The 144,179-nt window shown below is 40.6% G+C and overlaps 3 protein-coding genes across 4 annotated transcripts in view; 2 read left to right on the top strand and 1 right to left on the bottom strand.

The window, feature by feature from the left end:
* The window catches only part of tnr (tenascin R (restrictin, janusin)), a gene marked incomplete at its 5' end in the record, with an annotated part of 342,772 nt that extends 326,130 nt beyond the window's left edge, over positions 1–16,642 (top strand). For both annotated transcript variants that reach the window (XM_079818631.1, XM_079818630.1), the window contains 4 exons: positions 3,917–4,013; positions 10,281–10,442; positions 12,413–12,576; positions 15,105–16,642. In XM_079818631.1, the coding sequence (XP_079674757.1) occupies positions 3,917–4,013; positions 10,281–10,442; positions 12,413–12,576; positions 15,105–15,221 (540 nt within the window). In that variant the 3' untranslated portion in view covers positions 15,222–16,642. The remainder of the gene's footprint in view (positions 1–3,916; positions 4,014–10,280; positions 10,443–12,412; positions 12,577–15,104) is intronic.
* A 16,942-nt stretch (positions 16,643–33,584) lies between these two features.
* kiaa0040 (KIAA0040 ortholog) lies at positions 33,585–42,653 on the top strand. The gene is made up of 2 exons (XM_079818629.1): positions 33,585–33,812; positions 41,739–42,653. The coding sequence occupies exon 2, from the start codon at positions 42,199–42,201 to the stop codon at positions 42,517–42,519; it is 321 nt and encodes a 106-aa protein (XP_079674755.1). The 5' UTR covers positions 33,585–33,812; positions 41,739–42,198; the 3' UTR covers positions 42,520–42,653.
* A 23,777-nt stretch (positions 42,654–66,430) lies between these two features.
* tnn (tenascin N) lies at positions 66,431–129,771 on the bottom strand. The gene is made up of 15 exons (XM_079819194.1): positions 129,514–129,771; positions 119,185–119,577; positions 115,897–116,271; positions 101,087–101,350; positions 98,269–98,451; positions 98,096–98,185; positions 89,032–89,295; positions 82,706–82,969; positions 82,351–82,481; positions 74,816–74,954; positions 72,485–72,636; positions 72,301–72,397; positions 72,050–72,214; positions 69,266–69,429; positions 66,431–67,100 (listed from the first exon to the last, which is right to left on the bottom strand). The coding sequence occupies exons 2-15, from the start codon at positions 119,570–119,572 to the stop codon at positions 66,978–66,980; spliced, it is 2,799 nt and encodes a 932-aa protein (XP_079675320.1). The 5' UTR covers positions 119,573–119,577; positions 129,514–129,771; the 3' UTR covers positions 66,431–66,977.
* Between the last annotated feature and the right edge of the window lie 14,408 nt (positions 129,772–144,179).

Genomic DNA, 144,179 nt, shown 5'->3' with positions numbered 1-144,179 from the left:
GTGGAGAACCGGCCACAGGGTCATGGAGGACCAGTGGAGAACCGGCCACAGGGTCATGAAGGACCAGTGGAGAACCGGCCACAGGGTCATGAAGGACCAGTGGAGAACCGGCCACAGGGTCATGAAGGACCAGTGGAGAACCGGCCACAGGGTCATGAAGGACCAGTGGAGAACCGGCCACAGGGTCATGGAGGACCAGTGGAGAACCGGCCACAGGGTCATGAAGGACCAGTGGAGAACCGGCCACAGGGTCATGAAGGACCAGTGGAGAACCGGCCACAGGGTCATGAAGGACCAGTGGAGAACAGGCCACAGGGTCATGGAGGACCAGTGGAGAACCGGCCACAGGGTCATGAAGGATCAGTGGAGAACCGGCCACAGGGTCATGGGCGGCCGAGGCTCATTGATGCCCGTGTGGTCGATCAAACAGACGAGCTACTGGAGCTCAAACTGCTCAAGAAGTTAATGCTGGTTCTGATAGAAAGGGCTCAGAATACACAGAGCATCTCAGTTTGTGGAGTATGGACCAGTCAGGGTGCCCATGCTGACCCCTGACCCCGCCCAAAGCACCAACAGTGGCCCGAGAGCATCAGAACTGGACCATGGAGCAATAGAAGAAGGCCTGGGCTGAGGAATCACAAAATGAGGAGCACAACAACGAGTTTGAGTCCAAATTCCCCAGATCTCAATCCAATCGAGCATCTGTGGGATGAGCTGAACAAACAAGTCCGATCCATAGAGGCGCCGCCTCGCAACTTACAGGACTTAAAGGATCTGCTGCTAACATCTTGGTGCCAGATACCACAGCACAGCTTCTGGGGTCTAGAGGAGGCCATGCCTCGACGGGTCAGGGGGACCAACACAACATTAGGAAAATGTATTGGCCATAAAAATGTCTTACTGGCCACACATATAAAACATTGCATTAATGAAATTATTAATTATATTAAAATGTATATTTTTGTAAATATGCATGAAATTATTAATTATATTAAAATGTATATTTTTGTAAATATGTCCATGATTATCTAGCCATTTTTATTGTATTTTAAATGATTTATTATTATTATTTGAATACATTTGTATTACGTTTTATTACTTAGACATTTTATTATCATATACAAGATCATATTATTATTATCACAAATAAAATGAGCCAATCTCTACCCCTCATTAAACCACATGGTCTGGGCGGGGCAGTTTTTTTACTGAAGAGGTGAGTTTCTTTAGTAGACGCACCACTTCGGTCACAACGGTCAGACTATCAATTTTACAATGGGACTTGAACCATATAATGTAGCTGGACCCAATAAAGTTAGGGGACAGTTGGACAGTTGGCAATTATCTATATAATCGCTTTTGGCGATTAACAAGTGTAAATTCAGGACCTTGTCTGGATCCCACACCAGAGACCAGTGTTTAAAACACAACATCTGCTGGTGATTGCCCGTTCTGGTCTTTCAGCCGGGTCTTTACTGGTCCACTAACACAGCTGTCTATTGCAGATGCCATCATCCCAAAGTAAAATTACTCAATTGGGATGAATTTCCGTTCATGTGCTCCATATTGCCCTAAACGCATTATGTTTAATTGGGATAGAGGTGTGTGTGTCCAACACATTCTCCCTCTACCAACTCGTCACATATTGATGCTTGGTCTTTTTAACACACTGTTTACCCTTTAGCATAATTTTTCGACGCACAGGTGCTCCATTGATTTCAGTGAGAAACCTTTGCCTTCATACACAGACACGCTGATGTTATCGTCATGGTGATCATATATTGGGTTATGATTTTTGTTATCATTATGACATGTTGGAGTGTGATTCTCAATTTAATCAGCCAGCATAATTTATGTATTTTTTATTTTATTTACGCTATTTAGACACATAACCCAACCCCATCCCTAAACCGACCCATGTGTGTGTTATATGATATAAACACCGGATATAACAGCAGATGCGACTGCAGGCTAACCACTGAGTTCAGACTTTTATACTGTTTTTGGTCAATTTCTTCCATAAATACTGTGACTGTACTTTATTTGCCTGTTGTGTTTTATATGGTTGAGAAGGTTTAGGGTAGGAGTGGGGCTAGTTGCTCCAAAATATAAAAGTATCCTATATATTCATGAAATCATGTCTACTTGTCATGTCAGATGCAGAGAATGAAATGTGTGTTGATCTGACGCATTGGGCAAACATCTGAAATCAATGCCTGCGAGTCGGAAAATGACGCTAAAGGGCAGGGTTGCCAGGTCCCAGAAATATTTCCAGCCCAATGACAGCTTAAAACCCGCCCAAATGGAATGAAAACTAGCCCAGTTTTCCAAAGGGCCTAAAAATAAACGTTATATATATTAAAAGTTTGGAAACTGACTGTACTATTTTGATTGTTTTTGAAAGAAATATCTTCCACTCACCAAGGCTGCGTTTATTTGATCCAAAATACAGCAAAAACAGTAATATTGTGAAATATTTTTACAATTTAAAATAAGTCTTTTTTCTATTTGAATATATTTTGAAATACAATTCATTTCTGTGATTCACATGATCCTTCAGAAATCGCACTAATATGCTGATCTGCTGCTCAAGAAACAGTTCTGATGATTATCAAAACAGTTGTGGACATTTTTTTCAGGATTATTTAATGAATAGAAATTAGGGCTGTCAAAAGATTAATCGCGATTAATCGCATCCAAAATAAAAGTTTGTGTTTACATAATATATATATGTGTGTGTACTCTGTTAATTATTATTTATATATAAATACACACACATTCATGTATATATTTAAGAAATATTTGCATGTATATACTGTATATACATTTATATAATCTATAATATATATATAAATATAAATGTTTTATATATAAAAATAAAAAAAAATTCTTAAATATATACATGCTTGTGTGTGTATTTATATATAAATAATAATTAACATAGTACACACACATATATATTATGTAAACACAAACTTTTATTTTGGATGCGATTAATCGCGATTAATCTTTTGACAGCCCTAATAGAAAGTTAAAAAGAACAGCATTTATCTGAAATATAAAGCTTTTGCAACATTATATATATATATGTGTGTGTCAATATGTCTATACTGTCACTTGATCAATTTAATGCATCCTTGCTGAATACATGTATTAATTTCTTTAAATGTATCATAAATTGATCTTTATTAAATTTAAATTGATCACAGGAATAAATTACATTTTAAAATATTCTCAAATAGAAAGCAGTTACTTAACATTTTAGTAATATTTCACAATATTACAGCTTTTTTATATTTTTATAACATAAATGCAGCGTTGGTGAGCGGAAGAGACTTCTTAAAAAACAATCAAAATAGTAGTTTCCAAACTTTCGACTGGTAGCGTATGTGTGTATATAACAAAACTATATACAATCTCAGGGCTGTTTTCTTTTAGACATTTGTGCTCTCTTCCCCACGTACCCTTCTGAAGAGAAAGCATTAGTGGTGATGGTTTTTCTCCATTTACCTGAGATTTTATAATGCTGCTTGTTCATCCACGGACAACCGGACCGATGCTTCTACTACAACCACCAATAGGCATAACTCATGTGATGTTAAACGCACACGTGCAGCAGCGGTTGTTGCCAAGTATTCATTCCAGGGGGATCTATATAAACTAATAAATGGTTCCATTTTCATTTTTCTTTGCCTGCAATTTTTTGTACATTATAAAAGTAGCCCCAAAAAACGCAACCTGCGACTCCGTAATTTTTCCGGTGACTAATTTTTTAAAATAGCCCAATTGTGCGGGTAAACCGCGACCCTGGCATCTATGCTAAAGCGGTACGTTGTGCGCTAAAAAGTGATGGCGAAGGGTCAATATATGATGAGCTGGGTGTGAGAACGTGTTGGTTGTGCTGTTTGTGTTTCAGGTGTTCCAGCGACGTCAGAACGGGTTGACTGATTTCTCCAGGAAGTGGAGCGACTACAAGATCGGCTTTGGCAACCTGGAGGATGAGTTCTGGCTCGGTGAGAAGACTCTTGAATTATAGACAGAGCAGTTCGAGCTGTCTGGAGAATGAAAGCTGCTCCGTGATGACCCATTAAAAATATGGCTGTTTTAGGCCCCATTAATCTCTTCAGGCACATCTAAATTTGGTCAGCACTTTCTCACAGTTTTATTTAAGCATCAATCCGTTTAAATGTAACTCAGTGATAAGTGCTCTTGACTAGGTCGCTTCGTTTAAATATCGGATAGTCATTTTGGGAAACCATCGCGCTCTGCCTTAGCACTTGCTCGAGGGACACTGGACACTTCCCATTTACTTGCATTATACGGAGCACGCTTTCAAATGAGAGCCAGTGTTGAATAAAGAGCAAAGCCCATCCTCTGCCATTCTCCAGTGTGTGTATGGGCTCTGTGCTTCAGGATCGCTCATTGGTGACTCTTTCAGATTCTATTTAAATGATCCGGTAATTATTTTCATCAAAATCCAATTTGATGGAAAACAATAGAGCCCCTTTTCCTTTTCATCCCTGATGCATAAATCTTATTAGAAAGCTATAATTATATTCATTAAAATTCAGGGGGAAAATAGCATTTGTGCGCTGCGCGGATTTCAGAGCATTGTCTCAATTACAGATAAAAAGTAAACACTACAAATGATGCCTCTTCAGACATTTATGCCTGGATAATATGTATAACTATCATTTGAAAGATTTCAGCTCATGAGCAGAAAGTAAATACGTACTGTTTGGACGTGTGCATCTGCCTTCACACACACATGGACACTGAACACTTTGTGGCTGTAATGTTGGAGTAGACGTTGTCAACATTGTGGTAAATGCAATTGCCATAATCACAAGTGCGCTTTATTACCAAGGTCATAATTAGCAGGGCTAGGCGGTATATTCTGTGACCAGTAGATATTTTGCTGTACCGCTGTATAACCTCAGCATGATTTAAAAAAAACAGACACCAAGCTGAGAACAGTCTATTCTGTGTGCTGCGTCATAGATGAGCGCTTGCATTATATATATAGTTAAAGTAACTGTAAGCTATCACAACTCGGTGTGTGTATCTGCTATTTATACATGACTGTGTTGAGGTTTTTTTTGCAGTTTTTGTAATGAGGAAAGACTTGTCAGTCATTTGTAAAAGATAATTTTTTTGTACATCAAGTTCCATATACAAAATATATTTTTCCTATTAAACAGTCCTTCCAGAAAAATGCTGCTTTTTTTGGGTGATTGTTGCGGGCAAAAATCCTTGATTATGCGGCACGTTTTCTTAAAAAATGCGATGGAAAATGCGGGATATTTTAATGCCATTTTATGCAATAAAATTGCGGGAAATTGCAAAAACTGGCGGCTCTACAATAACTTTATGAAGACGAGAATAGTTTCTGTGCGCAAAAAAACCCTAAATAACGACTTATATAGTGATGATGATTTCAAAACACGGCATCATGAAGCTTTGAAGCGTTATGAATCAGTGAGTCGATTCATGATTCGGATCACATGTCAAACTGCTGAAATACGCAATACGTGACTTTGAATATCCAAACCGCTGAATCAACTCACTGATTCACAACGCTCCGAACCGCTGAATCGACTCACTGATTCATAACGCTACGAACCGCTGAATCAGCTCACTGATTCACAACGCTCCGAACCGCTGAATCGACTCACTGATTCATAACGCTCCGAACCGCTGAATCAGCTCACTGATTCACAACGCTCCGAACCGCTGAATCGACTCACTGATTCATAACGCTCTGAACCGCTGAATCGACTCACTGATTCACAACGCTCCGAACCGCTGAATCGACTCACTGATTCATAACGCTCCAAACCGCTGAATAGACTCACTGATTCATAACACTCCAAACCGCTGAATCGACTCACTGATTCATAACGCTCCAAACCGCTGAATCAACTCACTGATTCATAACGCTCCAAACCGCTGAATCGACTCACTGATTCATAACGCTCAAAACCGCTGAATCGACTCACTGATTCATAACGCTCCAAACCGCTGAATCAACTCACTGATTCATAACGCTCAAAACCGTTGAATCGACTCACTGATTCATAACACTCCAAACCGCTGAATCGACTCACTGATTCATAACGCTCCGAACCACTGAATCGACTCACTCATAACGCTTTGAAGCTTCATGAGTTTTGAAATCGGTCAACACACTGGAAAACTGCGTTGCTTTGGTCTTTTGCTGTTGTTTTGTTGGTGAATGGGAGTGTGTGTGCTTCATCATGGTTTCAGCGATATCTGTGGTTTCTCCACGGGGTTTGCAGCTTTTCGATGACGTTTGCGTCGGGTAAATACGTCACTTCAAAACGTTCCCATGGCAATAGGGGGAAATGGCGGCTCTTGTGTGAAGTAAACGAAATATTTTCAACTTTCTGTTAATATATATGACTTTTTTGCAACGAAAATGCGGGGATTATGAAACCATTCATATTATGCACGCGGAAATAGGCAATTTATGCTGCGAAAGTGCGGCATATTTGAAAAAATATATATTTTTAAATATTTAAAAATAAATATGCAGACTTTGGCTGATTATGCATTAAAGCATGCGATCAAAGAATCACGTTTTTCTGGAGGGACTGATTAAAGGCACAATATGTAAGATTTTGGGATTAAAATATCCAAAAACCACATTTTGTTGACTTTATCCCAAATGTTTCCAAGAATGTTTAAATCAGTGATTTTCCCCAAGACACGGCCCGTGTGTGTGTGTGTGTGTGTGTGTGTGTGTGTGTGTGTGCGCCGCCCATCAGTGACATCATCCCCGCGTCTGGTGTTATTGTGTAGTAACCATGGCAACACTAGCGGCGCTTTAATACCTGATGTCCACTGTTTGGATCACTGATGGACAGAAACTCCTCATTGTTCTCCAGCTCAACACAGTTAGTCTGATTGTGTAAATCTGCTGTTGTTGATCAGAGTGATCTTATATGATCTCACTCACTGCAGTGTGAACAACTGTCTCATAGTAGCGCCAAGCCAACATTACAACATCACTTTAACACACTCACATGTGTGTGATATGATAAAACAGAGCTGCGTTACACACACACACACATGAGCGGAAGAAGAGGAAGCGCATCGTTCCGCTCCCACAGCTTTCAGCCCCGCCCTGCTTCATACTACAGTAACCATCTTTAACACATTAGCTCATCCACGAAGAGGATTTCTACCCGAGTCCCATCGGATTCTTTTCCACCGGCTGTAGAGATGAAGACGAAATCAACACATCATCAAGCAATGTTTTGAATAAGCGACCTCTAGTGGCGAAAACTACATATTGTGCCTTTAATCAAAGAATCCTGAAAAGTTTCACATTAAGCAGCACAACTGTTTTCAACACTGATGAAACTAAGAAATGTTTCTTGAGCACCAAATCAGCATATTAGAATGATTTCTGAAATTACACTTTATAATATTTTAAACAGGGTTCCCAGGGGTCCCTAAAATCCTTGAAAGTTTATGAATCTGAAATCAAATTTAATTTGGTCTATACGGCTAATGTTGTCCTTCATGACGACTGTGAGGGGGGGAGTAATTTTATAACTCATCCGTTTACATTATATAAAGCCTTAAAGTCCTGACACTACGGCCATATTGTTTTACAGTCTAAGGTTGTGATGTTCACACACACTACTCTGATGGTACCTCAACGTTTCTGCACAAATGTGTTCAGTCAATGACTGCGTATTGTGTTCAATAAACATAACTCATTTGTGATAATCTGTTGCCCAAATATTTGATTTAATATTGAATTGCTCTGCTTGTTAAGATAATGTAAAGCCATGAGGCAAGAAAAACTCTAAAGCATATTCATAAATCTAAAAACTTCTGGTGACATGAGCCTTAGCTCTTTTCAATCAAATCCAATGCATGCAAAAAAAATGCTTTTGTTTGACACATGAAAACTGCAACATTGTCTCTCACAACATAACACGATGTGACCTCGCTCTCACTTGAGTGTGTCCCACATGAAGTCCTTGAATCTGAGGGTATTGGACCTGGAAAGTCCTTGAAGTTGACCAATGTGTGTGAACCCGGTTTAAAGTAGAAAATAATATTTCACAAAATTATTAAGAAATCGTTCATTGTAGCCCCTGAGCTTTCAAAAATAAGCCACCCCTGATATATTCAATTATTGAGAGTATTTTGTTTACGCGTAGTAGCATGTACAACACCTTTTACTAGCCTCCAAACACTCTCTCAAACTGTGTTCAAGCACTCAAAGAAGAGAGTGTGTGTGTTGTCCTGTAATTCCTCACCTGCTCATGACACTCAGTTACTCCTGAATGGTGTGTTTAAGAAATGGGACGGGAGTTCAAGCACAGGACAGGACAGCGCTGTAGAGATGTGCTGTTCTGGAAGAAGGCACAAAGTCATTCAGAAAACTAATGGACTCCGCTAGTGCGCTTTCCAGAAGAGATTTGAAATGATTTTCTTCGCAACACATTTGAAAGTTAGAATGTTTTCATTCAAGACACTGGGATGATTTTATATAAATGTTCAGTTTCTGCTTATGTGTTTACTACATTAACCAGTCTGACTAAATGGTTATTAGTTTCATTTGTTAACAACGACATGAACTATTAATGAACTGCACTTCTATAACATGTATTAATCTGTGTTAATGTTAATTTCAACATTTACTTTATTATTAAAGTATAATATCAAACATTAAATACATTATTAAAATTAAAAGTTGTATTTGTTAACACATTTACATTTACATTTGGCAGACGCTTTTATCCAAAGCGACTTACATTGCATTCAAGGTACACATTTTTTACATTTTAGTCATTTCTTGCTTTCCCTGGGAATCGAACCCATGACCTTGGCGTTGCTAGCGCCATTGCTCTATTGTTTAACCTACAGGAAAGCTAGTGGTTGTGCATTAGTTGTGTACTCTGAAGTAACTAACTTTAACAAATTATTTAACAATATATATTTTTGAATTGTTTAATGTATTTAACAAATACAGTAACAAATGCTCATGGTTAGATTGTGTTAGTTAATACACTAACTCATGTTAGCAAATGAAACCTTATTGTAAAGTGTTACGTTATTTTTACTCACCAATGCAGTTTTTACACATCGTCTTGTTTTCCATTAAAAAAATAAAATAATGTATTTTTTTAATTATGTTGATTATAACTTCGGCAACATTTTCCTATTTTAAGCCAAAATCTATTTTTTTTTGTGATGTAAATGCTTAAAGAGGTTGATTTGACTTTTTAAACTTTAGTGAGTGTGTAGTGTCGCTGCTTGAGCATAAACAACAATAGTGAGCGGTTTCATTTCCTGTCTGCATGAGGTCATCAGAGCTGCTAACATGAGCTCTTGAAGCTCCGCCCCATGAGCAGCAGCTCATTTGCATTTAAAGGGACTCACACAAAAACAGCTTGTTTTTGCTCACCCTCAAAAAATGACATTTTTAACATGATCTGTGGGGTATTTTGAGCTCAAACTTCACACACACACACTCTGGGGACATCAGAGACTTATTTTACATCTCAGCCACCCCTTTAAAGCAATGCCATTGGGATAATATAAAATGCAGTGTGCTGTTAAAGAGCAGTACTTGGCCCAAAATGGTGATTAAAAGGTGATATGATTCCATAATATTTTAGATATCATGCTATGTGATGTCTGACTGGTTTTAATGAAGTAAAACACAGTCTCTTGCTGACATCGGGTCAGTATAAAAATGCTGCTATTTAATGAGGTTCCCCTGATTTCATCACAACCTGCCGCCCTTAAAGATGCCCTTTAACCGTGTCTGGCGATTCAGATCGTTTCCCCTCACAGTTCATCAGCGTCTGCTTCATTCTGTGGCTTTAAATCCTGAGGTGAGTTTAAGGGCTTAGTTACAGTTCAGCTCATCCTGGTAGACACTCACGAAATAGATGGAGTTCTATTATCAGGAGACATCTACGCTATCAAAAAGTGATTGTGTCTTTAGCCAGACAGGACATTTCTCCACTGCACAGTCAGAGAATTTGATTATCTTCAATAAACAGACTGTTTATCTGCCGCCTTTTGCTCCTTATCTTCAGAACATGTAAGAGTCAGAGAGAATGAGATGGACCACCAAACAGAAGCACTGCTTTTATATTAAATGATGGGCTCTTATCAGTGTGCACCATATTTGAAGACAACATTTTCACATGTTCAGGGGCTTGAACACAGAGATGGGATGGCTGGATGTAGGTGTGTTCCTCAGAACATGTTTTTTTTTCTCCATGCAGGTTTGGACAGCGTTCAGAAGATTGCAGCTCAAGGTCGTTACGAGCTCCGCATCGACATGAAAGACGGCCAGGAGTCCGTATATGCCAACTATGACCGGTTCTCCATTGGGGATTCCAAGAGCCTCTACAAACTGAGGATAGGAGAGTATAATGGCACTGCAGGTGCGCTCGGACGACATTTGGACATTCTTTTTAAACACATTGAAAGGAAATAACTCGTTTTTTTTACTTGATTTAAACATTTAAAACAATCCAAAGATGATCTCTTAAAGGGATAGTTCACCCAAAAATTTAAAATGACCCCCATGATTTCCTCTCCCTCAGCTCATCCTAGGTGTGTGTGACATTCTTCTTTCAGACGAACGCAATCAGAGTTATATTAATAAATGTCCTGGCTCTTCCAAGCTTTATGATGGATAGATATGATGGATAGATGCACTTTTATGATGGTGGATAGATGCACTTTTATGATGGCTAGATGCACTTTTATGATGGACAGATGCACTTTTATGATGGCTAGATGCACTTTTATGATGGACAGATGCACTTTTATGATGGATAGATGCACTTTTATGATGGACAGATGCACTTTTATGATGGACAGATGCACTTTTATGATGGACAGATGCACTTTTATGATGGATAGATGCACTTTTATGATGGATAGATGCACTTTTATGATGGATAGATGCACTTTTATGATGGATAGATGCACTTTTATGATGGACAGATGCACTTTTATGATGGCTAGATGCACTTTTATGATGGATAGATGCACTTTTATGATGGCTAGATGCACTTTTATGATGGACAGATGCACTTTTATGATGGATAGATGCACTTTTATGATGGATGGATGCACTTTTATGATGGATGGATGCACTTTTATGATGGATAGATGCTCTTTTATGATGAATAGATGCTCTTTTATGATGAATAGATGCACTTTTATGATGAATAGATGCTCTTTTATGATGGATGGATGCACTTTTATGATGGATAGATGCACTTTTATGATGAATAGATGCTCTTTTATGATGGACGGATGCTCTTTTATGATGGATGGATGCTCTTTTATGATGGATGGATGCACTTTTATGATGGATGGATGCTCTTTTATGATGGATAGATGCACTTTTATGATGAATAGATGCTCTTTTATGATGGACGGATGCTCTTTTATGATGGATGGATGCTCTTTTATGATGGATGGATGCACTTTTATGATGGATGGATGCTCTTTTATGATGGATAGATGCACTTTTATGATGAATAGATGCTCTTTTATGATGGACGGATGCTCTTTTATGATGGATAGATGCACTTTTATGATGAATAGATGCTCTTTTATGATGGACGGATGCTCTTTTATGATGGATGGATGCACTTTTATGATGGATGGATGCACTTTTATGATGGATGGATGCTCTTTTATGATGGATAGATGCACTTTTATGATGGATGGATGCACTTTTATGATGGATGGATGCACTTTTATGATGGATAGATGCACTTTTATGATGAATAGATGCTCTTTTATAATGGACGGATGCTCTTTTATGATGGATGGATGCACTTTTATGATGGATGGATGCACTTTTATGATGGATGGATGCTCTTTTATGATGGATAGATGCACTTTTATGATGAATAGATGCTCTTTTATGATGGACGGATGCTCTTTTATGATGGACGGATGCACTTTTATGATGGATGGATGCACTTTTATGGTGGATGGATGCACTTTTATGGTGGATAGATGCACTTTTATGATGGATGGATGCACTTTTATGATGGATGGATGCACTTTTATGGTGGATAGATGCACTTTTATGATGGAAAGATGCACTTTTATGATGGATAGATGCACTTTAATGATGGATAGATGCACTTTAATGATGGATGGAAGCACTTTTATGGACTTCAAAACAGAAACAGTAATTCACTGCCATTATAAAGCGTGGAAGAGTCAGGACATTATTAATATAACTCTGATTGTGTCACACACACCTAGGATGAGCTGAGGGAGAGCAAATCATGGGGTCATTTTCATTTTTGGGTGAACTATCCCTTTAAGAGTGGTTTTGGATATTTATCCTGTCAATTGTAATTATGGTCTGTTTTTGCCCCAGGTGACTCTCTGAGTTATCACCAGAGCAGACCTTTCTCTACCAAGGACAAGGACAATGATATTGCCGTCACCAACTGTGCTCTGTCCTATAAGGGAGCATGGTGGTACAAAAACTGTCATCGGGCCAACCTTAACGGAAAATATGGAGAGTCCAGACATAGTCAGGTGAGCCCGGTAGTCCTAAACTCTGGACGGAAATGTCTGGCTAAGTTTTCCATTTTAAGTTGGGAACATTTGATACAATTTACTGACTTAGTACTTGTCTTTAGGTTTTAAATGGTGGTGCTCCAGCTGTTTTTAAGGATTATATTAGTCAGAGAACAGGACGGTGTACATGAGCCGGTGTTAGGGGGGATTATAGTGTACCACTGAGAAGAACTACTATCTTTTGCTTTCAGAGGAACTCACGAATGGGATTGATTTTTCCAATTAAAACACATAACAGGTCATTGTGGTTTCTCAAAACAGCTTAAAATATGGTTACTGTTAAATCAAAATTGTGATCATTACACTACACCATTGACAACAGACAATGGACACCTTTAATATATTCATAGTTTCCACTTATACATGGCACAAACTGCCTACACATGCAAACTCTCACAGGATTCCTATCTTAATTCGGCGATTTGATCTCACACCTACGGGCCTTTGTTAGCTGTGACTCATTCGTTGTGGTTTTGTTTGCAAGGGCAGGCGCTAAACACAGGAAACATGCAAGAAGCAAACTGAAGGCAAATAAAGCTTCATATGTGAGATTCACAGGCCAGTGGGTAAAAATACGGTAGATCCGTCCTTGCTCAATCGCATTGTGTCATGTCCTGTTGTCTCACTGTCTGCTTTCATTTCAGCTTTCCTCACAAGCGTTAGTGGGTTCGGTAGTTTATAACGATAAGGTCATGTCCCATTGGTATCTGTGGTATTTATTCATAGAAGCGGATGTTAACACTCTGAAAACTAATAAAGGCCTATACTAGAGAACATATTCTTTTGAGAGATGTTCTTGACTTGTGAGGTATTGCTACGCAAGTGGTATTTGTACATAAACGGTAAACGTATGTTTTTGTGCATTTGGATAGATCCTGAAATGTACATTATCAACATACTGACAACATTTCTGGCAAAACTGAAATTGGCAAATGGTAAACTGGTTCATTGCACAATTCCATAAATTCCATCAAATAAACCTATGAGTTCAGCGTGCTTTCACAATATTGTATATCGGTTACTGGATATGAGATATTTTTGAAATGTTTTATAGGTCAATATTTAAATGATCACTTATGATCATTTCCAATATTTTTTCATTTAGATTAACTTTAAGTGAGTGTTAGATGACGGAAAAGATAACCTTAAAAAAATAATAATAATTTAATAACATTGTTAAATAGCAAATCTCAAAACGAATATCCAGACTGTCCATTGATATGATGCCTAATTCCACTTGAAGCAATTTAAACAATTAGATTTGTATGTTGTATTTGTATGAGTTATTGGCTTATCTGACTAGGATTTTAGCATTCTTTAATATTCTATGAACCTCATTCAAAACCATTAATATTATACACTTTAAGGTGAGACACTACATGCAAAAATTTTGAGATTATGCCCTTTTTGCAGTAGCTCCTCACTGCAGAACACAAGATCCAGGGGGCGGAGACGAGTAGGTTTAGGGATATGTAAAGTGGGAGGAGTTGGATCCAACCACGCCCCCTGGATTTCGTGTTCTGCAGTGAGGACCATCTCGCTTATTGGCTTTCAATAAAGTATTTTTTCAGACTATAGTAGAAAGAAAACATCCAAAATACAGTACTTTAAGTGTATCTTTTAAAGCACTTCATCTATTTGTGTCGGTAGATTTCAATTACAGTAGGATATATATCTTTAAAGGCTGTTTCCTCTCCTGCATTGAGCCAGAAATCTCCACTTCAGCAGCTTCAAATGCCTAAATAGATTTTGGTGTCTATTACTGCCTAACTAAATCTTAATAATTGCGACTTTTTATCTCACAATTCTGACTTTGAGGTATAAGATCAGAATTGAGAGACATAAACTCGCAATTCTGAATACATTATTGCTAGATATAAAGTTGCAATTATTGTGCTGTAGCAGAATTTGTATAAGATAAACTCACAATTCAGATTGTTTTACCCGTACAGTAATTGCGACTTTATATCACGCAATCCTGTGGGGAAAAAAGTGAGAATTGTGAGATAAAAAGTTGCAATTACCTTTTTTTTATTTTATTCTGTGGCGGAAACCATAATTTTTTGTGAGAGTGATAAAAGGGAAAAACCTTTGACTAATATGTCATAAAAAAAAGAATGAAACAATAATTTTGAACCTGACTTCATCCAAAATTCAGATTTTTGTTCTAGAAATGTATGCAAATGAGTGCATATTTAATTAGATAACACCTTATTTGCATATTTACACAACATTTCAGAAAACGTGTAATGCAAAAGATGTTTGCACTTACTAATGTAATCAATCAAATGGGGAAACATGGTGAAATCTAGTGGTTTTTTAACCCTTTTCACCCGGGGTGTCTTGCCTTAAGTTGTAAAACGTTTAAAATGCTGATCAGTGTGTTTCATTGTCTGTCTATAAATACCTACAGCACAACTTCTAATGAGATCTCATTAGTTCATATAACGGCTTGTGTTCTATCATTATGTGTTTGGCTTCTGCAGGGCATAAACTGGTACCACTGGAAAGGCCATGAGTTCTCCATCCCGTTTGTGGAGATGAAGATGAGACCGTTCAACTACCGCAGCATCAGTGGCAAGCGGAGGAGGTCCACCCATTAATCCACCGTCCTTCCAGCGCTTTCTATTTTTAAACGGGGCGAGGAAGACACAAGGAGCGATGTAACTTATTTAAATCTTGAATGACAAAATCCCTTTGACGAATGTTGGTTGTAAATTGTAAACCTTGAGGTTTGGTGACTTTATGTGTAATGCTATTTGTTCAGTTGTGGGAGGATGAAGGCACGTTTACAGTGTGAGGCTTGCGGAACGATCCTCACTATTAGGATACAGATCATTTCTAACCCTGAGATGAAAGATTTTGCCCCTAAAAAATGAGATGCTTCTATTTTTATAAGTGATGAGAAATACCTTTAAAGAGCAACTGAATGATGTTCATGTGCTGCACCATGAAGCCAACCATTTTCATTTTATTATTTCATTGCAGATGTAATTTCATCTCATATTTAAACTTATATTAATTGTACTGTTAAACACACAATTCAATTATCATTGAAGCCTCGGAAACCAAAGAACTATTCAGTATCTGAGGTCAGACGGATCTGAAACAAAAAGGAATGATTGTCCCTTTTTTTTTTTTTTTGTGCACGGATGATTAGTAATAATATCAGATCATCAGTTTTATGTAGGTCAGTCTAAAATAACATGTAAGCTGTCCTGAGAGCACTGATATGTATGGAACCCCTTCTGTTTGAATCGCCCGCTCCAAGCGGGACTCGAACCCGGGTCCTGCCGCATGAGAGTCGGACGCTCTAGCAATGAGGATAAAGGCTGAAACCCCTAGAGTCAGTCACTAGAGCATCTCTTTAGATCAGAGGAGTCTCAGCGACTACTAGCTGAACTCCACATGTACGTATGAATAATTTTTGCATAGCTCATGCTTTAGGGTTTCAAAGCTTTTGTTCCTGTAGAATAATCGTGTCCATCTGTGTCTTGGTAAATCCTCTAGGTTAATAGCAGTTCATAGTTGAGTGCAGGAGAATAGCAGTGTGTGTTTGCCACAAAGACGCTTCTGATCCTTTCATAAAGAGTCATTCTAAGATGGAGTTGGGCAGTCAGGCTTGAGCTTTTAAGACTTGGCATAAACACAATAGGTCCTATTGCAACATAGACTTTCTTCTTTATCTTTTTGTACCTGATAAAACTGTATTATTTCATTCTGTAGTTTAACACGGCCTCAGTGTATTTTGTACAGTGACTGGAAGGTTTGTGAAGGAGGACAACCATGAGATATTTTTCTAAACCTTTCCTCATGCAGTGATATTTCTTTTTCTAGTAGCACAACATCTCTTTAATTTCTGAACTAGAGGGTTTTTGTCTAATTAACACACTGAAGTTGTTATGCATTGTTTTGTATTCACTTTTTAAACAGTACTGAAACTACAGTAGCATAATACATTCAATCCAAACGTTTTATTCTGCATTTCAACTGCAAAATCAAAAAATTCTAATTACTGACTGGCTTTGATGCTGTTCCAGACTTCTTTGCTGTTTGTATATATATATATATATTAGTGCTGTCAATCAATTAGAAAATACAAATTTTTTCTGTAATTAATTGTGATTTAAAACATAATACTTTTATATTGTAATAATCTCACAGTTACTCTCCGAATTAATGAAGAAACAACTTAAAGACAGTATATTTTAAATATTTATATATTTAAGCATTAATGATAGACATTCAGCATTACAGAATGATTGAAAGCTATCAATTTCAACATTTATAAGGCTTTTGTAATTTAAGTTAAGTCTTCACATAAACCCATTATAATGTCATATTTGCCTGTGGCCTTCATATATAATCAACATACAGAAATGTAATAAAGTTATTAAAAACTTTACAGTCTTAATTAAAAATGAAATATAGATTAATCCTTATTAAAGCTACAGTTTCCTCTGTTGCCTTTGTTCTGTGATGAACATTGAAGGTTGAGTTCGCTTCAAAATGAACATTTCCTCTCCCCATCTCATCCCAGATGTTCATGTCTTTCTTTCTTCAGTCGTTTTTTTGAAGAAAACACTCCCAAACAACAATGGGAACCAACGGCTGAAGGTCCAAATCACTGCAGTTTCAGAGGAAGAGCTTCAGAGGCTCTGACCAATCACAGACGAGGAATAGAGTCTGATCTAGACAAACCATCGCCACATTTACAACACACACACACATTTACTTTTAACCTAAATTGCTCATCTTGCTCTGCTCTGCGATGTGCTAGTGACTGCGCAATCAAGTCGAAAACGTCAAATTAGACATAGGCAGAAGTACTGCCCACGTTTACAAAGTAAAACTAGCACGTCAAACGTTGGTTCCCATTGAAGTCCATTATGTGCAGAAAAATCCTGGAATGTTTTCCTCAAAAAACTTTATTTCTTTTCCACTGAAGAAAGAAAGACATGGACATATTGGATGAGATGGGGAAAGTAATCATCAGAAAAGTGAACAAATCCTTCATCACTGGTTTATGAGGCTGCTGTCACTTTAAGATCTGACGCGCATCTCATTTCCTCACAACTCTTTAAAGGGTAACTTCAGTGATTAGCATTAAGCTTTGTATCAGTAGAAACCCGGTAGTACATTAGAGTGATCGCGCCCCCCCAATATCCCCCTGAGATGAGAGAATTATTTTTTTTTATGTCTGGAAAAAATCCTCAGATGACGCAAATATCGTCATTTTGTGTCATCTGAGGCTTTTTTGGCCAGAGGTTAGAGACTACAGGTAGAAGAGCTCGTTCCGCCCACAGGGGTAAATCTCACTCACAGGATGTAAATGTGCTCGGCCGCACGGACATTGATAACGGAGCGGAGCAGAGCAAGTGTTCTCAATGAATTCCTATGAAAGTTAAGCTTCCATGGGCATGAACTGAAAATAATACAGTGTGCATTTTACTTTCGGTTTAGAATTAGCGCCAGTTCGGCTGCTGGTTGCTTGAATGGTGGGTTCATTAGCCTATTATTCTTAATGAAACACACAACAACAAACAAACTCAAACTCACTTAAATAAGCGCTTTTACATTTCGCTTTGTTTGAACCCAAATCTCCTGCGATCATCTGGTCTGTCAGCTCCTCACTCTCTGATGAATGAGATCTGACGCTGTATTACACACACACACACGTAGCGTCTGTTCTCTGACTGAACGAAATTATTTTAGTACTATAAAAATCATTTAAGATGTTATTTAACTCATTTAAGATGCTATTATGAGGATACTCGACAAAACCGGCAATGCAACGCTAGCCAAAAGATGACTTTGACAGCACTAATATATATATATATATATATATATCACAATATTTTTGGGTGTGGATAACATCAAATGTTATTGTCACCACAGAAAATATTACAGTAAGTGGTCCCAAACACCAAGAATTCTTTAAATGTGTATGTTTTAATCAGATTCTGCATGCTCTGCGTAGATGAATATTCTTCAGTTCTCCGGCGTTCTGCTTCTCTAACAACACCTGTTTCCCATCGGCTCCTAATGAGCCTCTTCTGAGAGACAACACTATGATGTTTTCAAAGAGTTTCTACCCTTTTTCTCTTTTCTTTTTGAGGGGTAAGATTAGAGAGTGTAGCAACAGCTGGGATGGGAACTGGAAACCACGTAAATTCTTAATCAGCTCAAGCTAATTGCATTTAACACTAAAAAGACTTACATTTTGCATGCACCAGAAGGCATCACTTTCTCCATTTACTGTTCTGTGGAGAACATGGGTGGAAAGACGTGTGTTTTCTAACCGTTTTCTAACGCAAACTAATTGTGGGTTCACAGGAAGCAGCCCTTCTAGTTATTTTTTGAAAGAGGAATAGAGATGTCAGTTTGTGTGGACTGATTGAGACCGCTTCTCAGAAGAGAGTGAGAGAGAAGGGCAGATTTCCCTTCATTATTCATTGACTCAGCATCTGGTGGAGACACTTCATCCACCACACTACTCCAGATTCACCACGGAAAACATCGAACTCTGTGTTATACAGCTCATTTTTGCCACTCTCATGTACGTTTATTTCATTTTGAACATTAGGATATTGTAAAAAAAAAAAAAGAAAAAAAAATCCCCTACATTTTGTACCCAAGTGAAAATGTGTTTAGCATGATCACTGATGAGGCCGGTAATATGTGCAGAAGAATGGCCTCTGAGACATTTCTCCTTAACTTGCTAACCACATTGTCAGATAACCTTGGATATTATTGTAACAGATCGATTTAGCTCTAGTTTAACTTAAAATGTGCTGTATAGTTCCTTTTTTAATACATTTTCTACACATTAATAAAATATGCAAAATACAAAAACTGAGTTTGACTGTGAAGTGATTTTGGGGGGGTTTGTAAAGCACCATTGGAGGTTGTGTAGCCGATTAAAAGCACATAAACACTCATTCTGCTGATATTCTGAACAACAGATAAACTATTGCTCAATATTTATAATATAACAGTTAGCCATGCTGTTCCTCTTGTCAGTCAAAATGTCAGTCTTTGCATTTTTTGTGGTGATTTTTCAGGATTTTGTCTTTTTCTGCAGATTTGGTTGATTTTTTGTATATGTTTATGAGTGAGTCATTGAATCAATCGCTCAACCGATTCGTTCAAAACATCGATTCATGAACAAAACACTGTGCATACATCATAAAAGTGCATCCATCCATCCATCCATCCATCATAAAAGTGCATCTATCATCATACAAGTGCATCCATCCATCATAAAAGTGCATTTGTCCATCATAAAAGTGCATCTATCCATCATAAAAAGTGCATTTGTCCATCATAAAAGTGCATCTATCCATCATAAAAAGTGCATTTGTCCATCATAAAAGTGCATCTATCCATCATAAAAGTGCATCTATCCATCATAAAAAGTGCATTTGTCCATCATAAAAGTGCATCTATCCATCATAATAGTGCATCTATCCATCATAAAAGTGCATCTATCCATCATAAAAGTGCATCTATCCATCATAATAGTGCATCTATCCATCATAAAAGTGCATCTATCCATCATAAAAAGTGCATTTGTCCATCATAAAAGTGCATCCATCCATCATAAAAGTGCATCTGTCCATCATAAAAGTGCATCTATCCATCATAAAAGTGCATCTATCCATCATAAAAGAGCATCTGTCCATCATAAAAGTGCATCTGTCCATCATAAAAGTGCATCTATCCATCATAAAAGTGCATCTATCCATTATAAAAGTGCATCTATCCATCATAAAAGTGCATCTATCCATCATAAAAGTGCATCTATCCATCATAATAGTGCATCTATCCATCATAAAAGTGCATCTATCCATCATAAAAAGTGCATTTGTCCATCATAAAAGTGCATCCATCCATCATAAAAGTGCATCTATCCTTCATAAAAGAGCATTTGTCCATCATAAAAGTGCATCTATCCATCATAAAAGAGCATCTGTCCATCATAAAAGTGCATCTGTCCATCATAAAAGTGCATCTATCCATCATAAAAGTGCATCTATCCATTATAAAAGTGCATCTATCCATCATAAAAGTGCATCTATCCTTCATAAAAGAGCATTTGTCCATCATAAAAGTGCATCTATCCTTCATAAAAGAGCATTTGTCCATCATAAAAGTGCATCTATCCATCATAAAAGAGCATCTGTCCATCATAAAAGTGCATCTGTCCATCATAAAAGTGCATCTATCCATCATAAAAGTGCATCTATCCATTATAAAAGTGCATCTATCCATCATAAAAGTGCATCTATCCATCATAAAAGAGCATTTGTCCATCATAAAAGTGCATCTATCCATCATAAAAGTGCATCTATCCATCATAAAAGTGCATCTATCCATTATAAAAGTGCATCTATCCATCATAAAAGTGCATCTATCCATCATAAAAGAGCATTTGTCCATCATAAAAGTGCATCCATCCATCATAAAAGTGCATCTATCCATCATAAAAGTGCATCTATCCATCACAAAAGTGCATCTGTCCATCATAAAAGTGCATTTGTCCATCATAAAAGTGCATCTATATATCATAAAAGTGCATCTATATATTATAAAAGTGCCCCCATCCATAGTATATTAAAGAAAACATGACTATCACTCCTTTCAACAAGATGTGAAGCAGTCATCTGGTTCTGCGGATTAACGAACTTTCAGACGTGCTCAAAACAATTACGCTCTGATACTGCTCTTCAATGTGGAAGCACTTTGGATCTGTGTCGAACACAACATCCCTGTTTTATAGGCTATTAATAACCCTCACAATCAGGCTGTTAGTCGGAATATGCATGGCCTCTGCATACAAAATGTATAGGAATGTAAATACACTCCTGTAGGAAAGAGAAGAAATGGGGCGTTTGAGCAGAATCAATGGTGGTTGCTTGGTGACAGAATTTTGTACACCGCTTTTATGTGCGACTCTTCTATTGTTGCGTCATACGCTTTACAGACATAGACACACTCTTGCCAGGTGATCATTTATGATCTAAAAATACATTAAAATCCTCTTCAGCGTTACACATGTAATCGCCCCTTTTATAAGCATACAGCGGGTGGACAGAAGTCTTGAACTGACTAGGGCTTGTATTAATGCTTTCTCTGAGGCATGAGGAAATAAGAGCATGCCGCAGGTATGCACACTTAAAGTGGCCTGATAATGCACTTTATAGCCTGATGTCCGCCTGAAATGGTGACCCTCTGGCCTCAGACCCGCTTGGCTCTATTATCAGAGCTCGAGCTTTGCACCGGTCCAGGGTGAGTCTGATCTAAGCAGGCAGAAAACACCACCCACAAATCTTCACAAGTCACTGAACGCGGCAAACTAATCACTTCTGACACCGGAATAAGAGGCTGGGCGGCTGCCTGTAGGAGGACTCACTAATGGCAGCACACACACACACACACACACACACACACACACACACACACACACACACACACACACTCACACATACGGGGTTAAATCAGAAACCAAGTTCCCTTCTCTGGAGCAGCTTCAGCAGGGGAAGTGGAGGGACGTCCAGGCGTGTGGAGATCATCTGAAGGTAAGGCTCATGATAATCGTTTGCTGTGTCTTTATTTAAAGTTGAACTTGGCTGAGACTGAGACATGAGTTACTGTAATTATTCACTGCTACAACTATCACATGTGTTTATGCTGGTCTTTCAATATGTGATATTTTTCAGAATAAGATTATTCAATCCTAAAACGTCATGGTTCAAGGCTGACTAATGAGCTTTCTTCATCTTTAAATGATGGATCATTCATTGTTTTGATTGTAATAAACAATACATCTATAATACACCTCATTTTGTGACGTGCGTGACGATTGTTGACAGGCTTCCCACTCGTCCTGGAAACACTTAAAACCTGGAAAATCCAACAGTTGTTCTTACGAAGACTTTTTAGTAAACTTTACTTAATGTCCAATCATTTGTTGAACTTGCTTAAAACAATTTAGTAATCTGAACTGTTTGCATGCTATACCTTTGTTAAAAAAAAATTGGGTTGTTTTAACCCAGCAATTGGGTTGTTTTAAGCAAACATTTAAACTAACCGCTGGGTTAAAATGACTCATTCACTGGGTTAAAACAACCCAATTGCTGGGTTAAAACAACCCAGTTGCTGGGTTAGTCCATTTTCAACCCAACTTGGTTTGTTTTTAACCCAGCATTTTTTAGTGTGTACTCAGAAAACCCAAGTAAACATTGCACTCTAAAAAATGCTGGGTTAAAAACATCCCAAGTTGGGTTGAAAATGGACTAACCCAGCAATTGGGTTATTTTAACCCAGTGAATGGATTGTTTTAACCCAGTGATGGGGTTGTTTTAACCCAGCGATTGGGTTATTTTAACTCAGGGATTGGGTTGTTTTAACCCAGCAATTGGGTTGTTTTAACTCAGCGATTGTGTTGTTTTAGTCCAGCGGTTGGGTTGTTTTATCCCAGCGGTTGGGTTGTTTAATCCCAGCGGTTGGGTTGTTTTAGTCCAGCGGTTGGGTTGTTTTATCCCAGCGGTTGGGTTGTTTTAGCCCAGCGATTGGGTTGTTTTATCCCAGCGGTTGGGTTGTTTTAGCCCAGCGATTGGGTTGTTTTATCCCAGTGGTTGGGTTGTTTTATCCCAGCGGTTGGGTTGTTTTAGCCCAGCGATTGGGTTGTTTTATCCCAGCGGTTGGGTTGTTTTAATCCAGCGGTTGGGTTGTTTTATCCCAGCGGTTGGATTGTTTTAGCCCAGCGATTGGGTTGTTTTATCCCAGCGGTTGGGTTGTTTTAATCCAGCGGTTGGGTTGTTTTATCCCAGCGGTTGGGTTGTTTTAATCCAGCGGTTGGGTTGTTTTATCCCAGTGGTTGGGTTGACTGTACACAAAAAAAATAGAAACTTAACAGATTATAATGATGTATAACAATTGCCTGAATGATAAAAAACGAATTATTTGTGTCTCTTTGGCACTGATAAGAAAAAAAGCAAGCCAATCACGCCGGCGCGACAGCCGACTCGAGAGGGTTAACCTAGCGACTGGGTTGTTTTAACCCAGCAATTGGGTTGAATGTTTGCTTAAAACAACCCAACCACTGGGTTAGTCCATATTCAACCCAATTTGGGTTATTTTTAACCAGGCATTTTTTAGAGTGTACATTGCAAGTTCATATCTCACTACTTATCTCAGAATTGTGGCATATAGACTTGCAATTGCGCATTATAAAGTCCAATTAATTAATTAAAACTCATGATTGAATGATTGAACTCATGATTGAATAGTCCAACTCATGAGGTTAATTAATTACCTGACTGACTGATCAATTTATATCTCACAATTCTGATTTTATAACGGGCAGTCGCTCTGTTTATATCACAATTATGTAAACTCGCAATTGCGAGAAAGTCAGAATAGTGAGATAAAAAGATGTAATTGCCTTTTTAATATTTTTTTCTATGGCGTAAACAAGCTTCCATAGTCATAATCTTTATGAGCTCATATTAAAAACATTTCTCATTGTTATCATGGCAATAAATTGTACGGCTTTTTAAACTTCGAGAGCAATATTTAGTGTGATCCTTGTCTTTTATTCCGTTGGAGAACAATTGAGAATGTCCTGGACCAGAGTGGGAACCCTGGTGCCCGTTAGCTTTCCTGAAAGCAGCTCTTAGCACAGAAGCAGCTTTTCTTTTCTGAGTTGCTCAGCCATATTGGAATTCCTGCTCTCAGGAAACGTCCGCCGTCTTGAATTGAGCATGCCCGAGCTTTTGTCCTTTTATCAAGATGTCAACATTCGCTGGGGAAACCACAGAAGTGCCCTTTAGGGCTGGAAACACAATAATAAGCATGTGCTCGAGGCCTTTTATGGGATGCATTATATTAGAGACTATTCTGTCTTTTTGGCTTCAATATGGTCCAGGCTGAGCCCAATCCTTGAGCGAGTTTGGTCCCCGTGAATCTTTCTAATGTAAGCTTTCTGGGAAGGACTGAATACTGCAAACTAAACTTTTAAACATTGCATGACCTTGTTATAACTGTCTGTAAAAAAAGATGATGTATTGTTTAGTTGACGTTCTCAAAAGCGGAAGCAAACAGTCACACATTCAGCCACAATCTCTGAGATCATCTCTTTCTTCTGAATATCAACAATACTGTCATGTTTAGACGACCTAACATCATGAGATATTGTGTTACCAAGACTGTCGCAATAATCTAAATACAAATCTGAGCGTTTGAGACGCCTAAGATACTGTTAAAGGGATAGTCCACCATCATTTACTCAACTCATGATTGAAGAACACTTTCGGTTCCCATTGACATCCATTTTATTTTTTGTCCGTACAATGGAAGTCAATGTGAAACAGAAACTGTTAGCAAAGTTCTTCAAAATATCAGTAACACTTTACAATAAGTTAACTGCATTAGTTAATAATCTTGTAATGAACTGTACATCTACAGCATTTATTCATCTTTGTTAGTGTTAATTTATTGTTAACTATGGAATGCATTAGTGCATGTAATTATGCATAATGTTAACATTAACTCATGTAAACAAATGAAACCTTATTGTAAAGTCTTACTAAAATCATCTTTTGTGCTCCAAAGTAGAAATAAATCAGGTTTGGAACAACGTGAGAGTAAATTATGGTAATTATTTATAGGTGGACTATCACTTTAAGACATTAAATCTAAATAATATACATTGCACTAACTCAAGAAAGGAGACTAATGTTATTAAAATTATTGGAAACACTTCGGGAATACATATTTACTATTAACTACAACATTTGCCTCTCATAATTACTGCTTATTAATATTTAGTAAGGTAGTTTTAGGATTAAGGGATGTGAATATGTAGAATAAGACATTAATATGTGCTTTATAAGTGTTAATAAACAGCCAATATCCTATAATATGCATGATAATAAGCAATAACAAGAACTGAACCTTAAAAATAAAGTGTTACATTAAACTATTCGACAGGGGACATTTAAGACAATTAAGGAATATGCTTGTTTTATGTTTTGGTTTTCTTTCACTGGTCTTTAAGCACACATTCTGTTTATTAAAGGGGTGGTTGATTGACCCTTTTTACAAGATGTAAAATATGTCTCTGATGTCCCCAGAGTGTGTGTGTGAAGTTTGAGCTCAAAATACCCCACAGATCATGTTAAAAATTGTCACTTTTTGAGGGTGAGCGAAAGTGTGCCGTTTTTGTGCGCGTCCCTTTAAATGCAAATGAGCGGCTGCTCATAGGGCGGAGCTTCAAGAGCTCATGTTAGCAGCTCTGATGACCTCATGCAGACAGGAAATGAAACCGCTCAGCCTTTTATGATCAAACCAGAGTCGGACAATGATGGAGAGACTCCAGAAGAAGAGACAACGGGCCCTATTTTAACGATCTGAAACGCAAGTGTCAAAGCGCGAAGCGCAAGTAACTTTGTGGGCGGGTCTCGGCGCTGTTGCTATTTTCCCGGCGGGATAAATGGCTCTTGCGCCCGGCGCAAATCTAAAATGGGTTGGTCTGAAGTAGCTTCATTATTCATAGGTGTGGTTTGGGCGTAACGTGAATAAACCAATGCGAGCGTCCTCCAACATTCCCTTTAAAAGCAGGTGCGCAAGTTCCATTATGGATTGCTATTATTATGGCGTATTTACCAGGCGCACGCCAGGAGCGGTTCACAGCCGAGGAGACTGATGTGCTTGTAAGAGCAGTGAAAGACAGAGAAGTGAAGTTGTAATGTTGTACATTATGGTAAAGGTGATTTCACAGTCTTTTTTTTTTCAGTCTTTCAGTTTTTTTCAGTCGATTTTTTTTCCTGGTTCTTGACGGACAAACCAATTTGTCAGATGTCCTTATATACATATATGTCTTGCCACTATTGGGCAAACAGGTCTTATCCTTAATTATTACAATTAGCCTGAATCATTTGTAAGCTAGATTTATGCCTATTTTTTCACATCTTCGTGGCACACCACAATGATTTCCGTCATCTCATGTGTTAATATTGTTTTAGTGAAACAATTTATGATTTGCAAAAATAACTGTTGCATCTGTGTAGATTACATGAGCAAAGTGTATGCGCGTTGTGCACGCTATACATTATGGTCAAGCATGCGCCCTTAAAATAGCATAATGAACAACGCGCAACGCGCCACTGACTTTAGACTAGGTTTTTTCTGGTCAGTGGCGCAATTGTTTAATGGAACAGCAAAATAGCACCAGGGATTGTTTGCGCCGGAACACGCCTCCTTTTTTGCGCTGAACCGCCCAGGGAGCGCAAGTTCATTCACTAGTTTAGCGACGTGCTTCTGAGGAGGGAAAAGCGCGCTTTGCGCGGGTGCAAAATAGGAATGACACATGCGTCGGTGTACAAAGTCAATTGCGCTGGGTGCAAGATAGGGCCCAACATGTAGAATGAGACAGGACGTTCCTGAAGGGTTAGTTGATGAATTTATGAGTTAACCATCTTCAGTCATTGATTAGCATATTCTGTCATGAGAATCTCACCCCCTTTGTTGTGTGTTCCCGGGGGCGGGATTTATGTAAGTGATGTCACTAACCCGGGAGGAAGCTTGTGTAGTCCCTACCAGCCGTTTGTTGTAGTCCTTAAGAAGAGATTTCTGTAAAAGAAAATATCTCCCTTTGCTTTGAGCTTTGAGCGTCGTAACTTTAGATGTTGTTTATGCTCAAACAGCCACACTACACACTCAATAAAGTTTAAAAAGTCCAATCATAATCAAGCCCTTTAAAGTATAGAATCAAGCAACAAGCCTGTGATCAGCACAACAGGAAATGAAGCAAAACACCAGTGAAGGCTTATATGATAAAAACAGACCAATGTTTCATAAATATTTAATTAATTAAAAAGAAAAAACTCTTCTCTGTAGTAGCTATCGTTCATTAGCCGAAGTGTGTTTATATGAAATGAAGATGAGGTACAGACATAGTGTACTTTGACTAGCTTTAAACATGGATAATCTAATCAAATGTTAAACATTTAAAAAATCAATTTATAAAAGCACACCGATTTTGATTCATAAATGTTCCATTTCTTACTCATTACTTTCCACCTCTCATAGTAAACAGATCTATATATAATGTGACGGTGGGTGGGGTGTGTGTGTGTGTGTGTGTGTGTGTGTGTGTGTGTGTGTGTGTGTGTGTGTGTGTGTGTGTGTGTGTGTGTGTGTGTGTGTGTGTGTGTGTGTGTGTGTGTGTGTGTGTGTGTGTGTGTGTGTGTGTGTGTGTGTGTGTGTGTGGGGGGGGGGGGGGGGCTTGGGGGGGTTGGGTGGGACAGGAAGCTTCATTTCAAGGTTCAGCAAAAATTCATCTGAATGTATCTTTGCATGATTTCTAAAAAGAGGACTTCCCTGTTTTGAGAAACATGTCCCTCCAAAAGTCCAGGAATTAAAAAACCTACATTCAAATATTACCTCATATTTGGTTTGAAATGAAACGACTTACACTGTAAAAAAAAAAAAAGATATTTAAAAGTGGTCAAATGACTGGCGGATGCCAAACCAAAACCATACAAGTAAAATAATTTAATTTAATTTAATTTAAATAAGGAAAAACCTGTAAAATAACAGGTTTTCTCTAAAACTTTTCATGAAAATGTCTGTAAAGTTATTGTTTTTGCACTTTATTTGAATTAAGATATTTGACTAATGTTACAGTTTTGTCATTTGACCATTTAAAAAAATAAAATAAAAAAAAATAGCTTAAAACTAATAAGATTTACTGTAAAATTACAAATAATAATGTTAAATTGTTGGTATGGACATAAACATATGTACACTGGACACTGGCTAGGCCACTCCAGGACCTTGAGATGCTTCTTACGGAGTCACTCCTCAGTTGCCCAGGCTGTGTGTTTCGGGTCTTTGTCATGCTGGAAGACCCAGCCACGACCCATCCTCAATGCTCTTACTGAGGGATGGAGATCTGGCGATACATGGCCCCATCCATCCTCCCCTCAATACGGTGCAGTCGTTCTGTCCCCTTTGCAGAAAAGCATCCCCAAAGAATGATGTTTCCACCTCCATGCTGCACGGTTGGGATGATGTTCTTGGGGTTGTACTCGTCCTTCTTCTTCCTCCAAACACGGCGAGTGGAGTTTAGACCAAAAAGCTCTATTTTTGTCTCATCAGACCACATGACCTTCTCCCATTCCTCCTCTGGATCATCCAGATGGTCACTGGCAAACTTCAGACTGGCCTGGGCATGTGCTGGCTTGAGTAGGGGGACCTTGCTTGCGCTGCAGGATTTAGTGTGTTACTAATGGTTTTCTTTGAGAGTGTGGTCCCAGCTTTCTTCAGGTCATTGAGCTGGTCCTGCTGTGTAGTTCTGGGCTGATCCTTCACCTTCCTCATGATCATTGATGCTCCACGAGGTGAGATCTTGCAGACCGAGGGAGATTGACCGTCATCTTGAACTTTTCTAATAATTCCATTTTCTAATAATTGCGCCAACAGTTGTTGCCTTCTCTCCAAGCTGCTTGCCTATTGTCCTGTAGCCCATCCCAGCCTTGTGCAGGTCTACAATTTTATCCCTGATGTCCTTACACAGCTCTCTGGTCTTGGCCATTGTGGAGAGGTTGGAGTCTGTTTGATTGAGTGTGTGGACAGGTGTCTTTTATACAGGAAACGAGTTGAAACAGGTGCAATTAATACAGGTGATGAGTGGAGAACAGGAGGGCTTCTTAAAGAAAAACTAACAGGTCTGTGAGAGACGGAACTCTTACTGGTTGGTAGGTGATCAAATACTTAAGTCATGCAATAAAAGGCAAATTAATGATTTAAAAATCATACAATGTGATTTTCTGGATTCCGTCACTCACAGTGTAAGTGTACAAATTACAGACTTCTACATGCTTTGTAAGTAGGAAAACTTGCAAAATCGGCAGTGTATCAAATACTTGTTCTCCCCACTGTAATTACAGATTATTTCTGTAATTTTACATACATTTGTATGTAATTTAAGAAAACAGAAAAAATACAGTATAAATAATACAGTCATTCCCTTGTATAAAAACATGAGAATTACTGTAATTTGTAATTTATGATATAATCCTTAAAATAAGTCAAGTTGTTAATTTACAAAGTTGTTAAGTCAAGTTGTTAATTTACAGATATTGTTTGTTATTGTACATATTTTAAAACATAACTTAAAATAATTAAAAAATTACTGTAAACAAATGTAGCGTAGGATTTTTTTTTTTTACAGTGTATTCGAAAAGAGAAATTGAAAAAGTTTGAGTGACTGTGTAAATGAGCTGATTCTTAAAGGAACACTCTTTTTGAAAATAGGCTAATTCTCCGACTCCCCTAGAGTTAAACAGTTGAGTTTGACCGTTTCCATTCAGCCGATCTCCAGCTGAGCACTTTTAGCATAGCTTAGCATAAATCATTGAATCTGATTAGACCGTTAGCATCTCGCTCAGAAATGACCAAAGAGTTTCAATATTTTTCCTATTTAAAACTTGACTCTTCTGTAGTTCCATCGTGTCCTAAGACTGACGGAAAATGAGAAGTTGTGATTTTCTAGGCCGATATGGCAGGAACTATACTCTCATTCCTGCGTAATAATCAAGAGCTGTGAGCCGCCCCATGAGTGCAGCGGCGCAGTGATATCACACAGCGGCTGAAAATAGGCTAACTTCAGTCAACATAACCAACGGGACGACCGGCTCACACAGAGAGCGCTGGGACTATTTTCAGCCGCTGTATGATATCACTGCTCCGCCGCACTCATGCTAACGGTCTAATCAGATTCAATGATCTATGCTAAGCTATGCTAAAAGTGCTCGGCTGGAGATCGGCTGAATGGATTAAACTCAACTGTTTAACTCTAGAGGAGACGGGAAATGGTGGCGTGTTCCTTTAAGGCATATAGAGGGTTAGGAGGGAGTCAGTCCATGTATGGCAGAGCGTGCTCTTGTTTTCATAGCACAGTTCTGATACATTTCATGAGAATGACTCACGAGCTGCAGTTGTGACTGGTTAGGAACGGCCTGAGCTATATTTGGATTCAGAGGCAGCCTGCTTTATTTTTCATTAGAAGCACTGCACATAAATTTAACACCCCTATGTTTCCGAAGCACACTCTGTGCCTTGGGGATGTGTTGGGCTTCTGGAAGATCCAGAGGACAGGACGTCAGGAGGAGGATGGAAGAGGTCATTGTTGAGTCCGCCTTAACTTTGGGTGTGAATAACCACAGTGACAGAAGTCTAAACCACAAGCTTGAGATCATGAGGTTTGACTTCATCAAGTGCAACAACCCCGTCTGAATGAAACATGTTACATCCAAGACTTCTCTTGGTTTTATTTAAGTTCAGTAAAGCAGCCAGGACAGTCCTGATTGTGAAAGTACAGCTGGACATCCGCAGAGCTGGGAATCTTCCTGTATCACTCGGCTGAATAAGAGAAGTTCAACTCTCTTCAACTTGCCTAAAATAAACACTCAGTTCTGCATCGCATGCTTGACAGAGTCTTTGTGCTGCTTCATTTTAGTCATATAGGATAGTAGATCGCACACTCTAAAAAATGCTGAGTTAAAAATAACCCAAGTTGGGTTGAAAATGGACTAACCCAGCAATTGGGTTGTTTTAACCCAGTGTTTGGGTTAAATGTTTGCTTAAAACAACCCAATTGCTGGGTTAGTCCATTTTCAACCCAACTTGGGTTGTTTTTAACCCAACATTTTTTAGAGTGTATAATTATTACATTAATCATATACACTACCGTTCAAAAATTATGGGTTGTTTCTTTTTTTTGAAGAAGAAGAAGAAATGAATACTTTAATTTTGCAAGCATGCATTAAATTGACCAAAAGTGACATTTATAATGTTATTTTTCAAATAAATGCTGTTCTTATGAACATTCTGTTCATCACATTTCATATATATAATATAATTAGATATTTGTATAATATTTTTCTTTTTAATTAATTGAATATTTATGAAACATTGGTCTGTTTTATCATAATGTGACCCTGGAGCACAACAGCAGTCATAAGGCAGATGCACAGATCATCTTCATCTGAATAAATCATCTCTCACTGATGTATGGTTTGTTAGGATAGGACAATATTTGAAAATCTGGAATCTGAGGTCGCAAAAATATTGAAAAAATCTCCTTTAAAGTTGTCCAAATGAAGTCCTTAGCAATGCATATTACTACTAATAATACATTTATGATATGAACATTGACCAAATATCTTCATGGAACATGATCTTAATATCCTCATGATTTTTGGCATAAAAGAAAAATGGATAATTTTGACCCATACAATGCCACAGATATACCCGTGAGACGCAGCACTGCTGTTTATCTTCATTTCCTGTTCTGCTGATCTCCACCCATTTAATGCAAAACTGGCTGTCGCTTCATACTTTAATAAACATAATTTGTGCTTAAAGACTAAAGATGGAAAAGCTGTGTTTTCAGCATCATTCTTTAGTGTCACATGATCCTTCAGAAATCATTATGATATGTCAACAAACATTTGTGATTAATATCAATGTTGGAAACAATTGTGTTGCTAATTATTGTTGTCAAAACTGATACAAAAAAAAAAAAAAAATATATATATATATATATATATATATATATATATATATATATATATATATATATATATATATATATATATATATATATATATATATATATATATAAAGATGGAAAATATATATATATATTTCAAAAACAGACCGTTACAAAAATAACATTATAAATGTCTTTACTGTCACTTCTGGTCAATTTAATGCATTCTTGCTGAATAAACTTTTTTTTTTTTTTTTTTTTTTTAAGAATAACCCATAACTTTTGAATGGTACTGTATATTATTAATGTAATAATTATATTACTTAATCTAACATTGATAATAATAATAAAAATATTTATTGAGCAGCAAATCAGCATTTTAGAATGATTTCTGAAGACTCTTGTGAGTAATGATGTTGAAAATCCAGCTTTACAATCACAGATTTAAGAAAATATATATTAAAATAGAAACAAGGTATTTTAAAACATAATAATATTTCACAATATTACAGTTTTTACTGTAGTTTTAATCAAATAAAGGCAGCCTTGGTGTGTATAAGAGACTTATTTAGAAAAAGTGACCCTGGAGCTCAAAACCAATCATAAGTATATCTGTGGCATTGTATGGGTCAAAATTGTCCATTTTTCTTTTATGCCAAAAATCATAAGGATATTAAGATCATGTTCCATGAAGATATTTGGTCAATGTTCATATCATAAATGTATTATTAGTAGTAATATGCATTGCTAAGGACTTCATTTGGACAACTTTAAAGGAGATTTTCTCAATATTTAGATGTTTTTGCACCCTCAGATTCCAGATGTTCAAATATTGTCCTATCCTAACAAACCATAAATATCAATAAATACAACAACAACAAAAAAACTGGTTTTGCTGTCCAAGGTCACAAATATTAAAAGATCCAACACCAAACGTTTGAACGACAGTGTAAAATTACTATATTACTAAATGTATACATATTTTAGGACCAAATGAAGGCTGAACTGACAAACCACAGCATATTTTTAAAGTTTTATAAATAATGTCCTTTTCAAATCGAATCCAATGCCTTCTTTAAGACAGTGGATATTAATGAGTGTGTCTGAATGACCAAACCCCGTTCACTGTTCATTTTATAAATGTTACAGACCATAAATCAAACCGACGAAAAAATGACTCAATGTGAAGTATTCATTCAGATTGCAAAGGGATAAGCAGTTGTTAAATCATAAGAGCACATTTGAGACTATTCTCTCACTCCTCTAGTTCCTCTGTGCACTTTCAAAATCATATCATTACAAAATAGTGTTTAGTGGGAACTGTGTACACACACACACACACACACACACACACACACACACCGTTCCCCCTCCCTTCGTCCTGTGACATCACAGGGAAGTTGAGTTTATAAAGTAACCACAAGAATGCAGTGTGTGTCAGGCGAAGCTGCGAGCAGACAGAAGGCTCTTTCTTAAAGCGTTCGGCCTAGGGAAACACACACACACACACACACACACTCACTCACTGGCTCCAGGTACAGCCGTGGATATGTGCGCTGTGTGTCTTCCAGAGATTGTGTTGCTGAAAGGAGAGTTGTGAGACGTCTGGACTGAGCCCGGATCAGAGCCGGTAAGGTTTAACGCTTCTGCGCTGAGAAATGATGGATCGCTGTCCTGATGGGCATCTGTTTGTCACATGTGGCTAAACTCAATTCAGGCCCTGAGTTTCGCTCGTGGACATGCTGAGAAATGTGCTTTTCTGTCTTTAAATAACTTGACCTCTTTCCAGATTAGTCCTGGCAAGATGTTGTCAAACTCATTGTGTTTACCGGGACTGTAAACTCTGAGAAATATCGCTGTAGGAGATACGAATCCCTCATGAATATAAACTGGGCTCCGTAAATGAAGGGCAGGTGGAGGCTTATCCAGGGTCTGTAAAATCCTCTGCTTTTGTAAATATTTCCATAACAGGTCCGGAATATAAGAGACAGTCGCTTTAACTTCAGCTGAATATTTCTCAGCCATGTTCGCCCTCTTTCTCTCAAACAGATTTCGGGCCCTGAGGGCCTGTGCTGTATTTAGACAGTGTCCTCTCTTGTGTCAGACTCATCCTGGATTTGTCTTTTTGAAATGTGTTACGTTTTGTTGTGAGTCTCAGAGAAGAAGAAAAAAACGCCTTTAGGTGACTCTAACATGTTCACAGAATGCAGAGGAATGTGACTTGATGTGCATGTCTTTGCCTGTAACTGATGTTGTCAGTGGAGTTCGGAGCTCCATCCTGGCTTTGTGTGAAGCTGAGAGAGTCTTCCTGTTTTACATTCCTCTGCGGATCCCAGAATTACTCAAACTGATTGTTCTTCTTCAGACGGGTCGGGCTGAGGAGGTGAAGGATAAGAGGAATGGAGAGCTCTTTGAGATGTTGAGGATTGGAGAAGGGAGTTGTCTTCTGTTGCATAGGTGTTTTTCACATCTAAAGCAGATTTCCTGTTGTGAAACCGTCTGCAGGAAGCAGGGCAAACACACACACACACACACACACACATGAGATGCTGAGGCTTCATTGCGTTTGTGCAACTCAACATTTTTTGGGGTAACACTTTATTTGACAGTGTCCTTGTTACATAACAGTGAATTATGCATAATTACATGCATTAACCCTCGAACAAACCCTAATCCTATAGTAAGTAGAGTTTAGATTCTGATCCCGAACTTGACCTGACCCTCGAGACGATATTTCCCCTTGATCAAGCATTTGACTTTTTTTAATCATTACTTTATTAGCCTAATTGGGTGGGCAGAAAGTGATCATAATCAGAAAGAGCGCGGGGTTAGTTGTAACACACGTTTTAACCCTTTCCACACATGCCAGAATGACCAAACTCAGTGTATTTACTAGCTGCCAAATCAATATTATTTAGAGAAAAAAATAGCAACAAAATTAAAAAATCTCTGGAAGATATTACTGAACATTTATTTAACCATAGCTAAAGTACATTTCTTACTTAAGTTTAGTTTTCATCTCTGTTTTTAGTGTTTATTTAAAATAAGACAAATCTGATATTATTGTAATCTTCTATCTGTTATTTATCAGATGTTGTTTAATGCTGATCTAACAGCAGAAGACACGATTAATCCCAGTTGAGCAGATGTGTGTGTGTTAACACTGCGTCACAATGAGAAATACGCTATTATATTCTATACTTTTATGAATTCTTTTGAGAAACCACGAGAGAAAATGGTGAATACTGACTGAGAGTTAATGTTCAGAAATTATTCATTATGATTATGTTTTGAACTGCTGTATTTAGCGATGTGTTTGTAGTCAAACTCAAAAATGAGTATATTTTTAATGATTAAAAATTTAATTTAATTTAAATTTAATTTTTAAAAAGTTAATAATTGTATTTTGTTTACAAAATATTTTAGTTTGTCTTTTTTTGATTATATCAGGTCACATTTTAATCTGTCATTTGGTCATGTTATAATGAACTCCACCTATGGGGCATGTTGTCACATTTCACTTCCATTCTTTCAGGGTAAATCAAGAAAAAAGTAAACACTGAAACAAAACCACATAATTGTACTAGACATGTGTGAAATTAATGTGGGAAACAATAAATACTCTGAACCCCCAGTGGATTTACACAAACTGAGAAAGTCAAAAAGCGTTAGGTTGTGCCCCGCTCTCCCCTAATATATATATATATATAATTTTGTTTTTGTTTTTTTTTTCATGAGTGGAGCGCTGCAGTGGATTATTGAGCTGAGCGTCCGTCACTCCGCTCATCACAGGCTCGCTTTAAAAAACGCTCGGTTTATATCTGGCTCGGGCTCATAATTACAGTTAATGTGTTGGGTCGGGCTTGATTTTTTGAGCCTGATCTAAGCTCTAATAGTTAGTCCATGTAGTTACACTGTAAGAATGACACCTTTAAGTAAAGTGTAACCAATGTAAATCTCACTAAAGGTGTAATAAGACATTTTTAATGAAGGCAAGACTACAGGCAAAATCATTGTTTTTCATGCATTGGTAATTTTTTTGCTATTTTGCTTCCATAACATGCCTTTTCAGATAGTGAAAAGAAAACATTTAAAATACACATTTAAGTGTTAACCTTATTTCAGTCTACATACAATGCATATCTGCTTTTCTCAAAATTAGTTATTTGGATATCTCCTTTTTATCATCTTTTTTATCATAGGAATAACACATTCTATAAATCAATATATGAACAAACCTTCAGAATAAAAAAAATAAACAAAAATGTTGAACCTGCCTTTATCCAATGTTCAGATGTATATTCTGCAAATGTGAGTAAAATAGTGCATATTTAAAAATAAAGTTTTAGAAAACTTAACAACTAAAATACTTAAAGTCTCAAAGGTTGAGTTCACTTCAAAATGAACATTTCCTGATGATTTCCTCTCTCCATCTCATCCCAGATGTTCATGTCTTTCTCTCTTCAGTCCTCTTTAGAGGAAAACACTCCAGGATTTTTCTGCTCATAATGGACTTCAATGGGAACCAACGGCTGAAGGTCCAAATCACTGCAGTTTCAGAGGAAGAGCTTCAGAGGCTCTGACCAATCACAGACGAGGAATAGAGTCTGATCTAGACAAACCATCGCCACATTTACAACACACACACACATTTATACACTTTAACCTCAGACGCTCGACTTCAGTGTTGTTCGTATGATGTCATCACGTCTGAAAGGTCACATGACGCAGGTGGAAGTGCCGAAAAACTCCATCTCATGTTCTCCTCCAACTTTACAATCGTCCGTCATCGTTGTTTCCCCTTTATTTGTGTAAAGGTCATTGATTTAGTCTTCGCACGTTCGTTTTAACACTGGGTCGGCACTGAGATTTGGACCTTCAGCCGTTGGTTCCCATTGAAGTCCATTATGAGCAGAAAAATCCTGGAGTGTTTTCCTCTAAAGACGACTGAAGAGAGAAAGACATGAACATCTGGGATGAGATGGGGAGAGGAAATCATCAGGAAGTTTGGTTATGTCTATTAGTTGAAATGTTTGCCCTGGTCACCTGTGGTGTCTTAACTAATAAATCATTTCTATAGTTTAAAGAAATGAACAGCATTTATGGGCTGTTTTGAAACACTGTTCATGCAGCTTTGAAACGTAGTTCAGAGCATTAAACTCAGCATCACATGATTTCAGCGAAGGACGATTCGTTACGTCATATTCATCAAACCTTGAGAAACATTATTTATAAATGCTCATGTTTCCCTGAAGGGGATTGAGCTGAGCGAGCATCTCATGATTGATGCTCAGTTATACTGTATAATGTATTCATGAATGTTCATACTTATAGAGAATATTTAATACACTCTAAAAAAAAAAAGGTTCTATATGGCACCAAAAATGGTTCTTGGCTCGTAATCATAGGGGAACCTTTTTTAGTGCTATATAGCACCAATTTTGGTGCTTCAGTGGTTCTTCAGAGGTTCTTCAGCGGTTCTTCAGAGGTTCTTCACCGGTTCTTTGACTAAGGTGCTATATAGCACCTCTGAAGAACCACTGAAGCACCAAAATTGGTGCTATATAGCACTAAAAAAGGTTCCCCTATGATTACGAGCCTTTTTTTTTAGAGTATATATTTACATAAGTCTAGCCTATAATTACACAAAACAAGCATAACACATTGACATAACATGCAAATAATCATTATAATAATCATTACTATCAGTTATTATAATACATTTACACACACACAGTGCTTTTAAAAAACTCATGAATCCACAGCTGGAGACGAGTATCGACTTAAACACCTGTAACGGTTACTCTTACAGTACTAACTGCATTATTATTATGATGCTGATGTTCATAAGGTTCTGTTAACTGTCGTGTGTGTTGTTGTGTGTTAACTGTCGTGTGTGTTGTTGTGTGTTAACTGTCGTGTGTGTTGTTGTGTGTTAACTGTCGTGTGTGTTGTTGTGTGTTAACTGTGCTGTGGTTATTGGGTTTCCTGCCTCACTGTGGTCTGGGCTCTGGCGTCAGTGTGTCGTTCTCCGGTCTGTTGAAATAATGCATTATCTCTCATTGTTTCGGTAATATATGTATTGTTATGTATTCATTTGTTTCTTTCGTTTTAGTATTGATAAATTAAAAAATATTAAAAATATTCATAATATTAAATCAACATTCTGAGCAAAACTATCTAATCTACTAATCAAAACTCAATCTAATTCTACAATCTGGCTCATATCATCAAGTTGTTTTTTACACAGTGCACATATTTGCCATTTAAACAATGTAATAAAAAGCACATAAAAATATGTATCATAGCTAGGGTTGGGTACCGTACGTGTGTGTGTGTGTGTGTGTGTGTGTGTGTGCTTTTGTGATTTATGAGGACACAAATTTGTATAATGATGCAGTTATTACGCTGGTATTATGAAACATGAAATATGTCATCATTTTTAAAATAGCTTTAAAAACATACTAAACAATGTTTTATTAAAAATTAAAAAATGCTGAATATTTCCTGTGATGGGTAGGTTTAGGTGTAGTGTGTGTGTGTGTGTGTGTGTGTGTGTGTGTGATGGGTAGGTTTAGGGGTAGTGTGTGTGTGTTTGTGTGTGTGTGTGATGGGTAGGTTTAGGGGTAGTGTGTGTGTGTGTGTGTGTGTGTGTGTGTGTGTGTGTGTGTGTGTGTGTGTGTGTGTGTGTGTGTGTGTGTGTGTGTGTGTGTGTGTGTGTAATGGTAGGTTTAGGGGTAGTGTGTGTGTGTGTGTGTGTGTGTGTGTGTGTGTGTGTGTGTGTGTGTGTGTGTGTGTGTGTGTGTGTGTGTGTGTGTGTGTGTGTGTGTGTGTGTGTGTGTGTGTGTGTGTGTGTGTGTGTGTGTGTGTGTGTGTGTGTGTGTGTGTGTGTGTGTGTGTGTGTGTGTGTGTGTGTGTGTGTGTGCATATGCGTGTGTGTGTGATGGGTAGGTTTAGGGGCAGTGTAAGGGGATAGAATTTACGGTTTGTACGGTATAAAAACCATTACGCCTATGGAATGTCCTCACATTTCACAAAAAAACCCGTGTGTGTGAGAGAGAGAGAGAATGTGTGTGAGTGTGAGAGTGAGTGTATGAGTGTGTGTGTGTGAGTGTGAGAGAGAGTGAGCACACACACTCAAAGGCTCACACACTCACAGGCTCACACACACTCACAGGCTCACACACTCACAGGCTCACACACTCACAGGCTCACACACACTAACAGGCTCACACACACTAACAGGCTCACACACACTCACACTCACAGGCTCACACACACTCACAGGCTCACACACACTCACAGGCTCACACACACTAACAGGCTCACACACACTCACACTCACAGGCTCACACACACTCACAGGCTCACACACACACTCACAGGCTCACACACACACTAACAGGCTCACACACACTAACAGGCTCACACACACTCAAAGGCTCACACACTCACAGGCTCACACACTCACAGGCTCACACACACTCACAGGCTCACACACTCACAGGCTCACACACACTAACAGGCTCACACACACTAACAGGCTCACACACACTCACACTCACAGGCTCACACACACTCACAGGCTCACACACACTCACAGGCTCACACACACTAACAGGCTCACACACACTCACACTCACAGGCTCACACACACTCACAGGCTCACACACACACTCACAGGCTCACACACACACTAACAGGCTCACACACACTAACAGGCTCACACACACTCACAGGCACACTCACACTCACAGGCTCACACACACTCACACTAACAGGCTCACACACACACTAACAGGCTCACACACACTAACAGGCTCACACACACTCACAGGCACACTCACACTCACAGGCTCACACACACTCACACTAACAGGCTCACACACACTCACACTCACAGGCTCACACACACTCACAGGCTCACACACACTCACAGGCTCACACACACTCACACTAACAGGCTCACACACACTCACAGGCTCACACACACAGGCTCACACACACTCACAGACTCACACACACTCACAGGCTCACGCACACTCACACTCACAGGCTCACACACACTCACACTAACAGGCTCACACACACTCACATGCTCACACACACACAGGCTCACACACACTCACAGACTCACTCACACTCACAGGCTCACACACACTCACACTAACAGGCTCACACACACTCACAGGCTCACACACACACAGGCTCACACACACTCACAGACTCACTCACACTAACAGGCTCACACACACTAACACTCACAGGCTCACACACACTCACAGACTCACACACACTCACAGACTCACACACACTCACAGGCTCACACACACTCACAGGCTCACACACACTCACACTCACAGTCTCACACACACTCACACTCACAGGCTCACACACACTCACACTAACAGGCTCACACACACTCACACTAACAGGCTCACACACTCACAGGCTCACACACACTCACAGGCTAACACACACACAGGCTCACACACACTCACAGGCTCACACACACTCACAGGCTCACACACACTCACACTAACAGGCTCACACACACTCACACTCACAGGCTCACACACACTCACAGGCTCACACACATTCACAGGCTCACACACACTAACAGGCTCACACACACTCACACTCACAGGCTCACACACACTCACAGGCTCACACACGATCACAGGCTCACACACACTCACACTAACAGGCTCACACACACTCACAGGCTCACACACACTCACAGGCTCACACACACTCACACTAACAGGCTCACACACACTAACAGGCTCACACACACTCACACTCACAGACTCACACACACTCACAGGCTCACACTCACAGGCTCACACACACTCACAGACTCACACACACTCACAGGCTCACACACACTCACACTCACAGGCTCACACACACTCACACTCACAGGCTCACACACACTCACACTCACAGGCTCACACACACTCACAGGCTCACACACACTCACAGGCTCACACACACTCACAGGCTCACACACACTCACACGCTCACACACACTCACACGCTCACACACACTCACAGGATCACACACTCACAGGCTCACACACACTCACAGGCTCACACACACTCACACTCACAGGCTCACACACACTCACACTCACAGGCTCACACACACTCACAGGCTCACACACACTCACACTCACAGGCTCACACACACTCACAGGCTCACACACACTCACAGGCTCACACACACTCACAGGCTCACACACACTCACACTCACAGGCTCACACACACTCACAGGCTCACACACACTCACAGGCTCACACACACTCACACTCACAGGCTCACTCACACTCACAGGCTCACACACACTCACAGGCTCACACACACTCACAGGCTCACACACACTCAGTCTCTGGCCTGGTCTGACTCGCGGCGCTCTGCACTCATGAATACAGGAGAGACCACTGGAGGATCCACAGCTGACTTAACTTCTGCTCTCTCTCTCTCTCTCTCTCTCTCTCTCTCTCTCTCTCTCTGTCTCTGTCTCACTATTTCTTTCTGTTTCTCTCTCTCCAGAAATGCCCCCATTCCATCACATCTGTGAGAGTCAAGGCAGAAGAGACTAAAATAGAGTCTCCAGAGGGACTGAAGCTGAGAGGAATCCACCCAGTATAAACACGACCCACGATCTCCTCACACACACAAGATATGAGTCCACAAAAGTCAAAGAGAAACATCTCATAAGCAATGCTTTGTTGTTAGAGCCCGAAAGCAAGGCGTTTTATGAGATGAATAGTGAGGTTTGGGATTAAAGCAAATTGTGAAATTGTCCGTCATTTATTACACTTGGCTCGTGGGATATTTCCTCAGGATGGGACTATGACACATTGAACCGGCTGAGCTGAAGTCAGAACTGGCTCAAGTTTCTTGATCTCCAGATAGAAATCCCATGCTAATTACTGGTTTAATCGGATCGACGGTGGCTTTACATCTCAGATCACATCTCTAAAGGGATTTAAAGGACTCTCGCTGAACCATGAAGGAGGCAATCGTGCAGTTTTTCAATGATGTGTGGAGCCTGGCTTCAGCCAAGCATGAGCAGAGCATCTCCAACACGGTTTGCCTGGCTGTGCTTCTGACTCTTCCGCTGGTTGTGCTCTTCACTTCTCTGCTGGTGTGCTGTCACTGTTGCTGCTGTCGTCATTGCTGCCTGTGTTGTCGCGGAAAAGGCCAGACCTCGGGGACAAACGAAAAGAAGAAGAAGAAGAAAAACGGCAGCCAGAACAGTGAAGACTTGTGGATCTCAGTCAAAGCGGACCCCATGAGTAGTGACAGACTTGCACTCACGACGGTGTAAAAATCCACGTTGAACAAAAACAGTTTTATATTTATTTATCTTTATGGTACATGCAAAGGTACAAAAGCAATGTTTCCTAAAAATGCACCTGGATGTAAAAAAGAGGGGACTTTTTGTATAGTAGTGAAATTTGGGAGTGAATGAATATGTTTTATGATGTGTGTGCGGTCCTGAAAGGCTTTCCCAGAACCCATATTTTAGGTGAAAAGAAAGGCATATCTGTCATTATACAGCAGGGCCTTGGATCGGCTTCTCTGAGCTGTGTTTCTGCATTTGACTGCAATGCTTTTCTATGGATTTTTTTGTGCAAAATTCATGTTTGATCGGTCTCGCACATGACGTGGCATTCAAAAAATGCGGCACTTAATTAAAAAGTTCCACTTTAAACAAAATAAAAACTGCATCTCTAAACCTTGCGTTTTTTCATTTAACTGCCATGAGTCTGACGTTTTTATGTTCTGTGTGAATGAGCCCTGATAGACTGTCCAGAGGCACCAGGACACTTCACTATCACTGAGATGTGGCGGTGAGATGTTCCCACTTGGTTTTGTTTTGTAGAAAGTTAATTGGTTTCTTTAAAGTGAATTTCGTTTTGTATAAATTGTATCTTAATTTTAATGATTTATTATTACATTTTTTAGCATGAGACTACTTTCAAAAACAAAAAATAATACAAAAAAGCAGAAAAAATGCTCTTAGTAATTTTTGTCTATTTTCTAGTCTAAATATTTAAACATTCTTAAATCAAGATGCATTTACTAAATAAGTACAATATATAATATTTATTATATATTGTACTTATTTAGTAAATACATCTTGATTTAAGAATGTTTAAATATTTAGACTAAGTTATATATGTAATTTGTCCTGTTGCTCTCTGTCACACACCTGAAGCTCATTCATTATACAGCTCATTATGTATCTCATCATGCGGGCTATTATGTTCTTTTGTCCTCTCAGGTGATACTCATAATTATTCATTAGCTATCACGCCTCCTCTCATACGTCTTACAAATTTTAAATCAGTGTATTGTTTTATGTGAATGAGTAGGCTCAATGATTCTCACATCAGTTTGAAGCAAAAACTCTAGGCAAATACACCCATTAGTCAAAAGTCTTGTGAACACATATCTATTGTGTGTTTTGAGGCCTTAATTTAATAAAAAAAAAATGTTTTTTCAAAAACCATGCATAAACATTTTTCTCTCAAAAACACAAGCATGTTCATACATGTTGCTCAGATATTATGGTAGCCCAGTTTGTGCTGAATAAAATGCCGAATTTAGTTTTTACAACACCGGCAAACATCGTTTACACTCATCTTCTTCCAGCGTGTGTGCAGACAGGGTTGCCAAGTTTTCACTACACAACCCTCCCAATTCACCCTTCGCCAGGAGTTTGATTGACAGGCGATCTGACCAATCATAATCCGCCATTCGCAGAATCCGCCATTTTTGTCTGACAAAGCAGTCAAGAGGGTTCGTAGATTAACGTTGGAGGACTTGAACTTGAAACACGGTGTGTACTGACGTCTTTCCGCGGTTGAAACAACATTCCTTCTGAAGTCCATTCATGTTTATTTGATACTATAAATTAACTAGAAGGAAGAGATGATCGGTTCACATCACAAGCAGCTTTAACTGAGGCACTACAGCGACCTGTCACCACACATTAAAGAGCCACAAAATGGTATTTATTTTTTACAATTCTTTAAGAGTTGAGACTTTGTTTCATATTAAAAGTAACCTGCTCTGTCCTGTCTGTCGGCGTGTTGTCAGTCTCCTCTTTGCTCTGCGATGTGTTTTTCACTGCATGAGAACATGTTTGTGGTGTGAGAGCGCGGATTGTTGGACATAGCAACGGTAACTAAAGGGGGCGGGTCTTTGCGAACGGTCTATTGCTTCTCAAAACTAGCCCAAAACAAGCCCAATAGCTTTTCATGGGGGGGTGGGGGGGGTTAAAATATGTGTTTTTTTGGCAGGGTTGCCTGCGTTCCTGGGTCTATATATATCATAATTCGCTTCAACCCGCTTCAACCCGCGGACATGGAAAAACAGCCCGCGGGAAAACCGCAGTCTTATGCGTTATGCGTCGCTCCGTTGCTCTGATTGGTTGTAGGTCTATCCAATTGAGGTCTTTCCTGGTTGGGTTGAAACACGCCCCATAATCACAGCCCAATGGAGCAGAATCAGACTCAGACACGCACGTGAATGCCAGTGCGGCTGTAAATGCGTGTGAACTGTGTGGTTGTGAATGAATGCCCGTGTGCATTTTACTTTCGGTTTAGAATTAGCGTCAATTGCTGCTGATGTGCTGAGACTCTCGTTCGCAGACACGTTCAGTTTTAAATCTGTTCTCCAACTGAACTAAATGATTTTATTACTATAAAAATCTAAACGACGGTGGGGTGGGCAAGTGATGTAACCGGTGTTTCGCCTGAACACAGACTATCGCAGAAAGCCTAGTGACTACGTTTATATGTGCACCAATAAATCGATTATTTCTAATAATCCGAGTACGGTCTTAATCACTGTAAGACACGAGCAGAACTCTTCACTCAGTTTACATGCATTTTTTATTATTCTAATAAGTTCTACCACACTCAGATAGGCATACAGTACGCATGTTACCGGCTGTTTTAGGCCCTGTCCACACCAACACAGGTATTTGCAAAACTGCAGCTTTTTCTATGCCGTTCGTCCACACGCAAACGCAGTATCCAGACAGTGAACCCAAACTTTTTCGTTTTTAGAAACTCCGGTTGCAGTGTTGTCGTGTGGACAGTGAAACCATAGAGTTTGTCTTGTCGCGTCAGAACGGTAATAAAAAAATGTCCAGGCTTCTGATTGGCCAACATGGCTTTACGGTTAGGGCAAAAATACAAGATGGCGCCGCGGATGGCAGCCTCGGTATGGAGCTCTTCAGCTATTGTGTTGTTTTTGTTCGTTTGTTCTGCGTTTAGTCATTCTTTTCCGATCAGTTTCACCAAAGACGAACTACTGGACACACACCAGACAACATTTCTACAGTTTTTGACTATTCGGACGTTTTGTTTGATTTTCTCGTCGGAGCCGCAGCTGTGTGTTTAAAACATGTGGTCAGACACAAACGGGGAAAGCGAGCAGGCGCGCTGGTTAAACTCCGCACTGCACTCCCTGGTATTCATCTTGCAAATCTCCGATCCCCTCCTAACAAAACGGACAAACTTCTTCTCCTGACCCGCGTTAATAAGGATTTTTCATACTCTGCTGCACTGTGCTTCACTGAAACCTGTCTGAGTGAAGCCATCCCGGACAACGCACTACATCTGCCGGCTTCCAGCTGTTCCGAGCGGATCGCATCGCGGAACTAACAGGCAAAACGAGAGGTGGTGGATTGTGTTTCTATATTAATGAAAGTTGGTGTTCAGATGTAACAACGCTGAAGAAGATGTGCTCTCCTAATCTAGAGGCGCACTTCATAAACTGTAAACCTTACTACTCGCCGCAGGAGTTTTCGTTCATTCTCTAAATTTTCGTTCATTGATTGGGTTGTTTTAACCCAGTGATTGGTTATTTTAACCCAGTGATTGGGTTGTTTTAACCCCGTGATTGGTTATTTTAACCCAGTGATTGGGTTGTTTTAACCCAGTGATTGTTTATTTTAACCCAGCGATTGGGTTGTTTTAACCCAATGATTGGTTATTTTAACCCAGCGATTGGGTTGTTTTAACCCAGTGATTGGGCTGTTTTAACTAGGGTTGGGAATCGTGAGGAATTTTCCGGTTCCGGTTCCGATTCCGCCTAACGATTCCGGTTCCGATTCCGGTTCCATTAAAATTATTAAACAAATAGTGGTAAAGGAAAAAGGCACAATACGCAACTCAAACAATCCTTTTTGTGTTTATACTTGCTCTAAAATTAATTTACAGGTTGGCAATGTCAAAAAAGTCCTGTACTGTACATATATTACAGTTTTAATTAAGCCATTCTTGCAACACATTGTTTTTCAAATGAACACCTCTGAAATTGTCTTATTACATTTTATCTCTCTGTCTCTGAATAAAACCAAGTTATAAATTATATTTATTAGTTATATTTATTAATTAGTTGTATATTAATTTAATAGTAATTCAGTTATTCAGTGAACTTGTAAATAATAAATTGCAATTCAGCATTTCAAAGGTAATTGTGCTTAAACGCTTACCTAAACCATGGTGACTCAACGGTTGACAAATTTATATATATATATATATATATATATATATATATAGTCCTTTGACTATAAATCTGGTATAAGCCCTGTGGCACTGTGTGCTGTAGCAAATGTTTTGTCAAATTGCTAGTGCAGCCTCCTTTGCATGTTATTAACTTTACACATGTGTTACATTTTGCTTCATTATCATTCATTCTTTGGAAATGAATCCATACTTGTGACTTTCTCTTCGCCATGCTGGTGGTTAAGGAGAAAATATCTGACACAAAACCGTAAATGTGTAGCGCGAGGGCTTTCAGGCTGAACTGCGTTGCACTCCTGGAAGCGGCAACGTAATTAATATTCATGATGAGGTGAGCCAGGGTTGCCAGGTTTTTACAAAAAAAAACCCACACAATTGCACAATCGCTTCAACCCGCGGACATGAAACGCAGCTCGCGGAAACAGTGGAAAGCGGGGAAAGCGGGAAAACCACGGACTTGGCAACACTGGCTGTCACTCGCTATGAAAGGATACGCTTCCAGCGCTTCGCACACACATTGCACCAGAACCGTTTTCGGAACCGAAACTTAGGAATTTCGCGCGGTTCTGGTATTTTTCAAAAATCAGTTTCGGTTCTGCATAAGAACCGGTTCTCGGTTCCCAACCCTAGTTTTAACCCAGTGATTGGTTATTTTAACCCAGTGATTGGGTTGTTTTAACCCAGTGACTGGCTATTTTAACCCAGTGATTGGGTTGTTTTAACCCCGTGATTGGTTATTTTAACCCAGTGATTGGGTTGTTTTAACCCAGTGATTGGTTATTTTAACCCAGTGATTGGGTTGTTTTAACCCAGTGACTGGTTATTTTAACCCAGTGATTGGGTTGTTTTAACCCAGTGATTGGTTATTTTAACCCAGCGATTGGGTTGTTTTAACCCAGTGATTGGTTATTTTAACCCAGCGAATGGGTTGTCTTAACCCAGTGATTGGGCTGTTTTAACCCAGTGATTGGTTATTTTAACCCAGTGATTGGGTTGTTTTAACTCAGTGATTGATTATTTTAATCCAGCGATTGGGTTGTTTTAACCCAGTGAATTGATTGTGTGAATATCAACACGGATGCATTTACCTGCGATATTTCATTGGAACAACAATAATAGCCAATGGTTTGATTAATGTGTCAGAAATATGTAAGCATTTCATTGAGCCCACCACAATTACAAACTCTTCTAAAAGCTGCACTTAAACCAAAACATTTTCCAATGTCAAAGACTTTTAGTGATGCACATAGTGGCTAGCAGCTACTTGTCCTTCACTTGAAGGATGCAATGCATTTAAAATGACTTGCTTTTAAATGGCTTTAGAAATTGATAGTTTCCCACGAAACAATTTCCCTATAAATATAACCTGCCTTTCTTACTGTGGACGGACTAAAGCGGTATTTACAGGAAAATGAGAGGGAAGGCTGTTATGGCTCCGTGACGCATTTGGATGAGCTTACTTGTGTATAGATCAACAGATCTATCCCATAATCTCCCCCTAAACACCTCACAATAGAGTGAAAATGATTATACTGATCTCAAATCTCAGACTGATGGATAAACCATCATCATCTCAGTTGTGTGTAATTGGGCTCGCTGATAAACAAACTTTGATCTTCTTGCACTTTTCAGATTCTGGGATGTTTGCGGCGCCGTAATTAGATGTTTGTGTGGGTACTTCAACACATTCTGATTATGCATGTCAGAAAGTCATGCATTAACACCCATCGTGCTCTTTTTTCACTTAACTGCTGTGTTTGACAAGCACGCATTTCCATATTATCGGGTAAAGCAAGAGCTGAATTATTCATTGCGTAATCAGTGAGGTTAGGGCAGAGCTGCTTGTCCTCCAGTGATGTTGGTTTCTGCTGGATCAAAGGAGAACATTTCTCATTTGTTTGAACAACAAAGCTGTCGAGTTCTGTTTCCGCTGCTCTCGTCCAACATGTGATGGCAAAGCTTTGATCAGTCCAGTTATGCATGAGAACGAGTGTCAGTTTGTATGAATATGCTGAAGCAGCATTTTCCGTCACAAAGTCTGTTGCTATTCAGGTCGATGCATGAAGATATTGTAAGCCTTGTCCTTTTTTGGGGGATATACAAAATTAAATCAAATTATTTTTATATTTATTGGCGAATATAATTGGTGGTGTGAGTAAGTTTAAGGGTAAAGTTAGGGACAGGTGTGGTGGTGTGAGTAAGTTTAAGGGTAAAGTTAGTGACAGGTGTGGTGGTGTGGGTAAGTTTAAGGGTAAAGTTAGGGACAGGTGGGGTGGTGTGGGTAAGTTTAAGGGTAAAGTTAGGGACAGGTGTGGTGGTGTGGGTAAGTTTAAGGGTAAAGTTAAGGACAGGTGTGGTGGTGTGAGTAAGTTTAAGGGTAAAGTTAGGGACAGGTGTGGTGGTGTGGGTAAGTTTAAGGGTAAAGTTAAGGACAGGTGTGGTGGTGTGAGTAAGTTTAAGGGTAAAGTTAGGGACAGGTGTGGTGGTGTGGGTAAGTTTAAGGGTAACGTTAGGGACAGGTGGGGTGGTGTGGGTAAGTTTAAGGGTAAAGTTAGGGACAGGTGTGGTGGTGTGGGTAAGTTTAAGGGTAAAGTTAAGGACAGGTGTGGTGGTGTGAGTAAGTTTAAGGGTAAAGTTAGGGACAGGTGTGGTGGTGTGGGTAAGTTTAAGGGTAACGTTAGGGACAGGTGTGGTGGTGTGGGTAAGTTTAAGGGTAAAGTCAGGGACAGGTGTGGTGGTGTGAGTAAGTTTAAGGGTAAAGTTAGGGACAGGTGTGGTGGTGTGGGTGAGTTTAAGGGTAAAGTTAAGGACAGGTGTGGTGATGTGAGTAAGTTTAAGGGTAAAGTTAGGGACAGGTGTGGTGGTGTGGGTAAGTTTAAGGGTAACGTTAGGGACAGGTGTGGTGGTGTGGGTAAGTTTAAGGGTAAAGTCAGGGACAGGTGTGGTGGTGTGAGTAAGTTTAAGGGTAAAGTTAGGGACAGGTGTGGTGGTGTGAGTAAGTTTAAGGGTAAAGTTAGGGACAGGTGTGGTGGTGTGAGTAAGTTTAAGGGTAAAGTTAGGGACAGGTGTGGTGGTGTGAGTAAGTTTAAGGGTAAAGTTAGGGACAGGTGTGGTGGTGTGAGTAAGTTTAAGGGTAAAGTTAGGGACAGGTGTGGTGGTGTGGGTAAGTTTAAGGGTAAAGTTAGGGACAGGTGTGGTGGTGTGGGTAAGTTTAAGGGTAACGTTAGGGACAGGTGTGGTGGTTTGAGTAAGTTTAAGGGTAAAGTTAGGGACAGGTGTAGTGGTGTGAGTAAGTTTAAGGGTAACGTTAGGGACAGGTGTGGTGGTGTGGGTAAGTTTAAGGGTAAAGTCAGGGACAGGTGTGGTGGTTTGAGTAAGTTTAAGGGTAAAGTCAGGGACAGGTGTGGTGATTTGAGTAAGTTTAAGGGTAAAGTTAGGGACAGGTGTGGTGGTGTGAGTAAGTTTAAGGGTAAAGTTAGGGACAGGTGTGGTGGTGTGAGTAAGTTTAAGGGTAAAGTTAGGGACAGGTGTGGTGGTGTGGGTAAGTTTAAGGGTAAAGTTAGAGACAGGTGTGGTGGTGTGGGTAAGTTTAAGGGTAAAGTTAGGGACAGGTGTGGTGGTGTGAGTAAGTTTAAGGGTAAAGTTAGGGACAGGTGTGGTGGTGTGAGTAAGTTTAAGGGTAAAGTTAGGGACAGGTGTGGTGGTGTGAGTAAGTTTAAGGGTAAAGTTAGGGACAGGTGTGGTGGTGTGGGTAAGTTTAAGGGTAAAGTTAGAGACAGGTGTGGTGGTGTGAGTAAGTTTAAGGGTAAAGTTAGGGACAGGTGTGGTGGTGTGAGTAAGTTTAAGGGTAAAGTTAGGGACAGGTGTGGTGGTGTGAGTAAGTTTAAGGGTAAAGTTAGGGACAGGTGTTGTGGTGTGAGTAAGTTTAAGGGTAAAGTTAGGGACAGGCGTGGTGGTGTGAGTAAGTTTAAGGGTAAAGTTAGGGACAGGTGTGGTGGTGTGAGTAAGTTTAAGGGTAAAGTTAGGGAAAGGTGTGGTGGTGTGAGTAAGTTTAAGGGTAACGTTAGGGACAGGTGTGGTGGTGTGAGTGAGTTTAAGGGTAACGTTAGGGACAGGTGTGGTGGTGTGAGTGAGTTTAAGGGTAACGTTAGGGACAGGTGTGGTGGTGTGGGTGAGTTTAAGGGTAAAGTTAAGGACAGGTGTGGTGGTGTGAGTAAGTTTAAGGGTAAAGTTAGGGACAGGTGTGGTGGTGTGGGTAAGTTTAAGGGTAAAGTCAGGGACAGGTGTGGTGGTGTGAGTAAGTTTAAGGGTAAAGTTAGGGACAGGTGTGGTGGTGTGGGTAAGTTTAAGGGTAAAGTTAGGGACAGGTGTGGTGGTGTGAGTAAGTTTAAGGGTAAAGTTAGGGACAGGTGTGGTGGTGTGAGTAAGTTTAAGGGTAAAGTTAGGGACAGGTGTGGTGGTGTGAGTAAGTTTAAGGGTAAAGTTAGGGACAGGTGTGGTGGTGTGAGGAAGTTTAAGGGTAAAGTTAAGGACAGGTGTGGTGGTGTGAGTAAGTTTAAGGGTAAAGTTAGGGACAGGAGTGGTGGTGTGAGTAAGTTTAAGGGTAAAGTTAGGGACAGGTGTGGTGGTGTGAGTAAGTTTAAGGGTAAAGTTAGGGACAGGTGTGGTGGTGTTGGTAAGTTTAAGGGTAAAGTTAGGGACAGGTGTGGTGGTGTGGGTAAGTTTAAGGGTAAAGTTAGGGACAGGTGTGGTGGTGTGAGTAAGTTTAAGGGTAAAGTTAGGGACAGGTGTGGTGGTGTGAGTAAGTTTAAGGGTAAAGTTAGGGACAGGTGTGGTGGTGTGAGTAAGTTTAAGGGTAAAGTTAGTGACAGGTGTGGTGGTGTGGGTAAGTTTAAGGGTAAAGTTAGGGACAGGTGTGGTGGTGTGGGTAAGTTTAAGGGTAACGTTAGGGACAGGTGTGGTGGTGTGAGTAAGTTTAAGGGTAACGTTAGGGACAGGTGTGGTGGTGTGAGTAAGTTTAAGGGTAAAGTTAGGGACAGGTGTGGTGGTGTGGGTAAGTTTAAGGGTAAAGTTAAGGACAGGTGTGGTGGTGTGAGTAAGTTTAAGGGTAAAGTTAGGGACAGGTGTGGTGGTGTGGGTAAGTTTAAGGGTAACGTTAGGGACAGGTGTGGTGGTGTGGGTAAGTTTAAGGGTAAAGTCAGGGACAGGTGTGGTGGTGTGAGTAAGTTTAAGGGTAAAGTTAGGGACAGGTGTGGTGGTGTGGGTGAGTTTAAGGGTAAAGTTAGGGACAGGTGTGGTGGTGTGGGTAAGTTTAAGGGTAAAGTTAAGGACAGGTGTGGTGGTGTGAGTAAGTTTAAGGGTAAAGTTAGGGACAGGTGTGGTGGTGTGGGTAAGTTTAAGGGTAAAGTCAGGGACAGGTGTGGTGGTGTGAGTAAGTTTAAGGGTAAAGTTAGGGACAGGTGTGGTGGTGTGGGTAAGTTTAAGGGTAAAGTTAGGGACAGGTGTGGTGGTGTGAGTAAGTTTAAGGGTAAAGTTAGGGACAGGTGTGGTGGTGTGAGTAAGTTTAAGGGTAAAGTTAGGGACAGGTGTGGTGGTGTGAGTAAGTTTAAGGGTAAAGTTAGGGACAGGTGTGGTGGTGTGAGGAAGTTTAAGGGTAAAGTTAAGGACAGGTGTGGTGGTGTGAGTAAGTTTAAGGGTAAAGTTAGGGACAGGAGTGGTGGTGTGAGTAAGTTTAAGGGTAAAGTTAGGGACAGGTGTGGTGGTGTGAGTAAGTTTAAGGGTAAAGTTAGGGACAGGTGTGGTGGTGTTGGTAAGTTTAAGGGTAAAGTTAGGGACAGGTGTGGTGGTGTGGGTAAGTTTAAGGGTAAAGTTAGGGACAGGTGTGGTGGTGTGAGTAAGTTTAAGGGTAAAGTTAGGGACAGGTGTGGTGGTGTGAGTAAGTTTAAGGGTAAAGTTAGGGACAGGTGTGGTGGTGTGAGTAAGTTTAAGGGTAAAGTTAGTGACAGGTGTGGTGGTGTGGGTAAGTTTAAGGGTAAAGTTAGGGACAGGTGTGGTGGTGTGGGTAAGTTTAAGGGTAACGTTAGGGACAGGTGTGGTGGTGTGAGTAAGTTTAAGGGTAACGTTAGGGACAGGTGTGGTGGTGTGAGTAAGTTTAAGGGTAAAGTTAGGGACAGGTGTGGTGGTGTGGGTAAGTTTAAGGGTAAAGTTAAGGACAGGTGTGGTGGTGTGAGTAAGTTTAAGGGTAAAGTTAGGGACAGGTGTGGTGGTGTGGGTAAGTTTAAGGGTAACGTTAGGGACAGGTGTGGTGGTGTGGGTAAGTTTAAGGGTAAAGTCAGGGACAGGTGTGGTGGTGTGAGTAAGTTTAAGGGTAAAGTTAGGGACAGGTGTGGTGGTGTGGGTGAGTTTAAGGGTAAAGTTAAGGACAGGTGTGGTGGTGTGGGTGAGTTTAAGGGTAAAGTTAAGGACAGGTGTGGTGGTGTGAGTAAGTTTAAGGGTAAAGTTAGGGACAGGTGTGGTGGTGTGGGTAAGTTTAAGGGTAACGTTAGGGACAGGTGTGGTGGTGTGGGTAAGTTTAAGGGTAAAGTCAGGGACAGGTGTGGTGGTGTGAGTAAGTTTAAGGGTAAAGTTAGGGACAGGTGTGGTGGTGTGAGTAAGTTTAAGGGTAAAGTTAGGGACAGGTGTGGTGGTGTGAGTAAGTTTAAGGGTAAAGTTAGGGACAGGTGTGGTGGTGTGAGTAAGTTTAAGGGTAAAGTTAGGGACAGGTGTGGTGGTGTGGGTAAGTTTAAGGGTAAAGTTAGGGACAGGTGTGGTGGTGTGGGTAAGTTTAAGGGTAACGTTAGGGACAGGTGTGGTGGTTTGAGTAAGTTTAAGGGTAAAGTTAGGGACAGGTGTGGTGGTGTGAGTAAGTTTAAGGGTAACGTTAGGGACAGGTGTGGTGGTGTGGGTAAGTTTAAGGGTAAAGTCAGGGACAGGTGTGGTGGTGTGGGTAAGTTTAAGGGTAAAGTTAGAGACAGGTGTGGTGGTGTGGGTGAGTTTAAGGGTAAAGTTATGTACAGGTGTGGTGGTTTGAGTAAGTTTAAGGGTAAAGTCAGGGACAGGTGTGGTGGTTTGAGTAAGTTTAAGGGTAAAGTCAGGGACAGGTGTGGTGGTTTGAGTAAGTTTAAGGGTAAAGTTAGGGACAGGTGTGGTGGTGTGAGTAAGTTTAAGGGTAAAGTTAGGGACAGGTGTGGTGGTGTGAGTAAGTTTAAGGGTAAAGTTAGGGACAGGTGTGGTGGTGTGGGTAAGTTTAAGGGTAAAGTTAGGGACAGGTGTGGTGGTGTGGGTGAGTTTAAGGGTAAAGTTAAGGACAGGTGTGGTGGTGTGAGTAAGTTTAAGGGTAAAGTTAGGGACAGGTGTGGTGGTGTGGGTGAGTTTAAGGGTAAAGTTAAGGACAGGTGTGGTGGTGTGGGTGAGTTTAAGGGTAAAGTTAAGGACAGGTGTGGTGGTGTGGGTGAGTTTAAGGGTAAAGTTAAGGACAGGTGTGGTGGTGTGAGTAAGTTTAAGGGTAAAGTTAGGGACAGGTGTGGTGGTGTGAGTAAGTTTAAGGGTAAAGTTAGGGACAGGTGTGGTGGTGTGAGTAAGTTTAAGGGTAAAGTTAGAGACAGGTGTGGTGGTGTGGGTAAGTTTAAGGGTAAAGTTAGAGACAGGTGTGGTGGTGTGGGTAAGTTTAAGGGTAAAGTTAGGGACAGGTGTGGTGGTGTGGGTAAGTTTAAGGGTAAAGTTAGGGACAGGTGTGGTGGTGTGGGTAAGTTTAAGGGTAAAGTTAGAGACAGGTGTGGTGGTGTGGGTAAGTTTAAGGGTAAAGTTAGAGACAGGTGTGGTGGTGTGGGTAAGTTTAAGGGTAAAGTTAGGGACAGCTGTGGTGGTGTGGGTAAGTTTAAGGGTAAAGTTAGAGACAGGTGTGGTGGTGTGAGTAAGTTTAAGGGTAAAGTTAGGGACAGGTGTGGTGGTGTGAGTAAGTTTAAGGGTAAAGTTAGGGACAGGTGTGGTGGTGTGAGTAAGTTTAAGGGTAAAGTTAGGGACAGGTGTGGTGGTGTGAGTAAGTTTAAGGGTAAAGTTAGGGACAGGTGTGGTGGTGTGAGTAAGTTTAAGGGTAAAGTTAGGGACAGGTGTGGTGGTGTGAGTAAGTTTAAGGGTAAAGTTAGGGACAGGTGTGGTGGTGTGAGTAAGTTTAAGGGTAAAGTTAGGGACAGGTGTGGTGGTGTGAGTAAGTTTAAGGGTAAAGTTAGGGACAGGCGTGGTGGTGTGAGTAAGTTTAAGGGTAAAGTTAGGGACAGGTGTGGTGGTGTGAGTAAGTTTAAGGGTAAAGTTAGGGAAAGGTGTGGTGGTGTGAGTAAGTTTAAGGGTAACGTTAGGGACAGGTGTGGTGGTGTGAGTGAGTTTAAGGGTAACGTTAGGGACAGGTGTGGTGGTGTGAGTGAGTTTAAGGGTAACGTTAGGGACAGGTGTGGTGGTGTGGGTGAGTTTAAGGGTAAAGTTAAGGACAGGTGTGGTGGTGTGAGTAAGTTTAAGGGTAAAGTTAGGGACAGGTGTGGTGGTGTGGGTAAGTTTAAGGGTAAAGTTAGGGACAGGTGTGGTGGTGTGGGTAAGTTTAAGGGTAAAGTCAGGGACAGGTGTGGTGGTGTGAGTAAGTTTAAGGGTAAAGTTAGGGACAGGTGTGGTGGTGTGGGTAAGTTTAAGGGTAAAGTTAGGGACAGGTGTGGTGGTGTGAGTAAGTTTAAGGGTAAAGTTAGGGACAGGTGTGGTGGTGTGAGTAAGTTTAAGGGTAAAGTTAGGGACAGGTGTGGTGGTGTGAGTAAGTTTAAGGGTAAAGTTAGGGACAGGTGTGGTGGTGTGAGGAAGTTTAAGGGTAAAGTTAAGGACAGGTGTGGTGGTGTGAGTAAGTTTAAGGGTAAAGTTAGGGACAGGAGTGGTGGTGTGAGTAAGTTTAAGGGTAAAGTTAGGGACAGGTGTGGTGGTGTGAGTAAGTTTAAGGGTAAAGTTAGGGACAGGTGTGGTGGTGTTGGTAAGTTTAAGGGTAAAGTTAGGGACAGGTGTGGTGGTGTGGGTAAGTTTAAGGGTAAAGTTAGGGACAGGTGTGGTGGTGTGGGTAAGTTTAAGGGTAAAGTTAGGGACAGGTGTGGTGGTGTGAGTAAGTTTAAGGGTAAAGTTAGGGACAGGTGTGGAGGTGTGAGTAAGTTTAAGGGTAAAGTTAGGGACAGGTGTGGTGGTGTGGGTAAGTTTAAGGGTAAAGTTAGGGACAGGTGTGGTGGTGTGGGTAAGTTTAAGGGTAAAGTTAGGGACAGGTGTGGTGGTGTGAGTAAGTTTAAGGGTAAAGTTAGGGACAGGTGTGGTGGTGTGGGTAAGTTTAAGGGTAAAGTTAGGGACAGGTGTGGTGGTGTGGGTAAGTTTAAGGGTAACGTTAGGGACAGGTGTGGTGGTTTGAGTAAGTTTAAGGGTAAAGTTAGGGACAGGTGTGGTGGTGTGAGTAAATTTAAGGGTAACGTTAGGGACAGGTGTGGTGGTGTGGGTAAGTTTAAGGGTAAAGTCAGGGACAGGTGTGGTGGTTTGAGTAAGTTGAAGGGTAAAGTTAGGGACAGGTGTGGTGGTGTGAGTAGGTTTAAGGGTAAAGTTAGGGACAGGTGTGGTGGTGTGAGTAAGTTTAAGGGTAAAGTTAGGGACAGGTGTGTTGGTGTGGGTAAGTTTAAGGGTAAAGTTAAGGACAGGTGTGGTGGTGTGAGTAAGTTTAAGGGTAAAGTTAGGGACAGGTGTGGTGGTGTGGGTAAGTTTAAGGGTAAAGTCAGGGACAGGTGTGGTGGTGTGAGTAAGTTTAAGGGTAAAGTTAGGGACAGGTGTGGTGGTGTGGGTAAGTTTAAGGGTAAAGTTAGGGACAGGTGTGGTGGTGTGGGTAAGTTTAAGGGTAAAGTTAAGGACAGGTGTGGTGGTGTGGGTAAGTTTAAGGGTAAAGTTAGGGACAGGTGTGGTGGTGTGGGTAAGTTTAAGGGTAAAGTTAAGGACAGGTGTGGTGGTGTGGGTAAGTTTAAGGGTAAAGTTAAGGACAGGTGTGGTGGTGTGGGTAAGTTTAAGGGTAAAGTTAAGGACAGGTGTGGTGGTGTGGGTAAGTTTAAGGGTAAAGTTAAGGACAGGTGTGGTGGTGTGGGTAAGTTTAAGGGTAAAGTTAAGGACAGGTGTGGTGGTGTGGGTAAGTTTAAGGGTAAAGTTAGGGACAGGTGTGGTGGTGTGGGTAAGTTTAAGGGTAAAGTTAGGGACAGGTGTGGTGGTGTGGGTAAGTTTAAGGGTAAAGTTAAGGACAGGTGTGGTGGTGTGGGTAAGTTTAAGGGTAAAGTTAAGGACAGGTGTGGTGGTGTGGGTAAGTTTAAGGGTAAAGTTAGGGACAGGTGTGGTGGTGTGGGTAAGTTTAAGGGTAAAGTTAGGGACAGGTGTGGTGGTGTGAGTAAGTTTAAGGGTAAAGTCAGGGACAGGTGTGGTGGTGTGAGTAAGTTTAAGGGTAAAGTTAGGGACAGGTGTGGTGGTGTGAGTAAGTTTAAGGGTAAAGTTAGGGACAGGTGTGGTGGTGTGAGTAAGTTTCACGAGTTCACACTTACATATAATTTATGGAGAGAAGTTTAACTGCGTATTTGGCGTGCTGTCCGGGGGAGGGCTTCGAGCTCGGAATTTGGCCCGAACCCAGAGTACCCCCCAAAAATGTTAAAGCATAGGACAGCCGCCTGACTAAATACCCCCCCAAAAACCGAGCTTGGCGGGCTGGCATTTGAGAAAGGCTTGGTTGCTTAACCGGTAGGCCCCTGAGAGTGGTTGTGGCGCATCGTGCCGGGGGATTGCCTGCAAGAGAAAACGGAAAAAGGGAAATATGGGAGAGGCAACAATATTAAAAACATTATTAAACACTTCCTTGCTGCGTGGAAACTTCTTACTCTGCATGGAAACATCAACTCTTTGTACTGCGTGGAAACTTGCCGCTCTTTCGTACTGTGTGGAAACTTTCCGTTCTTTCGTACTGCATGGAAACTTTCCGCTCTTTCATACTGCGAGGAACTTCCTCTCTTTCGTGCTGCGTGGAAACTTTCCACTCTTTCATACTGCGAGGAACTTCCTCTCTTTCATACTGCGTGGAAACTTTCCACTCTTTCATACTGCGAGGAACTTCCTCTCTTTCGTACTGCGAGGAACTTCCTCTCTTTCATACTGCGTGGAAACTTTCCACTCTTTCATACTGCGAGGAACTTCCTCTCTTTCATACTGCGTGGAAACTTTCCACTCTTTCGTACTGCGAGGAACTTCCTCTCTTTCATGCTGCGTGGAAACTTTCCACTCTTTCATACTGCGAGGAACTTCCTCTCTTTCATACTGCGTGGAAACTTTTCACTCTTTCGTACTGCGAGGAACTTCCTCTCTTTCATACTGCGTGGAAACTTTCCACTCTTTCGTACTGCGAGGAACTTCCTCTCTTTCATACTGCGTGGAAACTTTCCACTCTTTCGTACTGCGAGGAACTTCCTCTCTTTCATACTGCGTGGAAACTTTCCACTCTTTCATACTGCGTGGAAACTTTCCACTCTTTCATACTGCGAGGAACTTCCTCTCTTTCATACTGCGTGGAACTTCCTCTCTTTCATACTGCGTGGAAACTTTCCACTCTTTCGTACTGCGTGGAAACTTTCATCCTGCGAGGAACTTCCTCTCTTACATACTGCGTGGAACTTCCACTCTTTCATGCTGCGAGGAACTTCCTCTCTTACAGATGGCGTGGAAATGTTCCACTCTTTCAAGCTGTGAGGAACTTCCCCCTGTACTGCGTCCATGGAAACTTTCCATTTCTTACTGGAGCCTGAGAACATAAAGAGAAAAATGTGAGTGTTTGATCGGGATATTCTCACTGTGTACTAGTCAATAAGGGTTTGGTGGGCTTTTTTGATGTGGAACCGATTGGTCCTGATGTAGCTTTGGAAAGCGTCTGAAGACCATCTCCCGAGAGCTTGGATCTGCTGTTGGGAGAGGCCTTTTTGGGCTGCTGAGGTTGCTGCCCCAATGCGGAAGGAGTGACTTGAAAAGTTCTTTGCTGGGACCCCTGATAGTTGGAGAACAGATTTGAGGTGTTTCTGGAACCAAAAGCGAGTCGCGGGTTTGTTGGATTCGTCTAGAAAAAGGGGTTCCAGGGAAGATTTAGCCTGAGATTTCCTCCATTGAAGATAAGCCAGTACTGACTGGTATGGCTGGATTGGAGATGGGAGATTGAAAATATAGATAAAATGACCTTTTTTTGTTTGGTCGGTCTTACTTTGCTTAATCAGATATGAGATTGTTTCCTCGTCTAGAACTGATAGGTCTGCAATGGTGGGGTGGATTTTTGGGTCGAATTTGGAAGTGGTGGTGAGTTCCGAGCATCTAAGAAAACCAAAAAAGGCTAGGATAAACATGGCATCGAGTGTTCGTGCGGTATTAGGGGGCTGGTAGCCTGAGCGGAGAGCGTGGATGCATTTGGTGAGGATGTCTAGAGTTATAGGTTGTCTGGTGTCGATACGGGTGGGCTGGGATTTTTGAATACCTTTGATCAGAAGGGATGTTTGTGAATTACTTATCTCCTGAGAAGGAGCACCGTAAATCAGTTTGTGGAAAAATTGAATGCCGCTTAGGTAGCCTTTGATGGACCCTACGTGAAGACTCTTAATGGTATTAAGGTAGGAAATAAACGAGGTGACGGAAAGGAGAGAAAAATCGGGGAACTGCATGTTATAAGAGATGTGGAATGCTCTAAAGTTTCTCCAAGCGGTCAGGTAGGATTGAAGTGTCCTTGGAGAAACTGCTTGGAGGATGGTGTCGCGAGATACGTCAAGGAGATGTTTTAAAGGGTGGTTTATGGGAATATCAGTTCCGAATAGGGAGGTACTGGAGTTGGGAATTGGTCCGCCTCTGGAGCCAACGTCCTGAATTTCTGAAACAGAAAGCGAGACAGGGAATCAGCGATTTGGTTTTCTGCTCCAGGGACGTGTTTAGCTTTTAAGATAAATTGGTCGCAAGCCGAAATCCAGATGAGACGCCTTAGAAGTGGCATCATAGAGGGGGCATGAGAACGACCTTTGTTTATGCACTGTACCGTTGCGTCGTTGTCACAATGCACTAAAATACTGCTAGTGGCACATTCTTTCCCCCATAGAAATGCTGCTACTACTAGGGGGTAAAGTTCAAAGAGCGCTGAAGACTGTGTTATGTCTTGGAGCTGCGGTGGCCATGGAGAAGCGAACCAACGACCCTGGTAAAATCCCCCAAAACAGATTGAGGGGGCGGCGTCTGTGAACAACTGGATATCGATGGGAGACGAAACGAGGTTACTGTAAAAGAAGGATAGACCGTTCCATTGGTTCAGGAATGTAATCCATAGCCTGAGCTCGTTGCGACATGCTTGGTTTATGGATATTAGGTCTTCTAGTGAGTGGACGGAGGACGCAATCGAGAGGAGATGCGATATGAATGGGCGGCCCTGTGGAATGATGCGTATTGCGTAGTTTAGATGGCCGAGTAGGGATAGAAGTTCGCGTTTTGAACAATTGTGTTTCTCGAGGAGAGTAGATGTGACGGTAATTATTCTGTCGATTTTTTCTTTGGGTAGAGATGCCTGGAAATGGATTGAATCTAAATTGATTCCGAGAAACTCGATGGAAGTGGCGGGCCCCATAGTTTTTTCCTGTGCTATGGGAATTCCAAGCTCGGAAAAAACTTTTTGGACTGTGAGGATATGCGCGGCCGGGATGGCATCGGGAGGCGAGATTATTAAAAAATCGTCTAGTAGGTGAATGAGGTGAGGAATGGCGTAGTTGTTTGACAGAATCCAGCAAACGGCTTCTGACAGCATGTCGAATATTTTTGGACTGCTCTTGCATCCGAAAGTTAAGCGTACTGCGAAATAGTATTTTTCGAGCCAGCGAACCCCGAATAGGTGCCACGCATCAGGATGGATGGGCATTACTTTGAAGGCTGAAGTTATATCTATTTTTGCTAGCCACGCACCCCTTCCTGCAATTTTAATCATGTCAATTGCCTGGTCTATGTCGTGATATTTGAGTGAGAATTCGTCGAGAGGGATCAAGCTGTTTATGCTTGGGAACGGGGAATTGTGCGGGGATGATAGATCTATTATTAAACGTTTTTTGCCCGAGAATTTTCTTGTAGCTACTCCAACGGGGCTGATGCGAAAAATACTAAACGGGGGATTATCGAACGGGCCGATCATGAAGCCTGACTCAACTTCTTTTTTGATAAGGTTTCCTACAACTTCAGGTTCAATGAGGGCAGATTGGAGATTATTACATATTGTAATTTGGGAAAGTGGGCATTCCACGCCGGGGTTAAAGCCGTTCTTTAAACCTGACAACAGATAACTAGTAAACTCAGCGTCCGGGTGACGAGCTAGTTCGAATTCCATGCGCGAAATATTTACGGGAGTCGATAAGTAGTTTCTGGATTTTTTATTTACAGCTTTATGCACTGGACATACAATGCGTGCATGAGCGCCACCACAGAATTTACACACATGCATGTACCGGCAGTGCTGTCTGGCACATTTCCCATTGTTAAAATGGTTGCAGAGCTGCCTGTTTCCCTCGAATGCGGAGGTGGTTGCTGCACGAGGCACGTAACTGGTGGATCTGTCTGCTTTTGTTTCCGGGCAGGGTAGAGAGGAGGGTCTGACCTGCGGGCATGATGTAGTAGCGTGCGTCACTGACCTGCAGACTGCGCAGGAGATGTTTCTACATCCTAAAAACACCCTGCTGTGAAGATCCTGATCTAGTGCACCCCAGTAGGTGCATTGGTTCCATTGCGCGATTCGCACGGCACTTTTAGCTGAGAAAAGTTTGTGGTATGTATAAAAATGCCCTCCCCCATAGGACAACGCGAGCTCGGCCATGATGGCCAGGTAGTCATTTAGTTCGCGCCGTCTGTGGGGAAAAGCTGAACAAATTATTTCAGTGAAGCGAGCAAAAGCCATTGAAAATTCAGGAAAAGAAAGCACGCGGGATGATTGTGTGTTTGTGGATTTAAGTGTGACGGAGAACTCCCCGCAGTCTATTTGGCGGACTGGTTCGGGTGCGGGGAGCATGGAGAGGAGAGATGAAAGGTCTATGTCTGCACCTGCTAGGATCTGTGCGCGGATGTTTTGTGACACTGTAGGTGGTTCCATGGCGAGGGCGTTGGACGGCACGGGCATCTGGGTTGCTGAAAACAGAGAATGTTGAGTTTTAGGTTGCAACAGAGAGCCGGGAATGTTGTAAGCCGGGGCTGCGAATGGAGGCTGCGGCCTCGCGCTTGTATTGCCCTCTGTGGCGTGGCCTGAAAAGGGAGCTGTAGGACAGAAAGGAAAAGGTTGAAATGAGGTGTGGGCTTGAACTGCGAGCGGCGGTAGGCTCGCGGTTGTTTGCCCTGCTGGAGCTGCAGACCACTGGACCTGGGCGGGGTTATAACCTGCTGAAAAAAATGGTTGAGCTGATTGGGCCTGTTGTGCTAGCGGAGGTAGCATTGCGCTAGCGTCTGCAACGGGAGCCATCGGTCCCTGAAAGGAGTAAGGGTTAGAAACAAGAGGAGCATAGAACTGTGAAACGGTGGGGAGGCCGCTGGGCCCAGCTGCATTCAGCGCTGCAGCGGCAGGAGTCGTGGAGAAAGGCCGATCTGCATCTGGCGGTGGGAGAGGACTAGCCCCTGCGGAATCTGGAGCGCGGCCCATGCTCGCTGAAGGCCTGTTGATGCGGCTCGATTTGCGGCGCCAGCCGGATCTTGTGCATGGAGATATTGGTGTTACCGGGAAAGGCGAACTTTGAGCCATGCTGGGTTGGCTTTGCCTACGGGCCGTCCTAGGAGCTGGTGACGAGCTTGGAGAGAGGTTAGTGGGATGCAGATTTACATAGAGCTCATACAGCTCCGCTTTATTTAGCTTACGTGAAGCCTGTATGTCTGCATCCCCCAGAGCTTGCCTCAAGCCAGCTACCGTCCATTTCCCGATAGGAGGAATTGTCGGGACGGTCGAGCGGTAGGAAGAGGCTGGGGAGGAAGCTGTAAATCTTGCCGGAGGTGGTGAAGGCTGACCTCGGCGTCGGGGCGAGTGCAGGCTCGTTCGAGCAGGCGTGCGACCGCGCCCGGAAGCCTGGGGCTCGAGCTGGATGACCGGCGTCGGGTTGATGGCATTGGTGCCGGCGGAATGCGGCGGCGGATCCCTGGGGATGTCGCTTTCATCGTTAGAACGAGGGCTTTGACGCTGTGACATTTTGCTAGAAACTGTCAATGAATGGAGATAAGACTGCTGCGTGTATATATATACCTCTTACTGTTGATTAGCTGAGTGCTCTCCACCTGTGTCAATTATCTGACGTGCTCCTCCCGAACTATGTTTATAAAACATTATTTAAGGGTAAAGTTAGGGACAGGTGTGGTGGTGTTGGTAAGTTTAAGGGTAAAGTTAGGGACAGGTGTGGTGGTGTGGGTAAGTTTAAGGGTAAAGTTAGGGACAGGTGTGGTGGTGTGGGTAAGTTTAAGGGTAAAGTTAGGGACAGGTGTGGTGGTGTGAGTAAGTTTAAGGGTAAAGTTAGGGACAGGTGTGGAGGTGTGAGTAAGTTTAAGGGTAAAGTTAGGGACAGGTGTGGTGGTGTGGGTAAGTTTAAGGGTAAAGTTAGGGACAGGTGTGGTGGTGTGGGTAAGTTTAAGGGTAAAGTTAGGGACAGGTGTGGTGGTGTGAGTAAGTTTAAGGGTAAAGTTAGGGACAGGTGTGGTGGTGTGGGTAAGTTTAAGGGTAAAGTTAGGGACAGGTGTGGTGGTGTGGGTAAGTTTAAGGGTAAAGTTAGGGACAGGTGTGGTGGTGTGAGTAAGTTTAAGGGTAAAGTTAGAGACAGGTGTGGTGGTGTGGGTAAGTTTAAGGGTAAAGTTAGGGACAGGTGTGGAGGTGTGGGTAAGTTTAAGGGTAAAGTTAGGGACAGGTGTGGTGGTGTTGGTAAGTTTAAGGGTAAAGTTAGGGACAGGTGTGGTGGTGTGGGTAAGTTTAAGGGTAAAGTTAGGGACAGGTGTGGTGGTGTGGGTAAGTTTAAGGGTAAAGTTAGGGACAGGTGTGGTGGTGTGAGTAAGTTTAAGGGTAAAGTTAGGGACAGGTGTGGAGGTGTGAGTAAGTTTAAGGGCAAAGTTAGGGACAGGTGTGGTGGTGTGGGTAAGTTTAAAGGTAAAGTTAGGGACAGGTGTGGTGGTGTGGGTAAGTTTAAGGGTAAAGTTAGGGACAGGTGTGGTGGTGTGGGTAAGTTTAAGGGTAAAGTTAGGGACAGGTGTGGTGGTGTGGGTAAGTTTAAGGGTAAAGTTAGGGACAGGTGTGGTGGTGTGAGTAAGTTTAAGGGTAAAGTTAGGGACAGGTGTGGTGGTGTGGGTAAGTTTAAGGGTAAAGTTAGGGACAAGGGTGGTGGTGTGAGTAAGTTTAAGGGTAAAGTTAGGGACAGGTGTTGTGGTGTGAGTAAGTTTAAGGGTAAAGTTAGGGACAGGTGTTGTGGTGTGAGTAAGTTTAAGGGTAAAGTTAGGGACAGGTGTGGTGGTGTGAGTAAGTTTAAGGGTAAAGTTAGGGACAGGTGTGGTGGTGTGGGTAAGTTTAGGGGTAAAGTTAGGGACAGGTGTGGTGGTGTGAGTAAGTTTAAGGGTAAAGTTAGGGACAGGTGTGGTGGTGTGGGTAAGTTTAAGGGTAAAGTTAGGGACAGGTGGGGTGGTGTGGGTAAGTTTAAGGGTAAAGTTAGTGACAGGTGTGGTGGTGTGAGGAAGTTTAAGGGTAAAGTTAGGGACAGGTGTTGTGGTGTGAGTAAGTTTAAGGGTAAAGTTAGGGACAGGTGTGGTGGTGTGGGTAAGTTTAAGGGTAAAGTTAGTGACAGGTGTGGTGGTGTGGGTAAGTTTAGGGGTAAAGTTAGGGACAGGTGTGGTGGTGTGGGTAAGTTTAAGGGTAAAGTTAGGGACAGGTGTGGTGGTGTGAGTAAGTTTAGGGGTAAAGTTAGGGACAGGTGTGGTGGTGTGAGTAAGTTTAGGGGTAAAGTTAGGGACAGGTGTGGTGGTGTGGGTAAGTTTAAGGGTAAAGTTAGGGACATGTGTGGTGGTGTGAGTAAGTTTAAGGGTAAAGTTAGGGACAGGTGTGGTGGTGTGGGTAAGTTTAGGGGTAAAGTTAGGGACAGGTGTGGTGGTGTGGGTAAGTTTAAGGGTAAAGTTAGGGACAGGTGTGGTGGTGTGGGTAAGTTTAAGGGTAAAGTTAGGGACAGGTGTGGTGGTGTGGGTAAGTTTAGGGGTAAAGTTAGGGACAGGTGTGGTGGTGTGGGTAAGTTTAAGGGTAAAGTTAGGGACAGGTGTGGTGGTGTGAGTAAGTTTAAGGGTAAAGTTAGGGACAGGTGTGGTGGTGTGGGTAAGTTTAAGGGTAAAGTTAGAGACAGGTGTGGTGGTGTAAGTAAGTTTAACGGTGGGTTAGTTGTAAACAGTGTAATTATAAACGTAACTACAGAAATAAAAAAAAATTGTAAGTACAATGTAAAAACATGTATGTACACAATAAGTGCTTTGTATCAAATGAGTAACTTAAATGTTTAAGTAGTTAAGGCCATCTAATATAAAGTGGAACTTATATTAACTTTATGTTACTGTATGTAACTTACAATTAAGTGCAATTATTTTATTTTAGACACCAATATATTTTTACTCTTCTGTTTCACTGAACAAAAATGTTTCACTTTGTGTCCAATAAATGAGCAAAGGAAAGCTTTATAGACGTATAATGTGGCGTTAGGGTTAGTGACAGATCTGCTGTATGTTTATATGGAGAGAGTATAAACTGCTGAACCGCTTGCAGCCGTGGACACACCCTATAACTGCAGTTTTCCATCCCATAACAGTCCTGAGCGTCAGGAAACTCTCCCCTGCTCACACACACACACACACACACACACACTGCCCAGATCTCCACACAAACAGGCCTTGTTTTGTCTCATGCTCCAGCTCACACTAATGCAGGAGGGGAAGGTGGGGAGAGGAAATATAACAAACCCCATTCAGAGCAGTGATTCAGGCCCGGACTGATGAGGGGAAAGTGAAGCAGAGCTGCAGTCCGGCTCCTCCTTCTCATGGCAGTTCCTCTAACAGCTGATTTTCCCGGTATGATCAAATCTTACATTTCTGAGGGCCCACTGCAGAGCTAATGAAGCTGAAATGCTGCAATATGTGGTGTGATTTTTCTAATTTCCCGTTATTTTGGCCTATAGAGCCGTCAAAACTCATAAAGTTTGTGCCCCTGGAGCTCAACAGCAGTGCTGCGTCTCACTGGTATATCTGTGGCGTTTATGGGTCAAAATGATAAATTTTTCTTTTATGCCAAAAATCATGAGGATATTAAGATCATGTTCCATGAAGATATTTGGTCAATGTTCATATCATAAATGTATTATTAGTAGTAATATGCATTGCTAAGGACTTCATTTGGACAACTTTAAAGGAGATTTTCTCAATATTTAGATGTTTTTACACCCTCAGATGTTCAAATATTGTCCTATCCTGACAAACCATACATCAGTGAGAGATGATTTATTCAGATGAAGATGATCTGTACATCTCCCTTATGACTGCTGTTGTGCTCACGTGTGTATGAAAGATTCCAGATGCGTTTTATTTCAACAAGATTTATTTCTGTAAAAATATGACACTTAATTTGGTGTCTGTGTCAGGAATTATAGTACAACAGTACACATCCAGATGGAAGACATTATAGCTTAACCTCTGTTATAAAACGTCTTTTTTATGCATGACATTGAAATTTAATCATAACTGTCAGCTATTTTGAGAAAGGGGGGGGGGGGGGGGTCATTAATATCCATTAAAAAAATTATCATACAGTACAACGTCCTTTGGAAAACACTGTAATAAAGTAAAAAAGAGGTTCTGTGAAGATCATAATTCAATAAACCCTCAGTTAGATGTATGAAAACACTGTATGGCACTGGGATTCCACATATTTAGTGTTCTCTAATATACAGTGTGTAAATATACTAAACTTAAAGAACTAAAGCATAATCTAAATCTGCCTTTTGTAAGATGATACAACACACAGCGGGTAAGAAGTGGCTTTCCTGATGTGAAGACCATTCCCAACCTGGTTTGATCCAATTCCCACACGTTTTGGATTTGAAAATGGCGTTTTGTAGTTTTTGTCAAGGTATTGTTAATAGACTGGCCTCCTCTTCAGCGCCCGCTTCTGTCTGCCCGCGGCTCCCACTGGCCGGATCTTCATCTCTGCAAAGTCCAGCGACTGCAGGTGACCCTTCCACGGCTCCCAGTTCACGCCCTGAGGACGGGTTTGACATTCATGAGCTCATTCATCATCCAGGAGCATCTCTGACAAATATAAAGCGGCCATTTTCTGTTCAAAAGTGTAGTGTTGGAAAGATAAGACATAAGTGTCTCGTATGCTCCCCAAAGCTGCATTTACTTCAACAAAAATACAGTACAAACTGTAATATTGTGAAATATTATTCCAGATTAAAATAACTGGTTTCTATTTGAATATAATTTAAAATATAATTTATTTTCTGTGGTGCAAATCTGAATTTATCATCATTCCTCCAGTCTTCAGCGTCACATGATCCTTCAGAAATCATTCTCATATGAGGATTTGATGCTCAAGAAACATTTATGATTATTATCAGTGTTGAAAAGTGTTTAAGATTTTTTGTGGGAACCATCAAGTCCAGTCCCTTTATCTCTCCAGCTCTTCTCACACACACACACACACACACGCACGCACACGCACACGCATGCACACACACACACACACACACACACACACACACACACACACACGCACGCACGCACACGCGCACACGCACACGCACACGTACGCACGCACGCACGCACGCACGCACGCACACACACACACACACACAATTTAAGCGCATTTAAAATAAAAATAACAAGCATGATTTCATCTCTTAAATGTCTTAGTGTCTGTTTTGGTCCTAATTTAGACTTTTAAAATCTAATTTCAACATTTTATCTTATAATTATGACTTAGCATCTCATATTTTTGACTTTTTATCTAATAATGAGGACTTTTAAAATCATATTTACAACATTAAAATTAATATTGAAAATTTAAAATTCTTTGGGCAATATCACTGAACTTTTATTTAACCAAAGCAAAAGTAAATGTCCTACTTAAGTCAATTTTTCATCTCTGCTTTGTGTGTTTATTTAAAATTAGACAAATCTGCTATTACTGTAATCTGCTATGATGTTAGTCTTGTGTGTGTTCTGTAAGAGTTGAGATGTTGTTTAGTGCTGATCTGAGAGATAACTTTATTAACTCTATGAGAAACCATGAGATAAAGACTGAGAGTCAATGTTCAGAAGTTATTAATTATGATGAAGTTTTGAACTATGATGCTGTGTTTTGAGCTGTTTCAAAAAAATATATATTTTTAATGATTAAAAAAATGCCATTATTTTATTTGAAAAAGTTAATAATTGTATTTTATTGACAAAATATTTTAGTTTGTCATTTATATTTTTTTGCTTGTATGATGACATTAATCTGTCATATGCTCATGTTACTATGGGGCATGTCGTCACATTTCACTTCCATTCTTTCGGGGTAAATAAAGAGAAAAGTATAAACTGTATTAATAAAACAAAACCACATAATTGTTCTAGACATGTGTGAAATGAATGTGGGAAACAATAAATACTCTGAACCCCAAGTGGATTTACACAAACTGAGTGTGTCAGAAAGTGTTAGGTTGTGTTGCTCTCCTCTATTCATTTCTTTCAAAACCTTCCTAAATGATTGTGTGTGTTTGGGCCATTTCTATAAAAAAAAATAACAAAATAAATAAAGTTTCTAAAATGCCACAGTTAACACTGCAAAAGGCACAGATTATTTTAAAAAAGTACCTCTTTACCACCTAAGCTTAGCTTGACATTTAGTAAACACATGTTCTGCTCCTCGTGTCCTACACTCTAAAAAAAAAAGTCTCGTAATCATAAGGGAACCTTTTTTAGTGCTATATAGCACCAATTTTGGTGCTTCACTGGTTCTTCAGAGGTGCTATATAGCACCTTAGTCAAAGAACCGGTGAAGAACTGCTGAAGAACCGCTGAAGAACCACTGAAGCACCAAAAATGGTGCTATATAGCACTAAAAAAGGTTCCCTTATGATTACGAGCCAAGAACTATTTTTGGTGCCATATAGAACCTTTTTTTTTTTAGAGTGTATCTCAGTCAGTAAACCTGTTAACCTCACAGAAATAAGAGCTCTAATGGGAACATACATCTCCAAACAGCTGGAAAGTATCGTCTGATTAGTGAACTTATGAGATGTGATAGATTCAGGACACTCTTCTTCTGAATTATTGGGCTGTTGGTGCTGTAACTCGAGAGCTCCCTCTGCTGGCTCTTACATCTCATCACCGCAGAATAATGCCATCCCCTTAACTCCTCTAAATATAACTCACCATACTGTGTCTGTTATCCCCGAATCTGCCGTTGAGATTGGCCAGGTGGCAGTTCTTGTACCACCAGGCTCCCTGATGGGTGAGGGCACAGTTCCCCAGAGCAATGTCATTGTCCGAGTCAACGGTGGAGAACGATCCTCCCTGATGGTACGTCATGGCATCACCTGCGCACAACAGGTTATTAATAACTCCACTGACAACACTTCATAATAACTCACGCTAAAGCATTAGGTAAAGCACACCTCAAAAAAATAATTTTCATTTAACACCATTGTATAATTGCATTGTGTTAAACTGACTGGAAACAGCTGCGTTTTAGCTCAACTCAATATTTTCATTTTGAGAGAACGTGTTTCGGTTAAGTAGGCCGAAAATATTATTTGATGCTTGTTCAGTTTACTTAAGTAAATTAAGTTAATCCAACACAATTCTTTACATTGCATTATAGAAACCAGGGACAGGATTTCCCCTTCCCATCATGCTTTGGACAGGACTGGACACGGAGAGTAAATATAAGCGTATAACAATCGGAAGACTTGTTAATGTTTAATGTTCTTTTCTGTTTATATGTGAAAGATATTCTGGTGTGTTAGTGTGTTTGGAGGTTATTGTGGTGAAGTAGAGCATTTGATTGGGCTGAGGACCTGCTAATGACTATTAAAGTTGTTTTAATAATTAAAAACAAATACTTTGGGCATGCCATGGATGTAATAAAACCATCTTCTGGCTAGTCAATAAGATTTTGTAAAAAGTTTTCTTTTTAGATAACATTTGTAAATATTGTCAAAATTATATTTCACTAAATAAAAATAATCAATTACACCGGATTACTTGTTTTTGGTTTTTGTTTGATATTAATATTAGAATAATCAAACTTAATAGTTTTGGGCAAAATTAAGAATGTTAACCTGATTCAACGAAATGGCATTGAATTAACCTTACGTTAAAAAACTTAAGTTTACTGAAATAAACAATGTTCATTAAATTCAACATAACCCAGTTACATGAAACCTGTTGACATAAAAAAGTTGAGTAAATCCAGCGTATAATAGTTAATTCATCATTTATGAATGAATATTTCATACTTTATTAATGATCAATTTATCATTTCTAAATGAAGTGTTTTATTATTTACAAACCAGTTATTTAGGAGTTGTCAGTGGTTCATAAGATCATTAAGAAAGTGTAAGTAAATGATTAATAAACTATTTAAAGTACATTTTATTATTTAGACATAGTAATATTTACTCAGTGTGTTAATTAATGCTTTATTAACACATAATTCATGATTAATTCAACATGTAGTAGTTGTCAGTGAACTATTTCTGAGATCTAAAGTGAGGACGATTTATGCCTCGTAAAGGTTTTATAAAGATTTATAGGCTCAGTTATTCATTTTCACTTTCTTACTTATTTTGTTCTTTTTGTTCATTTTGTTGTTTATTTTGTTGACGTATATTCATTTTGTTGCTCTTTTTAATTTATATTCACTTTCTTATTTTGTTCTTTTTTTCATTTTGTTGCTTATTTTGTTGACATATATTCAATTTGTTGCTTTTTTTATTATTCACTTGCTTTCTTATTTTGTTGCTTATTTAGTTCCTTTTTTTATTTTTATATGATATTGCAGAGGTTTAGTTTTCATGTTATATTAAGTGTACAGTTGAACAGTTTCATTTTGTGCATCTTGAAATAAATATTTCTATGTTCGGTAACACTTTACAGTAATGTTCATTACACTCTAAAAAATGCTGGGTTAAAAATAACCCAAGTTGGATTGAAAATGGACTAGTGGCTGGGTTAAATATATGCTTAAAATTTGCTGGGTTAGTCCATTTTCAACCCAACTTGGGTTATTTTTAAACCAGCATTTTTTAGAGTGAATAATGAACTGCACTTATAAAGCATTTATTTTTCTTTGTTAATGTTAATTTCAACATTTACTAATGCATTATTAAAATCTTGCTAACATTAGTTAATGCACCGTGAACTAACATGAACAGCTGGATTTATATAACGTTAACAAAGATGAACTAATGCTGAACAGAGCTGTTGTTCATGGGTAGTTCATGTTAACTTAATGTATTAACTAATGTTAACTAATACAACCTTATTGTAAAGTTTTACCCACTTCACAATAACTCACGCTATGAATCATTAGTTCATAGTTCATTCATCATTTATAAAGCATTATTAGACATTAGTAAACAGTTTATAAATGCTTTGTTCTTGATTTAAAAGCATATTTCATACTTTATTAATGATCAATTTATCATTTCTAAATTAAGTGTTTTATTATTTACAAACCAGTTATTTAGGAGTTGTCAGTGGTTCATAAGATCATCAAGAAAGTGTAAGTAAATGATTAATAAACTATTTAAAGTACATTTTATTATTTAGACATATAGTGATATTTACTCAATGTGTTAATAAATGCTTTATTAACATGTAATTCATGATTAATTAAACATGTAGTAGTTGTCAGTGAACTCAATGCGTATCTGATATGAATTAAACACTTTGTCAAATTATAAAGGATTATTGCAGCTTCCAAAGGCATCATATGGAATTTGAATTTAAAATCTATAAATGTGTTTACTTTATTTAAAAGTCTGAAACCTGCAGTAAAGTGTGTCCGTCTCTGTCGGATGGTCAATGCATTATAATCTCGTTTTGCGGGTGAACGGGGGACAAACTGAAATTTCCGTTACTTGAGATATTATAACTGTTAACAAATATATATATATATTGTTAGGTATGATCTGATCACATAATCCAGCTCACCAGCGTCTCCTTTGTATTTGCCAATAGTGAGTTTAAACTTCTGTTTGACTGGGGCTATCTTGAAGTTGTCGTAGACGGCATACTTCCTCTCTGATCCCGAGCCCAGATCGAAGCGCGCCTCATACTGTGTGGGAGTGTTGGTCAGCTCATGGATCTTCTCTAAACCTGTTCACAAAGAACAAAACCAGCCTCAGAGCCGCTCAAATCAACATCAACAAGTGAAAGGGTTCAATAAGTGAGATCGGATATACCGAGCCAAAATTCCTCTTTGAGTTCTCCAAAGCCTTTCATATATTCTCTCCAGCGCTTCATGAAATCGACTTTTCCGGTGTTTCTTCTCTGTAACACCTGTGGGTGATGCATTGGATACATTGTTAGATACAAGACATAAAAAAATGAAGATTGCATCAATTAATAATGATATTTGGCACTCACAATCCAGCCTCCGCCATCAGTGGTCATGTCACAGAACACCTGTGTGGATCTGCTGCGGTTGCCATTGATGTAGATCGAGTAGACGCCACTGTCCATGTTCCCGTTCCTCATAATCTGAGTGCAGTCCATCGGGAACGGGTACAGCTGACCCACTACAAACAACGGCAGGTCATTGAGTCAGCGCTGCTTTTTATTCCTATTCACTTTCTTTTATTTGAAATAAGGTGACACACTAGCAGGGTTCCCGATCATTTTCGGTGATAATTTTCCAGGATTAAATTCAGAGGTGGACAGAGTACACAACTATGGTAGTATGGAAAAGTATGGAACAGTATGGAAAACGCAAATAAAAAAGAAGTGATTTCTAAATTTACTTTGACTTGTATTTCATTGCAGACAATATGAACACAAAATATTTCATGTTTTGTCTGGTCAACTTCATGTCATTTGTAAATATGCATCCTTTCCTGTCATTCAGACCTGCAAAAAGTTGGGACAGGAGCAATTTAGGGCTAGTAATGAGGTAAAATGGTTAAATAATGATGTGATTTGAAACAGGTGATTGTAATTATGATTTGGTACAAAAGCAGCATCCAAGAAAGGTCTAATCCTTTAGGAGCAAAGATGGGCCGAGGATCGCCAGTTTGCCAACAAATACGTGAGAAAATTATTGAAATGTTTAAAAACAATGTTCCTCAAAGAAAGATAGGAAGAGATTTGGAAATTTCACATTCAACAGTGCATAACATAATTGAAACATTCAAGGAATCTGGAGGAATTTCAGTGCGTAAAGGACAAGGCCAAGCCTAAGCTGAACAACCGTGACCTCCGACCCCTCAGGCGGCACTGCATCAAGAATCGTCATCATCTAGAAGCCATATCACCACATGGGCTCAGGACTACTTTGGCAAACCTTTGTCAAGTACCACAATACGTAGTTACATCCACAAATGCCAGTTAAAACTGTCCTGTGCCAAAAGGAAGCCCTATGTTAACAGTGTCCAGAAGCGCCGTCGACTTCTCTGGGCTCGAGGCATCTGGGATGGACCATCACACAGTGGAAACGTGTACTGTGCTCAGATGAAGCAGTATTTCAGGTATTTTTTGGGAGGAATGGACGCCGTGTGCTCCGGACCGAAGAAGAAAAGGATCATCCAGACTGTTACCAGCCACAAGTCCAGAAGCCAGGGTCTGTCATGGTATGGGGTTGTGTCAGTGCCCTTGGCAAAGGTAACTTGCACTTCTGTGAAGGCACCATTAATGCTGAAAAGTACATAGAGATTTTGGAGCATAATATGCTGCCTTCAAGAAGACATCTTTTCCAGGGACGTCCATGCATATTTCAACAAGACAATGCAAAACCACATTCTGCACACATTCTGCAGTCCTGGCTGTGGAGGAAGAGGGTACTGTGGACTGTTGCCCACCTTAAGACTTGTTTGCAGGAAGAACGGGACAAAATTACACCTGAAACACTTCATCACTTGGTGTCTTCAGTCCCTAAACGTCTTTTAAGTGTTGTGAAAAGGAATGGCAACATTACAAAGTGGTAAATGCTTTACTGTCTGTCCCAACTTTTTTTGAAATGTGTTGCAGGTCTGAATGACAGGAAAGGATGCATATTTACAAATGACATGAAGTTGACCAGACAAAACATGAAATATTTTTTGTTCATATTGTCTGCAATGAAATACAAGTCAAAGTAAATTTAGAAATCACTTCTTTTATTTTTTTATTTGCGTTTTCCATACTCTCCCAACTTTTTCTGATTTGGGGTTGTATTTACAAACTTGGACACCACACGCAGCTATTGACTGACCACAAACAGCTAATAACTTACTTGCATTTTTCATTCGTTGTTTCGCGGACTTGCTGTTTTGTTTTTAACCAGTGTTAATTTTGACAGCAAATTTTTATTTAGTTTTAGTCATAGTCTTTTGACTAAAATGCCATTTAGTTTTAGTCATATTTTAGTCACCTGAATTGTTTTTAGTTTTAGTCTAGTTTTAGTCGACTAAATATTATACAATATTATAAATATTATCTCGCTCAAAAAATGACCAAAGAGTTTCGATATTTTTCCTATTTAAAACTTGACTCTAGCCTGGAAATAGTCTGACTTCCCTCAACATAACTGAGGGGAGCGCTGGGGACTATTTTCAGCGTAATATCATATCAAGCGAGATGCTAACGCTCTAATCAGATTCAATGATCTATGCTAAGCTATGCTAAAAGTGCTACCGCCAGACCCGGAGATCGGCTGAATGGATTCGGAAACGAATGGGAACCCTGACTAGGAGTGAAATAAGGAATATGTATTTCATATATTACCTGTAGTAAATGTCGTCTCCACTACTCTACTCCTCTTCGAGCCCCTGTAGGCAACAATGGTGACGATGTACTTTTTCCCCATCGCAAGGCCAGAAAGAGCAAATCTATTGTCCCGCGCAGTCAAAGATTTTTCCACAGTCTAAAAAAAATAAAGCAGAGAAACAAATAAAATAAAATGACAAATGTCTCATATATCATATCAGATAGACCTACTAACAAACAGAACAGGGAACACTTTACAGTAACGACCATTAGCTAATGCTAATGTTGATCATGCCTCTTGTGGTCTGATTGGTTGAAGGACTATCCAATTGCGTACAGAGTCATTTGAACTATGCTCGTTGATCACACCTCTTGTGCAGTAGAAAACACAGAGCAGATCCCCAGACTAATGTTCAATCTTAAAGGGATCCCTGGTGTTAAGATTTGAATGGCTTAATATAACATAAAGGATGTCTCTTACGGAAATATGTAGTAGAAAACCCATGATCTGCGTTATTTAAAAACCCATTATATATTTGGACAATGGGTGGCGCCATTTTGTTTGCGTTCTAGGTCGATGACGTAGAATGGTTGCACTCGGCAATCAACTGCTATTCTTACCACAACACAACTCAAAACATGTTTCAGAGATAAACAAAACCAATCAATTGCTTTGTAATTGCATTTAACACACGTGCACAAAGACTCTCTCTCGCACACGCACACACACACACACACACACACATCAGACAGACTGCTCTGTCTCAATCGAGATGTGTTATGGGCTGCCCTCATCAGTCTCCTATACAGAGGCTGAATCTGAAATCGCCCCCTAAAACCTCAATCACTATTCCCTACGTTCATGGGCGTCAGTTTGGTTTGAAATGTGCTGGGGACAGAGACGCATTCAGAAGTGCATTTTCAGAAGTGCTGGGTCATGTTTTGAAAGACTATGTCCTGCAGCTTACTAATGTAAATAAATAAAAATGTCAGATGAGAGACATATTGCGGGTCTTATAGGCTAGCCTATCTTACTCATGCCGACGAAAGCGCCCCGCGAATTCTTTAATATTTTTCATTTTTGCAATTTTTTTTACCACTTCATTATCAGAGTCCCACTGGAGCCCGTGTTTTTTTTATCCTCCCTATTACACATTAGTTACAGCCATTAAAATAGTTCAGTTTTGTTTTTAATGTCAAAGTAGATATATTTCGTTTTGTTTCTTTATTAAGTTAATTTAGAAAAATGTTTAAAGCATTTAATGTTTGTTAAACTAAAGTTTTTGCTTTTTAAAGTGACGACCAAGCGGCCAGCGGCCGACAGTGAGTTAACCCAACACTTTAGCCTCTGAAATCAACACTTGACTTGTCTTGCTTATTAAATCCATAAAAAACACTTAAAGCATCGTTTAAACGTTTAGCCTCTATCACCACCATCACAGTAAAAAGGCATTTTTGACAAGATGAGGCAGGCAGATCGCAACTGCGCGCGCAAACAAAACGGGCTACACAATCTAAACAAATAAAAAACATGCTGGTTGTCTTACCTTAGGCTACACCTCTCCGTGAAATGAATATATATCCGATCTTCAATTCCCGTGCTATATGCACATTTAACGGAGTTCATGTCAACGAAATCAACCGATATGAGTATTTTATTCATCAGCTCTTTTCAACATCAAAGACCGCATTATGAGAACGAGAGACCTAAACACTGGTAAGAGCATTTAGTCTCATTAATTTTAATGAAGACGATTGTGCTTTTGAGCATCTAAATCTTAGCTTATTTTCAGTTTCACTTGTGGCAGTTTGCGTGTTGGCTTGCTTTACTCATTTGCGGCGATGTGTGTTGCATAGCGCCGTCCTACCCAGATAACAATTTTTGGTTCCCAGAACGTTCTGGGAACGTTAGTTTCTGGTTCCCAGAACGTTCCCAGAACAGACATCCTAACGTTCTCTATTGGTTAGCCAGGAAAGTTTTCTTTACGTAAATAGAACGTTCCCTGTTGGCTTGGAGAACGTTCCCCTAACCTTCCCAGAACGTTCTCAGAACGTTCCCGGAACGTTCCCCTAACCTATTTACTCCGATATAATTTACCCTGCTGTGCGTCAGTAATCGTCCAGCAATGCCCGCGTCCCATATGGTATAAGCGGCATGGAAAACGGATGAATGGACGTCAATAATCAGTAGCCTACTACAAACCATGTCTTGTTTTGAACTTATTTAATCAATAGAAATAATCCAAGCACATAAACCTTCATATGGAGGATTAAATAAGATTGAATTATGCATTTCGTAACTTGTATCACTGACGACACCTACTAAGTTACCACAACCAGGTAGGCTACGTTTAAGTGCCAAATAACAATGACTTCAACACAATATGTGGTTTTAAAATATGAATTTTATTCACAGACATTAAAAATGAATAAAGATTACTTTAACTGGGATAACTGCATTATTTTCTTACCACTGAATTAACGGAACGTAGCCTTCTCTCTTTTGGTCAGTAAACCAAATCTCCTCGGTTAACATCATGTTGTCTTCAATTACTTGTCAAATATCTGTGAAATCACACTATTTACACTGGTATATTTATTAATTATAACCCATTATTAAATAAAGACAGATAAACTAATGTTAGTTAGTCGGTAAAAACGAAATGACCGTTAATTTTTAAATTACGCGAGTGCGCGTCTTTCTGTGGATGACGAAAGAAAGCGCGTGCTGGAGAAGCGCGCACAGATCAGAGGCGCGCAGTAACGAAATATACAAATAAACCTGCGTATATATTATAAAAAAATGTAATCTAAAAATAACCTGCAGGGAACGTTCTGGGAAGGTTCTCTTTAGGTTATAAAATAAACCCCAAAAATAACCTGCAGGGAAGGTTCTGGGAAGGTTCTCTTTAGGTTATAAAATAAATCACAAAAATAACCTGCAGGGAACGTTCTGGGAAGGTTCTCTTTAGGTTATAAAATAAACCCCACAAATAACCTGCAGGGAACGTTCTGGGAAGGTTCTCTTTAGGTTATAAAATAAATCACAAAAATAACCTGCAGGGAACGTTCTGGGAAGGTTCTCTTTAGGTTATAAAATAAATCACAAAAATAACCTGCAGGGAACGTTCTGGGAAGGTTCTCTTTAGGTTATAAAATAACACCTCAAAAATAACCTGCAGGGAACGTTCTAGGAACGTTCTCTTTTGGTTACAAAAACACAACCAATTGAGAACGTTCCCAGAACGTTCTTATTTGGTTCCCTACAAAAATAACCAAACGGGAACCATATGGGAACGTTAGGGGAACGTTCTGTGTTTATTGGGTATAGCCTAAAAAAGCCCGAAGCCCGGCCCGCGTCTGAGGTAGGCTATGACTGGAAAATTGGCCCGAAGCCCGGCCCTAGGGCGTAAAAAAGTCGGGGCCCGTCGGGCTCGGGCAGAAATGTAGGGCTCTACTTTGAGTAAGGCTGAAAGCGTCTTTCTTTTTAATACATTTCTTGAATGTCTCAATTACAGTAGGCCTAGCCTATAGATAATTATGATATTTGTGGCTGCACCGGGGTCCGTCATTACGCTAAATCATGAGCGGTCCATGGCACCTGCTACCCATGGCTGTTAAGAACTGTACATCAATCCATTACAACAATTTCGTGTTATGGGCACTGCCACTGATACAGGCAGCGGAAGAGCCTATTTTACGGAGCTTGCTTCTGCTTTTCAAACGTTTTTACAACAAAAGATGTCGTTAAATACGACATAAGATCTCGTTATTATGAGAAAAGATGTAGTTAAAACGACATAAGATATCGTTATTACGACACAATTGAGCATAGCTGTCAACATTGAACATTGAAAATAAGGGAGATTTCCCGGAATCCATCCACAAAATAAGGGATTTTTTTTTACACGATTCTTACCCACAAACTTAAAAAAAAGAGTCTAAAGAGTTTACAACTACACACAATATTTTGATTTTGGCCGTCAGCGTCCTGATCCATCATTGCACATCACACTCATCTACCTAATCTCCTTGAAGTTTACTTCCCGCTACTTTTTCCCTCTTCCTCCCGCCCACGTCTTCTTCTTCTTCGATAGTAGCCTAAGCCAGTGTTTCCCAACTTTTTTCAGTCATTTTATCATACGCTACGCTAGGGGTATAACGGTACAGATTGCTCACGGTTCGGTTTGTATCACGGTTTTCAGGTACAGAAATTGATCAAATGTAAAATAACATTGCATATTTGACTGTATAAATTAAAGATTAATGCTATTAAACTTACAAAAGCTATTCAATCAAGAGCAGTGAGTGATGCCCTTGTCTTTTGTTTGACATTAAACAGACAGCAGTAAAGGCTACTGCCCCTTTAAGACCTCGGATATGCGTCGTCTTTTCTGGACTGTATAAAGTTTACTTAAGCCATAAACAGACTATGTCTGCTAGAATACTCATCAATATGGACATGTTGACATACTTTTTGCGTGAGTTTGTCCGTTCAAGAGCGAGACTTGAAAGAAAACTCAATATTTGCGCGCTGAGAGACGTGTGCGCGCTCTCGGATGAGTGCACAGACAAATTTTCTCACAGTGCGCGCGACTTCTCATTCACGTCTTCTGGCACTAAAACAGATAGTTGCGTGTTCTGAGTTGACACAATCAGAACGTAAAAATACGGGATATTTTACGGGAAAATACTAAAACGGGAAGACAGCGGGAAAAGAGCTAAAATACGTGAGAAACCCGGAAAAAACGGGAGGGTTGACAGCTATGAATTGAGTGGAAAAAATAATAGGCCTATGTGTGTGTCAGCAATGCTTCACCGCAAAATTGAACTCAAGGTTTAAAAAAAAAAAAAAAAAAGTGGTGGGTACAAAAGGACTCATGACGAAATCTGGTGGGTACGCGTCCCCCCCGTCCCCCCCGAAATCGACGCCTATGCCTACGTTATCCACTAATACAAACTTGATGAGTGAATGAAAACGAGTGTGCGATGTGGGATTGAATGAGTGCACTCAATAACGTCCACTATGGTTTCGGACACCACTACAAATGGTCGTCCACTCAAATAATGCCCTATTTATGCGCATGCCGATCTGTTGGTGTGTGTGTGTGTGTGTGTGTTTGTGTGCACGTGTGTTTGAGTGTGTTTTAAATGCAATCACAAAGCAATTAATTGGTTTTGTTTAACTCTGAAACATTTTTCGAGTTGTGTTGTGGTTAAGTGCAAATAGTGCCGAGTGCAACCATTCTATGTCATCGACCTAGAACGCAAACAAAATGGCGCCGCCAATTGTCCAAATATGTAATGGATTTTTTTAATAACGTGGATCTTTCATGGGTTTTCTACTATATATTTCAGTAAGAGACATATTTTATGTTATATTAAGCCATACAAGTCTTAACACCAGGGGATCCCTTTAAAAGATTGAGCTTGGTCAAGATTTTCTCAGCTCTCTGTTCAAAATTTTGTTTTTTTTATGAAACTTACTCATATTAAAGTGTTGATAAAAAAGGAATGTATGAAGCTAGAATAAAACATTTCTTGTTTAAAAGCAGAGACTATTTCTTTTGCTATGTTGCATGCTCAGATATTCATACAACAAAATATTCTAATATTCAAAATATTCTGGCGGTGGCTGGCAACTTTTTTTCAAACAATGGCGGGGAAAGAGTTCATCTTAACCCTCAAGGCCCCTCGCATAACAGCCCCTAATCCCGCCCTCGTGGACACATTTGGGCATTAATTTATTTATTTACCTCTAAAAGTGCCATATTTTTATGTAAAATATGCTTATTTTTATGTTATATTTAATATTTCTTTCACTTCAGTAAAAAAAAAATATCAGCAAGTCCAGAGAGCCAAAACCTAAAATTGTGGTGACGTCTGGTGACCTATGATGGTATTCATTTCTTTTTAAAGCTACAATATCAATAGCCACTAGATGGCACTATAACTCAATGGCTGCATTTGGGCTGAACTCTGTAAACCAATGTTTTAACAATCTTTTAAAAAATTTAAAATTTCCCAGTTATTGGCTCATTTAATTCCTTTGTTTGTGTGTGTGTGTGTGAGTGACTGTTTTTTATTTGACAAAAATAAAAAAAAATAAAACTCACTCTGTTATAGGCTCATTCAATGGCTTTCAATGCCAATGTTTTTGTGGATAAGTGTTTGAGTGTGTGTGTGTGTGTGTGTGTGTGTGTGTGTGTGTGTGTGTGTGTGTGTGTGTGTGTGTGTGTGTGTGTGTGTGTGTGTGTGTGTGTGTGTGTGTGTGTGTGTGTGTGTGTGTGTGTGTGTGTGTGTGTGTGTGTGTGTGTGTGTGTGTGTGTGTGTGTGTGTGTGTGTGTGTGTGTGTGTGTGTGTGTGTGTGTGTGTGTGTGTGTGTGTGTGTGTGTGTGTGTGTGTGTGTGAGAGTGTTTGCCACATTGAGTGTTGTATAGGCTCACTCCTTCATTTGTGTGTAAGTTTGATCTGCATTGTGTTGGATTTATTGATTTTTATTGGACAAATAAAAAAAATATGCTCGGAATTACAGTTTTTCCCATTCATTCCTATGGGTGCCCATTTTTGTCCACGAAGACGGGATTAAGGATTTTTTTTTTCAAGCACTTAACCAGGGGCGCTGCTTAGGGGGGGGGAAGTTAGGACGATTCTAAGGGCCCACGCACTTTTGGGGCCCCCAGAGATTGGTTTTATTAGTACTAATAGTACTAGTAGTAATGTAATAGAAATTATAAATGTAGAATTTACCAAAGAGTTAAAAATATAACAAAATTATGGCCAATTTCTGCATTTCTGGCAAAATCCAGCAACCGCTCACGCTCACAGGTAAAACGACATTTGCTCAAATCCCAATCCGACATGACATTTCTCTGTACTGTAGGCTAATATACTTCTTGTAGCCATTAGGAAAAGGTATTTCGTTTTATATTTATGTTCAAATATCATGTTATTTTTTTATGTCTATATATGTTGTCAATCTGTCAATCTATGTTGATTGTGAAAAGTGAACAGCAGTGAGAGGACACATAAGATGCGCAATGCCAGGAGACATGGAATGGGTCAGACATGATTGTGACCACTTCATTAAGTTTTGTTTTGTAGAAAGTCTTTCTTTAAAGTAAATTTCGTTTTGTATGAATTGTATCTTAATTTTAATCAATGTTTCATCAGCCAATTGGGGCATTCTGGGTTGAGCGAGCGGAGCTTAATTGGTCAGTATTATTAAATTGCAGACAAAGATTTTGGATAGCTAGGTTGGTGCGGTAGGGGCCCAACATCATATTCTTTCATAGGGCCCAAAATTTCTAGCGGTGCCCCTGCACTTAACATTGTAGAATCGAGTCCATTTTTGGGTGGCAAACTTAGGAAAAGTAGCCAAGTCTTGTACCGCTCAGATTAAGAAAAGTATTTAAAAAAAAAAAGGTTTTGCCCACATTTGTCCAGAAGACGGCTGTAGGGTTAATGTATAATTCCTTGTAAATTTTTAGCGTTAAAAAGTTACAATATGCAATTGAACAGTTTCAAACGCTGTGTGTGTGTGTAGAGCAAACCTGCTCGCTGCCGTCCTCCGGCCTGTAGGTCAGGGTGTAGCCCTCAATATCAGCCTGAGGAGCTCTCCATGTAATAGTGGAGGTTTCCGTCTGAACATCTACGGCTTTGAGATTCTTGGGCGCATCAATCTCTGCGGATCAACAAAAAGTGCTCGGTTACATGAGGAAACAACAACTCATTCTTAATGAGCTCTTAATAGATGAGACATGTGTTGAAAAGTGATGCATTCTTCCCCGTTACGCTTTCTGTGCAGAATTAATTAAGTTATCACTAATGCTGAGACAAGACCTTAGCAAAGACCTTCGTCATGCTTCACTTGACATTAGCAGAAGAAGAAAGCACAGATCAGATAACCTGTTTCTGCTTCTGTGGAGCTCTTTCTGCTGGAGCGAGGGCCTTTCACAGCCCAGATGTAGACTGTGTAGACGACTCCAGGCTTCAGACCAGAGAACCTGTAGGAGGTGCTGTCAGCTTCCACTCCAGCCTCCTGCCCCAAGCCCTCTGTAGAGCTGTAGCTCAGCCTGTAGCCTTCAATGTCCGCCTGCACCTTGTCCCACGTCACAGACGCCGAGTCCTCCGTCACCTCTCGGGTCATGAGGTTAGTAGGAGCGTCTATATCTGTACAACGGGTTAATAAACAACACATAGGTGAGATGATGCATGAGATGATGCAGGACTTTTCACACCGATGCAATCAAGGCAGAATTATTTCCCATCACTTAATTTCCCTCTTGGATCAGTAAAGTTTTTTAATCGTATCTAATGTTGGTTGATTCTTTAAAAAGTTGAGAGAAAATAAATGATGTAATGAATGTAAATTTGGAAATGCTCTGTGCTTATGATAAGTGTAATTTTCTCAAATTATTGTTTGATTAATGCATCCAGCAGGTTCTGTTCTGCAATTCATCACCACGACAAAACACTGAGTGCTGAGTAACACGTCTAACATAAAGGTCTTATATTAATACTTATATCAGAACTGACAAGATTTTGTAAATGTTCTACCGTAAATATATCATAAATGTATTATTAGTAGTAATATGCATCGCTAAGGACTTCATTTGGACAACTTTAAAGGAGATTTTCTCAATATTTAGATGTTTTTGCACCCTCAGATGTTCTAATATTGTCCTATCCTAACAAACCATACATCAGTGAGAGATTATTTATTCAGCTGAAGATGAGCCAAACATCTCATTTTCACAAAATTGACCCTTATGACTGGTTTTGTAGTCTAGGGTCACACTTATAATATATACAGTATAACTTGTAATTTGTTGTTGTCAAATCAGTAACCTCCAATCCACATTATTAAAACGTGAACTAATTGTTCCTGAATAATGACAATAAAGAGCTACTATTTGACTACCTCAAATGTGTTTACCTGATACTTTGCTTTTAAACTGAAGATTTACACATTAACCTTTTATGCTATGGGAACATTTTGGGGGATTTCCGCCTGGATTTGGCCGACCCAAATGTAAAAGTTTCCCATACACACACACAGTGTCTCTAAACACACAATACTGGTGTCATTTTACAGCAAACACTTTGAAGTTTCATAAAGCACTGCTAAACGTGATAAACATGTGAGTATATGTTGTCTGAGCTGTAATAAACCCCCAAAAAAGAGGCGCTTTTTGATTTGGTTATAAATAGGACTGTTGCAATAATCAATATATCGATATATCGCACAAAATATGTACATGACCTCAATAATTTTTTTGTGATGCAATATATCTGCCATTAAGTTTACATGATCATGAATGTCACCAACATTGTACTCGATTGTGCCGTCATCTTTTATTTTTTCCATGACGGAGGCGAAAGTGGTTCTCGGGCAGTTCTTTCATACCCAGAGCGGTTATCGACAAATGAAGAAAAGCCGCCATTTCAGGCGTTCTAGTGTTATCGTGACAGGCCTAGTTATAAAGTCATGTTTGAAAGGGTGTATCTCAGGCCCTGTGAGCTCTAGCACCCTGCAGACAGTTTGGGCTGTTTCCACTAGATGGCAGCAAACACTGGAAAAATGAATTTTGTAAAAATATTGTCAAATTGTCAAAATATTTTTTCCAGTGTTTGCTCCCTTATGCTGGAAACAGGCAGGGTTCTAGAGCAGGGCCTGGGTCACACACTTTCAAAAATGTATTTATAAGCAAAAAAATCAATGTTTGTCTGTTTTTTTTTATATTGTATATGTTTATTATATCACACACAACATATACTATAATATTTATCATTTTCAGCAGTGTTTAATATGTAATTTCAGGGTTTTCTGTAAAATGACACAGGGATATTGCATTTATACCACTGTAAATGGGGGGGGGGTTATATAAAAAAGGTAATATTCCTCTCTTCAGATCCATTTGAATAAATCTTGCACACGTGATCCAGACAAAATAATTGTGTCCAGTATTTTCTGTAATCTAGTGTTTACAGCCCAAACTGTCTGCAGGGTGCTAGAGCTCACAGGGCCTGAGTTACACACTTTCAATTATTTTGAAAATTGTTATTACAGCTTAGACAACATATACTCACATGTTTATCACTTTTAGCAGTGGTTTATGAAACTTCAAAGGAATTCCTGTAAAATGACACCAGTATTGTGTATTTAGAGACACTGGCCCTCATTTATCAATCTTGCGTAGAAACGGGCGTATATGTTGGCGTAAGATTATGCTTCCACTCCTCTCACCGCCTGATTTATGAAGCTGTGCGCACCTCTGAAATCCAGGCGTACGCAAAACCTGCCCTTGATAAATGAAAACGATCGTCATTAGAATAACACGCCCCTATATATTCAAGTCTCCGCCTCCTCCACGCCCTCATTTTACGCCATGGACACTCGGAAGACGGCAAAGAAGCGAAACTTCTCTGACGTGGAGATCGAGACCATCACCAGGGAAGTGGAAAAAAAACTAAATTGTTTTATTTGGGAGTTTAAAGAGTGGGATTAAAGGCGCCCACAAAAAGGTGTACGGTGGAAATCCAGTTTAAATAGCTGTTTGGATGAGAAATTACCTCATAATTCATTATTTTACAGCACGTGTTTTGAAATAATTAGCATTTAATTTCGTATCACGTCACATGTATTGGGTGTACAATAGTGATGATGATGTGATGTGGAGCACCATTCATTCACATTAATAATTGCATGAAAATTTGTAAAATTCGTATTATTATTATGATTTGTATTATTAATGACGCTTATTGTTATTTAGAAGAAGAATGTCATTATTATTATAATTTATTTTATTATTATTTAAAAGAAGAAGAATGTCATTTTTATTATTTTCAGTCCCAGTCCGTGCGCAGCTGCCGGGCCTAACCTTGAACCGTCAGGTAAAGCGCACAGGCTCAACTGGAGGAATACATATGCCTACAAATCAAATGCTTTGGTAAAGTCACACAAATTAAACATTGAAGTCCATGTTGCACAAAAATAAACACTGAAGTTTATATAATTACTTCCCTATTCGCACGGGATTAGTATTATCTGGGGACCTCTGGTGATTTGTAATAATTGCAGAGAATGTCTGTGATCTTAATCCCGTACGAATCGGCCATGTCTGTAATTTGTAAAGTAAAAATTCCCCCGCAAATGACCTTCCATATTTCGCCGAACACCGAGGTCCTGTGATAATATTAGCCCTGTGCGAATCGGCATCTGTGATTTGGCTTTGATTAGGCGGATCGTATATCATTTTTACAAGGTTTTTGTGTCCTGTGCGCATTTCTATCTTTATCTTTCACGAAGAATGGAGCTCGGCTGCATATAATGCGCACCGTTATGAATCCCGTGCGGCCGTGCGGATTATACTTTCACTTTAGAATGAGCACCAATTTGGGAGCAAATTGCTTGAATGGTGTGTTTAATATTATTCTTAATGAAAAACACAAAAACAGAACAGTACAATGACAACTCGCTTAAATGGGCACTTTTACATTTAGCTTTGAAACTGAATCTTCCGTCGTATATTGTTATTATTGCTCAGTTCAGTTTTTAATTGCGTCTGTTCTCTAACTGAACGAAATTATTTTTATGATTATAAAACAATCAAAATGATATCGATTCGACTGTTTATAATTTCATACAGCTATATCTATAACGAAAAAACATTTTCAAGTCTTGACATCATATCCGGGAGATAAGTCAGTAAATTCGAGTAAAATCACAGCTTATCCCGTGCGAATGCGCCACGCAAAACTCAGATGTGGGGAGTCATTTCTAAATCACACGAGGTCCCCAGATAAAACTAATCCTGTGCGAATAGGACTTTAGTTGTTGTTGTTGTTGTTGTTTTTTTACAGTGGGTCATAATATAGCATATCTTTGTCAGTGCGTTTTGTGGTGTTAGGAATTGTTTTTCTGCGCATTTTCGCACTAACTCAAAACGTGCGTACACCACCTCCTGAGCTGGCGTAGGATTTGAGCCGTACGCCAACCTCCATATTGATCAATCTCAAAGTCACCGTGGTTTCGGGTGTACGCTGGAAATTTGGTGTACGCACTTTTGATAAATGAGGGACACTGTGTGTGTGTATGGGAAGCTTTTACATTTGGGTCGGCCAAATCCAGGCGGAAATGGTCCCAGAGTAATTTAGTGTAAGTAAGTTACTTTGTGTAAAACAAATGCCAAAGTGATGCGTATCTAGAAAGTAGAGACTCAAAGATTTCAAATGGTACCACATATGGGGTCAGAGCATTTCAAATTTAAAGTATATACATGATGATGTCATTCGGGACCCTGTAGAGGTCAAGCATAAATACAAACACAAAATATGAAGGGTAGATCAAACATCAAGCTCAGACAGTGTGAATTAACATTTGCACTGAGCAAACATGTGATGGGTAAATTATTGTGCATTTAACAGAGATGCTGATGCTGAAATATTAACATAAATCTGTTGTCTGAAGCTAATTGAGTCAGTAGCAAACATTATGAAACACTGTCATATGTAAGTTCAGGCACCAACTATAAGTATCATGATTTACTTCCAAATGATCTTTAGGTTTGCCGATTCCTGCCAAAACCTCAAATATTCCACTGTAGCTCTTCCGTTATTCATGCAGTTTGTTAACGGCTGTGTCAGTTTCAGAAACACACAATGTAATCAGAAATACACAATGAGGCTCACACTATAGTGCACAGATTGCTTGCTGTAATGTGAACAGTGATGAATGGTTATGGAAACCCAACAGAGGATATGCATGGGTACATTTGTTATATATCCAAGTGCTTCTGTTTGGGTTGTGTTTCCTGACTGTCGGCTGCTAATGCACTTAGACCATCTGGTTTACCGTCTACAGCTGCACCCACCGGAGAAATAACTTTCTTGTTCTCTCTTTTAAACTCCAATTGCTGTGAAGGAGTCTTATTATTACAGGCTTGGCAGTTTAAAAGAGCTGAAAACACTATATTCGTTAATGATGCTTCCTCTTATGGAAAATCCTGGAATATTAAGGCTCCACGGTATTTTGTTGAAAACTGCTTAAGATATTTTTGGGCCAGTTGTTCAAAGGTAATCTGATCGGATTTGGGTTATCGGATTGGATCAAATCTTGAAAATGGGTTGTTCAAAAGGGAAAGAAGGGACCGGAAATCAGATTAGATCACGGAATCCAATCCTAGTTTTATCTGGATCAAACCTTCAGTTTGTGTTGTTCAAAACTTGTCAGTAGAATTTGGATAACTTTGATCCAAAAAAACAGGATCATCCTGATCCCAACAGGGGGTAGGATTTCAAAATGGATTCCAGGAAGAAAATGTAGTAAAACTTTAAAACTGGTCAAAAAATACAACATTTGTATCATATAATACACAAACACATATTATTTTATTTTGCTTTTGATTAGTTAGGCTAATTGTTAAAGTAATAAATCAGAAGTAGACATTATTAAGCCTTTCGGTAGCCTACAGTTAAAGTAAAAAAAGATTTAGCCGCCATAAAATAATCCCCAAACAGCTGTAAATATAAAAAAAATATATTATATTACATTTAAAATACTTTTTTTATCGCTTAAAAGACTTTTTACTTCTTATCAATTGTAAGAGATGACCCAGTCAAAAGTTCTTCGCGAGCGAACGCAAGGTTTCTCGAGTGAACGCTACGCGAAACTTTTCTGAGAGAACGCAAAAGCATTGGAATTTTTTTTTTCCCAACTCAAATTTTTTCCATCACATGTCCCTTTAGGGGCTCCGTAGAGCACGAGTAATCCAGATTTGGTCATCTGAAAAGGTGTGTATCTGGATCAGGGTGATCCAATCCAGTTTTGCTTTGAAAAACCGGTACAAAAGTAAGATGGATGACCTGATCCTGGATAACAAAACATGGGATTTCAAATTCCAAATCATTTTGATCCAGATTAAATGTTCTGAACAACTGGCCCCTTAAGATTAAACGTGTATCGTGCATGTACCAAATGAACAAGTGTAAATGTTTTCTGCTTGGAATGCATGCAAAAGCCTTGTTGGAGAGACAAAATCTCTGTCAAAAGAAATAAAACCAAGCAAGGAAATGACGGCTTAGATGCATCTGAGAACGAGAATGCCACGCTTCCATTCACTGAGAAACTGGAACGATCAAAGCCTAGATCCCTTGAGGGAACGCTTGATATGAGGAAATAAAAACAGAGCGGGCAAAGCCCCACATCCTCGCCCAGAAGGTGAACAGCTTACCCGTCTCGGCCTCAGTCATGCTCTTCCTGCTGGAACGAGAGCCCTTAAAGGCCCAGAGGAAGACTGTGTACAGGACGCCTGGCTTCAGAGAGGTCAGCTGATGAGACGTGGCGTCCGCTCCCACTTTAATTTCTCGGCTAGTGCCCTCTGCGGAGCTGTAGGTCAGCGTGTAGCCATCGATCTCAGCACGAACCCCATCCCACGTCACAGTGGCCGAGTTCTCCATCACATCCCTGGTGGCCAGATTGGTTGGGGCGTCAATGTCTGTTGGATAAGATAAGTCAAGGCGTTCAGATAGAAAATACAACACTATAAAAGAGAAAGCATGTTCGGTAACTATTATTTTACACACATTACCTGCACTTACCATAGTAATAACAGCAAATGATGCATAATTACATGCAACTATCCCTCAACCAAACCCTAGCCCTATAGTACAGTGCATCCGTAAAGTATTCACATCGCTTCACATTTTGTTATGTTACAGCCTTATTCCAAAATGGATTAAATTCATTATTTTCCTCAAGAATCTACAAACCCCATAATGACAATGTTAAAGAAGTTTGTTTGGAGTTTGCCAAAAGGACCTGAAGGACTCTCAGATCATGAGGAACACAATTCTCTGGTCTGATGAAACAAAGATTGAAGTCTTTGGCCGCTCATCTCCTGGCCAATCCCATCCCTACAGTGAAGCATGGTGGTGGCAGCATCATGATGTGGGGGTGTTTTTCAGCAGCAGGAACTGGGAGACTGAGAAAATGCCCAATAATGTGTGCCAAGCTTAGACTGTAAAAAAATATGGACGTAGTGTCTGTGACGTCCCCCATAGGATCTGAAGAGCAGTTCTGAAGCGTAAAGTCGGGTCGAGCTGGCCGTCGCCATCTTGTCAGAGTCACTCCCGATAACTGACAATGGGCAAAGAGGCGGGACGTGGGCGGAGCTACGGTGATGACTAACAGACAGCAGACAAACGGCAATCCACCTGTCACTCAAAGAGGCCACGCCCTTAATTATGCAGAACTTTAAGGCTTTATATGATGTAAACGAATGAGTTATAAAATAATTCCCCCCCTCACAGTCGTCATGAAGGGCAAAATTAGCCGTATAGACCAAAAGCACAGTTTGTCCCAGACTGTAAACATGTGTTCTTCGGCTGTAAAGTTGGCCATTTTAACATGAGCTCAATGAGATTCTGCTCCTTTTGATTCACTCCATGAACTGCAGTTTAAGTCACTTCTGTATCGGCTTCAGGAGAAACTGGAGGAGGAGCCACTTGGTCCCAAGCTTGTAGCATCAAACTCAGAGAGACTTGAGGCTGTGATTGGTGCTTCAACAAAGAATTGAGCAAAGGCTGTGAATACTAATGTACATGTGATTTATTTTCATTTTTATTTTTAATAAATTTCAAATCAAACAAACTTCTTTCACATTGTCATAATGGGGTATTTTTTGTAGAATTTTGATGAAAATTATGAATTTAATCAATTTTGGAAAACCCTAACATAACAAAATGTGCAAGTGAAGCGCTGTGAATCCTTTCCAGATGTACTGTATGTGCATGTTGTTAATTAATATTACTCAGTACTTAAATATATAATTACTCTGTAACAATGATACCTTAAAGTAAAGTGCAGCCAGATTTTGTCCAGCAAAAATATTTAAGAAATTTAAATTCATATTTCATATTTAAATCCTTGCACATAATAAAAAAAATTATAAAAATGATCATATTTACATATGTATAGTTAAATGCACTATTTACGTAATATGATGCTATTTCATAGGGCTTCTCTGTATTTTTTGTTATATACATTTTATTGTATTATTAAATTATTTAATTTTTTAAATATTTAAATTAATAATGTTTAAATAAAATATTTAAAGAGGTCCTATTATGCCCTCTTACGAAGTCTTGATTTTGGCGTGTACTAGAATAAATGTCAAAAATCACATTTTGTCCAGCTCCTCTTTCCCCAGTCTGTGCCGAACACGCCGTTTAGTTCCAGTTTCAATGAAGCCCCTCCTTCCGAAATACGAAATGTGCTGTGATTGGTTAGCTGACCCAGTGTGTTGTGATTGGCGTGTGCTTAGCGTGTGTTCGAGAAACGTCACGCCCCTTACCATAACCAGCTCTACTCAAATAGTAAATATTAAGGATGGCGTCAATTTCAAGCATGCTACATTTACTTTTTTGATAAATTTACTTTAAACATGATGCATTTACTTCCCACAGCTCTTATCACATGGATTTTAAGTTACCTGACAAAATTTTTTTTCAGTGAATTGATTCTTCGTGAAATCATTAATAGATGGCAAACTTGTAGTATTTTGTTGCAAGTGAAAGAAACAGCAGGAACAAGATGCTGTTAAGCTTGTTATACTTCAGCAGGCGTATGGATTCTCAATTATCAGGACCTGAAGAGCTGAGGATGTGCGAGGGTCATATAGGCATGTGCATTTGTGAGCATTTCCACTGGAACTAAGAGAGTACCCATGCAATGCATCGGAGGAAGTGAGGAGACAAGGAAAAGCAATCATCATTTCGGCTACCGGTCTGTGACTGCCGCAGGGTTAGCCGAATGTCACCATGCTATCCGCATCATGGAAACTGATTCCCGATGCCTTCCAAGATTGCTAGAATCCACAGCTCTCATTTTATGCTGTCTGATTGCCAAGGTGGGCTTATCATTTCTGACTCGTCTGGCTTGGAGACATGGAGCAGAATACAAAACAACAGCGCCTTACGCTGGACAGAAGGCAATGCTAAACGCATTTGTGAAAACTTCATGATACTGCAATCGCCTTGTCAATATCTCATTACACACACATGTGCCAAGCAGCTCTGTTTTATATCTTATACACATATGTGCTTTATCAAACAGCATGCGGTCAGACGGATTGAGCCAAACGTATCTCTATTCCTGTCTCTGATCATTGACATATAGTCAGATTTGAAAATATTTCTGGACACATATCATGTTTTCAGGCCAGGATACAGCAGGGGAGAACAAATAAGATAGAAGCACGGAAAACGATTTATCCATCATGACAATCAGGGCAGAATTAATGTGTGAAATGTGCATTGTAGATTCGCTGGGAAGATGCATTGCGATGCAAAATGATGCACAGAAAACGATGCGATTATTCAATCACTTGTGAGTGCATTCACCTTATAAGATTTAATATAAGAAAAGAAGCTCAGACTGTGATGAATGTATTGTATAGAGCTCAGGGGAACGAAAGACACGAGGAACTTCTTAGCATGCTTTTGTGAACAGGTGCATCTGAAGTGAAGGACGAGAGAGGACCCGGCCTGGACTTTATGTTGTGTTTTGTTTAGGGGAGAACCGGGGCGAAAGTAACACGGGACGAAAGTAACAACGCGATTTTCTCCGAGCCCTGAATACATTTGCATTTCAAGCTATGACAGCACGTTCAAAAAACAACACTTGACGGATCTGCCAAATATCACGTGATTCCGTCATCGTTTCCCGCGGTTTGGTCCGAAATGCAGTTTTCAAGTACGGCAAGTAAATTAATGAAGCGGTACTTTTTTTCTAATTACAAGTTGTGTTTCTTGTTTTATGTGTCAGAGTAATGATCAATCTACGGGTTATTTAGTGCTGTTACACACCCTGAAGGTTTGTCTTTTCAGAGTTTTTCAGTATAAAAGTAAATCGTGTTTAAATGTCAGGACTTCCTGTCGGGACGAAAGTAACACTTGTCATTTTTGTCCCGCTATTATATATATATAATGCATATTATGCAAATTTAATTTAATTTAATTTTTATATTGTTCATACTGTTGAAGAAAAAACTTATCAAATAGATTGACATTGCAAATAAAAAATATTCTAAACAATTCAAGTTTTTACTGTCATATTACATTTGAAACATTTGATGAACTTTAACATATAAAATGAAAATGTAATTTAATTTTTTGCAAAGATAAAGGACAAAATATGTTTGCAGTTACATATTAACAAGGTCATAGTCAGGTATGTTTAATAAAAACAAGAGTAGCACCAAAACAAAACATCTAGCTTGTATTGTTGTGTTACTTTCGTCCCACCTGATGGGGTCAAAAGTAACAATGTGCAGCTTATGTTCAAAGTGAAATTATACTGTAGTCGTTCTACATTTGTACAAAATACCACCTGCTATTGATCGACCACACTTGTGAGTTATTGGCCACAGCAAAAATATATCTCGGTCTAAAACATTATCTTTTAAAATTACGATTTTCTGAAAAATGGTACTTTCGTCCCTGCTCTCCCCTATGTTTTACTATGTGTGTGTGTGTGTGTGTCCGTGAAGAGGCTTCCCCTTTTTTTTATTTTATGATTAAAGTCTTTAAACGTCCACCTGCCTTCTTCCCATATCAACATACTCCGTTACAGTACACTATGCAAATTGTTTCTGGTAATGGCTTTTAATAGAGAGAATATTTTCTGAAGTTCAAAGAGGCTTTGCTCCAGAGAAAAGCAAACACCTGAACGATTTGAGGTCTTGCTTACCCTAGGACATTAAGTTCTTTGAAGCAGTCCAATCCAATGATTCTTTCCACTGAACAAACGACGCATTAAACTCCCTTGTGGTGGCAGAACTACACCTGATAGTTATGGAGGAGGCGAAGACACGTTGATTTCAGGGTAGAACAAAAGTCTGCGGCTGATTGAATGTCTTCAATTGCAGTAGAAGCATCCCCTATTGAGCAATTTTATTCTTTTTATAGAGGCAGTGTTTTCATTTAATTTAAAAGTTTTTTGTTTGTGGTTCCCAGGAATTTAAAAAACTTGAAGTCATTGATGCTAGAAGAAAGCCTACGATCAGATCTATAAATGTCCCTGTTCATCCTCAGGTCAGTCTGAACGCTTCAGTTGTAAAACATAAGGAATCCTACATTAAGGAGTACGGTCGTCCTACATTGCATCAGATAACAAGAAGAACAATATACGCTCTGGTTTCGCTGTAATGCACATGCACAGAATATGCCATGTCCATGAAGAAGCATTGAAAACCCATTTCCTGTTCCTACGGTTTGCTGAGACTATGTGTGGGAGTATCTGGTGCTGTAATTCAGAAGTTGCTGAGCGGAGGGGAAATACCGTCGACTGGAGCCCCTCTAATGGCTGTCAGGAACAGACCCAAAGGATGTGGTGCTACCTTCAGTTTAAAGGGGCAGTCACATATTAAATTCACACTAACCCGAGCAGTTTTGAAAAGGAGAATTTCACTGTGGCTCAGAATATGTGCAACAGAAATCAAATATTAAATGTGCTATAACACCAGGGCCGGAGCCATGGCAGCGTGCACTCAAGAAAAATGCTGCGTTAAAAACAACCCAAGTTGGGTTCAAAATGGACAAACCCAGTGAATGGGTTGTTTAAGACAAGCGGTTGGGTTGTTTTAGCCCAGTGATTGGGTTGTTTTAGCCCAGCGGTTGGTTTGTTTTAGCCCAGTGATTGGGTTGTATTAGCCCAGTGGTTGGGTTGTTTTAGCCCAGTGATTGGGTTGTTTTAGACCAGCGGTTGGGTTATTTTAGCCCAGCGATTGGATTGTTTTAGACCAGCGGTTGCGTTATTTTAGCCCAGTGATTGGGTTGTTTTAGACCAGCGGTTGGGATTATTTTAGCCCAGTGATTGGGTTGTTTTAGCCCAGCGATTGGGTTGTTTAAGCCCAGTGATTGGGTTGTTTTAGCCCAGTGATTGGGTTGTTTTAGCCCAGTGAATGGGTTGTTATAGCCCAGTGATTGGGTTGTTTTAGCCCAGCAGTTGCGTTGTTTTAACTCATTGGTTGGGTTGGTTTAGCCCAGTGTTTGGGTTGTTTAAGCCCAGTGATTGGGTTGTTATAGCCCAGTGATTGGGTTGTTTTAGCCCAGTGAATGGGTAGTTTTAGCCCATTGAATGGGTTGTTTTAGCCCAGCAGTTGCATTGTTTTAACTCATTGGTTGGGTTGGTTTAGCCCAGTGTTTGGGTAGTTTTAGCCCAGTGAATGGGTTGTTTTAGCCCAGCAGTTGCGTTGTTTTAACTCATTGGTTGGGTTGGTTTAGCCCAGTGTTTGGGTTGTTTTAGCCCAGTGATTGGGTTATTTTTGCCCAGCCGTTGGGTTGTTTTAGCCCAATGATTGGGTTGTTTAAAGCCCAGTATTTATTAAATGTTTGCCAAACCTGCTGGGTAGTTTTATTTAACTCAACTATTGTTTAAAAATGAATATATTGCTTGCTTAAAATGAACCAAAAATTAAATAATAAACATTTATTCAATTGCTTATTAATTAATGTTCACCTTTTGATTATTATTGCTGCCTTATGTGTCTGATTTTTAATTTTAAGCCGGCCATGCAGTCATTTTTAAACAATAGATAAATAAAACTACCCAGCACATTGGGCAAACATTTAACCCAACCTCTGGAGCTAAAACAATCCAATCGCTGGGTTTGTCCATTTTCAACCCAACTTAGGTTGTTTTTAACCCAGCATTTTTAGAGTGTGTGAAACACGGACTATCCTGCAGACTATTTTAATGATGAAAGGTTTTTTAATCACAATTGCCAATTGCATACGCTTTCTAGCATCAATATTAGGGTAGCAACCTTTTGGACAGTCACATTTTGATTGGCATATTTGATACATTAACCTACAAACGTCCCACGCCACAAACAACACAGCTCTACATGTGAACTATTTATCTTTCACCGAACTATACTCATTGGCCAAATGATGCTGACATTATTATGGTTCAGATTCTTTGTGATGTAGTTCTCAAGTTGGAAAAGCAATTCAGTTCCTGCTTTAGATGAATCTCATGTTTCCAGGACATCCACAAGATGGATGAAAATGCAGATGCTGTAAAACGAGTGCATGACAAAATTAAAACCCATTTATTTTTTTGTGGCACTTAAAAAAAGGATTTGGCGCCTATGTTTTCCCTTATCGTGTATCTAAGACACATTTAACTCTGGTGGTTTAAGACATGTTTATTTCATGGATAATGAGGCACATTTTTGAATTGGGCTAATAGCCTCGGACCTGATGCAACGAGCCCAAAACCACACCGTGTTTCCACCGTCGGGCCAGAAGCTCCAGTAGCGTTTCACTAAACACGCCTCACACAAACCATCATTTCACCAACAAATGGAGGTTTATCAGAAAGAAATCACTGGAGACTAGCGAGATCGCAAAACCAACATGATAAAAGCGGCCATTTGTGAAGCAGACGTGACCATGGAGCCGCGACTGACCCACACTAGTGTAAGAGGGACCGGGGAACACCCGAGTAAGCTCCAGTCTCTTGTAAATGGGTCAAAACATATTAATGCAGGCATACACGTAAATATGCAACTTTAGGGAGCTCATATCGTGAGACCCACACACACTGCAGTCCAACTCACTTCATCTGCGCTCAAATTGCCAACTTTAAATAAGCAAGCGTAAGACAGTGGAAACACGGCTAATGACTTCCAATGACCCCCCTATCTTTTTCGTGGAGGTCCGGACAATCAATATATATTTATTGTCCGGACCTCCCCTGGGAAGGAAATAAAAAGACTGGACCTCTTGAAACTTTAATTGAATACCCTCGTATACAGCTTTAACACAAACACAGGTGTGCCTGTATCTCTTATTTGACCACTATCTGACTTCATATTTAGCTTTATTTATATACTGTCAGTTATCAGCACACTTCCTCAGACAAAACAGCCCTACACACATCCTTCGAGCCGATCAGCTGACTATGAGGCTTGGCAAACTCTAATCATCAGTCGATTAGTACAGATAGTTTATCCATCTCAAGGCCCTTTGGCTAGGAGCTGAATTCCCAAAGGTAAACAGACACAGTGAACTATATTTAAGCTTACAGTAATAATTCAGAGACCCAGATGTTGGATGCCAAATGTAGCATTACCCTGCCCTACATTTGATGTATTAAAATCATGAACATAACTGCGGTTATGTATGATAAGTTTTCTTTGCAACCATAATTCTGTGTCTTTAACCATAACTCTGAAGGGATGATCTTATTACTGGGCAAAAGCACTGTCACATAAATATTAAACTGAACATTACAGCTCCTAAATAAATTACATTTAATGCTAAAACATGAAAAATGCTTTTTAATGATTTAAGGGCTATGGCTAATTGACATTTTAATAAGGGGGATATAATATGAGCAACATTTCCAAAAGGCACAGACATACACAAATCACATACTTATTTTCATTAGACATCATTGCACACTTCTAATGGGGGTTTACAGACCACAATACTAATTTATTTCCACATCCTTTGACAGGTTTAGTTAGTATAAAGGTCTCATTGTTGGCAGACGATCAGCTCGACAGCATTCTGGAGCGCTAGCTTTTAAATATCTGCCGCTCCGACCACTAAGATACCTATAATAATACAGAAACCCATGCCTCTAGGGTTCTTCAGGGATGTTTGTTGGTTTTGGACATGTGTATTTTTTCAGAGCAAGAAATGTTAGAACTGCCACATTTCAATGGCCCTGGGTAAAATAATAAAAAGGGATTTGTTGTTTTTTTCAGTCAAGGAAGCAATTTAATTGATTTATGGTGACAAGGAAAATATCTGTCTTGCGCACTGGGTTGTAAAAATTTTAACTACCATTGGACACTGAACCCTTTCAGGAGAAAATATTTTCTGATAGTAAAGTATGAAAGCATTAAAGCATTAAAAGATTGTTGTGGTAAAGATTCCTATCTCTAGCATCAACATCAGGACAATAATCTGATTTCTGCATCTTTTATTTTCCACCTCCTCCATTTCTTTCAGTATATTTTAAAGCTGTAATTTATATACAGACGTAGGTTTCACCTTCATTGTGCATTAAATGTACCCACAAGAATAATAAAATGTGAAATCCCCTACAATGTGACACAACGAAGCGGGTTGATAAACATATTAAATATTAATGTTGTATAGTAATAATAAAAAAAAGGTTTCTGTCTTGGGTTAAGGGGACAGAAGTCAATGGAAAATAGAAAAATATAAGTGGCATTTTATTTTCCACTTAATGCATTGCTACCGAGGAACATTACTGACCTGTGACCCCTGTGGCATACGATGGCTTGCCTTCGATTTCACCTTTGATCGCTTGTATACCGATCTGATATTCTGTTCCTGGATTGAGGCCTGAAAAACACACATTCATGTTGTTCTCACTACACAGCCACTGAACTCAACATGTCTGAGGCTCAGCTTTACGGCAGACTGACCCACGATGGTGTGCATGGTCCTGGCCTCCTGGCTCATTGCCACGTTCTCCTGTCCTCCCTGACCATCAGGGCGAGAATGGGTCAATTTGAAGTAGTCCACAGCGATCCCGGGATTCTTCCAGTCCACCTGGATGGAGTCCTCTGTCTGGCCCAGCACCTTTATTCCTTCAATACCAGACACATCTGAAGAGAAAAGCAGATCGGGGCGATATCTGTCATGTACAATAAACAGCTTCATACATTTTTACATCGTTATATAAGCAGGAAAAATGGGCAAGCGTAAGGATTTGAGCAAGTTTGACCAGATTGTGACGGCTAGACGACTGGGTCAGAGCATCTCCAAAACTGCAGCTCTTGTGGGGTGTTCCCGGTCTGCAGTGGCCAGTCTCTATCAAAAGTGCTCCAAGGACCAGTGGAGAAACGGCCATAGGGTCATGAAGGACCAGTGGAGAACCGGCCACAGGGTCATGAAGGACCAGTGGAGAACCGGCCACAGGGTCATGGAGGACCAGTGGAGAACCGGCCACAGGGTCATGGAGGACCAGTGGAGAACCGGCCACAGGGTCATGGAGGACCAGTGGAGAACCGGCCACAGGGTCATGAAGGACCAGTGGAGAACCGGCCACAGGGTCATGAAGGACCAGTGGAGAACCGGCCACAGGGTCATGAAGGACCAGTGGAGAACCGGCCACAGGGTCATGAAGGACCAGTGGAGAACCGGCCACAGGGTCATGAAGGACCAGTGGAGAACCGGCCATAGGGTCATGAAGGACCAGTGGAGAACCGGCCACAGGGTCATGAAGGACCAGTGGAGAACCGGCCACAGGGTCATGGAGGACCAGTGGAGAACCGGCCACAGGGTCATGGAGGACCAGTGGAGAACCGGCCACAGGGTCATGAAGGACCAGTGGAGAACCGGCCACAGGGTCATGAAGGACCAGTGGAGAACCGGCCACAGGGTCATGAAGGACCAGTGGAGAACCGGCCACAGGGTCATGAAGGACCAGTGGAGAACCGGCCACAGGGTCATGAAGGACCAGTGGAGAACCGGCCACAGGGTCATGAAGGACCAGTGGAGAACCGGCCACAGGGTCATGAAGGACCAGTGGAGAACCGGCCACAGGGTCATGAAGGACCAGTGGAGAACCGGCCACAGGGTCATGAAGGACCAGTGGAGAACCGGCCACAGGGTCATGGAGGACCAGTGGAGAACCGGCCACAGGGTCATGGAGGACCAGTGGAGAACCGGCCACAGGGTCATGAAGGACCAGTGGAGAACCGGCCACAGGGTCATGAAGGACCAGTGGAGAACCGGCCACAGGGTCATGAAGGACCAGTGGAGAACCGGCCACAGGGTCATGAAGGACCAGTGGAGAACCGGCCACAGGGTCATGGAGGACCAGTGGAGAACCGGCCACAGGGTCATGGAGGACCAGTGGAGAACCGGCCACAGGGTCATGAAGGACCAGTGGAGAACCGGCCACAGGGTCATGAAGGACCAGTGGAGAACCGGCCACAGGGTCATGGAGGACCAGTGGAGAACCGGCCACAGGGTCATGAAGGACCAGTGGAGAACCGGCCACAGGGTCATGAAGGACCAGTGGAGAACCGGCCACAGGGTCATGGGCGGCCGAGGCTCATTGATGCCCGTGTGGTCGATCAAACAGACGAGCTACTGGAGCTCAAACTGCTCAAGAAGTTAATGCTGGTTCTGATAGAAAGGGCTCAGAATACACAGAGCATCTCAGTTTGTGGTGTATGGACCAGTCAGGGTGCCCATGCTGACCCCTGACCCCGCCCAAAGCACCAACAGTGGCACGTGAGCATCAGAACTGGACCACGGAGCAATAGAAGAAGGCCTGGTCTGATGATCACGTGTTCTTCTACATCTCGTGGATGGCCGGGTGTGTGTGTGTGGCTTACCTGGGGAACACATGGCCCCAGGTTCACTATGGGAAGAAGGCGTGGCGGCGGAGGCAGTGATGCTTTGGGCAATGTTCTGCTGGGAAACCTTGGGTCCTTCATCCATGTGGATGTTCTTTGACACGCACCACCTACCTCAGCATTGTTGAGCCCATGTCCAGCCTTTCATGGAAACGGTATTCCCTGTAGCTGTGGCTCTTTCAGCAGATAATGCGCCGCCACAAAGCACAAATGCTTCAGAAATGGTTTGAGCAGCACAACAACGAGTTTGAGGCGTTGACTTGGCCTCCAAATTCCCCAGATCTCAATCCAATCGAGCATCTGTGGGATGAGCTGAACAAACAAGTCCGATCCATGGAGTCCCTTCAGGACACAATATTCAGTCATAATGTTATGCTTGATTTTCTTGTCTGCAAATTATTTTCTCCTGCAGAAATGATGCAAATGAATGCAAATCCATTGCCATTTCCTTCATAGTTTTGATTGGATGTCTCCTGCACTCCCCTTAAAAGCGTCCGTCCTCGACATTCTGCCACCGGATGACAGAAATGAGTTACGGCCAAGCATTCTACCACTTCAGACTGAGTTGGCCCTTCTCATCTCTGTGAAGGAAATGCTTTCAGACACTCAAACTCTTTGTTAACCAGTGACTGACAATGTCCCATGCTGACCATTCGTCTTTTTGTCATCACATCCAGATGATCAGCACTTTCTCATGGGAGTCTGACCACATCAAAATGCTGCATCCCACTGCAAACATTCATGTGTTCTTGGCTGGCTATTGAGCTTAGTTACATCTGGCATTTCTTTTGTATGCTAAGCACTGGACACATACAATCTATTTTAAGCTCTAATACTGCATGACTGCAAGTATATCTGAAGCAATTATTCTTACCGGTTGTCGCCAGGATCTCATCGGATTCACTGTTGATGCCTCGGAGGACAGCGTACACCTGCACTATGTACGTGACTCCGGGTCTGAGGCCTGTGATCAGGTAGGAGTTTTTCGTGTTTTCCACCTGGACCTCTTTAATGGCTCCCTCGTCTCCCTTCGGATAGTAGGACAGGATGTAGTACTCGGCTCCTCTTACAGACTCCCACTCCACCAGCAGGGATACATCTGTGACTTTGATCAGACGGAGGCCTTTCGGTCCTAGAACTGAAGTATGAAACAATGTTGTCAACACTGTGGGTTTATAAGCATTCTTTAACATCAGATGACATTGGGATCCTGTTTATTAACTCTTTCCCCACTAGTGTTTATTTAAAAAGTTGCCTGCCAGTAATGTTGTGTAATGAGTGTGTAGTGTCGCTGTTTGAGCATAAACAACATCTGCAAAGTTACGACGCTCAAACCTCAAAGCAAAGGGAGATATTTTCTTTTACAGAAATCTCTTTTTAAGGACTACAACAAACGGCTGGTTGGGACTACACAAGCTTCCTCCCGGGTTAGTGACATCACTTATATAAACCCCGTCCCCTGGACAACAAAGGGGGTGAGATTCTCATGACAGAATATGCTAATCAATGACTGAAGATGGTTAACTCATAAATTCATCAACTAACCCTTCAGGAACGTCTTGTCTCATTCTACATTTTGTCTCTTCTTCTGGAGTCTCTCCATCATTGTCCGACACCGGTTTGATCATAAAAGGCTGAACAGTTTAATTTCCTGTCTGCATGAGGTCATCAGAGCTGCTAACATGAGCTCTTGAAGCTCCGCCCCATGAGCAGCAGCTCATTTGCATTTAAAGGGACTCACACAGAAACGGCACGTTTTCGCTCACCCTCAAAAAGGGACAATTTTAACATGATCTGTGGGGTATTTTGAGCTCAAACTTCACACACACACTCTGGGGACATCAGAGACTTATTTTACATCTTGTAAAGGACTTTGGAAAAAATGCGTTTTTGTATAAGACTTCATCTCGATCGGATTCAGAACGATGAACAAAACATAGATGGAGTAGGTCGAGTTCAACAACACCTCCAAAGCTTCAATCATATACCACTTCCTGGGTCGGCGTTACGGCTGCATTCAAAATCAATACTTCCCTAATATATAGTAGGCGAAAAGCGGTTTGTGACAAAAGTAGTATGTCCGACTTCACTATCCTCATAAAAGAGAAGGATTTAAGAATGGAGGTGAAGGGACGCAACTGACGCAGGTAGGTCACATGATAATGGCGTATGTATATGTATCCGAATTATATCTACGCACATCCATACTATATAGAACATACTTTTTAGCGGTCGTTAAGTTATTACTTATTCAAAATAAGTACCTACTCAAGAGAGTATGTGATTTTGGACGCAGCCGTTGTCTCATAAATGACGGAAGTTTTCGTCAATATCGGGGGAGTTTTTTGTTCACCAAAAAGTAACAGACCAAAATAAATCACTATTCACTGACAATCTTCCCCTCTGAGTGTAAGATTTACTTTAAAACAAGCTTCACTTAGAAATTAAATTTCACTCTTACTTGCTAGTAAATGTAAACAAAAAATAATAATTACATGTGTAGTAATCATAGAATGTAAAACAAAATATGGACGGATAACAAAAAATGGGCAAAGAGGCGGGACGTGGGCGGAGCTGAGGTGATGACTAACAGACAGCAGACAAACGGCAATCCACCTGTCACTCAAAGAGGCCACGCCCTTAATTATGCAGGACTTTAAGGCTTTATATGATGTAAACAAATTATTTATAAAATAATTCACCCCCTCACAGTCGTCATGAAGGGCAAAATTAGCCATACAGACCAAAAGCACAGTTTGTCCCAGACTGTAAACATGTGTTCTTCTGCTGTAAAGTTGGCCATTTTAACACGAGCTCAATGAGATTCTGCTCCTTCTGGAGCCGCTCTCTAGTGGCCAGTCCATGAACTGCAGTTTAACTCACTTCTGTATCGGCTTCAGGAGAAACTGGAGGAGGTTGGTAATAAAACACTGAATTAAAAATGAAATCTCTAAGTCGAAATACTGAAACTGCAAAACACAGGCTTTTTTTAGAGGCTCATAGTCAGTGTGCTTAACTAGAATCAGATCATTCAGGCCATTAGATCAACTGACTCATTGAAGAGATCTCAAAAGAAAAACGAATTAATTGCTTCTTCTCTCGTGAATACACCAAGGAGAGCCGTTTCATCACAAGACCCTGAGTCACATGGGACACTTTTATACATTTATGGTGCCATTTTAGAGCTTGACAGCCATAAGCCCTATTCGGACGGGATTAACATGTTGAAGTGGGGGTAAAGTAATTTGACCTCAGGACGTCTGTAATATTAATGGCCAATTTGCACGGGATAAGACATCTCAGTAAAACTAGCAGAAGTGTGAGGGGTAACTCGCTTTACGCACCACAGTAACCTCCTCGTCGTCATGTGTGTATGACGTTGCTTCCTGTTATCACGTGAGCAAACACACAACATGGCACCAACAAGAAAAACGCGAAACTGGAGCAGGGAGGAAACGCTGTGTTTAATCTCGGTTTGGGGAGAACATCGGTTTCAGAGGCAGTTTTAAAACAGTTAGGTCCAGTCTAATGATTCTGATTGGATTGTGTTGGTAATAGACACTTACTTAGAGCTAAAAGAAGTGTTGTGCCTCTAATAAGTGCTTTCGATCTTCTTTTGTTTTAAATGGTATGCGGAAAATACTGGAGGTTTGCCACAGAGTTGCCCCACCGCCTACAACACAACCGAATGCTTCTTCAAGCGCCTCCATGCTTGCAAAACGTGCCAAAAACTACTTTTAAACAGGAAATTATAGAATTTTACAGTACATTTTTACAGCGGGTTTATTCGAACGGGATTAGTATTACCCAAGGTCATTTTTCCGGACCTTTTTACAGAAGGTACACCCTTAAAAATAAAGGTGCCAGGAAGAACCAAAAAGGGGTTCCCTTTCGAGGGAACTCCCACTGCATCGGTAACGACGAATTTGGGGACACTCCCTAAGCAACAGCGCGTCTGAAGTATGAATGAAATCAGGCCAATCCTGATTGGTGTTGCGTCATGACGTAACTATGACGGCATACCCGGAAGATACATATAGGGCAGCCCAGGCATAGTAATGGCAGTTATCGCTCTTCAGCATAGCGCTCTGTGTGAAATCTGTCTGTCTATTTATTGTTGTTTGTCAAAAAGTGAAAGTGTGTGTGAAATGGCGACTGGAAAGTGAGAGAGTTTAAGCAGTGTGTGCATCCGTGTCCCCGTTACATGTCGGGCTCGGATGCACACCTGCTGTGTGTGCAGTGTCTGGGTGTTCAGCATACTCGGGCGGCTCTCGAGGGAGCCGCTTACGAGCGTTATGAAAGCTGACACTCAGGCTGCTCCGCTCTCGGCTGGCCGTGTTCAGTGAGACCAGCCAGCCTCGTGAGCCCTGTGGATCGGTCCCGCATCCGCCGAGGCGGTGCGGCGAGGCCGGTCATGGGGCTCACGGATGGACTGTCAGCGGGACTTGGGACTGCTGAGGCATCTTCCCAGTCTTTGTCTGACAGTTCAGATGTTCTCCTTCCCCGTGTGGAAGCCCGCGCTGCGGCTTCTTCCCCCGGGGCGGAGGACCCGATGCTTCAGCGGTCTGATTCTGAGGAATTAGACGCGCTCAGCATCGAGGCAGTCAAAGTCATGAAGCACTCCTTATATATGCAATTAAAGTGAACACACGCGATCGGTGTGCATGAGATACTGGATGGCTGCATTTAAATCTGAGGATTTAAATGAAATATGAGCTGACTCTGAGGAGTTAGATATTCAGCCTGTCATTCAGACCATGTTTCACCGTATTGTTTGAAACTGTTTGGCTTTTTTTTCTCGAGGGATGAAAGCCAATTGTATTATGACGGCTTGAACCACGTTGCTGAGGCAACGCGGGGTTTATGAGTCCATATAATACAAATAAACAGTTTGTCTGATGATTACGGCCACATTTAATTCTGAGGAATTAAATAAAATATAATCTGACTTTGAGGAGTTAGATATTCAGCCTATCATTCAGACTTTTTCACCTTATTGTGGCTGCATTTAATTCTGAGGAATTAAATTAAAATATTATCTGACTTTGAGGAGTTAGATGTATTTTTATGCAGCCTGTCATTCAGTTCAGTTGGCACGGGGTTGGTGATTATGATGGCATTTAATTCCAAGGAATTGAGTGTCGTGTTATCCGACTTTGATAAATTGGATACTTTAATTCTGTCACCCAAGCGTGTTTAACTTGTGAACTGAATATTCATCTAAGATGGAGCCCTCCTGAAGTGATGTCGTTCTTGCCGCCTTGTGGCCTGCGGGACACATCAGGTTTAGGCAAGGGCTAATCGCAGTGTCCGTCCCTTAGATGAGGCCCCTGCTGGCCAGCCCCCTCTCCCGGGTAGGAGCGACCGAGGTCGTTTTCCCCCAGGAGCTCTCGGGAAATCAGTGTTGTGTTCCCGCCGTCAAAGACGCTTCGGGCCTCACTGATTTCCCGCGCACGCACGCCGCCGTCGTCGCCTCCAGTAGGACTTGCGACTGGGCAGCGAACGTGTGCGCCAACCGAAAAACGTTCTCGACTGCTCCCTGCCGGTTAGCCGCTTCAGGGGGTCGGGAATGAGTTTCGGTTGACACCCGAGGCCAGCCTCGAGAGGCTGGTTCCCTTAGTAGATTATCTCGGCGCATGGTCATGCCTTCCGAGTGTGTCTACGTGGGTCCTGCAGACTGTAGAGCTGGGTTACAGGCTTCAGTTCGGTTCTCCTCCCCCGAAGTTCAACGGGGTGGTCCGGACTGTGGTCGGCCCAGGGCAGGTTCGGGTTATGGAACAAGAAGTACAGCCCTGTTAGCCAAGGAGGCCATAGAACGGGTCCCTCTGGCAGACAGGAAGTCCGGATTCTAATGCCGGTACTTCATAGTTCCTAAGAGGGATGGCGAGTTGTGTCCAACTTTAGACCTGAGGTACTTGAATCGTTCTCTGAGGAGATTCAGATTCAAGATGCTTAGCAATTCCTCCATTGTGATTCAGATCCAGTCTGAGGACTGGTCTGTCACGATGGGTCTGAAGAGGACGCATACTTCCCTGTATCCATCCTTCTGTGTCACAGGAAGTTCCTGAGGTTCGCTTTTTGGGGGCAAAGCGTACCAATATCGGGTTCTTCCAGGCGGCCTAGCCCTTTGAGACTCTACACGCAGTAGCGTGTTGACGCCTTCTCAGAGAACTGTGTTCCTGGGAGTCGTATGGGATTCTCTACGTTGGGGGCACAATGGTCTCCCGCACGTATCGAGTCCATACGGGCGGTGGTCTCTAGAAGGAAGCTAGGCCACAGCATCACTGTGAAGCAGTTTAAGGACTGCTGGGGCTCATTGCGGCTGTGTCCAACAGAATATCTCTTGGCCTGCTGCATGAGATCCTTACAGTGATGGCTGGGAATCAAGGGGTTTTCCTCGAGGGGAAAACCATTCTGTATGATCAGGGTAACGCGCAGATGCCTTCGTTCCCTAGTCATATGGAAGAACCTTGGTTTCTGTCCCAAGGGCCAGTGTTAGGAGCGTCCTGTTGCCGGGATTCCGTTTCAACAGACGCCTCCCTCACTGGCTGGGACGTGGTCATGGCAGCCGCTTGCGAGAGGTCTGTGGGAGACCCGGCATTTCTCCTGGCACATCTTTTGCCTGGAAATGCTGGCGGTCTGCAAAGCTCTGAGGAGCTTTTTTCCGGACCTCCGCGGCCACCATGTCCTGATACGGAAGTAGACCAGGTGGCTTTCCTTAAGGGGAAATCCATTCTGTATGATCAGGGTAACGCGCAGTGGCCTTCGTTCCCTAGTCATATGGAAGTAGCCTTGGTTTCTGTCCCAGGTGCCAGTGTTGGGAGCGTCCTGTTGCCGGGAATCCGTTTCAACAGACGCCTCCCTCACTGGCTGGGACGTGGTCATGGCGGCCGCCTTGCGAGAGGTCTGTGGGAGACCCGGCATTTCTCCTGGCACATCTTTTGCCTGGAAATGCTGGCGGTCTACAAAGCTCTGAAGAGCTTTTTCCCGGACCTCCGCGGCCACCATGCCCTATACGAAGTGAACCAGGTGGCTTTCCTTAAGGGGAAATCCATTCTGTATGATCAGGGTAACGCGCAGTGGCCTTCGTTCCCTAGTCATATGGAAGAAACCTTGGTTTCTGTCCCAGGTGCCAGTGTTGGGAGCGTCCTGTTGCCGGGAAATCCGTTTCAACAGACGCCTCCCTCACTGGTTGGGGCACGGCATCAGGGGGTTGAGGTCGCGCCCTCTATGCAGACTGGCGCATCACATCCTCCTGTGGTCCCAAGGGAAACTGTTGTCCATCAGGGCAATGTATGTCCCGGGGGTCCAAAATCAGGGAGCAGACATCCTGTCGAGGCAGGGGCTGAGGCCCGGGGAATGGCGACTCCACCCGGAGGTGGTGGAGGCCATGTGCGAGAGATTTGGCCCAGTGGAAGTGGATTTATTCGCGTCTCGAGAGACGACCCACTTTCCACTGTGGTTTTCTCTCACGCATCCGGCCCCTCTGGGGCTGGATGCCATGGTGCAGACATGGCCGAGGCTACGTCTGTATGCATTTCCCCCGATCGCTCTGCTCCCGGGAGTCCTGGAGCGGGTCCGTCGACAAGGCGCCAACCTGCTTCTGGTGGCGCCACGTTGGCCGACTCGGGTTTGGTTCTCGGACATCATATCTCTGCTGGCAGGTCAACCCTGGGAGATTCCTCTGAGGAGGGATCTCCTGTCTCAGGCAGGGGGCACGATATTTCACCCCCCGGCCCGAGTTATGGAACCTTTGGGTCTGGCCCCTGAGGGGGCCAGATACCTAGAGGCTGGCCTGCCAGCCGATGTGATCGAGACCTTACTCAGTTCCAGGGCTCCATCTACAAGGAGACTGTACAGCCTCAAGTGGAATGTGTTTTCCACTTGGTGTAGAGAGCGTGAGGTGGACCCAGTTAACTGCCCAGTGGCTTCAGTGCTGGAGTTCCTCCAAGATCGTTTCTCTGCAGGGCTTACCCCGTCCACACTCAAGGTGTACGTGGCTGCCATTGGGGCTTTCCACACACCGTTGGGTGATGGGCCTTTGGGTAGGCACCAGTTGGTTGTACGGTTCCTCCGTGGGGCTCGGAGGATGAGGCCTGCGGCTCGGTCCAGAGTCCCAACCTGGGACCTGGCAGTGGTTCTCGAGGGATTGGCTGAGGCCCCCTTCGAGCCACTAGAGTCAGCAGACCCAAAGAGCTTGACCCTTAAGATGGCCTTTCTCTTAGCCATCACTTCTCTGAGGAGGGTGGGGGACCTTCAGGCCTTGGCGCTTACGCCGACTTGCCTGGAGTTTGCCCCTGGCGAAGTGAAGGCCATCTTACACCCTAGGGCCGGTTATGTGCCCAAGGTGCCATCAAACGTGGTCAGGCCTTTGGTTCTTCAGGCATTTCATCCTCCGCCTCACGTGACGGCGGAAGAAGGGAGGCTTCACCTGCTCTGCCCGGTCAGAGCCCTTAAATTATATGTGGAGAAGTCTGCGCAGTGGAGGAAGTCTGAGCAGCTATTAGTGTGTTTTGGTTCATCTAAGAAGGGGCTGCCTGCGTCAACCCAGACTATTAGTAACTGGATTGTCCAGGCAATAGCCACGGCCTATCAGGTGCGCAACCTGCCTTCACCTATGGCCGTGAGGCCACATTCCACCAGGGGCATGGCCTCTTCGGTGGCCCTCCTTTCTGGGGTCCCCTTGCAGGACATTTGCGAGGCGGCCGGATGGGCTACTCCACACACCTTTATTAGGTTTTATAGTCTGCACCTCCCTGCGACGCCCGGTGCTAGGGTACTCCAGTCCTAGCTGTGCCCGGTTTCCGGCTTCACACTAGGACTGGTACTACCGTCGGTGTGGCCTAGTGGGTACTCGTTCCCCAAATTCGTCGTTACCGATGCAGTGGGAGTTCCCTCGAAAGGGAACGGCTCGGGTTATGTATATAACCCTTGTTCCCTGAGAAAGGGAACGAGCACTGCATCTCGTCGCCACACCTCGGCAGGCCTGGAGCGCATGCTTCATCGCGATAACTGCCATTACTATGCCTGGGCTGCCCTATATGTATCTTCCGGGTATGCCGTCATAGTTACGTCATGACGCAACACCAATCAGGATTGGCCTGATTTCATTCATACTTCAGACGCGCTGTTGCTTAGGGAGTGTCCCCAAATTCGTCGTTACCGATGCAGTGCTCGTTCCCTTTCTCAGGGAACAAGGGTTATATACATAACCCGAGCCGTTTTCATGGCGATGCCAAAGAAGAACCATTTTTGGTTCCCTGAAGAACCATTTTGTGAAAGGTTCTTTAAAGAACCATTTTTACTAACTCTTTTATAGTCTAAAGAACCTTTTCTGTGCTACAAAGAACCTTTTGTGTAATGGAAAGGTTCTTTGGATATTAAAGGTTCTTCATGGAACCATACACCCCGCCAAAGAACCTTTATTTTTAAGAGTGTAAAAGTCTGACATTGTCCGTAATGATTACCGAGATGGCACATTTGGACGGGACTAAAATCACAGAGAACCTCTGGTAATAATTACTTTACCCCCACCTCCCCATGTAAAACTAATCCTGTCCGAATAGGACTCTAGTCCCCATACTCATTCAATATATTTGTAAAAGTTCTGTGTCCCACAGACGAAAGAAAGTCCTACAAATGTGACATGAACGTGAGAAAACATGACATTTCTTAAGCTTGTTCACATTTGTGCAGCTCATCTTGCCAAATACCAGGTGATCCTGAGGTTTACTGAAACTCTTCGCTGGCTATTTTAGGGAGATTACTGGCTTTAAGCTTCGTCAGTACAGGGATTAGATCAAAACTGCACATCAGAGGAGGACGAAAAGACGGAGAAACCAACCGGAGTCGGACAGGGAGCGAAGTTTCCATTAACACATAACCCACCGGATTACTGGGAAAACATAAAGGAGATGCTGGATTTAAGGGAACACTGTTAGAGGGGGAAAATCCATGAGGGGGAGAAAAGGGTGCTGTGGAGACCGCATTACCCAGGAAAGAATGAACAGCAGGTTTGGACATTGTTCCACATGGCGAGGGGGCAGGAAGTCAAATGTTTTCCTTCGGTTCTGCAGGAGCCTTTCCATCCAGTGGCAGTTAATATGGCCGCTCTTGCCGTTCTCTCCAGGGTTTGCCGGTTACAATTTCACCGGTACATAACAACCCAAAAGGCCAGCAGAACTAATGAATTATCATCAGCCAGCTGGAAAGAAAGCATGAGTGCCGGAAATACACGTTCCCTCTGATTGATTGTGAGGGATAACCAAAGCAATTAAATTACAATTACAACACCGTTCTGTTTGGACGTGGACACACTCGCATAAATCAACAGTGATGGTTCTTCTAGCCAGGGAAACATCAGCAAGTATCTTTAAAGAACCATAAATGCCATTTTAATTGCATGTTATTGTGATCTGTTTTATGTCGCAATCGTTTAAATGAGTGAAATATCACTTTACACAAATCTGTTCTGACTTTGTATGCCGTGTCTAAGCCTGTGGCAGCAGCAGTTGTGTTCATAGAAGGTAAATCTAAACCTAACCGACATCTGCGCTGTGTTAATCTGCCATTAAGACTTCCACTGAAAGCCACCAGACTCACTGTGGGCAGAACAAAGCTGCCATCTTGTGATGATCGACCATATACACCATTAACGTAGACTCGCTTCATGGTGTTCTCTCTGCTTCTCATTCAGGTCTAATCTGTGTGTGTTTGTAATCGCTTCCATGTAATCCAGTCAGTCTAGGCCTGCAACACACATTTCTTTATTTATACACTAGCATTCAAAAGTTTGTTATTGTTGTTGTTTTGAAAGAAATTATTGAGCAAGGTTGAGTTCACTTCAAAATGAACATTTCCTGATGATTTCCTCTCCCCATCTCATCCCAGATGTTCATGTCTTTCTCTCTTCAGTCGTCTTTAGAGGAAAACACTCCAGGATTTTTCTGCTCATAATGGACTTCAATGGGAACCAACGGCTGAAGGTCCAAATCACTGCAGTTTCAGAGGAAGAGCTTCAGAGGCTCTGACCAATCACAGACGAGGAATAGAGTCTGATCTAGACAAACCATCGCCACATTTACAACACACACACACATTTATACACTTTAACCTCAGACGCTCGACTTCAGTGTTGTTCGTATGATGTCATCACGTCTGAAAGGTCACATGACGCAGGTGGAAGTGCCGAAAAACTCCATCTCATGTTCTCCTCCAACTTTACAATCGTCCGTCATCGTTGTTTCCCCTTTATTTGTGTAAAGGTCATTGATTTAGTCTTTGCACCTTTGACCTTTACACAAATAAAGGGTTCCCATTGAAGTCCATTATGTGCAGAAAAATCCTGGAGTGTTTTCTTCAAAAAACGACTGAAGCAAGAAAGACATGAACATCTGGGATGAGATGGGGAGAGGAAATCATCAGGAAATGTTCATTTTGAAGTGAACTCATCCTTTGAATTGCAAAAAAACACTGCAGAACAACTGTTTTCAACATTAATAATATTACAAAATATTTATCTAGCCTCAAATCATCATATTAGAGCAATGGCTTTATATTGTAATTATTTTTCACAATATTTTTGTAATTTGATCAAATAAATACAGGCTTGGTGAGCATAAGAGACTTAAAAATAAAAATTAAAAATATTACCAACCCCAAACTTGTTTGTTTTAGTTTTTAAAAGAATATTCCGTTTATACTCTTATGATGTTTATCCAAAACATATACACTCTTTAAAAAATGCTGTGTTAAAAATAACCCAAGTTGGGTTGAAAATTGACTAACCCAGCAATTAGGTTGTTTTAACCCAGCATTTGGGTTATTTTAAGCAAACATTTAACCTAACCACTGGGTTAAAACAACCCAATTGCTGGGTTAGTCCATTTTCAACCCAACTTGGGTTATTTTTAACCCAGCATTTTTTAGAGTGTAATATTCAAACACTTCTGCTCATTTTTACTCCATTCTAGCAGAAGCATGATATAATAATGGCACACGCATAAAAATAAAGTTGGACATTGTTTTGGTTATTAAAAGTACTAGAGCTTTTAAACTCTAACAATACCTCTTAATATAATAACCCCATGTGTTTTATTGCTTCTGGTGTCCGTGGTATAACTTTTAAAGCATCATCCTAGAATCCTCCTAAGATTTTAGCAGTCAGAAACACCCCATACGCATGAGCGAGTGTGGTTTATTAACGATGGCAGCTCCCTATAGCGTTAGATATGGAAAATATTTCAGGCAAGTTACGGACAGCTGAAACCCTCGAGTAATATTCCAAAGCCAATTAGTGTCAAGATCATGAGAATGCAACAGCTAAATTGATCTGTTTGACTAGTTTGCTGTGCTTGCTTTTAACTCCCTACTATTATCATTCTTGGAGTAAATTACACTGAGCCCTCAGTCCCCTAAGAAGCCCTTCAGAAGTGTTAACACAGATGATATGTCACACCCTGAGGCTCTGGCCATGGCTAATATTTTCTGAAACGCAGCTCATCTATCCATCATTCCAGCTCTGAGGCACTCCACTTCTATCTGACGGTCTGAGGGCGAAAGGCATGGAGCACAGAGGATTGATGAAAAACAATTCCCTCGCGTTAATGAGGCCTATCTTTTACCGTTTTCTTCCAGCAGGAGACTGAAAAACAGTTAATACGAGCAAATGAACTACCTAAGTGTGCAATTAGCCCTTATATAAGCATTTATTGGGAAACTATAGGAGTAGCAGAACACTTACTCTGTGAAGTTTGCACAATGTCGAAGCTTGAACTAGAAAAGTTGCCCTTTACTTTATCTGGCAGAATCCTCTCAAATAAAGCATGTATAGAGAGGCATGAGGTACATTTTAGTACTCAGTTTCTCATTATATGCCTGTTTTTAAATAAAAGCATTTATTTGCATTGATCTATAACTCAAGTTTGGTGCTTGTTGGTTTGACTCAAAAGGATTATATTTGAGATGCACTTTTTGTGCTCCTGGAAGTTTCCAGAACTTAAGAATAAAGTTAAAAACCACCCAAGTTGGGTTAAAAATGGACAAACCCAGCGATTGGCTTGTTTAAAGCAAATATTTAACCCAACCACTTTGTTTTAACCCAGCATTTTTTAGAGTGTGTTTTAGCCCAGCGGTTGGGTTGTTTTAACTCAGCGATTGGGTTGTTTTAGCCGTGTGAAGGGGTTGTTTTAACCCAGCGATTGGGTTATTTTAACCCAGCGGTTATGTTGTTTTAACCCAGTGATTGGGATATTTTAACCCAGCAGTTGGGTTGTTTTAACCCAGCGGTTGGGTTGTTTTAACTCAGCAATTGGGTTGTTTTAGCCCAGCGATTGGATTGTTTTAACTCAGCAATTGGGTTGTTTTAGCCCAGCGATTGGGTTGTTTTAACTCAGCAATTGGGTTGTTTTAGCCCAGCGATTGGGTTGTTTTAACCCAGCGGTTGGGTTGTTTTAGCCAAGCGGTTGGGTTGTTTTAACCCAGCGATTGGGTTGTTTTAACCCAGCGATTGGGTTGTTTTAACTCAGCGATTGGGTTGTTTTAACCCAGAGATTGGGTTGTTTTAACCCAGCGGTTTGGTTGTTTTAGCCCAGCGATTGGGTTGTTTTAACCCAGCAGTTGGGTTGTTTTACCTCAGCAATTGGGTTGTTTTAACCCAGCGATTGGGTTGTTTTAACTCAGCGATTCGGTTGTTTTAAGCCAGTGATTGGGTTGTTTTAACCCTGCGGTTGGGTTGTTTTAGCCCAGCGATTGGGTTGTTTTAGCCCAGCGATTGGGTCGTTTTATTTAACTCAACTATTGTTTAAAAATGACTGTATTGCTTGCTTAAAATTAACCCAAAATATGTTGTAAATAAACATTTATTAATACTTTTAATGAATAATTAACATAATAAAACTAAACATTTATTAAATTGCGTATTAATAAATGTTCACCTTTTGATTATTATTGTTGCCTCTAGTAATTATGTCTGATTTTTAATTTCCAACACACTTTGGGTTCATTTTAAGCCAGCCATAGTCATTTTCATTCAATAGTTGAGTTAAATAAAACTGGGTTTGTCAATTTTTCAACCCAACTTGGGTTGTTTTTAACTCAGCATTTTGTAAGTAAGCCAAACAAACTACAATAATCAAGTAAATATTAAATCATCTTTTTGCATAATTTACTTGAGATTTACTTTAAGATAAATATAGCACACAGCATGAGCAGTGTAGTCCAAATTCTGAATGAAAGACTATGAACAGGTTATTTTTAGTGAATCATGCACATGTTAGTCAGTTTACTATTGAAAATGAATCTCAAGTGCAAATAGTGTCAGATATTATTACACATCATCAGTGTATTGTAGTATAATATAAAAACGGTATGCATGGATAACAACATATTCAGTGTATATGACTATATTTATTAAAATCATAAATAGATGCTGCTTTGTTAGGACATTATCCCTAACCCTAATTATCCCTAACCCTACCCGTTAAACACTTTATTCCCACTATTAAAGGGTTAGTTCACCCAAAACTGTAAATTGTGTCATTAATGACTGAGCCTCATGTGGTTGGACACCCGTCAGACCTCCGTTCATCTTCAGACACAAATGAAGATATTTTAGTGTAAATCTGATGCTCTGAAAGGCCTCCATTGGCTCAACTTTACACTCTCAAGACCCTTAAAAGACACTAAAGACTAAAGTTACAAAGTCCATCTCACTACAGCGGCTCTACAATAACTTTATGAAGGCGAGAATAGTTTCTGTGCGCAAAAAAACCCTAAATAACGACTTATATAGTGTTGACGATTTCAAAACACGGCCTCATGAAGCTTCGAAGCGTTATGAATCAGTGAGTCGATTCAGCGGTTCAGAGCGTTATGAATCAGTGAGTCGATTCAGCAGTTCGGAGCGTTATGAATCAGTGAGACGATTCAGCGGTTCAGAGAGTTATGAATCAGTGAGTCGATTCAGCGGTTCAGAGCGTTATGAATCAGTGAGTCGAATCAGCGGTTCAGAGCGTTATGAATCAGTGAGTCGATTCAGCGGTTTGGATCGCCAAATTTCAGTAGTTTGGCGGTTTGACACGCGATCCGAATCATGATTCGACTCATTGATTAATAACGCTTCGAAGCTTCATGAGGCCGTGTTTTGAAATCGTCATCACTATATAAGTCGTTATTTAGGGTTTTTTTGCGCACAAAAACTATTCTCGTCTTCATAAAGTTATTGTAGAACCGCTGTAGTGAGATGGACTTTGTAACTTTAGTCTTTAGTGTCTTTTAAGGGTCTTGAGAGTGTAAAGTTGAGCCAATGGAGGCCTTTCAGAGCATCAGATTTACACTAAAATATCTTCATTTGTGTCTGAAGATGAACGGAGGTCTGACGGGTGTCCAACCACATGAGGCTCAGTCATTAATGACACAATTTACATTTTTGGGTGAACTAACCCTTTAAATGCCCGTTAAGGCCTTTTATTTCCACTTTCTGATTATTTTCTTAATTTTGTTTTAAAATGAATGCCTCTCTGAACTGATATGCGATAGGAAAAGGGAGAAGCGGGATTTCTTTTGTAATTTTGTCAGGCTCAATGAGTCAACAGTGGGCGGAGTTAGTGTAAATAGCCTCTGCCTAAGGTCGGCTATGTGCTTTGGTGTAAATAGACTCTATTTCCACACTGAAGACAGTCTTACCCATGGAGCAGTCGATTCCAAAGAATCCCTCATCGCAGATGCACTGTCCATCCACACAGCGGCCGTTCCCTATGCAGTCGTTCGGACAGGTCGCCACACTGCAGTCTTCCCCTGAGAATCCACTAAAGCACACACACTTGCCATCCACACAGTGGCCTTTATCCTTGCAGTCGTTGGGGCAGGTGAGCTGGCTGCAGTCATGGCCGCTGTAGCCTTCATAGCAAACACAGCGTCCGTCCACACAGCGGCCGTTATCATTGCATTCATCAGGGCAGGAGGAGATGGAGCAGTCTGGACCTTCCCAGCCCGGGTTACACTTACAGCTGCAGGAGTCCGGCTGGTAGAGGCCATGCCCACTACAGCTGCTGTCCACACCTGCAAACCAGAACAGCCTTAACATGCTGAAACTCACCTGCAAACCAGAACAGCCTGAAAGGGTTAGTTCACCCAAAAATGTAAATTGTGTCATTAATGACTGAGCCTCATGTGGTTGGACACCCGTCAGACCTCCGTTCATCTTCAGACACAAATGAAGATATTTTAGTGTAAATCTGATGCTCTGAAAGGCCTCCATTGGCTCAACTTTACACTCTCAAGACCCTTAAAAGAAACTAAAGACGTCGATACAAAGTCCATCTCACTACAGTGGTTCTAAAATAACTTTATGAATCGGCGACAATAGCTTTTGCGCGCAAAAAAACCCTAAATAACGACTTATATAGTGATGACGATTTCAAAACACGGCCTCATGAAGCTTCGAAGCGTTATGAATCAGTGAGTTGATTCAGCGGTTCAGAGCGTTATGAATCAGTGAGTCGATTCAGCGGTTCAGAGCGTTATGAATCAGTGAGTCGATTCAGCGGTTCAGAGCGTTATGAATCAGTGAGTCGATTCATGATTCGGATCGCGTGTCAAACCGCCAAACTGCTGAAATTTGGCAATTCAAACTGCTGAATCGACTCACTGATTCATAACGCTCTGAACCGCTGAATCGACTCACTGACTCATAACGCTTCGAAGCTTCATGATGCCTTGTTTTGAAATCGTCATCACTATATAAGTCGTTATTTAGGGTTTTTTTGCGCACAGAAACTATTCTCGTCTTCATAAAGTTATTGTAGAGCCGCTGTAGTGAGATGGACTTTGTAACTTTAGTCTTTAGTGTCTTTTAAGGGTCTTGAGAGTGTAAAGTTGAGCCAATGGAGGCCTTTCAGAGCATCAGATTTACACTAAAATATCTTCATTTGTGTCTGAAGATGAACGGAGGTCTGACGGGTGTCCAACCACATGAGGCTCAGTCATTAATGACACAATTTACATTTTTGGGTGAACTAACCCTTTAACATACTGAAACTCACCTGCAAACCGCACATCATGCACAGGATATGAAGGGTCTTAGTACAGGGCATTTATATCAGAAGGGGATAGGAACATAATAGAGAACAGAATAATATTTATATATGAGTATTGTCCTCCTCAAAGCTTTGATTGATCATGTGACTTTCATCTCCACTTTGATTGGTGGTTGTCAGTATATACCAAAGGTACATCACAGATATTAGTATTTCAATAGCTTGGTAATTTAACATTATTTCAGTTAACGAAATACGTTTTTTTACTGTAAATTTGACTTAAATCTGTAAAACCTAAAATGTTGCTACCGTATTTTTTACGGTAAAGTTCTGGAAACCACAGCTGGCATTTTTTTACTGTAAATTTACCAGATTTTTTTTACAGTGTACACGTAATGATTACAATATAAACTTTTAAATTATATGGTTTTGAACTGTAAAATAGACAGTAAACTAAGTGCTGTCCCGTAAAACCTAAAATGTTGAAACCGTATTTTTTACGGTAAATTTAACTGAATTGTTTTACAATATACACATAATTATTACAATATAAACATTAAAATTTTATGGTTTTAAACTGTAAAATAGACAGTAAACTAAGTGCTGTCTCGTAAAACCTAAAATGTTGCTACTGTATTTTTTACGGTAAATTTCTGACAACCACAGCTGCTGTTTTTTTACTGTAAATTTAACATCATTTTTTTTACAGTGTCCAAGTAATTATGACAATATAAACCTTTAAATTATACAGTTTTGAACTGTAAAATAGACAGTAAACTAATTGCTGTCCCATAAAACCTAAAATGTTGCAACCGTATTTTTTATGGTAAAGTTCTGGCAACCACAGCTGCCATTTTTTTACTGTAAATTTAACTGAATTGTTTTACAATATTCATGTAATTATTAAAATATGAACCTTTAAATTATACGGTTTTAAACTGTAAAATAGACAGTAAACTAAGTGCTGTCCCTTTAAAATCTAAAATGTTACTACGGTATTTTTTACGGTAAATTTCTGACAACCATAGCTCCCAATCTTTTTCTGTAAATTTAACAGATTTTTTTAATAGTGTACACGTGATTATTACAATATAAACCTTTAAAACATACATTTTTGAACTGTAAAATAGATAGTAAAATAAGTGCTGTCCCGTAAAACGTCTCGGTTATTTATGTAACCCTCGTTCCCTGAAGGAGGGAATGGAGACGTACGTCGAACATGACCGACTGAAAGGGAACCTAAAATGTTGCCATCATATTTTTCACGGTAAAGTTCTGGCAACCGCAGCTGCTGATTTTTACTGTAAATTTAACATAATTTTTTTACAGTGTACACGCAATTATTACAATATAATCTTTTAAATTATCTGGTTTTGAACTGTAAAATAGACAGTAAACGAAGTGCCGTCCCGTAAAACCTAAAATGTTGCTACCATATTTTTTTTACAGTAAAACAGTTCTGGCAACCACAGCTGCCAGTTTGTTACCGTAAATTTAACTGAATTGTTTTACAGTATTCCTTTAAATTATACAGTTTTAAACTGTAAAATAGACAGTAAACGAAGTGCTATCCCATAAAACTTAAAATGTTAATAGTATTTTTTACAGTAAAGTTCTGGCAACCACAGCTGCCATTTTTTTACAGTAAATTTAACATCATTTTTTACCGTAAATTTAACAGAATACACATAATTATTACAATATAAATCTTTACAGTACAAGACAGTAAACTAAGTGCTATCTCGTAAAACTTAAAATGCTGCTACCGTATTTTTTACGGTAAAGTTCTGGTTTATCGTAAATTTTACGGGGATTTTTGTTAAAAGTGTGTGATAAGGGACACACAATGCATTTTGCACTTTTTACATTTGTCAATCCAGGTAGTTTGATCTCTAAAATCAGGGAATAATCTCCCAGGCTGGCGCTCATACAGTACCTGACCCTGCTTTGCAGCAGCTCTGAGCGCATTGGCTCTTCAGGTAGGTGACCTCCTCCTCCAGGCCATTTACTCGGTACAACAAGGATTTGAAATCCTCAGAGTCCGCACATCCACAGCCAGCCGACTGTAGACGTATGTTGTGCTTGAAGACAATGTCATTCTGTCCATCCACTGTGACTAACTGTCCTTCTGAGGCCTGGTCCTGGGAAAGCTGTCCCGCCGGGGAACTCTGCTTACACCCCGAGTCAATCCTGTAGACGTGGCTGAATGTGACTTCTTTCTCCGCAGGAAGCGCCTCCTCCTCGGACAGCACAATCTGGGACAGCGTAAGGAGCGTCCCCAGGAGAAAGAGACCCCTCTTCAGCCGGTTCAATCTAACAATCATGGTTTCTGAAAGAAAGACATGAACTCTTGGAGAATCTTATGATGACTGTGTGGTTGCATTTAAAAGCATTTCTTTCTCAAAATATCAAACTTTCCTTATGGTCTGCGGTCTCACCTTCCAGTAAGGAGCTTGATTTGCTTGCCTAACACACGGAAATCAATGTGCAAGACATCACATTATGTTTAATGGAGGGAAATCTGTTTTACAAGGCCATGTTACAGATGTCTGAGCCTACTGTAGAAACTGTGCAGACTGTGTATTTGCCAAGCACATCAAAACCGTTAATTACACATCCACAACCACAAGGGCTTCTGGGAGCAGAGAACACTTCGAAATGATGTAATCCCCATGACGTCATTCAAACCTTTAATACATCTCTGCAAAGTAGGATGTTTTACAAAATGGAAAATGCATGCTTCAGAAGAGCCACCTGGGACTCGTTTGCTTTAAAACTAAAATGGACCCCAGCACACCTGAGTTAGTGTAATTCATTAACAGCGAGGAGTGTGTGAATCGTGTGTGTGGTCTTGAAAAGGGTTTTCTCCAGAGGTGGACAGTATGTACATTTACTTGAGTACTGTACTTTAGTACACTTTTTGAGTATCTGTACTTTACTTGAGTATTATTTTTGACTTTATCTAATAATGAGGACTTTTAACATTTTCAACATTTGATCTTATAATTATGACTTAGCATGTCATATTTTTGAATTTATCTAATAATGAGGACTTTTAAAATCACATTTTCAACATTTTATCTTATAATTATGACTTAGCATGTCATATTTTTTTCTTACTATTATGACTTTTAGTATTATACTTTTTGAGTATCTGTACTTTACTTGAGTATTATTTTTTCTTGAAATTTTTGACTTTTACTCCATTACATTTTAATCAAGGTCCTCGAAGACGAAAGTCGTTTCTGTAGCAGCTTTGAAATTCAGTGGATGATTTTCTTCTTTAACAAGTTTTTTATTATTATTTTTTTTTTGTTGCAGACAGCCTATCAGTAATCACACATGTATAGTGTCATGTGAAGTTTCCCAACATTTTTATGAACACTGATCCGTTTATAGCAAAGTGGAAGAAGATGGTTTCTCGGCACAGTGTGTGCAACCACAACAGGATGTTTGAGTTTTGTTTAATTTTCCAAAAAGATTAAAGATTAGTTTAGTTGGCATAAACTTGATGCATGTCTCATAAAATGTTCAAAATGTCTGGGAGAAAGAGAAGAGCAGACAAATGGATAAATCTGAAAAAGCATGATGAGGTGAAAGAGAGCTCAGTTCAGTGCGCACACAGAAAGCTGCCTCTCAGACGGCACACAAGTACTGAATTGAGCTCTTGTTCGTGTCTTTTCACAATTGAACTGACAAATATGCACAAAATTATGTCAAGAATGTTCATTTTGGTATTCATGTAAAAAAAAGTTGATCATGTCAAAAGTGAACGTAAACAGTTGGGAGAATATCGGATATGTATCAGTGTATTGGATCTGTGCATTCAACCTTAAAGTGACTTTGTAAAGAGCTAATACAAGCAAAGAAATGACTTTAAAGGGTTAGTTCACCCAAAAATGAAAATTATGTCATTAATTCCTCACCCTCATGTTGTTCGACACCCGTAAGACGACTTTATTCAACCTCTTCTTGTCTTCCGTGTGTGCCTCCACGACGCATGCGCGAGAATATGACGCAGATCCGGCATTCGGGAATCCATGAAATGCTCACTTAAGCCCCATTTTGAGAACTACGCCGAGACCTAAAGCACGATCAATGTAGAATTCAACAGCTGAGATACGCGCGTCTTCCTCTGCTCGTAAACAAATCTCTTCTGGGTCATGTGTCCGAACGCCGGATCTGCGTCATATTCTCACGCATGCGTCGTGGAGACACACACGGAAGACAAGAACAAGCTGGATAAAGGCGTTATTTTGATTTTTTTTGCGCACAAAAACTATTGTCGTCATATCGTTAAATTATTGTAGAGCCACTGTGGTGAGATAGACTTTGTAACGACGTTTTAAGTGCCTTTTATGGGTCTTGTGAGTGTAAATGTACTGAATGCCAATGGAGGCCTATCTGAAGCCTTTCTCAGCATCAGCTTTACACTAAAATATCTTCATTTGTGTCTGAAGATGAACGGAGGACTTACGGGTGTCGAACGACAAGAGGGTGAGGAATTAATGACATAATTTTCATTTTTGAGTGAACTAACCCTATAAGGTAGTCGTATGCTATCATGTCGGATGGAGCATCACTGACTGGCTTAAACCACCATTCATACAACAATGCAACAAGAATAAAATAATGCATTGACATTAAAAAGAAATTGACCTTTGATACTTGAGTCATTTTAAAAACAAGTACTTCTGTACTTTTACTTAAGTAAAAATCTGTTTTTACAAATTTCACTTGTGACGGAGTAATACTTGACCAGTGGTACTCTTACTTTTACTCGAGTAATGGAGTTGTGCACTTTGTCCACCTCTGGCTTTCTCTTAAAAGTCTGATCAGTCGAGATACAACTATTTGAAAATCTGGAAAACTGAGAAAATCTCCTTTAAAGTTGTCCAAATGAAGTCCTTAGCAATGCATATTACGACTAATAATACATTTATGACATGAACATTGACCAAATATCTTCATGGAACATGATCTTAATATCCTAATGATTTTTGGTATAAAAGAAAGATTTATAATTTTGACCCATACGATGCCACAGATATACCCGTGAGACGCACCACTGCTGTTGAGGTCAAGGGTCACACATATAAATAAAAATATAAATCAGAAAACTAATTTAAATGAGTGTTGTAGATATACTGCATATAGAACTTGGATATAGATGCATAAACACCTGTAGATGATGCCATTATGCAATGCAAAGGCCGGAGCCCCTGTGAGCCCACAGGACCTCAAACCCAGCCGGAGAGTTTCACTGACACTGCATGATCTATGAACAACAGATTAATAAAGGCCACTCGTTCTTTGTGGATTTAAATGATGTCCTTTTTATCAATCACAACACTGGGATAAACGGAAACGGCTTAGAAATGGCACCACATCACACCCCGTAACTCAGTGTCATTGAATTGATTCACTCCACACCTTGTTTTGAACATTATGAAAATCTTTGCGGATGCGGCGCTTAAATATAAACACGGAACAACACACATCAAAGTCCAGAAGCAGATGTGGAATGGCAGAAATGCTGAAATGAGAAGACCGAGCACTCCCTCAGGACCGAGATAAAAATGTGAACAGAAGCACAGAAGAATCTGGAGCTCATGCCGTACGGATCAACCAACTGAGAAGAAAACAGTGCTGGCGGCTGTTTCTGACAGATTCTCTTTCGCAGATGTGGACGGCTATTGCATTAGTCTGAGAAGCCTTTCATTTTGTGTTTGCAATTTTCCAAATAAAAACCTTTAAAAAAACGATTAAAGCAATATGAATCATTCACTAAATACAAAACGGCTCGTCCAGCCAATATATTCCAGCTGTATATCAATAAATGTGCAATAATAGCAACTTTCAAAACATCAATAGCACAAATAAAACAATAACCACATAACAAATCAGTTATTTGAAATCGTTCAGGTCTGTTAAGCAGACCCTGGACCAAAAAAAACAGTCATAAGGATCGATTTATGGTTTGTTAGGATAGGACAATATTTGAACATCTGAGGGTGCAAAAACATCTAAATATTGAGAAAATCTCCTTTAAAGTTGTCCAAATGAAGTCCTTAGCAATGCATATTACTACTAATAATACATTTATGATATGAACATTGACCAAATATCTTCATGGAACATGATCTTAATATCCTCATGATTTTTGGCATAAAAGAAAAATGGATCATTTTGACCCATAAACGCCACAGATATACCCGTGAGACGCAGCACTGCTGTTGAGCTCCACATTTGGGGGAATAATGCCTGTGTTTTTATGTAGATTCACATCTGTGACTCACACTGGAACAAAGTATTTTCCTCTCTTCTAATTGATATATCAAAATAAGTGTCCTTGACTCACTGGTAATATTAAACACTTAATCACGGAGTCTCTCATGACCTCAGTGCCTCCTGATGTTAATGAGATGGGATGGTGCAGTTTTGGGGTCCATGACCGTCCTGCCCTGGCCCACATCACAGGCCCAGACGCCACACACACACTAGAGCTGCAAGGCCCTTTGAGGGTCTCGTTTATTGCTTTCTGTCAGAGGCTTTTATTTCATGTGCGCCGTTTCTTTTGGCTCTTTTATTTATCTTGGAGAGGACACTGGGAAAGCCTGCCAGCTTTCTTCTTCCACAGCTACGGAGGGGATGTTTGAGTCTGCATGCACACACATAAACACACTATAAAGAAGATGCTCTGTTTCTGTCACAGTAATTGAAGAGACAATACCAATTGCGCGGCAAAAACCACACAATACTTATTGCCCACATTTGGCATGAAACTGGCCAGTGCATGACGTACAAATGTCTGAGCACATTCTCGTGGAAGATCAACATCTTTTTTTAATCTCATGATTCTCACCCAATGGGCTACACTGCAAATAAAAGAACAATTATATATATAGTGTATGTTAGTATAAGATATCAAGAATAATTCATATTAATAATAGTGAATAACACTCTAAAAAATGCTGGGTTAAAAACAACCCAAGTGGGGTTGAAAATGGACAAACCCAGTGATTGGGTTGTTTAAGCCCAGTGGTTGGGTTGTTTTAGCCCAGTGAATGGGTTGTTTTAGCCCAGTGGTTGGGTTGTTTTAGCCCAGTGATTGGGTTGTTTTAGCCCAGTGAATGGGTTGTTTTAGCCCAGCAGTTAGGATGTTTTAGCCCAGTGATTGGGTTGTTTTAGCCCAGAGATTAGGTTGTTTTAGCCCAGCAATTGGAATGTTTTAGCCCAGTGATTGGGTTGTTTTAGCCCAGAGATTAGGTTGTTTTAGCCCAGCAATTGGAATGTTTTAGCCCAGAGATTAGGTTGTTTTAGCCCAGTGATTGGGATGTTTTAGCTCAGTGATTGGGTTGTTTTAGCCCAGAGATTAGGTTGTTTTAGCCCAGAGATTAGGTTGTTTTAGCCCAGAGATTAGGTTGTTTTAGCCCAGAGATTAGGTTGTTTTAGCCCAGCAATTGGAATGTTTTAGCCCAGCGATTGGGTTGTTTTAAACCAGCGATTGGGTTGTTTTAGCCCAGAGATTAGGTTGTTTTAGCCCAGCAATTGGGTTGTTTTAGCCCAGAGATTAGGTTGTTTTAGCCCAGCAATTGGAATGTTTTAGCCCAGCGATTAGGTTGTTTTAGCCCAGAGATTAGGTTGTTTTAGCCCAGAGATTAGGTTGTTTTAGCCCAGCAATTGGAATGTTTTAGCCCAGTGATTGGGTTGTTTTAGCCCAGCAATTGGAATGTTTTAGCCCAGTGATTGGGTTGTTTTAGCCCAGCAATTGGAATGTTTTAGCCCAGCGATTGGGTTGTTTTAGCCCAGAAATTAGGTTGTTTTAGCCCAGCAATTGGAATGTTTTAGCCCAGTGATTGGGTTGTTTTAGCCCAGCAATTGGAATGTTTTAGCCCAGAGATTGGGTTGTTTTAGCCCAGCAATTGGAATGTTTTAGCCCAGTGATTGGGTTGTTTTAGCCCAGCAATTGGAATGTTTTAGCCCAGCAATTGGGATGTTTTAGCCCAGCGATTGGGTTGTTTTAACCCTGCAGTTGTTAAATGTTTACCCAACCTGCTGGATAGTTTTATTTAACTCAACTATTGTTTTAAATGACTCTAAATGGCTGGCTTAAAATGAACCCAAAATAGGGTGGAAATTAAAAATCAGACAAATTACTAGAGGCAACAATAATAATCAAAAGGTGAACATTTATTAATACGTAATTTAATAAATGTTTATTACTAATTATTATTCATTAAACGTATTAATAATGTTCATTTAATAAACATATCCCATTCACTGGGATAAAACAACCCAATAGCTGGGTTTGTCCATTTTCAACCCAACATTTTTTAGAGTGTAAGAATTGTTTTCATCATAAACATTGCTAATAAAAATATAATCATAAGAAGATATAAGAATAAGTCTTATTTTATGTGCAGTGTAGAACATTCAAGAATCTCCTTAGTTTTACAAGAGGATATCCAAAACATTTGAACATTTCTTTACCCAGTGAGCGATTCAGCGAGCCGTGCCCAATGAAATCCCAGCAGCTGAACAAGAGCCGGCTTCCAGACAGAAGAGATGCAGGGGCCCTAAGTGGCCCTCGGCTGCTTTCTGTCGGATCTCAACACCAAGTCCACACACAATCTTTCAGCGCTGTGACTGGGACTTATTCATGGCTTTTAGGAACTACAAGGGCAAAGACCTACAAGCAATAAGGCATACAAACAGACTGTGAACGGCATAAATCACATTCTGAGAGGGGAATAAATTGAGTGAGGTTGAGGGCGGGAAAACAGAGAGCCAGACTGTGCCCTCTCCTCTCCTGAGACACATTAGGAAGAAGACAAAGACAGTCTGTTCCTCCGCTTCTGAAGCCCCAGTCGCAGCATTAGGAAGGAGCTTCAGCGATGCAGAGCGAGAAGAGGCGGAGAGGTGAGGAGTGCAGACTGTGAGCCGCAAACATGCAGCACTAGTGATTTTCCCCTTTGCTCTTCAGCTGATGAGAGCTGAAAGCAATTAAGCTTAAGTCTAGGTACAGCCTCATTTCCTGTCCTCCGTGTGAGCTCCAGTGGGGAGAGAAACCACAGCAGCCTCAGAGGATCTCTCAGATGCCCAGAGCTGATTCTGCTAGCCTGTAATGTGTGACGTGCAGACAGCCCATAGTAAACCTCCAGTGGGCTGTGCAACATCTGCTGTTCATCTGATCTGGGCTTCTGATAATACCTGAAGCCAACACAGTAGCGGCTCCTCCTAATCTGGCAGACGAGGGGATGTTGCTCAGATCTTACTGCGGTCCGAGTAGATTAAGGACTACGCATATGCCTCTAATAAAACATGCACTCTAAAAATGCTGGGTTAAAAATAACCCAAGTTGGGTTGAAAATGGACTAACCTAGCGATTGGGTTGTTTTAAGCAAACATTTAACCCAACCGATGCATTAAAACGACCCATTCGCTGGGTTAAAACAACCCAATTGCTGGGTTCATTTTCAACCCAACTTGGGTTGTTTTTAACCCAGCATTTTTTAGAGTGTGGAGATGGAATGGGCAGGAAATGGAGATTTGACATCCATAGATCTGAAGATATATAAAATATCGCGTTAAAAACAAACCAAGGGTTGAAAAAAGTCAAACCCAGTGATTGGGTTGTTATAACCCAGCGGTTGGTTTTTTTTAACCCAGCGGTTGGGTTGTTTTAGCCCAGCAGTTGGGTTGTTTTAAGCAAACATTTAACCCAACCGATGTGTTAAAACGACCCATTCGCAGGGTTAAAACAACCCAATTGCTGGGTTAGTCCAGTTTCAACCCAACTTGGGTTGTTTTTAACCCAGCATTTTTTAGAGTGTGGAGATGGAATGAGCAGCAAATGGAGATTTGACATCCATAGATCTGAAGACATATAAAATATTGCGTTAAAAACAAACCAAGGGTTGAAAAAAGTCAAACCCAGTGATTGGGTTATTTAAGCCCAGCTGTTGGATTGTTTTAACCCAGTGGTTGGTTGTTTTAGCCCAGTGGTTGGGTTGTTTTAACCCAGTGATTGGGTTGTTTTAGCCCAGAGATTAGTTTTTGTTTTTGTTTTTAACCCAGTGGTTGGTTGTTTTAGTCAAGTGGTTGGGTTGTTTTAGCCCAGCCAGTTGGGTTGTTTTAGCACAGTGGTTGGGTTGTTTTAACCCAGTAAATGAGTTGTTTTAGCCCAGTGGTTGGGTTGTTTTAACCCAGTAAATGGGTTGTTTTAGCCCAGCAGTTGGGTTGTTTTAGCCCAGCGGTTGGGTTGTTTTAACCCAGTAAATGGGTTGTTTTAGCCCAGCAGTTGGGTTGTTTTAGCCCAGCGGTTGGGTTGTTTTAACCCAGTAAATGGGTTGTTTTAGCCCAGTGATTGGGTTGTTTTAGCCCAGTTATTGGGTTGTTTTAGCCCAGTGAATGGGTTGTTTTAGCCCAGCAGTTGGGTTGTTTTAACCCAGTGAATGGGTTGTTTTAGCCCAGTGATTGGGTTGTTTTAGCCCAGTTATTGGGTTGTTTTAGCCCAGTGAATGGGTTGTTTTAGCCCAGTGATTGGGTTGTTTTAGCCCAGTTATTGGGTTGTTTTAGCCCAGTGTTTGGGTTAAATGTTTGCCCAACCTGCTGGGTAGTTTTATTGAACTCAACTATTGTTTAAATACTGTATTTCTCGCTTAAAATGAACCCAAAATATGTTGGATATGAACATTTATTAATATGTTTAATAAATGAACATTATTAATAAGTTTAATGTATTATAATTAGCAATAAACACTTATTAAATTGCATATTAATAAATGTTCACCTTTTGATTATTATTGTTGCCTCTAGTAATTATGTCTGATTTTTAATATCCAACACACTTTGGGTTCATTTTAAGCCAGCCATACAGTAATTGTTAAACAATATTTGAGTTAAATAAAACTACCCAGCAGGTTGGGCAAACATTTAACCCAATCACTGGGCTAAAACAACCCGGCATTTTTAGAGTGTGTTTTTTCTGTTATAGCAGGTATGAAGGTATTGTATCAACACACAATGCAAGGTAATATCAAATATTTTTTAATTCATATAAAATAATAATTTGTTTGGGGGGGGGGGTCTATTTAAAACTATAACAAAACAAAAACAAATGTCCAAATCAAATGTGTCTCCCTGCAGCGCACCTGACTTCAGCATGTGTTCCTCTGCGTGCCTGTCCGCACACATGTTCTCCTGTCAAGACGGGACACCCATCGCTGTACTAGATTTATGAATCAACTCTCTCATTGAGCACTATTGAGAAATGAAGCTGTTTGTACTTTTAAACCAGAGATTATTGTCCCAAATGACAAATATGAATCACTGTCAATGCTTTCAATATTTATCCAAAAATTAAACATACGGTTCTTAGCACCGAGCATGAATATGTGTGACCTTGGAGCACAACAGCAGTCATAAGGCAGATGTACAGATCATCTTCATCTGAATAAATCATCTCTCACTGATGTATGGTTTGTTAGGATAGGACAATATTTGAACATCTGAGGGTGCAAAAACATCTAAATATTGAGAAAATCTCCTTTAAAGTTGTCCAAATGAAGTCCTTAGCAATGCATATTACTACTAATAATACATTTATGATATGAACATTGACCAAATATCTTCATGGAACATGATCTTAATATCCTCATGATTTTTGGCATAGAAGAAAAATGGATAATTTTGACCCATACGATGCCACAGATATACCCGTGAGACGCAGCACTGCTGTTGAGCTCTGGGGTCACATTACAGATTATATTACATTAAAGTTTATTATATTAACAGGTCAAGGCTCAATATAATATATATTTACACACCATTCAAAAGTTTGTCGGTAATTTAACATATTTGATCAAAATACAGTAATATTGTGAAATATTGCAATTTAAAGTAACAGTTTTTTATTTGAATGTAGTTTCAGGATTTTTTTAATGAATAGAAAGTTCAAATATTTGTGTATTTACTCTTTACTATCACTTTTGATCAATGTAATGCATCTTTGTTAAATATTTGTCTTTAGCAGTTACTAAAATAGGGAAAAATTGTGATTCAGACATTTAAAAGAAATTCACTTTAATAAAACTAGTTATTTAGATTGTATCATAAAATACCAGTTACCAGTCAAAACATGTTAAATATTCATAATAATCAAGAATTGGGAAATTAGAAAACAATGCATTACATCTACCCTCACAAACATCATAACATAATGTAATGTCAGTAAAACAGTGAGAAGCTGCAGAAGCCTTACCCCAGAATATCCCCTTCCTCAGTAATATCCCAGCTCACTGACTGACCACGGTCACCACAGCACCTGTTCCTGACCGGAGCTGTCCCAGAGTCCTCCAGCGCTCTGCCTTCAAACCGTTTAAATGTCCTCATGGCAGCTCTGAGCCAATGGCCGGCCTGGGTGTGGCTCCAAACTCAACCACAGAGGACAGCACGGACTGAGGGAGGCAATGCTCAACAATGTCTGGAACTTATTTCATTAAACACAAACCTAGAGCTCCATGCATCCCAGCATCCCAACGTTTTTATATTCTATCAGGGATTTTCTTACAGTAGCGCTGCTAATCAATCTATTTTCCAGGAATTGTGATGTATAGCTCCTGACAGGCGTGTGGAGCCAAGGTCAACACTCCTGAGCTTAAATAAAGCTCCACACTTTTTTATGTGAACTTTCCACAGGTTTTTTTTTTTCCTCTTGATTCGAAAACTTGTATAACTTTACAAATGGAAATTGATTCCTAATCTGATTTACAGCTTTGGGTTTTGTGCCGTCTATGAAAAATGTTCAACGCTGAGCATGTAAAATGAACATTCAAAGTAATAAAATTCAGCATAACACACACTCGTGTTAGTCTTGAGTATCTGTAGAGTAGTGTTGATCCTTCACACACACACACACACACACACACACACACACACACACACACACACACACACACACACACACACACACACACACACACACACACACACACACACACACACACACACACACACACACACACACACACACACACACACACACACACACACACACACACACACACACACACACACACACACACACACAGTCTGGTGTTAATCTTGAGTATCCCTAGAGTAGTGTTGATCCTTCACACACACACACACACACACACAGTCTGGTGTTAATCTTGAGTATCCCTAGAGTAGTGTTGATCCTTCACACACACACACACACACACACACACACACACACACACACACACACACACACACACACACACACACACAGTCTGGTGTTAATCTTGAGTATCCCTAGAGTAGTGTTGATCCTTCATATCTCCCAAGAGTCTTTAGTTTATCATATTTATATTCTCCCTCATCCGGGAGAAGTGCCCATATAAGGAGTTCCGCCCTTTATGACGTCATACAGGGCCGTACTAAAAAAAAACTTGTTTGAATCCTGAGTGTATTTGGCACAGAAATACTGTCATACGTCCAATTCGTTTTTTGACATTTTGGCCATGATTACCGTATTTTCCGGACTATAAGTCGCTCCGGAGTAAATGAGCGTCATGAGGAGGATAAAAACATAAATAAGTACTGGACTATAAGTCGCATAGAGAGAAGGTTGCGTTGCATGATTAGCTTTCTTTGTTTTCTTCATTACAGTTAAAGTAACCTCTGCTTTTCGCCAGTTCCTCACAAGCTTCTCTCTCTCACTGCAAACTTTCTTTCTGCTGCTCGATTACCGCTTTCAGCTGCATGTTTTACTACATGCGCTTTGTAATCTGCAGAATAGGATTTTCTTTTGGGGGCCATTTTGTTTGCATTCCGGCTTTCTCAGTTGTTAATATTTCAGTTAACATTTTTTCAGTTTTCAGCTAATGTTTTCAGGGGTTAGGCTACAGGAGCAGCATAGAGCGTAAATGTAAATGTTTTCTCTTGTCAGTCAGTATGAATTAATTTTGATATATAAGAAGCACCTGACTATAAGTCGCAGGATCAGCCAAACTATGAAAAAAGTGCGCCTTATAGTCCGGAAAATACAATAACTGCATGTGAATTTAGCATGTTTCCCTCATATCTGCAAACATATGCTACTCTTATGCTTTAGTAAAGTGAAAAACTTACATACTGCACCTTTAACAGTGTAAATAATCAGAATGCATGAAATAGCATTGGACACCCTTTAAAGATCTTAATTTGAAATCTTCCTGCATATCTGCACGCAAAAGCATTAATATTATAAATGATAAAACAGTGCATATAACAATAAACAATATATTATGAGCAAAATATTAGTTTGGAGAAACTCACACATTCTTTTCTGTCAGCCTATAATCAAGATCTCAAGTGGAACGGAACAGCAATTATCAGAAGTCATCAGTGGAGTAGTTTGGCTATAATTTCCCCGGCATCTGTTGATCTCGGGGTGTTGAGTTACACTGAAGGGAAATACTCGAGCTGAAACTGGAGAGCAGGCCAGGTGTAATGTTTTTAAAGAGAAGCAGGGGTCCGGCTTCATGCATAATGTACTCATATATTCCTCTTTTGACCGATAGCAACGCAGTCGCTTCCTCTTGGAACACTTCTAAAGGATGTTCCCATTGAAAAAAAATCACAATTACATTCCCTTTAGTCCCTGACATACTCAGTGTTTCAGTTGTTAAGGGCTAAAAGTAGAGCCTGAACACTATAATAAAAAAATCTTTGGCACACCTGATGTCTCCATAAATATTTGGATACTTTTACATGTGGTTGGAATATGTAGGGAGTAAGAACAGGGAGAAATTGTTGTGTGTGCAGGAGAAGTCCTGCTAGTTTAGGGCAGCTCTCAGTCAGCGCTGATTCCCTGAGTAAGGGATTGAGTCCGTTTCATTACTCCTGGAAAACACAGTAAACACTGTTACTACCGCTTTTAATTACATGCCATTCTGCATTTTGAGCAAATGATTTACAGACTGCTAGTGGAAAAACGGCAGACTTAGGGTCGATTCACGTCTGTATTTAGTCATAACACAACATCTATATAGCCTTTATGCATTAGTTCATACACATTTCATATTTTGCTTTTTTGATTGCTTAAAGCACATCTCTACACAAATAATGGAGGGATAGTTATCCAGATAATAACACTGTGTACTCACCATCATTTCTTTCTTCTGTGGAATTTGCTCTATAAAATATCATATATCATATATATCATATCATATATCATATCATATATCATATATATCATATAATCATATATATCCTATAATATATATCATATCATATATATCATATATCATATCATATCATATATCATATATATATCATATCATATATATAATATATCATATAATCATATATATCCTATCATATATATCATATCATATATATCATATATCATATCATATCATATCATATATCATATATATCATATCATATATATATAAATATCATATATCATATCATATCCCATATATCATATCATATATCTTATCATATAATATCATATCATATATATCATATCATATTATATATCTTATCATATCCCATATATCATATCATATATCATATGTCATATTTCATTTCATATCATATCATATCATATCATTTAACATAACATAACATATCATATCATATCATATCATATATATCATATCATATCATATCTCATATATCATATAATATATTGTATATCATATATCATATCATATATATCATATATCATATCATATCATATATCATCTCATATCATATCATATATATTTATAAATATCATATATCATATCATATCCCATATATCATATCATATATCTTATCATATAATATCATATCATATATATCATATAATCATATATATCCTATCATATATATCATATCATATATATCATATATCATATCATATCATATCATATCATATCATATATCATATATATCATATCATATATATATAAATATCATATATCATATCATATCCCATATATCATATCATATATCTTATCATATAATATCATATCATATATATCATATCATATTATATATCTTATCATATCCCATATATCATATCATATATCATATGTCATATTTCATTTCATATCATATCATATCATATCATTTAACATAACATATCATATAATATCATATCATATCATATCATATCATATATATCATATCATATCTCATATATCATATAATATATTGTATATCATATATCATATATCATATGATATATATCATATATCATATCATATCATATATCATATATATATCATATCATATATATATAAATATCATATATCATATCATATCCCATATATCATATCATATATCTTATCATATAATATCATATCATATATATCATATCATATTGTATATCTTATCATATCCCATATATCATATCATATATCATATGTCATATTTCATTTCATATCATATCATATCATTTAACATATCATATCATATCATATCATATCATATCATATCATATCATATATATCATATCATATCTCATATATCATATAATATATTGTATATAATATATCATATATCATATCATATCATATCATATATCATATCATATCATATCATATCATATATCATATATCATATATCATATATCATATATCATATATCATTTATCATTTCATATCATATCATATCATATCATATATCATAAATAATATACATCACATATCATACATCATATATCATATCATATACAATATATCATATATCATATCATATATATCATATCATAACATAACATATCATATCATATCATGTCATGTCATATCATATATCATATATCATATATCATATATCATATATCATATATCATATATCATATCATATTATATCATATCATATCATATATCATATATCATATATATATATCATATCATATATATCATATATCATATAATTATATATATCCTATCATATATATCATATCATTTATATCATATATCATATCATATCATATCATATCATATATCATATCATATATATCATATATATCATATCATATATCATATATATATAAATATCATATCACATATCTTACCATATAATATCATACACATATATCATACATATCATATCATATCATATAGCATATAGCATATATCATATATATATCATATATCATATATCATATATATCATATATCATATAATCATTAAAATATCCTATCATATATTTCATATCATATATCATATCATATCATATCATATCATATCATATCATATCATATCATATCATATCATATCATATCATATCATATCATATATCATATCATATCATATCATATATCATATATATATAAATATCATATCATATATCTTATATCATATAATTTCATAGTTCAGGAGTAGTTGAAAAAGAAAAACCCTTAAACTTACTCACACCACCACACCTGTCCCTAACTTTACCCTTAAACTTACCCACACCACCACACCTGTCCCTAACTTTACCCTTAAACTTACCCACTCCACCACACCTGTCCCTAACTTTACCCTTAAACTTACCCACACCACCACACCTGTCCCTAACTTTACCCCTAAACTTACTCACACCACCACACCTGTCCCTAACTTTACCCTTAAACTTACCCACACCACCTCACCTGTCCCTAACCCTACCCTTAAACTTACCCATCCCACCACACCTGTCCCTAACTTTACCCTTAAACTTACTCACACCACCTCACCTGTCCCTAACTCTACCCTTAAACTTACCCACACCACCACACCTGTCCCTAACTTTACCCTTAAACTTACTCACACCACCACACCTGTCCCTAACTTTACCCTTAAACTTACCCACACCACCACACCTGTCCCTAACTTTACCCCTAAACTTACTCACACCACAACACCTGTCCCTAACTTTACCCTTAAACTTACCCACACCACCACACCTGTCCCTAACTTTACCCTTAAACTTACCCACACCACCACACCTGTACCTAACTTTACCCTTAAACTTACCCATACCACCACACCTGTCCCTAACTTTACCCTTAAACTTACTCACACCACCACACCTGTCCCTAACTTTACCCTTAAACTTACCCACACCACCACACCTGTCCCTAACTTTACCCTTAAACTTACCCACATCACCACACCTGTCCCTAACTTTACCCTTAAACTTACCCACACCACCACACCTGTCCCTAACTTTATCCTTAAACTTACTCACACCACCACACCTGTCCCTAACTTTACCCTTAAACTTACTCACACCACCACACCTGTCCCTAACTTTACCCTTAAACTTACCCACTCCACCACACCTGTCCCTAACTTTACCCTTAAACTTACCCACACCACCACACCTGTCCCTAACTTTACCCCTAAACTTACTCACACCACCACACCTGTCCCTAACTTTACCCTTAAACTTACCCACACCACCACACCTGTCCCTAACTTTACCCCTAAACTTACTCACACCACCACACCTGTCCCTAACTTTACCCTTAAACTTACCCACACCACCACACCTGTCCCTAACTTTACCCTTAAACTTACCCACACCATCACACCTGTACCTAACTTTACCCTTAAACTTACCCATACCACCACACCTGTCCCTAACTTTACCCTTAAACTTACTCACACCACCACACCTGTCCCTAACTTTACCCTTAAACTTACCCACACCACCACACCTGTCCCTAACTTTACCCTTAAACTTACCCACATCACCACACCTGTCCCTAAATTTACCCTTAAACTTACCCACACCACCACACCTGTCCCTAACTTTACCCTTAAACTTACCCACACCACCACACCTGTCCCTAACTTTACCGTTAAACTTACCCACACCACCACACCTGTCCCTAACTTTACCCTTAAACTTACCCACACCACCACACCTGTCCCTAACTTTACCCTTAAACTTAATCACACCACCACACCTGTCCCTAACTTTACCGTTAAACTTACCAACACCACCACACCTGTCCCTAACTTTACCCTTAAACTTACCCACACCACCACACCTGTCCCTAACTTTACCCTTAAACTTACCCACACCACCACACCTGTCCCTAACTTTACCCTTAAACTTACCCATACCACCACACCTGTCCCTAACTTTACCCTTAAACTTACTCACACCACCACACCTGTCCCTAACTTTACCTTTAAACTTACCCATACCACCACACCTGTCCCTAACTTTACCCTTAAACTTACTCACACCACCACACCTGTCCCTAACTTTCTTAAACTTACCCACACCACCACACCTGTCCCTATCTTTACCCTTAAACTTACCCACACCACCACACCTGTCCCTAACTTTACCCTTAAACTTACCCACACCACCACACCTGTCCCTAACTTTCTTAAACTTACCCACACCACCACACCTGTCCCTAACTTTACCCTTAAACTTACTCACACCACCACACCTGTCCCTAACTTCACCCTTAAACTTACCCACACCACCACACCTGTAACTAACTTTACCCTTAAACTTACACACACACCACCACACCTGCACCTAACTTTACCCTTAAACTTACACACACCACCACACTTGTCCCTAACTTTACCCTTAAACTTACCCACACCACCACACCTGTCCCTAACTTTACCCTTAAACTTACCCACACCACCACACCTGTCCCTAAATTTACCCTTAAACTTTCCCACACCACCACACCTGTCCCTAACTTTACCCTTAAACTTACCCACACCACCACACCTGTCCCTAACTTTACCCTTAAACTTACCCAAACCACCACACCTGTCCCTAACTTTACCCTTAAACTTACCCACACCACCACACCTGTACCTAACTTTACCCTTAAACTTACCCATACCACCACACCTGTCCCAAACTTTACCCTTTAACTTACTCACACCACCACACCTGTCCCTAACTTTACCCTTAAACTTACCCACACCACCACACCTGTACCTAACTTTACCCTTAAACTTACCCATACCACCACACCTGTCCCTAACTTTACCCTTTAACTTACTCACACCACCACACCTGTCCCTAACTCTACCCTTAAACTTACTCACACCACCACACCTGTCCCTAACTTTACCCTTAAACTTACCCACACCACCACACCTGTCCCTAACCCTACCCTTAAACTCACCCACACCACCACACCTGTCCTTAACTTTACCCTTAAACTTACTCACACCACCACACCTGTACCTAACTTTACCCTTAAACTTACCCATACCACCACACCTGTCCCTAACTTTACCCTTAAACTTACTCACACCACCACACCTGTCCCTAACTTTACCCTTAAACTTACCCACACCACCACACCTGTCCCTAACTTTACCCTTAAACTTACCCACATCACAACACCTGTCCCTAAATTTACCCTTAAACTTACCCACACCGCCACACCTGTCCCTAACTTTACCCTTAAACTTACCCACACCACCACACCTGTCCCTAACTTTACCCTTAAACTTACCCACACCACCACACCTGTCCCTAACTTTACCCTTAAACTTACCCACACCACCACACCTGTCCCTAACTTTACCCTTAAACTTACCCACACCACCACACCTGTCCCTAACTTTACCCTTAAACTTACCCATACCACCACACCTGTCCCTAACTTTACCCTTAAACTTACTCAAACCACCACACCTGTCCCTAACTTTACCCTTAAACTCACCCACACCACCACACCTGTCTCTAACTTTACCCTTAAACTTACCCACACCACCACACCTGTCCCTAACTTTACCCTTTAACTTACCCACACCACCACACCTGTCCCTAACTTTACCTTTAAACTTACCCATACCACCACACCTGTCCCTAACTTTACCCTTAAACTTACTCACACCACCACACCTGTCCCTAACTTTCTTAAACTTACCCACACCACCACACCTGTCCCTAACTTTACCCTTAAACTTACCCACACCACCACACCTGTCCCTAACTTTACCCTTAAACTTACCCACACCACCACACCTGTCCCTAACTTTCTTAAACTTACCCACACCACCACACCTGTCCCTAACTTTACCCTTAAACTTACTCACACCACCACACCTGTCCCAAACTTTACCCTTAAACTTACTCACACCACCACACCTGTCCCTAACTTTACCCTTAAACTTACTCACACCACCACACCTGTCCCTAACTTTACCCTTAAACTTACCCACACCACCACACCTGTCCCTAACTTTACCCTTAAACTTACCCACACCACCACACCTGTCCCTAACTTTACCCTTAAACTTACCCACACCACCACACCTGTCCCTAACTTTACCCTTAAACTTACTCACACCACCACACCTGTCCCTAACTTTACCCTTAAACTTACTCACACCACCACACCTGTCCCTAAATTTACCCTTAAACTTACCCACACCACCACACCTGTCCCTAACTTTACCTTTAAACTTACTCACACCACCACACCTGTCCCTAACTTTACCCTTAAATTTACCCACACCACCACACCTGTCCCTAACTTTACCCTTAAACTTACCCACACCACCACACCTGTCCCTAACTTTACCCTTAAACTTACTCACACCACCACACCTGTCACTAACTTTACCCTTAAACTTACTCACACCACCACACCTGTCCCTAACTTTACCCTTAAACTTACCCACACCACCACACCTGTCCCTAACTTTACCCTTAAACTTACCCATACTACCACACCTGTCCCTAACTTTACCCTTAAACTTACCCACACCACCACACCTGTCCCTAACTTTACCCTTAAACTTACTCACACCACCACACCTGTCCCTAACTTTACCCCTAAACTTACCCACACCACCACACCTGTCCTTAACTTTACCCTTAAACTTACACACACCACCACACCTGTCCCTAACTTTCTTAAACTTACTCACACCACCACACCTGTCCCTAACCCTACCCTTAAACTTACACACACCACCACACCTGTCCCTAACCCTATCCTTAAACTTACACACACCACCACACCTGTCCCTAACCCTACCCTTAAACTTACACACACCACCACACCTGTCCCTAACTTTCTTAAACTTACTCACACCACCACACCTGTCCCTAACTATACCCTTAAACTTACCCACACCACCACACCTGTCCCTAACCCTACCCTTAAACTTACACACACCACCACACCTGTCCCTAACTTTCTTAAACTTACTCACACCACCACACCTGTCCCTAACTATTAGGGTTGGGTACCGAAATCCGGTTCCAATATGGCACCGGTACTTATATAACCGGTATGTACCGGACCGAATCAGAACGCAGATTTCGGTTCCTCATTTCGGTGCCAAAATTCAAACGTGCTTTCGCGCTTTGGCTGAGCCAGAGACAGACGCTCAGCGCTGGTCACATCACAACTCATGACAACTATTCAGTGTTTTCAACGACATCATGTTTATTTCAGGTTTCAGACATTTAAATGTTCATCAGTAGGCTACTAGCAAAAAACACACCCTGATGTCAATGAAAGCGGCAATGACAATCCTTTCAGACGGTTATAATTTGACTAACGTTACATGTTTTATTCACATCAGATACATGCACATTATATAGTAACTATAGCGTTTACTCTGTTCTTCTTCCAGTTCACTGGTCACTTACTTTCATGTATTTCGTGAGACTAGAATGCTCTCAAGTGTTGTAAATCCGACAGATCCGATTCTGAGGCGCAAACTAAGATGGCGCCGCCCATTGCGCTTTATAGATCAACTAACACACATTCACTCACACATTTGAACATCAGATAGTTCGTGACACAGTTAAGAAGTTTGTGAATATTTTGAATAAAAAGAAAAAACTAAATAAACCCGATACAGCTGAGCTGTCAGCGCTATTGCGGCTGCTGTGTCATGTGAGAAACATGACGCGTCGCCATGGAAACATTAAGGCGATGCGTTCTAAAATATTTAGCCTGAGAATATGATCATATTTCAAAAAAGAGCTGAAGCTCGAAGCTGGTTAGTAGCATACCAAGAATACAGACTACTGCTGTTATTACTGTAATTAAGAGTTATATTAGGCTTGTTGTAGTTGGGTTAGGTGGCTTAGGTTTTACTGTGAATTTGTAAATAAGTCAATTGTGTTTTGTATTTATTTATATTCATACATTTAAGTATACATTAAACTTTTAATAAATGGTTCAATTTAAATAAAAAATAAATAAATAAAAAGCCATTTAATGTTATCCACCTCGTTTTGTGGCCTTTTAAAAAAAAAAAAGTATCGGTTCAGGCACCGTTTAGGCACCGGAACCGTTTTAAAAGTATCGGTTTGGCACCGGAATCGAAAAAAAACCAAACGATACCCAACCCTACTAACTATACCCTTAAACTTACTCACACCACCACGCCTGTCCCTAACTTTACCCTTAAACTTACCCACACCACCACACCTGTCCCTAACTTTACCCTTAAACTTACCCACACCACCACACCTGTCCCTAACTTTACCCCTAAACTTACCCACACCACCACACCTGTCCCTAACTTTACCCTTAAACTTACTCACACCACCACACCTGTCCCTAACTTTACCCTTAAACTTACCCACACCACCACACCTGTCCCTAACTTTACCCTTAAACTTACTCACACCACCACACCTGTCCCTAACTTTACCCTTAAACTTACTCACACCACCACACCTGTCCCTAAATTTACCCTTAAACTTACCCACACCACCACACCTGTCCCTAACTTTACCTTTAAACTTACTCACACCACCACACCTGTCCCTAACTTTACCCTTAAATTTACCCACACCACCACACCTGTCCCTAACTTTACCCTTAAACTTACCCACACCACCACACCTGTCCCTAACTTTACCCTTAAACTTACTCACACCACCACACCTGTCACTAACTTTACCCTTAAACTTACTCACACCACCACACCTGTCCCTAACTTTACCCTTAAACTTACCCACACCACCACACCTGTCCCTAACTTTACCCTTAAACTTACCCATACTACCACACCTGTCCCTAACTTTACCCTTAAACTTACCCACACCACCACACCTGTCCCTAACTTTACCCTTAAACTTACTCACACCACCACACCTGTCCCTAACTTTACCCCTAAACTTACCCACACCACCACACCTGTCCCTAACTTTACCCTTAAACTTACACACACCACCACACCTGTCCCTAACTTTCTTAAACTTACTCACACCACCACACCTGTCCCTAACCCTACCCTTAAACTTACACACACCACCACACCTGTCCCTAACCCTATCCTTAAACTTACACACACCACCACACCTGTCCCTAACCCTACCCTTAAACTTACACACACCACCACACCTGTCCCTAACTTTCTTAAACTTACTCACACCACCACACCTGTCCCTAACTATACCCTTAAACTTACCCACACCACCACACCTGTCCCTAACCCTACCCTTAAACTTACACACACCACCACACCTGTCCCTAACTTTCTTAAACTTACTCACACCACCACACCTGTCCCTAACCCTACCCTTAAACTTACACACACCACCACACCTGTCCCTAACTTTCTTAAACTTACACACACCACCACACCTGTCCCTAACTTTACCCTTAAACTTACTCACACCACCACACCTGTCCCTAACTTTACCCTTAAACTTACCCACACCACCACACCTGTCCCTAACTTTACCCTTAAACTTACCCACACCACCACACCTGTCCCTAACTTTACCCTTAAACTTACACACACCACCACACCTGTCCCTAACTTTACCCTTAAACTTACTCACACCACCACACCTGTCCCTAACTTTACCCTTAAACTTACACACACCACCACACCTGTCCCTAACTTTACCCTTAAACTTACTCACACCACCACACCTGTCCCTAACTTTACCCTTAAACTTACTCACACCACCACACCTGTCCCTAACTTTACCCTTAAACTTACACACACCACCACACCTGTCCCTAACTTTACCCTTAAACTTACTCACACCACCACACCTGTCCCTAACTTTACCCTTAAACTTACTCACACCACCACACCTGTCCCTAACTTTACCCTTAAACTTACCAACACCACCACACCTGTCCCTAACTTTACCCTTAAACTTACTCACACCACCACACCTGTCCCTAACTTTACCCTTAAACTTACTCACACCACCACACCTGTCCCTAACTTTACCCTTAAACTTACTCACACCACCACACCTGTCCCTAACTTTACCCTTAAACTTACCAACACCACCACACCTGTCCCTAACTTTACCCTTAAACTTACCCACACCACCACACCTGTCCCTAACTTTACCCTTAAACTTACCAACACCACCACACCTGTCCCTAACTTTACCCTTAAACTTACCCACACCACCACACCTGTCCCTAACTTTACCCTTAAACTTACCAACACCACCACACCTGTCCCTAACTTTACCCTTAAACTTACCAACACCACCACACCTGTCCCTAACTTTACCCTTAAACTTACTCACACCACCACACCTGTCCCTAACTTTACCCTTAAACTTACCAACACCACCACACCTGTCCCTAACTTTACCCTTAAACTTACCCACACCACCACACCTGTCCCTAACTTTACCCTTAAACTTACCCACACCACCTCACCTGTCCCTAACTTTACCCTTAAACTTACACACACCACCACACCTGTCCCTAACTTTACCCTTAAACTTACACACACCACCACACCTGTCCCTAACTTTACCCTTAAACTTACCCACACCACCTCACCTGTCCCTAACTTTACCCTTAAACTTACCCACACCACCTCACCTGTCCCTAACTTTACCCTTAAACTTACACACACCACCTCACCTGTCCCTAACTTTACCCTTAAACTTACACACACCACCACACCTGTCCCTAACTTTACCCTTAAACTTACTCACACCACCACACCTGTCCCTAACTTTACCCTTTAACTTACTCACACCACCACACCTGTCCCTAACTTTACCCTTAAACTTACTCACACCACCACACCTGTCCCTAACTTTACCCTTAAACTTACCAACACCACCACACCTGTCCCTAACTTTACCCTTAAACTTACCCACACCACCACACCTGTCCCTAACTTTACCCTTAAACTTACCAACACCACCACACCTGTCCCTAACTTTACCCTTAAACTTACCCACACCACCACACCTGTCCCTAACTTTACCCTTAAACTTACCAACACCACCACACCTGTCCCTAACTTTACCCTTAAACTTACCAACACCACCACACCTGTCCCTAACTTTACCCTTAAACTTACTCACACCACCACACCTGTCCCTAACTTTACCCTTAAACTTACCAACACCACCACACCTGTCCCTAACTTTACCCTTAAACTTACCCACACCACCACACCTGTCCCTAACTTTACCCTTAAACTTACCCACACCACCTCACCTGTCCCTAACTTTACCCTTAAACTTACACACACCACCACACCTGTCCCTAACTTTACCCTTAAACTTACACACACCACCACACCTGTCCCTAACTTTACCCTTAAACTTACCCACACCACCTCACCTGTCCCTAACTTTACCCTTAAACTTACCCACACCACCTCACCTGTCCCTAACTTTACCCTTAAACTTACACACACCACCTCACCTGTCCCTAACTTTACCCTTAAACTTACACACACCACCACACCTGTCCCTAACTTTACCCTTAAACTTACCCACACCACCACACCTGTCCCTAACTTTACCCTTAAACTTACCCACACCACCACACCTGTCCCTAACTTTACCCGTATCCACCTCAATATCAGCAAAAGTGTTTTGCAATACAATATGAACACAATAAGTACATAGTAGTTAAGGCCACCTAATATAAAGTGGACTTGACCATACATTTGGAAGCGGACATATTTATTTACCCTTTGCACACCAATGAACTCTTGGTTAGAATGATATATGTATGTTTGAAGTCAAGCT

Source organism: Gobio gobio (assembly GCF_949357685.1).
Source record: "Gobio gobio genome assembly, chromosome: 6".
In the NCBI taxonomy this organism is placed as follows: Eukaryota; Metazoa; Chordata; class Actinopteri; order Cypriniformes; family Gobionidae; genus Gobio; species Gobio gobio.
This window is presented reverse-complemented; position numbering and strand designations above follow the sequence as displayed.

What these genes read in the sequence shown, in the direction of transcription:
- kiaa0040 (XM_079818629.1), top strand. Translation starts at nt 42,199, where the DNA reads ATGAAGGAGGCAATCGTGCAGTTTTTCAATGATGTGTGGAGCCTGGCT.
- tnn (XM_079819194.1), bottom strand. Translation starts at nt 119,572, where the DNA reads ATGATTGTTAGATTGAACCGGCTGAAGAGGGGTCTCTTTCTCCTGGGG. An exon ending in CATGACTGAGGCCGAGACGG is followed by an intron (nt 82,970 to 89,031) that starts GTAAGCTGTTCA and finishes CCCGTTGTACAG; the next exon opens with ATATAGACGCTCCTACTAAC. An exon ending in CTGATGGCGGAGGCTGGATT is followed by an intron (nt 72,398 to 72,484) that starts GTGAGTGCCAAA and finishes CATCACCCACAG; the next exon opens with GTGTTACAGAGAAGAAACAC.